Source organism: Mesoplodon bidens (assembly GCF_964165515.1).
Source record: "Mesoplodon bidens genome assembly, chromosome: 14".
NCBI classification, from domain to species: Eukaryota; Metazoa; Chordata; class Mammalia; order Artiodactyla; family Ziphiidae; genus Mesoplodon; species Mesoplodon bidens.
Genome location: NC_138170.1, coordinates 73,985,549 through 74,109,241, shown reverse-complemented (window position 1 = coordinate 74,109,241; position 123,693 = coordinate 73,985,549). Strand labels below are relative to the sequence as shown.

At 37.9% G+C, this 123,693-nt stretch overlaps 1 protein-coding gene across 12 annotated transcripts; it reads right to left on the bottom strand.

Annotated features, from left to right (window-relative positions):
* Positions 1-12,851: 12,851 nt before the first annotated feature.
* PUM2 (pumilio RNA binding family member 2) lies at positions 12,852-107,485 on the bottom strand. Of its 12 annotated transcripts, none has more exons than XM_081254280.1 (21): positions 107,465-107,485; positions 85,367-85,435; positions 77,363-77,471; positions 74,132-74,319; positions 73,408-73,577; positions 70,021-70,291; positions 69,684-69,777; positions 61,743-61,868; positions 58,910-59,052; positions 57,290-57,419; positions 46,475-46,618; positions 46,068-46,358; positions 41,698-41,934; positions 26,491-26,758; positions 25,167-25,296; positions 23,437-23,571; positions 19,634-19,771; positions 18,568-18,693; positions 18,219-18,340; positions 17,462-17,654; positions 12,852-16,105 (listed from the first exon to the last, which is right to left on the bottom strand). In XM_081254280.1, the coding sequence occupies exons 2-21, from the start codon at positions 85,415-85,417 to the stop codon at positions 15,974-15,976; spliced, it is 3,198 nt and encodes a 1,065-aa protein (XP_081110406.1). In that variant the 5' UTR covers positions 85,418-85,435; positions 107,465-107,485; the 3' UTR covers positions 12,852-15,973. The 12 variants fall into 12 exon arrangements, with proteins under 12 accessions (XP_081110406.1, XP_081110405.1, XP_081110408.1 ...); XM_081254279.1 differs by lacking the exon at positions 107,465-107,485 and adding an exon at positions 107,145-107,278; XM_081254282.1 differs by lacking the exon at positions 107,465-107,485 and adding an exon at positions 107,145-107,277 and having other exon boundaries at positions 23,443-23,571.
* Between the last annotated feature and the right edge of the window lie 16,208 nt (positions 107,486-123,693).

Here is a 123,693-nt window from a genome sequence, read left to right as displayed (position 1 = left end):
TTAGTGTTCAGGGCCACGGAGGAGGGGAGGGGCAGAGGTGGAGCCAAGCTAGGGAGTGTGACTGTCACCGAGGTCGGTCACAGAGGGGCGTAAGCAGAGACACTTCAGCCCCCTTTCTCCCCCACCCACGCCTGTCGCGCCCAAGCACACGGTCAAGGCCGACCCAGGAGAGTGGGAAGGGAAAGAGGCGGGGCACTCCCGTCTGCTAAGAGCCCACAGCGAAGCAGGCCCTGTGCCAAGGGGGGCTTTCTTTAGTCCCCCCCACTCCTTGCTTTTGTCTAATTAATAGACTTTTTTTTTTTTTTTTTGCGCTACGCGGGCCTCTCACTGCTGTGGCCTCTCCCGTTGCGGAGCACAAGCTCCGGACGCGCAGGCTCAGCGGCCATGGCCCACGGGCCCAGCCGCTCCACGGCATGTGGGATCTTCCCGGACCAGGGCACGAACCCATGTCCCCTGCATTGGCAGGCGGACTCTCAACCACTGCGCCACCAGGGAAACCCAATTAATAGACTTTTTAAGAGCAGTTTTAGGTTTACAGAAAAATTGAGGAGAGAGTACAGAGAGTTCCCATATACAAGCCGCCCATAGTTTCCCCATTACTAACACCCTGCATTACTGGGCGGGGGGGTGGGGGTTACATCTGTAACAATTGATGACCCAATATTGATACACTATTATTAACTAAAGTTCACAGTTTACATTAGGATTCATTCTTGGTGTTGTACATTCTGTGAGTTCTGACAAATATATACGGTCACGTACCCACCATTATAATATCACACAGGGTAGTTCCACTGCCCTAAAAATCCCGTCTGCTCCACCTATTCATCTCTCCCCACCACACAACCCCTAGTAAACCCTGAGCTTCTTACTGTCTCCATAGATTGACCTTTTCTAGAATGTCATATTGTTGGAATCACACAGCAGGTAGCCTTTTTTTTTTTCACAGCAGCATTATTTACAATAGCCAAGACATGGAAGCAACCTAAATGTCCATCGACAGATGAATGGACAAAGAAGATGTGGTACATATATACAATGGAATATTACTCAAGGCATTGAAAAGCATGAAATAATGCCATTTGCAGCAACATGGATGGACCTAGAGATTATCATACTAAGTGAAGTCAGACAAACTTCATGATAACGCTCATACGTGGAATCTTAAAAAAGAATACAAATGGGGCTTCCCTGGTGGCACAGTCGTTGAGAATCTGCCTGCTAATGCAGGGGACACGGGTTCGAACGCTGGTCTGGGAAGATCCCACATGCCGCAAAGCAACTGGGCCCGTGAGCCACAACTACTGAGCCTGCATGTCTGGAACCCGTGCTCCGCAACAGGAGCTCCCTAACCCTAGCCCTAAACCTAACCCTAACCCCAACCCTACACCCTACCCTAACCCGTACCCTAATCCTAACCCGTACACTAACACTAACCCGTGCCCTAACACATGCTCCTGTGCTCTGCAACAGGAGAGGCCGCGATACTGAGAGGCCCGCGCACCACGATGAAGAATGGCCCCTGCTCGCCACAACTGGAGAAAGCCCTTGCACAGAAAGGAAGACCCAACACAGCCAAAATAAATAAATTAATTAATAAACTCCTACCCCCCAACATCTAAAAAAAAAAAAAAAGAATACAGATGAACTTATTTACAAAACAGATACAGACTAACAGACATAGAAAACAAACTTATGGTTACCAAAGGGGAACAGGGGATAGAGGGATAAATTAGGAATTTGGGATTAACAGACATACATTACTGTATATAAAATGGATAAACAACAGAGGCCTAATGTATAGCACAGGGAACTATATTTAATATCTTGTAATAATCTATAATGGAAAAGAATATGAAAAAGAATAACTGAGTCAGTCACTTTGCTGTACACCTGAAACATTGTAAATCAACTGTACTTCAATTTTTAAAAAATTAAAAATAAAATTAAAAAATTAAAAAAATTTGTGGTAGAACCACAAGGGATTTCTTTGTGAAATAAGGTGATCAGACACCTTAACTGATCTTCCCACTTATTCTCTAATAAACATCATAAATGAACAAAGGGATGGATGAATGAATGATGTCCATCATGATGGATTTGGCCAATGCTTGGAGAAATGTGCACATCGAGATTGTTCTTTGGCATGTAACCCCAGGCCTAGCCCCTTTAGCCACTCAACCACACCCAAATGAAGGCAATATTCTCTTCCTTGTTGGAAAAGACCAGAACCCACCCCCAAGCCCACCTTAGGACAACATTGTGCACTTACCAGCATCAAATATTCTCATCCCGGCTCCACACATGACCCTGGGTTCCCACATGTTCTTCCAAAGGCAGGATTCTCCCACCACCACCCTGCCCTGCTGCTCTGGCTTGAGAATTTTTGCAGAAGAGAACCAGAATTGCCCACAAACGGCTTTGTCTTTTCTTCCCAAATCCCAGAATTGTTAGGGATTTGCCCTGGGCTACACTTGTTAGTGAAAGATTAACGAATAAGAGAAATCTCCAAAATTAACACCAACTCACCCCATTCCCCTTTTCTCGTTAGACAGCGCACTTTTCTTAGAAAATAAAGTGAACATAGAGATGAGGGTGGGAAAATTCCTTCTCTCTTTTCTGTCTCAACCCAACTGGGTCTCATCTGGAAACTCACGCGTCTCCTGGAGATATCATTGGCCTCCTTTGTAAGTGAATTGATGCTCATACACCTGCAGAGACCTGTGTCTTTCCAGTTGCCAAGGGTCTCCTAGAGGCCTTGCTCTGTTCTTGCAGTTTTATTGACTTAGTCTGTTTAACCCACAATCATCTTGCAAAAAAGGGACAGTTACGGCCTGTGTTTTACCAATGAGGACACTGAGCTCACAGCACGTTGGGACTAACTTGCTCACAGTGTTGGGAGGGGCGAGGCCAGGGCTCATGGCAGGTAACCGGGCCGAACGCAGCAGACGAGGGAATGCACGAGTGTACGCGCAAAGGCCTGGATGCACACACAGCAGCCACTCGCTGAGTGCCCACCCACACCAGGTGCTTTTGTGAGAGTCCACAAAAGGCAGCAGGAATGTTCAACGTCCACCACGGGCCTTGCATCCAACCTCAAGTCCTGGATGTCACAGCTGGTGCTTCTCCTGGAGCCGCTGGGATGTTGTGAGGTCTGCTGAACTCTGCCTCCACAAAAACCCAGCACTCACAGGGACATCCTGATGCCATCCAGGCATCCGAACGCTCTGATCCCCTGGAGCAGCCAGTGCCCGTCGAGCGCATCCACTCTCCAACGTTCCGGAAAGAGAAGCCAAGTTCGGTTGTGGATGATGTGGGCTTTGTCATGTGGGCCTTCATGGTTTTCTAGCTTACTATCCACTCGATGAAGGAGCCGGGGCACCGGTGCTTTGCCCCTTGCTCACGGCCGTCTCCGCAGAACCATGGTAGGTGTTTAGTGCAAAGCTTCTTTCCTCCTTTCTGCTTCATCCGGTGTCACTGTCTCACACGGTGCCGCATGCAGAGGACGTAGCCTTTTCATATTGGCTTCTTTCACCAAGTAACATGCATTTCATGTTCCTCCCTGTCTTTTCATAACTTGATGGCTCATTTCTCTTTATCTTTGAAAAACATTCCATTGTCTGGATGCATTCATTTGTGTATCCATTCACCTACTGAAGGATATCTTTGTTGCTTCCAAGTTTTGGCAGAGTACAAGCTGCCATCAACATCTGTGTGCAGTTTTTTGCATGGACATACATTTTCAGCTCATTTGGGTAAATACTTAGGAGCACCATTGCTGGGTCATGTGGTAAGACTTTATTTTCATAATAACAAATACAGTCACATAATAAAAATATCATAAAAAATCGAACAGTACTATATATAACATGAAGGTTGCACCTTGGCCCCAGCCCTAATCCTGTGCTTACCTTATTTTACAAATGAGGAAAGCATGTCCCTGGGATGTAAGTTACTTGTTCTGGAGTCCACACCACTAAGCTGTGGGACAAACGCTTGCCCTGCAGGCCGTTGGAAGAGAGTCAAGGGTACTGGCCTGACTGCAGGTGTGAGGCTGATGGAGGTGGGGGGCTTTGCTTACCCCCTTCCCCTCCCCTTGATGCTCCCTTTAGAGCCCAGTCACCACCAAAGTGAGAAAACCAGGCTATGGGAAGAGGCCTCCGTGTGTGGCTGACAGCTGGCATCAACTGCCAGACATTTGAGAGAATTCACTGTCTTATGATTCTAGCCCCCAGCCTTCAGGCCGCCCCAGCTGACAGCAAATGCAGCAGACATGCTGCCCTGCTGATTCTGGCCCACACTGCTAATCTATGAGTGGTTTTTTTTTTTTTTTGGCTGCACTGCTCAGCTTGTGGGAACTTAGTTCCCCGACCAGGGATTGAACCGGGCGGGCCTTGGCTGTGGAAACGTGGAGTCCTAACCACTGGACCACCAGGGAATTCCCCAACTAATCTATGAATTAAAAAAAAAAGAAGAAGGAGAATTGCTGTTGTTTTAAGCTGCTGGATTTGGGGGTGGTTTATTTCACGGCAAAAATAGGCAAAATGTATTAGAATATGACAGAATATTGCAGGCTCATCTTGGACACTTCCTACCCTAGACCTGTAATTAGCCAATGAGAAACGGCACTTGAAGAGCATAGTCTGAACTCTTTGGGTGAATTGAATTTATAAATTAATTTGAGGAGAAATAACAATTTGCAACATCAAATCTGCTTATCCAGGGATATGCTGTCGCTATTTTAATCCATTCTTCTTTACCATCTTTCAATGAAAATTATTTTCTTCACATTGAAAATTTCTTATTTGCTTTTTTTCATGGTTACTTCAGAGCTTTAGGTACTATCATGAATTTTTTTAAAATTTAGCTCTTTTTGGTGGATAGAAAAGCTATAGCTATTATTAGTTGTTGTATATTAATCTTGTATCTGGTCAACTGCTTGAACTCTTAATAGTTCTAAAACTTTTTCAGTTGATTCTCTTGGATTTGTTAGGCAAACCATTCTATCATTTTTTTCCTTTCTAAAACTTATACCTCTTATGCTTTTCTTTCTTTTCTTTTTTTAAAAAAATATTTATTTGGCTGTGTCGGGTCTTAGTTGCGGCATACAGGATCTTTAGTTGCAGCATGTGGAATCTAGTTCCCTGACCAGGGATCAAACCCAGGCCCCCTGCATTGGGAGCACAGAGTCTTAACCACTGGACCACCAGGGAAGTCCCTCTAATGTTTTTCTTAATGCATTGTCTAGGGCCTTCCGCTTTGTGTTGAATAGCGGTGGTGATTGTGGACATCCTTATTTGCTTCTGTCTTTAATGGGATTACTTCTAATGTTTCAACATTAAGCTTGCTGTTTGCTTTATTTATTTATAATACAAACACCAAGCCATTTTATTTTATTTTTTAAATTAATTAATTAATTAATTTTTGGCTGCGTTGGATCTTCACTGCTGCATGCGGGCTTTCTCTAGCTGCAGCGAGCAGGGGCTACTCTTCATTGTGGTGCTCAGGCTTCTCATTGTGGTGGCTTCTCTTGTTGCGGAGCACGGGCTCTAGGCACACGGGATTCAGTAGCTGTGGCACACAGGCTCAGTAGTTGTGGCGCACAGGCTTAGTTGCTCCAGGCATTTGGGATCTTCCTGGACCAGGGCTCGAACCTGTGTTCCCTGCATTGGCGGACGGATTCTTAACCACTGTGTCACCAGTGAAGTCCTGCTATTTGCTTTAAATTTTTGATAGATACTACTTTTTTGGTTAAGGAAGTTTCTCAACATTGTTAGCTTGTTATGAGTTTTTATCAGCAATGGGTATTGAGCTAGACACCTGAAACTAACACAACATTGTAAATCAACTATACTTCAATAAAAACTTTAAAAAAAGAAATGGGTATTGAAATTTATCAGTTGCTTTTCTTACTGTTTGATATGATGTTTTCCCTTATGTATTAATGTACTAAATTACATTAATAAAATTTCTAATGTTCAACTATCCTGAATTCCTGTGATAAAATTCTGCTTGGCCATGAAATATGACTCTGCTGGATGTGATTGGTTTACATATTACTTAAGAGTTTTGTATCTATACGCATAAATGAAAATAGCCCACGGTTATTGTTTGTGTGTGTACTATCATTCTGTGTTGTTTTCCAGGTTATCATAGTTTTATAGAATAAGCTGGGAAACTTTCATTATTCTCCATGCTCTGTAAAGTTTATATAAACTAGGAATTACATGCTCCTTGAAGATTTACAGTAGGCTCACTGCCCAGACAGTCTGGGTTTGTGCCTTTATTTTTAGGGCATATCTTTGATACCTTCTTTTTTCTTTCTTTCCTTCCTTCTTAAACATTTTTAAGTGTACAGCTCAGTAGTGTTAAACATACTCACATTGTTGTGCAACAGATCTCTAGAACTTTTTCATCTTGCAAAACTAAAATTCTATATTCATTTAACAGCGACTCTCCACTTCCCCCTCACCCCCCCCCCAGTTCCTGGCAACCACTATTCTGTTTCTATGAATTTAACTATTTAAAATTCCTCATTTAAGTGGAATCATACAGTATGTCTTTTTGTGACTAGCTATATCACTTAGCATAATGTCCTCAAGGTTTATTCATGTTGTAGCATGTGTCAAAATTTCCTTCTTTATTAAGGCTGAATAATATTCCATTGTATGTATATACCACATTTTTTTATCCATTCATCCATCAATGGACACTTGGATTGTTTCTGCCTTTTGGCTATTGTGAATAATGCTGCTATAAACATGGGTGTGCAAATATCTCTTTGAGATCCTACTTTCTTTTGGATATATACCCAGAAGTGGGATTGCTGGATCATACGGTAATTCTATTTTTAATTTTTTGAGGAACCGCCATACTGTTTTCCATAGCAGCTGCACCATTTTACATTCCCACCAGCAGTGCACAGGGCTCCAGTTTTTGTACATCCTCACTAACACTTGCTATTTTCTGTTTGATAATAGCCATTCTGATGGGCAAGGGGTAATATCTCATTGTGGTTTTGACTTGCAGTTACCTAATGGTTAGTGATGTTGAGCATTTTTTCATATGCTTGTTGGCCATTTGTATATCATCTTTGGAGAAACATTTCTTCTTCATGTCCTTCACCCATTTTTTAATAGGGTTGTGTTTTTTCTTCTTGAGTTGTAGTTCTTTATATATATATTTTTTAAGATTTTTTTTGATGTGGACCATTTTGAAAGTCTTTATTGAATTTGTTACAACATTGCTTCTGTTTTATGTTTTGTTTTTTTTGGCCAAGAGGCAGGTGGGATCTTAGCTCCCCGACCAGGGATGGAACCCGCAACCCCTGCATTGGAAGGCAAAGTCATAACCACTGGACCTCCAGGGAAGTCCCATGTATTTTGGCTATTAACCCCTTATCAGATACATGGCTTGCAAATATTTTCTCCCATCCTGTAGGTTGCTTTTTCACTCTGTTGATTGTTCCCTTTGATGCAGGCATTTTAAAGTTTGATACAGTCCCATTTATCTACTTTGCTTTTGTTGCAAGTACTTTTGGTGTTACATGCAAGGAATCATTGCCAAATCCAATGTCTTGAAGCTTTTCCCATATGTTTTCTTCTAGGAGTTTTATAGTTTTAGGTCTTGCATTTAGGTCTTTAATCCATGTGAGTTAATTTTTGTACATGCTGTAAGGTAAGGTCCAACTTCATTATTTAGCATGAGGATATATCCTCTTTTCCCAACACCATTTGTTGAAAAGACTGTTCTTTCCTCTATCGAACGTTCTTGGCACTCGTGTTGAAGATAATTTGACCATATATGTGAGGCTTTATTTCTGCACTCTCTCTTCTATTCTGTTGGTTTATATGTTTGTCTTTATGCTAGTCCCACACTGTTTGTTTGTTTTGTCTTGTTTTTATTTTTTAAGATATAATTGACCTATAACATATTAGTTTCAGGTGTACAACATAATGATATGGTATTTGTATGTATTGCAAAATGAGCACCACAATAATTCTAGTTAACATCCAAACACTGTTTTTTGCTTGCTGTAGCTTTATAAAAAGTTTTGAAATCAGGACATGTGAGACCTTCCTTCAACTTTGTTCTTTTGACCACCTTCTTAATTTCTTTTATGATTATTTGTCTGTTCAAGTTTTCTACTCTTCTTGAATCAATTCTTTTTTTATTGAAGTATAGTTGATTTACAATATTGTTAGTTAGCAAAGTGATTCATATATATATATGTATATATATATACACACATATACACATATACATATATATATATTTCAGATTCTTTTCCATTATAGGTTATTACAAGATACTGTTTCCTGTGCTATACAGTAAATCCTTATTGCTTATCTATTTTATGCATAGTACTTTGTATCTGTTAATCCCATATTCCTAATTTATCCCTCCCCTGCTCCCTTTCCCCTTTGGTAACCATAAGTTTGTTTCCTATGTCTGTGAGTCCGTTTCTGTTTTGTATCTCAATTCATTTCCATTATTTTTTAGATTCTACATATAAGTGGTATCATATTTGTCTTTCTCTTGAATCAATTCTTGAACTTTATATTGCCCTAGAGAATTATCCATTTCATTTGATTTTTAATTTACAGGTAGACTTTTAATATAAAGGGTCTCCTATAATTAAAAAAATAATTTTATATCTGATCACTAATGTTTGCATCTTCCATCTTTTTTCATAACTCAAATTTGCCAAAAGCATGTCTAGTTCATTATTGTTTTTAACTGAGTCTGTTCTTTTATGTGGGGTTTATTATTAATTCCTTCTACTTATTTTTTGGTAATTATTTTATTTTACTAAATTATTAAATTATCTTCAGATATTTTTTGCTAAGCATTTTCTCTGAATAGGCTTTGGCTCGAATCCCCCAGGTTTTTTACAGCACTCTCACTATAATTAATTTTGAAGTTAGCCCAAATAGTTTATTCTAGATTAGATTAGGTCTTTTACCTAGGAGTTATTAAGAATGAACAGTATTTTAAAGATTCCTAAGATGTATTTCTAGTAATAGATATATTTCTAAGATATACTTTCAACCTCCTTTTTAAATTCTATTCAGTGAATCCTACTGCATTCCATTCAATGAATGTGCCCTGTATGATTTCAGAACTGAGTTTCAAAGAAGTAGGGGAAGGGAGGGCTCCCAAACATCCCTCCTCTCCTCTGGGTGATCTACATGCTTTCTTCCTAACCTTTGGTGTAAGATGGGCCCACCAGATGTTGAGATCCCTTGATTTTTCAAGGCTCCTTCTCATGAAAGGCCTGGGTGAGACTGAGGCGAGAGATGGGAGCTGGCAGTTGTAACGGGAATTCTTTAGCTCTGTAACTCGCAGAGCTAACTTCACCCTCCCTCCAGTTTCTCCCTACATCTGAGGCTTTGCCTATCATGTAGGTGGGTCCTTTCCAGCACTGCACTTGTCACTCCCTGCTCAAGAATTTATGACGATTTCCTATTGATAACCACAGCATTGCTTCAAGGACCTCATTCTTTGAGGTGCTCATCAAATACAACTGTAAGAAAACATGGTAGCTGATGCCACAGCCTCAACCCCAACCTCCCAGGTCCTCCTACTCATCCTAGTGTAAGTCTATTCACCTCTCCTTCCCTTTACCCGCCCAAGCACTGCATCCAGTGCTGTGCTTTTCACTGGTATTTATCTTTGAAATCTTGATTTCTATCTAGATTTAAAGCTACTGAGGTAGAAACTATTTTTTTCTCAGGCTTACTCTCTTTCCAAACCATATATGGGACATAATGTTTTCTCAGCATGATCTTACTTGATCATGGAATAGATTAGTGGTGTATTCTTCTCCACTGTTTACCATTCTTTCCATAAGCCCTGTCTGGCCGTGACCTAGGTTCTGGATACACAGTAAAGACCTGGTCCTGAACTTGAAGGGAATCTCCTACTCAACTGCATGGGCACCAGCACTACTCCTAAAATGTCTGCTGAGGTGGGAAAATCACAATCTTCTCAAGCAGCCCTTGACTTGCCTAGGAAGTCAGACGGCCATGTCCATGAGGAGTTATCGGGCAGACTCTGAAGGCTGAATTCTGTGATTGGTATCAGGAGTTGGGTGAGACCCTCTGGGTTTTGGATTTCTAAATACCTACTTTGAGGAGACTTCAGCTTGTCTTAACATTGTTGTGCAGGCAGATGCCAGAGGGATTGATTTAGAAGGCCAACAGGCATTATTGTCTCAATTAAATGCTTTCCTTGCTATAATAAGCCAAGATGGCAGAAATTACTGAGGAGTATTACTGTGGCTTCAAGTCACATCAGTCGGATGGACCCATACAGAATGCTTTTCCTCACTTGGCTAACACTAGAGCTCACCTCTCAAAGCAAGCAGATACCCATAAATGATCCAAAGCAGCTCTTCAATCTTACACTCAGCAAAACATCAATATAGGGCTTCCCTGGTGGCGCAGTGATTGAGAATCTGCCTGCCAATGCAGGGGACGCGGGTTTGAGCCCTGGTCCAGGAAGATCCCACATGCCGTAGAGCAACTAAGCCCGTGCACCACAACTACTGAGCCTGCACTCTAGAGCCCGTGAGCCACAACTACTGGCCTGCGCTCTAGAGCCTTCGAGCCACAGCTACTGAAGCCCGCGCACCTAGAGCCCGTGCTCCGCAACAAGAGAAGCCACCGCAGTGAGAGGCCTGCGCACGACAATGAAGAGTAGCCCCCGGGGTTCCCTGGTGGTGCAGTGGTTGAGAGTCTGCCTGCCGATGCAGGGGACACGGGTTCGTGCCCCGGTCCCGGAGGATCCCACATGCTGCGGAGCGGCTGGGCCCCTGAGCCATGGCCGCTGGGCCTGCGCGTCCGGAGCCTGTGCTCCGCAATGGGAGAGGCCACAACAGTGAGAGGCCCGCGTACTGCAAAAAAAAAAAAAAAAAAAGAGTAGCCCCCGCTCGCCGCAACTAGAGAAAGCCAGCATGCAGCAACGAAGACACAACACAGCCAAAAATAAATAAAATAAATTTAAAAAAGAAATCAATATATTGGCAGACCACTCTTTTTACTGAAGCATAATCCCAGAACCAAGGGCTCCCAAACTACTCAGTGAAAATGATGCAAGGGATGGGTGTGAGGAATGGCCAAGACCAAAAACCTCAGTGGCTTCTGAGCCTCTGATATGCTTTCCTAGGTGTGTGTTTTTGTGAGATAGATTTTCCCACCACATTGCCTTTGATTTCCTCGCGTTGGCTCCATCCTGGCAGCCATACACATCAGGGCAGAGTACAAAAAAAAAAAAAAAAAAAAAAAGACTAACTGTACCAAGAAAAAGAATTAAAGTGCTGTAAAGTTCCTTACTCATATCTTCAGTAGTTTTCCTGCTTAGTGATTTATCTGCAGGTTGAATCGAGAGCTCATTTGCAGAAACGTGAGCTCCACGCCAAATGTTTGAGGCTGTATGTAGGCAAATTAAAAACAAAAATCCCTTTTCAGTTAACTGAAACAGGAGGCACCGAGTACTCACTGCCCCTGCATATCACACATATTTTCATTTAATCCTCACAATTTTAGGAGGGGCGTGTTTCTTCCCTTGCCTACACATGAGGAAATTAAGGCTTAAAAGATGAAAGTGCTTGCCTAACCATGTAAAACTAAAGGAACCTGGGCAGTCTAGGTCCAGAATCCAAACTGAACCATTACATGCTAATGCCCAGGAAAATTTGAATCTTAAGGTAGCCAATTTCTTTCTTAAACTATCAAATAGAATACAGAGCTATTTCATTTAAGGTCCTGGTAAATATTTAGAAAAGAAAGTTGTATGACTGGAACATAAACAAGAAATTATCTACAGGATGTGGAGGTAATAAAGTTCAACGAATATTCAACCTAATTTTGAGCTTCCCACAGGATCCATCCTGTAGTTGTAAGGTTCTTAGTATCGAAAGTACTCTCAGATCTGAGGTTCTGTGGGAAGTCAGGCTATTATTCCTACTGTACAGATAGACAACTTAAAGGCCGAAAGGGTTACCACACAGACCACATGCCTCAGGGCCCAACCTAGGCCTGACCCACTCCTTTTCCCTCGGCAGTGCCTTCCAGAGGCCCACTGCAGCCTCTTCCAAGTGGGCACTATTCCTTCTCACCTCTGTCTACAGATGAATTTACTAAATGTCCGTAGCATCCAAATCCCATCAGATATGTTAACCCAGGCCTTTCAAGTTAGATGGGTAAGGTAGACCGTGAATGCTGCTCCTCAGGGCTTTCTCTGCCTTCCCCTACTCGCCCACCCCCTTCTGAGAAACCACTGTCATTAGGGCAAATATTAACTACCCAGGTCACTTTAGGAAACTACTTTTCTGAAGTTGACAAGCTAGGGTGGGAGGACATGACATTTATTTCCTTTTTAGGATCTTTAATTTCATCACTACACGTGGCGCAAGTAAACAACTCCAGAGGGGCTTTCAGTTTGGAATAGAACCAAACCAGGATAAAATTAAAATGGAGGATAAACAATGTGTACGATGAAAACTCCTTTTCCCATTTAGTTTTATAAGATCACCATTTTGGATTCTACTGAATTATCTGTATAGATTAAAAAAAAATTAGCTATAGAAGGGACAGGAAAATGGGAACAGTATTAGCAGCGGTTGAGAATTAGGTTCTAGGTATCTTTTAATATATATTCTCAATTCTTAAAACCATGGATTTAAAAATAGTTCCATCTCATAGTAAAGATGAAGGCACTGAGGCTGAGATAACACACCCAAGTTCACAAGGTTTGTAAACAGTGAGGTTAACTTTAAATCCATGCCTGAACCCAAACTGTACTTAGTCTCCTGAAGTGCATGTGGAAAGGAAACAAACACGTGTGGGTAAAGATATGTGATTTAATTTGATCCTCAAAAACCATCATTTTATCAGTAAGGAAACAGGCTTAAAGTTTCATCATATGAGGTGTGTAATCACGCTATGTAATTAGATTATGAATATTAAAAGACAGAATTAATACCATCAGTGTAATCAGTGGCCCTAGACTAGCATCCATGTGATAAAGATATTTTTGTTTTCCTTCAATCAGAGTAAACCTGAATGGTCAATGGAACTGTAATTGAGGTACAGAGGGGTATTTTATCTAGAGAAAAACACAAGACCAGGTTTATTTCATACAATGTTATTCACACATTTTTCATTTTCTAATTTATACATAATATACAAAGAAGTGAAGATAACATTATTTCATATGAACCAATAAGAGCCAGGACTTAAGACAAACTGGTCCAGAAACAATCCATATCAGGACACCCAAGAGTAAAGCCTAAGTGGTTCTGCCCAATTAAGTTTATTCTGAAATGTCATTTTCAGATTATACCAAAACTCCATGCCAATTTATTAAAAGGTGGAATTAGAGAGGTGGGCACCAAAAATAGCAGACCGCAAAATTTCTAGAGAATAAAATAAACCCTAAAATACTGGGGAGATTGGTTGTCAACACTGGGATACATGGGAACATCAGGAACCCAAGACAATTGTTCAGTTTCCCAATGTGCCATCCTCTAGGACTTTCTAAATTTGCAGAAATAATCTGCCTGTGTGAACAGAAGATAAGGATAAAGGAAAACCAGGAACTCAACTGTGCAAATCCAGGAAAGTCACCACCAATCCGCAACAAGGACAACTTTGATCCTGAAACCATGAGCTGATACTGGGAACAAAAGTTCAACACAGGTCCAAGACATTCTGAGGCTGGCAAAACAAAGTGGGGAAGAGTGGCAGAGAGCAGTTCTGTACGGAGGGGAAAAAGCTCTGTTACTGTGACTGGGACATGCTGATGGAACTAGTGTGACTATGAGAAGGGACCGTGACAGTGGTAAGTGGTTAAATTTTATGGCCTCAACATGGAATGTTGGGTTAGAAAACTAGAATAACTCAACATCAAACAGGAAGAAGTACGCCTGGCGCCCAAACTCCATGCCGCTAGTCTTAGGTTCATGATAGGAACAGCTATGTGAAAAAACCTTTATATTCAATATTGTGCTCAGAAGATTGCTTTTCTTCTGCAGACTTCTAATAAAAAAATCCCTCACATGTTCAAATTGAAAGAGATAGCATGGTTCATTAGTTTTTAGCATTAAACATAAGTGGGTCAACATAAAAGTTTTATACAAAATACTGACTTCAACAAAATACAAAGCACTTTCTTTATCTTTCAGAAACTGAATATACAAAGCAAGTTTTTTTTCCAAAATATTTTCATAGGCAAAGGATTAAAAACGATTTTAATTATACACATATGGTCACAATTTTGCCTTAAAAAGATTGTTGGGAAATGTACATAAGGCCGCTTGTAAATGTACATCATGTTACTGTTATGTCTTATGTCCAGAGAAAAAATGTTATCATACAGATTTGCTATTACTTGGGAGTAGGCTATTCAAAAATACAGTACTCTTCTGTACAAAGAAAAAAGTCACATCACATTTAATAAGATGGAAAAAGCATTGGCCTCCATGGTAACCAAATATCTCAGTCCAATACTTTCTATTATGCACAGTACCCTGACTTCTTGAAAGTGATCCAAATCCTAGCATGTCCATATTAACAGAGTCAACAACTATGTTATAAAACAAAATGTTTTTCACAATAATAAAAAGAAAGCTGGTTCATACTTCTGAAACCATATAAAGATAAAAAATTTTTTAAAAATCACTCTTGATTTGGAGAAATAAATTTACATTATACAACACTATATGCCAGGTCGGAGGGCAGGGACATAAATGTACACTAAAATGCAAATGTTTCCCAAAGAGATAAAACAAATTCCATTTACAGCATTAAGGTTTACAAATGTACACCTGTACAACCAAAGAAAACATCATTACTAAATTAGCAAGGCTTTTTATAATAAACATTGAAACAAGATTTGCTTTCAAAGTGTAAACTTACATCTATTACTACACACACACAATGCATATATTTATAGGAAGCAAAAAAAGCTATCTGAATATGTAATCATGCTTAAATGTTGAGCTATCAAATTCACTTTTCAGTGGCCCCTTTTCACCTCTATCTGGTTCCTACTTTCTGAATCTACTATGAAAAAGCAAAATTAATCTCAACACTTTTTCAACATGTCCTTGTAATTCTATAAGCAAAACAATATACAAATCTCCACTCTTTCTCATCACAAACCAAACTGGAAAGTTAAAATGGAACTTAACTTTTCGTTTAGCGTACTTTAACTGGATGGAAGTGTCACCATGATATTGTTTTTTCTACCTCTTACAACAATTACATATGTAAGTATATACAATACTTCTGTACATTGCCAGAGACATTTTGGGGCAGTATTTGTATTAAAACCACATCTACTGTAAATAATGTAAGTTCTTTTCATTTCAAATCATTTAATTCTTGTCTTACTTGCCGAGTTTTATTTGCATGATAGTTTGTGAATTACCAAAATACAACTTAACTTTCTTTTAAAAATATTAATAATATTTATGCAGTTGATTGTTAATCTGTTATAAAAGGCTTCACACAAAGGACAAAAAAAAACCCCATAAGGACTATATTTCTATATACATTTCTATAAACCTGTTGTGCTATGGGGTCCATAGACCTACCAGACTGCAAGCCAGTTTATTAAAAGAATACTGTACTTTTTCCTTTAAAAACTATTTTTGTGACTTTACAAGGTAAAAATTTACAAAATATGTGACAGCATTTTTTGATACAGTTACATCATATACAGGCATTCTGTGCTTTGCCAGCAATCCAATCTGATAGGTCTCCACTCAGGGCTGAATATAATTTATAATTCACCACCCCCACCCCCAAATATACACAAGAACCTTAAAAAATTTACAAATGGATGAATAAAGTCAATAAATAGTTTCACTTTAAAAAAAATTTGAAGATTCATAGTTGAGTTGTGTTTTGATAATTCACAAAAGAAACGTTCCTCTCACATGGTTACATCATCTTCTCTTTTTCCTTTACAGCATTCCATTTGGTGGTCCTCCAATAGGCCCTAGATCTGGGCTATTTTTCAAATAATATTTTTCCAACTTGGCCAGTATATGCTTCCCGTATGTGTATTTGCGCAAAGTAGTAATGTGAGGTCGAATCTGAAAAATAAATGATCTGCTTAGGAAATCTAAGTTATTTTAGTTTCTGATTCCTTAAAAAAGTGCCCCCAAATTTGGGTGATTTGGAAGAATGACTGAAATTTTAAATTTCAAATCCAAAGAAAGTTGTTTGCAAAAGCAGTTCTGTTCCACTCAATCTCTCCCAACTTCTACTCTCAAAATTGTTCAGTGAATAAACAAACCACTATTCCTATAAACTACTACACGTGCAAACAGTAGAGGGGCTCCAAACATAGCAGAGAAGTACCACTAATGAGCTATTATATTCTTATAAGGTTTACGAGGGCAAAATTCTATAACTCTATGCAACTGGACAAAAATTCAAAACAAAATGGAGCAAAAGACATGAACAAGCAATCAGACGTGTGATAGCTAATACATTTAACACGTTCAATATCTCCTTAATTGTTTTAAAAATGCAAATGAGAAGAAACATATCATTATCTTTCCATCCAGACTGGCAAAGATTTTATAAATAATAACTGGTACTGATGAGAAGAGTAAAACAGGCACTCTTCTCAAATACTAGATAGAAAAAAAAATACTAGATAGATCTGCAAACTTGTAAAAGATTTCTGGAGAGCTACTTGGCAGAAATCTATTAAAATGTAACATGTTCACATACTCTGTGCCAGCAATTCCACATCTAGGGATTTACCTTACAAAAACACTTAATTATGCAAAGATGTTTATATAAACACTGCTAAGAACAGTTATTAATCAAAATGCCCTAAATATGATATTGATTAAATAATGTAGTTGTTAAAAATAAGACTGAAAAAAATGTTATATACATTCTTAAGCAGAACTACTAAATTTTTAAAAACACAGAAAATCAAGAGGGCAAAAATACTACCAGTGTTCTTTTTAACAGTACGTTTTCCTGTGGAAATTAATGATTTCTTAAAGAATCATTTGATTCTAGCAGGAGAGAGAAAACAGCTTAACTCATTAAAAAAAAAAATCAAACCGATATAAATTTTCTCTTTAAGAAAATTTACTAGGTTAGTGAGAAAATTTAATCAGATTTTAAAATAAATGTTCAGCCAATGTATATGGCAAATCAAATATACCTAAATAAGATGGTGAAGGGAAAAACAATGCTAACGGTAGGTAAATAGATGAGAAATGAATGGGATTTTACTGAGTTGATTACCTTAAGAATTTAATAAAGGGGTATATCATACCTACATCTGCCAACGGTTTTCCACGGATTTTAATTTTTTTTCTGCAGTTGTAACAATTCTGAGGAAATTAAAGCCTAGGGAAGTTAAATGAGTAGCCTGAAGTCACACAAACTGAATCACCTACTTTAAGTGCTACAAACTGTATTACCTTGTGCATGATTATCTTTCTCTGAGCAGGCTCAGCCATGTCAATCATCTTCTGAACTACATAGTTGGCATACTGGTCCTTCATCATGGTGTATAAGGCACTGTGAGGACCGTCATTCTGGCAGCAAACTTCATCGATCAGTAATGCTCTCTCAGCACGGGAGGCATGAGTGACACACTTTTCTACTACATTGCTAGAAAATTAAAGTACACACACAAAAAGTTATTTTGTTATTTTTTAGTAGAAAAATTTCCTTGCTTTTTGAAAGTAGTTGCTCAATGCACTGGAAGACAGAAGAGTCAAAATAGGATTCTCTTGTAATTCTCTTACAGTTACTTTCAAAACAGAAATTAATATCATAGAAGAACCCATATTGGATATCTGCAAGTTTAATTACAGGCCTCAAAATTATAATTAAATAATAATTAAAACTGTAATTCAAGGGGGGGGGAAGTAGGTCATTAATAAGGTCTGAGGCTTTCATGAACATGCACTAAATAATTAGATTTGCCTTTATTTACACATCTTGGGAAGAAATAATTTTCCAAATACAGATCTCAAAAATGGAATATACGAGGGCAAACCCATTTGTCATGTAGATTCTATAAGAACAAAAGCAACATTCTATTATGTACCTTTTGCCTCTACTAAAAAAGACAATATTCCAACATTATATTCTATATGCATTTCTGTGCTTACTAATAAAAGCCAGAGAGTCGAAAGACTTGACCCCTGGGATTAGAAAATAACGCAATACCTGGCAAATTTGTGTTGACTCAGGGCTAAGACCTTTCCTCTGATTTCAGAAACAATTTTGCTCTTGTCTTCAGGTCGACCATGTTCCAGTACATGCTGAATAACATAATTGCCATACTGATCCTAAGTGCAGATATTAAAAAATTACTTTCCTTAAGAATAATGGTAATTCTTCAAAAAGATGTTCATCAATTCTCTAAAAATCCAATAGTACAATCAGGAGAATACAACAGGCTTTTGTCTCACTGAGTGTTTCTATAATGTGTTAACAATAAATTATATTTCCTTTTTAAAAAATCAGAATATTTTCAAAAATATATAAACATTTCAAAATATTAGGGAGTTTATACCTGTACCAACTGCTCTGTATGTTGGTGAAGTTCTTCTAAGATAGGTAAGGTCTGTTCTGCAGTGCAGTGCTCTAGGATGCGCTGGATTACTCTGCAGCCGTAAGGATGAGTTGAAAGTACAAACACCTTAAGACAATTAGAAGAAATAAACTTCCATTTTGTGACATTTTTGGAAGGACATGTTTTTGATAACATGCTGAATTAATTTAAAATAGAATGGGGAATTCACATTTATTGATAATATGCCAACTGTCATGTGACAAAGGCTGGGAAGCAGGGTACTGAATTTAGGAGCTAACGGATATCCTTTTGGTTTGTTTTGATACTGATTTTTAAAAAACTCTTTGTTTTATACTGGAGTACAGCCGATTAACAATGTTGTGATAGTTTCAGGTACACAGCAAAGCAAATCAGCCGTGATACACATGTATCCGTTCTCCCCCAAACTTCCCTCCTATCCACGCTGCCACATACCATTAAGCAGAGTTCCCTGTGTTATACGGTAGGTCTTGGTTATCCATCTGATATACAGCAGTGTGTACATGTCAATCCCACGCTCCCTAACTATCCCTTCCCCCATCGCCGGTAACCATAAGTTCACTAACGGATATTTTGATCAAAAGGAACCTAATCAGAAGATGGAAGGCATGTAATAATGACAAAGAATGGATTGTGCAGTAGGGGTAGTGCATGTTGTAATTAGAAGCTATTAATTATTATGTAATTAATTACTGATATTTATTTTGCCTTTTATTATACAGTCCTAAGTCTTCTTCCCTCCTCTCCCTCTCCCAGAAAATTTGGAAAACACTGTTGGGTTTACAATAGTGGTAAGTAGTTGTCTTTACTTCTTAGAGTAATATAAATTAAACTCTTATTTCTACATTTTTCAGCTGCAAAAAATGAAGCTATCTATTGACTCTATGTAAGAGGCAGAAATTAATGCACGTTCAGTATTTATCTCCTATTTTTGTATGAAAGTACTGGGTATTATCTTTTGATTTATAAAAACTATGTCAGTTAACACTCAAATTCTAACTAATTAGAAGCCAAAAATCAATCTTACTTGTCCTTTGAAAGCATCAATGATGAACTGTAGTGACTGTGGCTGAACACATTCAATACATTTTTGTACAACATGGTTTCCATTTTGATCTTTCACACATTTGAGTACATGACCATCTAGCTCCTTTACCATTTCACTCTGCAAAAGAGGACATTTAAATTACCTCACCAAACAGCACAGAAGGATTTTACATAAAAGTACTGAGATAGGAACAAAAGTATACTCAAAAATTTGTTTGCAATTTTTTATACGTCAAAGTTTAAAATTCCCACCCCATTCCCCAAAGTGTAATAAGCAGAAGCCACTGAAGGTGAGAATTACTAAAACATTTTACAGGATTATAATGTAAATGATATCTGCTGAAATATAACTTAGTGGTACTCAATTTGCTATATACTACTATCTTCACTGTGTACATCATCCACTTATCTTTCTCAACTGACAACTAATATAATGATTTTAGAATTCTACGTTTTTTATCTACGTAGCATACCCCTTCCCCCAAATAATAATTATCATTATCATTTTTTGGCTGTGCCGCACAGCATGCAGGATCTTAGTTCCCCGACCAGGGATTGAACCTGTGCCCCCTGCAGTGGAAGCAAGGAGTCCTAACCACTGAACTGCCAGGGAATGCCCCCAAGTAATTATTTGTGATGGCTCCTTGAGTTTATCAAGTGCCCGGAAAAGGGTAAGAAGCTGAGCGAGCACTGATGGGCTATGTGATTTTCACGTAATATCTCAATTATGAGAAGAAATTATTGTTGAGCACTTTTACTCTTCTTTTTAATAATCTTATAACAAAGAACTTGATTCAGGGAATTCCTTGGCAGTCGAGTCGTTAGGACTCCGAGCTTCCATTGCTGGGGCCTGTGTTTGATCCTTGGTCGGGGAAAAAAGATCCTGCAAGCCGCCTGGTGCGGCCAAAAAAAAAAAAAAAAAAAAAGAACCTGACTCAATGTAACTTTCCTTTATCATTTGATACCTTCTTCAGGGACAGATTCTCAGGCAATTTTAGATTTTTGCTCATTTAATGGGCAAAAATGACACCTTTCAATTTATATTTGATTACTAATAAGGTTAAACTTATTTACAGTAAGGTTTATTTACTAAGTACATTTTCTTTTAACTAACAATCTTAATATTTTTCTCATAAGTTTGTAAGACTTCATTAAATAAACATCTTAATCCTTAGGGAAAAATATAGGCAGCCACACAATAACCTGCGTGCCTTATTAGTGCAGTAGGAAATAGCATTGTGAAGAAATGGAGTACACCTAGTGTAAACATATTCACAGTTTTTTATTTTGGCTGCGCCGTGCAGCATGCAGGGTTTTAGTTCCCTGACCAGGGATCGAACCCATGTCCCCGGCAGTGGAAGTGCAGAGCCCTAACCACTGGACCACCAGGGAATTCCCGGTATTCACATTTAAAATATCTCTCACCCAGGGACTTCCCTGGTGGCGGAGAGGTTAAGAATCCACCTGCCAATGCAGGGGACACGGGTTTTTGACCCCTGGTCTGGGAAGATCCCTCATGCCACGGAGCAACTAAGCCTGTGCGCCACAACTACGGAGCCTGCGCTCTAGAGCCCACGAGACACAAATACGGAGCCCGCACGCCACGACTACTGAAGCTCACACGCTCTAGGGCCCGCATGCTGCAACTACCGAAGCCCGCACGCCTAGAGCCCGTGCTTGGCAACAAAGGAAGCCACTGCAATGAGAAGCCGCACACCACAACAAAGAGTAGCACCTGCTTACTGCAACCAGAGAAAGCCCGCGCGCAGGAATAGAGACCCAACGCAGCCAAAAAAAATCCCCAAAACTCTCTCACCCAAAAAACTCTCAACTGTATTCTGACATAACTAGAGGAATCCTTGAAGTCAAGATATCACACAAATGTTAGTTATAAACTAAAAATATGGACTAAATTACAAAATCAAATGTACTTAAGAATCCAAACAGGAGGGAATTCCCTGGTGGTCCAGAGGTTAGGACCCTGCACTCTCACTGCTGAGGGCCTGGGTTCGATCCCTTGTCAAGGAACTAAAATCCCATAAGCCATGGAGAGCGGGGTGGGGGAAGAATCCAAATAGGAAATGTAATACCATTAATCATCTGAAGCTTACTCCCAATGCTTTATATTTTCAAATATTAAAGACACGTAACATATCGTTGTATTTATTTATTTATTTATTTTGCGGTACGCGGGCCTCTCACTGCTGTGGCCTCTCCTGTTGCGGAGCACACGCTCCGGACGCGCAGGCTCAGCGGCCATGGCTCACGGGCCCAGCCGCCCCGCGGCATTTGGGATCCTCCTGGACCGGGGCACGAACCCGTGTCCCCTGCATCGGCAGGCGGACTCTCAACCACTGCGCCACCAGGGAAGCCCTCGTTTTTTTTTTTTAAAAGAAAGAATTGGAAAATTTTACTCAAGCCAAACTTGAGGATTATAACCTGGGAAGGGAATCTCAGAAAGCTCTGAGAACTGTTCCCAAAAGAAAGTATCTATACCAGTCTGAGAGTTAAGAGCAGAGAAGTTCTAAGTACCAATACAGCCAAACTGTTAATCTAATCTCTCTCCATTATGACACATCTTCAATGACTCCAAAACTCAGGATTTCCTCAAGAGGAACAATGCTATTTTCTCACAGATGTTCACTGCTGTGATTAATGTATATACGTAACACATACATATCCATCCATATATATTATTGCCTTTAATTCTCGAATTTATCATATGAATGTAGGTTGAAAGTTAAAGCCAAACTCTTTCCAAACTAATTACCAATACCTTTTAAAAAATAATTATTTTCTTTACTCTTATTATATTTCATTGTAATATATAAACCAGTTATATACAGTATCTGTGGGAGGTTATGAATTTCATTTTAGAAGTCTGTTTACCTCATGCGCAAACCATGCTAATTAATTAGTGGTGCTACACAGTTTCTTTAAAAAATCTAGTGGATAAGCAATTTTCCTCATCCCCTACTCTCCTTAATATCTTTGCCTATTTAAAATAATTTAAAAATTTATTTTGACCATTTACAAGAAAATTCCTATGAGTACATAATTGGAATTGTACTAATCTCTTTTTTACTTAAAATACTTAGAACTTTCCATCCAAGAACATGGTATACTTCCCAATTAATTTATATGTGCTCTCTTTTCTCTTAAAGAACTGTACATCTTGTTAAGAGGATGCTTAAGCTACTTTTCCTGTTGAATGAAATTTTTAAAACTTTGTATATATATATATATATATATATATATATATATTTTTTTTTTGGCCACGTCACGCAGCTTGTGGGATCTTAGCTCCCCGACCAGGAACTGAACCAATCCCTCAGCAGTGAAAGCGCGGAGTCCTAACCACTGGACCACCAGGGAATTCCCTGTATATACATTTTTAACTGGCATATAGGAATGCAATTGGTTTTAAAATATTTATTCTTACGATAGAAGTTTAAGTGTAATCCAAATAAGCACTGGGAATAGTAAAATGTATTCCTGATACTACAGAAAATCAAATGAGTAGTGGTAGCAGAAACACCCACCATCTAGCACTCTGCTTGACATACAGTAGGTACTCAAATACTTTCACTTAGAAATGAAAAGATGAAGAAAATGAACAGAGGACAGATCAAAGATGTGTTGTGTAACTTTCAATTAATTACATACTGTTTGAGATAGATTTTAAAAAATATTTTAGTCTGTGGAAATATTTAACATTTCACTCCAATAAGATAAAAATTTAAAAATTGGATAAAATAATACAAAAATTTTGTCTTAACTTACAATTACCTGCTGGTCAGATGAAATAGACTCTAATGCTTTCTGAATAACACGGCAGCCATACATCTGCAATGCTAAGGGTAGAACATGACCACGAATACGAGTAGCCAGGGCTAATTTTTGATCCAAACTCCCAAACTGACAGAAAAAAAAATTAATAAAAATGACTATAATATTACTTTGTTAAACTTGAATAACCCACTGTTTGCACTCTATTTAATCTATTTATAAAATATCACATTTGGCACGTATGTAGGGAGAAGACATTTAGGTAAAAGCGAATTAAGATAGACCAAGAGATGCTTGAAATAATATCACTTTTTAGAGGGTAAGTCATTCTATCTACTATTTCTTTTTTACTAACATATTAACCACCTGTTATTCTTTTAAAGTAAACATCTTCACTCTTCATTTCAAACAAACACCCCCACTGTCTTTTAATAAAACGAATTTCTGAGGCATACATTCAGACCAAATAATTCTCAACTATATTCTGACTGTGGAGGAAATCTGTTAAGTCAAGCTACAACATAGATGTTTAGTTATAAACTAAAAAATTTGCTGAATTACAAAATAAATGACACCTAACAAATCCACATAAAGACTGTACTACTATTCATTAATTGTTTCACATAAGACTCACTCCTAATGCTTTATATTTTCAAATATATTTCAAATATTAATCAGGATTGGTATTAAACTTCTCATTTAATATAAGACCATACACTTAAAAAATATATACCATAAAATATGACATTTTAACCATTTTTAATTCAGTGGCATTGACTATATTCTCACCATGTGCGATCACCACCACAATCTGATTCCAAATCTCTTCCATTGCCCCAAACAGAAACACTGTACTCTTTAAGCAATATCCCCCTATTCCCCCTCTTACCCCAACCGGTCTACTAGTAAGACTAGGAAACCCTAGTTGGCTTTATGTCCCTATGAATTTGCTTTTTCTAGGTATTTCACATAAATGGAGCCCTGTAATGTTTGTTCTTTTGTACCTGGCTTATTTCACTTAGTTCCATCCATGTGTAAGCATGTATCAAAGCTTCATTCCTTCTTATGGCTGAACAATATTCTACTGCATGTATATACCACATTCTGTTTATACATTCATCTGCTGGATTGTGTCCACCTTTTGGCTATTATAAACAATGCTGAAATGAACACTGGTGTTTAAGTCCTTGTTTTCAATCCTTTTGGGTATATACCTAGGATGGAATTGCTGGGTTATATGGTAATTTTATGTTTAGTTTTTTGAGGAACTGCCAAACTTTTCCACAGTGGCTGCACCATTTTACATTCCCACCAACAATGTACAAGGGTTCTCATTTCTCCACATCTTCACCAACATTTGTTATTTTCTGTTTTTAAAATTACAGCCATCCCACTAGATGTAAAATAGACTCTCCTTGTGGTTTTCATTTGCATTTCCCTAATGACTAAGGGTGCTGAGCTTCTTTTCATGTGCTTACTGCACATTTGAATATCTCCTATGGAGAAATATCTATTCAAGCCCTTTGTCCATTTTTTAACTGAGCTGTCTTTCCACTGTTGAGTTTCAGGAATTCTTCATATATTCTGGATATAAAATCTTTATCAGATTTTTGATCTGCAAATATTTTCTCCCAAGCTCACATATTTTTATATGAAAATAAGCTCATCCAACTTTCAGAGCTTTTCTAAGCATTAAGCATATACAAACATGTATGTGTGCTTACCTCAAAAAATTTTTGTATAACATAGTTGCCAAAAACATCTGTCATTAATTGATAGGCTGCTTGTAGAATTTCATTAAATACCATCTGTCGCTCAGCTGGAGTAGCTCTCTCTAGCTTTTGCTGTATGAATCTATGTGGGAAAAATTTTAATGCCATGACAGTATATTGATAATAAGCTCTGGCAATATCCAAATCTGACTCGAGTATTATACACCCCGATATATATTGGATATATACATATATACATGTGGATACATACATATCCACATAAATAAAATCATTTCCAGAAATAGTACTGATACATTTTATTCAATTTAAAATAAAAAGAACAAAGCATTTCTTTGTTAACACCTTAACTTAAAATAACTTCTAGTTAGACTGGCAAAAAATCTGGACATGAAGATGTTTAATGCCTCTTAAGTTAGTCCTGGTTGTATTATAATCAATGAAAAACTACAAAGATATTACTGGTATTCATTTATTTTTAATAATCATATTATTACTAAGTATTTTTAGAACATAATAAAAGAAACCTTTAGAAATAAAATTCATGAGACACAACTTAATTCCTAACTAAGCTAGCTACTGTGGACTTCCTTGATGGTCCAGTGGTTAAGACTCCATGCTCCCAATGTAGGGGGCATGGGTTCGATCCCTGGTTGGGGAAGATCCCGTATGCCATGGCCAAAAAAAGAAGCTAGCCATTGTGAGTGACACAAGGTCGATTTGCTACTCTTAAGGAACTTTAAGTAAACTTTCAACCATAGGGAGATAAAATTTGTATGCAACTATATAATCAAAAATGATTTTAAAAAATTTTAGATTTACTTTAAAAAGATACCTCAAATTTAATAAATGTATTAGAATTCTACTACTAATTTCCTTTCTGTGTATTATCTTGAGAACACTAATTTGCATGTACCTCAAGCATTAGAGTACACGTGGTCTGTTTAATGTAAACTTTGTTTTAAATATTTTTTTAGACAAAGTATATATCAGGGACACAAGTCCATAAATGTAATTTGGAGCATTATTTTCAAAAGCAAATTTGAAGAAATTAAATGTATTCTGTCAATGTAATAAAGATAATCCAATAAAAGGACACTGCTATACTTTTACTACAGAAAACTGAAGAACCATAAAAAATAAATTAAAAACCTGTATTTTTACAGTTCATCCTAACAGGAAAGAAAAATCCATATTGGATATTTATTTTTTAAACAATTCTAACTTTTATAAAGGTTAAATCATTCTAGTCAAGAAAAACTTTGGCTCTTTCAAAGCAAAAATGCAATAGAAAGTATCATAAATAATAATCACCTACCTAGAACCATGCTGGTCTTGAGAAAACTCAACTATGTGTCCAATCAAGTCTCTAAGTTGAAGGTTTGGGAAGCGGTTGTTTCTGAAATCTTCCAATAATCTACTTCGGCCAGAAGGCATAATATCAGACCTATTATACCGAAGCCGAGAAGGAGGAAAGAGCTGGCTGCTGGAGCTAAACAGACTGGAAGTGCCTGAAGCACTTCGATATTTTGCTTCTGCTCCAGGTGCTGCAGAGATATATCGACCACTACCATTTGTCAGTCCTCCTACAACAAAGCAGCTGTGGTCAGCAAATATTTCTGACAAAGTTATTCCTCAAATAAAAGTCATTTAAACCAAAAAGTCAGTCAATATAGAAATATTCACCCCACTAATTCCTATATGGTATAACAGAAAATTAAAGTTGAAGGAGAAATCTCACACATTTACTTAATGTGTCTGGCTATATAATATGGGGGAAAAAGAGACTAGAAAACATGAGCAAAATAAACCTGTACTTGTTCTTGGCAGTTTAGTTTAAAAACGTCTAATGTCATACACAAAACCTGTATTTGTTCTTGGAAGCTTAGTTTAAAACATAATTATAACAACTAATGTCACACATACTAGTATCAATACCTGAATACTGAAACCACCAACAAAATTTTCAGTTACATTAACAAGCAAGTTACAAACAGCTAGCAAATTCAGATTTTAAGCCACTGAAAGTTTAATTGAAATTTACTCACAGAGTTAATAGAACACCAACTAAATCTGTACTTTTTTGGAATATATACAGATTCATTAAGTCATATATACTTGTATGTAAAGAAAAATGATTTCTTAGTTAACCCGATTAAATTTCAAACTTAAAAAACCCACAATATCAGATAATAAAGCCAAATTACACACTATTTAAATTTTTTATTTAAAAAATACTCTCCATAAAATACTACTGTTTTACAGACAAGAAATAGTAGCAGTAAACATATTTATTACTCCTAGAGCTTTAATGTTGACCATTTAAAACAAATGAATACAAAGCCTTTTTAACTTATATCCCATTCCAAAGACTACTACTAAAGGGCAGTTGATAAAAACAAAAATAAATAGAAGCAGGTAATTGTTCTTATTACAAATAACCATTTAAAAGTACTTGACAGTGTCCTTTTAAAAAAGAAAAATGTATAGAAAATTGTAAAATGCAGATTTAGTAGTTCAGATAAACAAAACCCACCGCCAGCTTTCACTATTGTATATCACTTCTATTTAGAGTAGTGCTGTATGTACAATCCAGGCCACAAAGTATAGATGGTGCCAAGGACACACTGTCAGTGCAAAGTTATAGAGAGGCATTAAAGGCCAAAAAGAGTTACAGGGACAAGGAGCAGTAAAAGAGTTATAATCCTGGAGAGTGAAGCGGGTTAGAATATCCCTCTTTTACTTTCAGTCCCCACTGCCCTAGCTTTACTTTTCTTCATTAAATTTCCCATCATCCAGTATATTATACATATTTATTATTTATTTGAATCCTCAGCCCCATTTCCAATGTAAGTGCCATAGAATTACATTCGCCTACGTGCATCTGATACGTGGTACCTAAAACGATGCCTCATAGACAGTGAGTACACAAATATTTATACATATTTAATGTAATATCAACTGCCTACGGTCTAGTTCTGTAATATCTTTCTTAAAAGTGTGTAACTTTAACAAGCCATTTTATACACCAAAGTCACTGACATCAAATTCTCATGTTCATTCCAGTTCTACATAAACTCGTGCTCATGTGTGAAAAGTCTAAAAAGTAAAAGAATTCAGTTTTTTAATACTGTCTCGATCTCTTCACTATTAATCCTTCTAGTCCCCTATTTTTCTTTCTGTTTATAGTACCATCAACCGTTCACAACAGTAACTGATCATGAGCCCATTCGAGTCTCGATAACAATTCTTTAACCTTTTTGTAGGGTAGGGGTGCTCTGCTCATCATTCCAATCTGCTTTCATAAACAACAATTATATCTTCCCATTCAAAGGCCACTTTGATGATGTCATTTTATACTAAAAACCTACAGCATCCTGCTAGAGTACCTTCTCTATATTCTTCAGCTTACTTTTCAAGTCATTATTCCAAACCTACTTTTCACATGAATTTCCTAATAGTACCCTAATTGTTCACTTCTCTCCTTCTTATTCATTACTATCTCTGTACCACTGCTTATCACTACCTGAAACAAGGCCTAATCCTACCTCTTTATTCTTAATGCACTGAAGATTTCAACACCAAATTCAAAATACATACTTACCCCAGAAAACGACAATTTTATTTGGTACCTTCCAAGTAGTCCTATCAATATCCAACAGGAATTCCTCCTGTGTCTAGATATTTCTTGATTATATTCTATCAGCTCCTAATACACCAAACTCCTGATGCACTTTAACAACTTAAAATGTCTAATGATGCCAAACTGCCTTGAGTTTTAAAAAATCTTGGAATTTCAGTTCTAGAAGCTTAATTATAATCAGCACTTTCATTTATAAAGCTGAAAAATTAATCTCACAAAGGGCCAGGATACCTTCGTTTCCTTACAAATTAATTAAATAAGCATTTCAACTCAATGTAAAATATATATTAAACATTTAAAATTTGGTTTTTTAGGGAATTCCCTGGCGGTCCAGTGGTTAGGACTCCTCACTTTCACTGCTGAGGGCCTGGGTTCAATCCCGGGTCAGGAAACTAAGATCTCACAGGCCACGTGGGAAAAAAAACCCCAAAAACTGGTTGTTTTTAAACACTGAAAGCATATCATCCAAAACTATTTTGGGATTGAGGAATATTTTACAAAATTGGCCTATACCTTTCAAAAATGTTGAGGTCATAAAAGACTGAGAAATAGTTCAAGATTAGTAAGAGTCATGACAAATAAATGTCATGTGTGAGCCCCCAAATCAATCAATCACCCTCTCCGCCCCAATGCCCCCCCGATCCTTCTTATAAAGGAAATCAATGAGACAACTGGCAAAGTGAATAAAGTCGGCTGAGTATTGTTAAGTTCCTGACTTTGACAAAAGAGTGTCCTCACTTTCAGGACACACACACACACTGATATGTTCATGAGTAAGGGACACTGTGTCTGCCACTTCCTTTCAAAAGTTATCAGGGAAAAAAATGGGTGTGAAGGGACAGGCAAATGCAGAGAGGGGAAGCGAGGAGAGGGAAGCAACAATAAAGCAAATTCAGTTAAATAACATTTGGAGAATTGGGGGATAAGCTAGGTTTTTTTTTTTTAATTATTAATGATTTCCTCTTAAGTCTGAAATTATTTCAAAATTAGTTAAAAACAAACATACAAATTGGTCATCTATATTCATACCATTGCTACTGGTCATCTAAAAGATGTGTTCTGCACCAAATGTGTTAAACGGTAACAGTCCCTTCAACTTATCACTGACCTCACCCCTATCATTTATCACTTCTTAATCACCAGCTTAATAAGAGTGTATGGGACATGGAGATCTGTACTATTATTTCACAGATGAAGTCACTATAGTTCAAAGGTGATGTGACATGCAGCTAGGCAACCAGGAGTCTTAGGCCAGAGTTCATCACACAGTAGTGTGCTGCCCCTTATACGCTATTTACATAGGTATCTATCAAGTTCATTCATGACAACTGAATGAAGGCAAACACCTCATAACTATCCTAGTAGAAATAATATGATTTTATAAGTTTTCATTAATTTCCTTGAGAAGTCCATTGTTTTAGAATCCTTCCCTATTTAATGCCAGAAATTAAAAAGATCTTAATACTGTGAAAAACACAGGGGAGAAAATATAAAACAACTGAAACCACCACAAAATAAATCTCGCAAGTTTTTTCTTTTCATTATTTTCCACCTCCCTGGGATCTGGAATAACAACTCCTGAGCCTATTATTTATTTACTTTTTCTATTTTTTAAAAAATAAAGATTCTCAAATCTTTCCCAGTGGATAGTTTTTATTTAAAAAAAAAAAAGTCTACCTGAAGATTATTCTGATAGAGGTTTGGAGCCTAATAAATTAGAATCAAGATAAATTAAGGTTTCATTTTAGAGCAAGTTGTCAACTACTAATTTCAAATAAAAATGGTAATCCAAGTAGATTCACAGTCCCGAAAAGGGTACAACTACATATAGGCTACTAGGCAGAGTCCCTTTCAGAAGGCGAGGCTCTGGAAAGCTCAAGAATGGTAAGATGCTAATGAAAGATGACTAGTTAGTTGGAGTGGGCAAAGAATAAATGATAAAGAATGCACAGTTGGAAAAAGTCTAAAATGAGGATGACCTATTTCACTTTAAGGTATTACCTTCAGTTACTTCTAACCCAGAGCCCATACACTTAGTACTTTCAGTTTGTTATTTTTTTTCTCTGATTACTTTTCAAAAGAAATGTATGGAACATTCAGAGTAGACTGTAACAGCCATGTAACTCCTTTCTTCCTTCCAATTTCTGCCTTTTGCAAATGGGACTGTCTAACCTATGCCTGTCCCATGACTATATTTTGGAGGCAGATAACTTGTTTCCTAGGTTTCACAGACCCAAAGATGGAGAGGAATTTTGCCACAGGATGGACCACATTCAGAATCTCACCTGATTTAGAAAATAAGATTTGGGATTTTTGGAATGGTTCAAGACTCTTGGGGATGCTGGAATGTATTTTGCATGTGGGCTGAACGTGAATTTTGAGGGACCAGAGTTTAGACGGTACTGGGCTGAACTGGGCTTCCCCAAAAGATATGTTCAAGTCTTAACTCCTGGTACTTGTGGATTTGACTTTATTCGGAAATAGTATCTTTGCAAATGTAATCGAGTTAAAATGAGGTGTCATGCTGGAGTAGGTTGGGCTCTTATCCAATGACTGTTGTCCTTATAAGAGAAGGAAAATTAGGACAGACACATAGGGAGAATGCCAGGTAATGACGGAGGCGCAGACTGGCGTGCTGTGTCTACAAGCCAAAGAATGTTAAGTGTTATCAGCAACCATCAGAAGCCAGAAAAGGGCAAGGAAGGCTTGTGCTCACAGCCTTCAAGGGGAGTATGGCCCTGTTGACACCTTAATTTGACTTCTAACCTTCAGAACTGTGAGACAATAAATCTGTTTTAAGCCACTTAGTTGTAATTTTTAACAGCCTTAGAACATTAATATGTAATGCTATCTTAACAACACTCTGAGACAAGGATATTATCTCCATTTTACTTGTGACACAATAGGCTTAGAGAAGCTAAATCCTTAATAAGTCCTTATTCAAGGATGCATAGCCAGTAACTAGACTGAGGGTTATTTTAAACTATTATATCTGAATAATTCCCTTAAAGCTTTCAGTTATATTCTGCTATACCTCATGAAGGACATTTAATGCCACATACCATACTTAAATGTGGGATATGCTTGAGGTTACATGGGAGAATAAACCATGTAAATTTTTTAACTATATATGTGCTATATAAAGACACAAAATTTTTACTCGGGAAAAACCAAGGCTTCAATGAATTAAAAAACCTACATAATTCTAGTTAAAAGTATAATCTTCCACATCACCTTAAAAGACTAATATAAAAAGCAAAAAGCATAAATATGTCAAGTGTGCTATCTTAAATTTGTACATTTTATGACCATATGTAAGCAAACAATATCAGGTGCAAACTAAAACCAAAATAAAAATCTGTTGTTTCCATTTCAATTGTTTGTAATTCTTTTCTAAAAGCAACTAAGTAATTAATCTACCTTTTAGCATCTAGTGCTTCAACTTTTTAAAAATATAAAGGTAAGAGGGAGGCCATCTTCACAGAAGATACTTAATATTAATAATCTTTCCTCATTCATCAAAGAGCATTTAAACAGACTGAGTTTTTAACATATGAACTATGTAGTTCAGACTAGTATTATATCTCACTTCTACCTCTACTCACCTTGTCAATTTCCATTATTCCATCAAAAAAGGCTTGTATGATTTCAAGAACTGTCTGAATCTTACATCTTTACTGAAAACTAAACTACTTCTGTGATTACTGAACATGAGGACACTCTAAAAACCTACCCCTACCCCAAACCAAAGAACACACACAGGCAAAAATTAAAACTCACAACCGTCATAAAACTTCTCAAAGTGCACTACTCTACAGAGTATGATCTTAACACACTGATCAGAGAACACACTACCAGTCCAACAATGCTTTAATGTAGAAATCTATGTAGGATGTAAAATAATTTTTTTAAACAAGTAGCTAGTGTCCAAAAATAAATTCATCGATAAAACAGAAAGAAACAAAGCCACTCAAATTACTCCAACCATTTTGTTGAGATCTAAATACAGTTGACCCCTGAACAACACGGGGGTTAGGAGCATCGACTCCCACCCCACCAAAATATATGTATAAATTGTGACTCCCCCCAGACTTAACTACTAGTAGCCAGCCTACTGCTGACCAGAAGCCTTACCAGTAACATACAGTCTATTAACACGTTATATGCTATATATATAATTATAATTTTATGCATTCATGAAATACCTAACTTTAAAATTTTTTTGATATTTCTATGCAGTCTGCGAATTTTTTCAAGTTGCAAATCTCCAAAAAAATTTCCCGATTTTCCCCATTTTTTGGGGGGAAAACAATCCATGTATAAGTGAACCTGGGCCATTCAAACCTGTGTTGTTTAAGGGTCAACTGTACTGTTAAAGCTGTGGAGAATGGTTTCAGCTTTCTTGTTTCTAATCTAGTAGGGAGAAAAAACCCAGAAACAACTCTAATATAATCTAGTCTGTGGTTAATTTGGTACAGAAAGGACAGATAATAATTCTAATGGAGAGAATCACTGTGTTAAATAAAGTGCAATAAGGCAATAGCATTACAATCATTATACTGTTGGTTTACTCATCTGTATTCACCACAAAAAAATCAAACCTGATGATGGTGGGTAGAATGATGTTTTCTTCAACGGTGTCTCTCAAGTCAGGCACAGTCTGGCATATAGGGATTTGACATTGGTTGAATAAATTAAGTGAATTAATTAAGCAAAATAAATTAATTAAATAAAAACTTTCATGAGACCCCGGAATTCTTAAATTGGGGGCCAATAAAACTACACATAAAAGATAAACATAAAATAGGGATTAGTTTCAGTATAAATTAAGCTTATTACTATCCTATTTAGAATATCATGTAAAGACCCTTATCTGATCAGTTTTAATTTAAAAATTAGCAATAAAATATTATGAGATCCTTGAAGTAAGAATTATTTAATTTAGATTAAAAGTCAAATGCAGGGGGACTTCCCTGGTGATGCAGTGATTAAGAATCAATGCAGGGGACACGGGTTCAAGCCCTGGGCCAGGAAGATCCCACATGCCGATGCTGCGGAGCAGCTAAGCCCATGTGCCATGTCTACTGGGCCTGCTCTCTAGAGCATGCGAGCCACAACTGCTGAGCCTGTGTGCTACAACTACTGAAGCCTGTGCGCCTAGAGCCTGTGCTCCACAAGTGAAGCCACCACAGTGAGAAGCCCGCGCACCACAAGGAAGAGGAGCCCCCGCTCGCCGCAACTAGAGAAAGCCCGCACGCAACAATGAAGACCCAAAGGAGCCAAAAAAAAGTCAATTGCAGGCAAGTGAAAAATGCCAATATACTGACACATTCAAACTCACTTTCCTCACCAACTCACAATAGGCTAAATTATATTTTACCACAATTTTATAAAAAGTTCACAAAAATTCTAAACTTAGGGAATAGGAAAAGATCCTTTATTTATTTAGGGCGATAGTAGACAGAAACAAAAGCATTCTTTGAGAAGCAGTGTGACACCCTGGAATGAACCAGGTAGACCTGGACTCAAAATTTTTGTTCCTTACTAACTTCATGACTACAAGCAAGTTCCTTGATCGCTTTGAGAATGAAGTTGTGTGTGTGTGTGTGTGTGTGTGTGTGTGTGTGTGTGTAGTGTGAAAGAGGAGTCAAAGTTAATTTCTCCCCATTTGGATATTCAATTGCTCTAGTTGAACTTACTGAAAAGACCATCCTTCCTAAATACACCAGAGTGGCACTGTGGCCACAAATCAGGTAACTAAACGAGCAGGTCTATTTCTGGATCCTCTATTCCACCAATCTATTTCTCTACCCTTGTGCCAATACCACAATTTTAGTAAAACTACCACTGCAGTTTTAATAAGTTTGATATCTGGCCAAGTTATTAAATTCTAAATTTGTTCTTCAAGACTGTCTTGACTACTCTTGGCTCTGTTTTTCCATTCATATTAAATAAACCAGCTTGTCAATTTCTTTAAAAAAGCCTGAAAATTCTTATTGAGATCGTGCTAAATCTATACATCAATTAGAAGACAGTTGGTATCTTTATAATACTGAGTCTTTCAAGCCACAAACATGACATGTCCTTTCATTTATTTGCCTTCTTTAACTTCAGTCATTGCTTTTATGGTTTACAGTGTAAGATTCTGCCCTTCCTCCAATGGACTTATTCCTGGTTAAGGAAACAGTCTCATGTAAAAATATGCTAAACATAAGTCAATTTTCAGTATTACCCCATGAGACCCATGCTGCATTCATTTTTAAAGGTTATTTGGCTAAAGCTGCAGATCTCTCATGAAGCACATCTGCCTATATTTTAAGAGTTAGTTTTTTGATCCTATGTTTACTTAATGTACATTATTTAGTGTATAAACAGTGCAATGATATAAGTTCTTGGTGAATTCTTGATAGACTGTTTTTAAGGCACATGAAGACTTATTTGATATCAGTAAGAAGGAAAGGTAGAGAAACAATTGAGGGAGGAGCTGCAATGCAAATATGAAGGAAAGGTAGAGCCAGTGAATAAAAAGTAAAACAACCAAATGATAGTAAATAATGATATACAGAATTATAGTCAACATTAAAGAAATGGCTCCAATTTGCAAAACACATATCAAGGACAACAATATTTAAAAACATATTCAGTAAGAGACCAGACTTTTCTATTTTCTCATCCCATAAGCTTTTTTTCAAAAATTTAAAATATACAATGGCAAGCAGACTTCAGGTCAATAGAAGGAAACAAGGCAGGAAGAAAGAAATCCATTAGGGAGATGATGGGGGACAAGATCAAAGGCTCATATAACACACTAGAGATCCAGGAATTATGAAGTGTGAACTGGAGTAACGCCTTATATAAACTATGAATTGTTCCAAGGTGTCTCTCTTCACCTGAGTGCTACTGGAAATTCCAGTGGGATAATCCTTTTTAAATGAAAAGTTTAGCATCTGGCTGCTGGGTATTTAATGTCCACAGAATCCCCACAGTCATGATGACAAGCAAGAACTGTTGCCACACATTTCCAAATCGTTCACCTCCTCATTCTAGGTATTCTAAACAAGCACTCCAAGTGATTCTGGTATGGTAAACCACTGAAACGAATCATCAAGTATTTTTCAGTCTCAAATCTGAGATTACCTTAACTGAATTAGCTGGTGAAAACATTCTCAGTCATTAGAAGCACAAAGTCATAGATAACATTATTAGAGGATAATGGATAACACGTAAGGGCAAAAATTAATCATTGTGACCCCAAAGCAGGACTAAGACTAATGAATTTGTACACAGAAATGAAACATAAGATAAAATAATAAATTCTTCCACACAAGTAATAATTTTAGAACTTTTCCACAACATATTTCATACTTTTCAACAAATAAATGACTTTTAGATGCACCAATGGGTTGAAGCAGTGATTTCATTTACACCACCATGAGAACCTGTAAATAATATTCTGTTGAGAGCTGAGTATGTTGTCCTATCTATTCAGTCCTGTTGTCCAACATATATTCAGTCCCTGAGTGGCCTGCCTTATGAGTAACACATATTCTTATTTCATACAGTAGATAAGAGCTTCTCTATAAATCTCAAGAATAACTGAGAAAGGGATCTAGAAGTCTAGTAATCTTATACACACATTTTAAAAACATATAACCTACACCATTGTGAGGTTAAATTTGAGAGGCTGAGAATATTGTTATTGATATACTTTGTAAAATTGTTCAATTCATTATAGAATAGCAGAACAGAAAAAGAAAAGATAGTATCAGGAGTCAGAACAGTGTTCTAGCTTCAGTTCTGCCATTTACTGGTTTGGGCAAGTCTCTTGGGCTCATATGACCTATAACTGTCTCATCTTTAATGGGCAGATCACTCAGCCAGTTTATGTTAACAATTAGGATGAAATGAAATAATGAATATGAAAGTGCTTTACAAAACTATCAAATGCTATTTAGTTACAGGGAACTTGCTACTTAAAGGATAATAATACCTTTCAATGAAAACTTCAAAATAATTTATATTGTTTTCTGCTTTAAGGACCATATATGAAACTCAGAAAAACTGCACAAAGCCTTACAACCAATTTGGCCATACTTGTTTTAATTCTCAAACATCTCATTCTAAGAGAAGCGGATGACCAAATCTGCCAAAGGTCAGCAATTTCAACAGATTAACTACTACTGAACAGGGAAAATGACTCTAACAGTTAATATTACCATATCTATGTTTCATATAAAATTTTCTGTGATTAGGAGAGAAGATAGGTTATAAAGTTTTTTAATCTACTGCACGTTAAAGCACTGTGTGACTACTGAATACATGACATTAAGGAATCTTCAAAACTGACAGCCACCTTTGAATTAACTGATTTCACTGAGTTCAAAGCTGGAATTAGACTTTTTATCACCCTTTTCTTAAGAAAAAACAAGCCAGTTCAAAAATGAAGAGGTACAAGGGAAGAAGCCATTAGTTTGTCAAACCCTAAGTTAAATAAAAACACAAAATGTTACTTTATACCCAAGAAGTTCCATATCAATCTATTATGAGCATAAAGATTAGAGTAAATAAGAAATCACTAACATATTTTAAACGTTTACTCAAAGAAGAAAAAGGAAACAAGGAAGGAAAGAACTAGTTAGCTAGCTCCAGGTAGATGAAAAAAATAATACTTGAAATATTTAATCTTCTTTTACTGGGAGTAACGTATCTCAAAATAAGAGACTGACTTCTATCATAAAGAATTATAAAAAACAACTACAGGTAGAAGATTTTTCCCCCCAACTCTATACATCAGTATAACATGAGAAAATAATTCACTTGATATTCAAGGCTGAACTTGAAGCCCAGAATTTTACATAGCTCTTTGCATTTCAAGATAAAAAACATTAATCTTAAAGTTGTTCCCCTTCCTTATTCTTTTCCACTTGTTTCTCTGATCAGTATTTTAAGCACTGCTTTTAACAAGCTGTAGTCAACGTGGGAACCAATCTGAAGGGACTCCAAATGGCCAAAGATAGTAATATTTTAGCATCAAGAAAAGGTATAAAAAGTGTTATCTCCCAGTCTGCAATGGACTGAAACATAACAACCATCCTAAAATCCATCAATTTACACGATAGGGAACAATGATGATTTAAACACAAAAACAAAAAAACCCTGCAAGTCACCTTTAGAAGTTGCTAGGGCATCAACTCATTCTCATTCTCAATTCTCATTTCCCAAGGTCAGAAAACAAAGGAAAAGAAATCAAGTATCATCCTGACTCCTATGTGAACTATATATTTTAGGGTAACCTCACAATTGATGAAAGTTCTTTTCCATAGAAAAATTCCAGCTAACAAATGTAAAAGGAATGACAGAGCATCACCATTTTGCAACCTCTGAAGAAATACGTAGGTGATGATCAAAGGCTGCTAAGCCATTAGGTGGATTTGGCAGACAACCTGACAAAGAAGATAACCAGACATGTGTCTCCTGATATGGTGCAGCAGAAATACAGAACCAAATAGCAAAGCAAACAAACAACCAGATCAAACCCCTAAATTCCATTTTACAGGAAATTCAGAGAATAGAGGACATGTTAAATACCACCATGGAGAAGAAACCATCGAGGTCCAGAATGTGGGATATTCGACAGGACAAAGTTTCTTCAACAAATAAATGTGAAGGAAATAAAAAAGAGGATGGGGAAATGGTTCCATATTAAAAGACATCAAACAAATGACGGACCTTATTTGGACCCTGATGGAAACACAACAACTGTCAAAAGACATTTAAGTCAATTAGGGAAATTAGAGTAATGAGAATTTATAAATTTTAAAAGGTATGATAATGATTTTGTGGCTATAATTGTTTTTAAAAAAGGAATCTCTATCTCTTAGAAATTTCATACTAGAATATGGGAATATGGGAATACTTTTTCATGTTTCTGACTTCAATGTATTTAAAAAGCAACAAGGCTGCAAATCTTAAAAAGAATATTTTAGGTTATAAAAAAATGAACCACCAAAATTCATCAGTTGAAATACTTGTTCTTCAATCACAAAGTGACTACTGGTCATCCTGCTAAAAATACTTATGTTGATCAAATGACAACTATTTTTAAAAAATGAAACATCTTTTTTGGAAAGCCAGAAGTACACAATGTTGCTATTCACTTTTTCTGTGAATCAAGTAACTAGCATGAGCAAAGGCATAGGTGGTTAAAAAAAAAAAAAGTTACCTGTTTCATCCAATATTTTAAGAATATCGATATCCAGACCTACCAATAACTATAATGGCTACGTATCTTAAAAATCTCATAAGAAAATCAGCTGGAACTAATTAATTCCAACCAATTCTAATGAAACTGAGAATTTATCCCTATTTTATGATATTATATTCTTAATATGTGAGCAGAGTAAGATTATTTTTTAAATGGCTATGCAAATTCATTTTCATAGGTATTTTATCAATTAGCAGCCTTGATAACTTGATTCATGAAGAAATCCACTTCAGGGATATACAATTTAAAATATATATTTTTTAGGGCTTCCTTGGTGGCGCACTGGTTGAGAGTCCACCTGCCGATGCAGGGGACACAGGTTCATGCCCCAGTCCGGGAAGATCCCACATGCCGCGGAGCGGCTGGGCCCGTGAGCCATGGACGCTGAGCCTGCGCGTCCGGAGCCTGTGCTCCGCAACGGGAAAGGCCATAACAGTGAGAGGCCCGCATACCGCAAAAAAAAAAAAAAAAAAAAAAATATATATATATATATAGATAGATAGATAGACCAGAGAGCATGTAAGTCTTGCATCGTGATTCAATGACATGAAAACGAAAGATAGATTATTTCCATGAACACTATACAAAGAGCAAACTTATGAAATCTACTTAATTATTTTCAACTTGGCAGGGTCTATTCCTTGTTAACAAACAAGGTTGCTAGTTATAATATGACTAAAGCTAAAAGAAACTGGGGAATCACAAAAGAAAATAATCTACAGACAATTTCAATCAGAGGTGTGTTTAAATACTAGATTTCAAGGTGAAGCTAAACTAAGGAGTTCAGCTTAAACTATGGGTACAAAAGTATCAGGCTACAATGTAGAACTGCTGGCCCACACGATGATTACTTCTCATAACTGACTAGAATTCCTTCTAGAAGCATCTACATGCCTGGGTTCTTTATAGTCAAAAAAAATCTAGATTGCTATTTAATTAGAGACATCTAAAAAGTCATTTATAATCCAATTTCTAAGCCAGCTATGTAGAATAATTAATGCCATTTACACAGGCACTAAAGCACAACGTAAGCAGTAACAGTTGACAGAAATCTGATCTGAAACTTATCTATGAAAAAAATGACAGGACGTGACAAATATAATCTTAACGAATAAAACACAAAACTATTACGAAAGGTCTATTTTTAGGTTTGCTTTGTTCCAAATTTTGGTGTCAATTTCAAAGTCTCAAAGGCATGTTTTATATGGGAGTGGTAGGAGTGGGTCAATAGAAATAATAAAAATCAGGAATTGAGAAGCTCCTATGACTAAGAAAAGATAAATGAAGGAAAGTGGTAGGCTAAAAACTGATAAGTTTACACAAACAGTGCTGCAAAGCAGATCTTAGGACCCCACTCAGATAAATTAATTGGTTGTATACAGTCAATATCCCCAAAAAGAGCAAAGGCCAGAATTTGGGGTGGAGGACCAGTCTTTAAAAAAGAAATCTAGCCCACTTTGTAATAACATAAATCTAAATGATGATCACTGTAAGATATTCCTTTGCTACATGGAAACTTACTATATTACTGAGCTTTAGGAAAAAATAACTATAGCCTTATGATGGGGGTGGCGGGGTCAAACATAATCACTAATTTATAATATATCTGCTTACAAAAGCAACATTACTTTTTAAATCACAAGCTGATTTAAATCTTCCTAAGCACATAAGAATCAGCAATAGAATCTCTCAGTTTTAGCTGAAATGACTAGAATTATAAAAATCCAGAATCTAATTTTAATAAAATACTTTCTTTGAAAGACAGGGAGGGATTCATACACAGCCGCTGATATCCAAAAACCCTTCAAAATATACTGTTAACTACATGGCTAAATACTTCCTGGAGTGGGAAAAAGGTAACCACCAGTTCAAATAATCTTGGGGTGGGGGTGATTTTAATATACAGATATAAACCAAAGTTCTAAATGTTCCGATTTCAAGGGTACAGCAAGCCTAGAACATTTTTTTTCTTAAACAATGTGTTCAAAAGTAAAAGTAAGAGAACTACATGGACCAAACCCCTACATAATAAGATTCTCTAACTCACAAACATACTCAATTCATATACCCTGATATAACCCTGTGGTAAAATGGCCAGGCATTCATTCAAAGGCCAAAGCAAAAACCATTATACTAAACTAAATTATTTAAAGTTCAATAACTTTGTGACTAATGATTGCTTTTGGTGTGCACAAACTTTTTTTTTGCATTTTATTTTATTTTTTTATACAGCAGGTTCTTATTACTTATCCATTTTATATGGTGTGCACAAACTTTTGATCGTGAAATTTCTTTCACTATCACGTATAAATAATTGACTTTTCAGATGATCTAAAACATACACAAATCAAAAGCACAGACGAGAAAAAAAAACACACCACTGTATTTCATAAAAGGAACATAAGATACAATAGGGGTCTTTACCTTACTGTACATTAGACCCTCACTTTGAATTTTCACAAAAGTAGAACTTTTTCAAAAGGCTAATATCCACAAGCAAAAGCAATTTGGCATGTTTTATCCAACATTAAATATTTTACACATATTATAAAACACACACACAAACACACTCACATGTATACATACAAATAAAAAGGGTTTTGGTTTTTTTTTTTTACCTAAATGCAAACTGGATGAGGATCCATGTGATGAAAGTGATGGCGGTGGCGTAAGTGAATGTCCTGGAGTTTGGCTTGGCAGAGGCATGCCTATTGGACTTGGAGAGGAGGAAAATCCCAGACTATTGTAAAATGGTTGCCCTATGGGTGCTAGGCTGCTACTAGATCTTTTGTACAAGTCAGAGCTAGTAGATAGAGACTCTCTCCTTGTGGCACTACTACTTGCAGAACTGCCAACTGAAGAAGAAATAAAAAAAACCCTAATTACATACAGTGTTAACTGAATAAAACCTATCCCCAACTCTTGCTGGGAAATAACAGAAGTGATCACAATAATTATTTTTAGAAACATTATAGAGAAGATAATTACTGTGATAACTATACATACTAACTTATTAATCATAAAAGGGTATAAATGCACCCCAAGAAAATAACCAAATATTTAAGAGCAGTCATTCATATGTTCATTATTTCACACATATTTACCATTGACACATATGATTACTGTGCTTTAATACCCTGGTATGATTTATAAACCCTGAAATTGTAAGTTGTCTGCTTTAGGATATGCTAGAGATTAAATTCCAATAAGGTTAAATTTTGGTAGTATCCTAATCTCTGGAACCAAGTTCTTAAACTTCAACCCAATGCCAAGAAAAGATTATACTGATAAACAGAATATTAATACATTTCCCTCACCATTCACATTTGATTTGGCTTCCAGCTTGTGTTCAAATCATAGTCCTTTAAAATCCATATTAGCCCGAATATTAGTCAGCTGTGAAGTATAGATGGCAGCTAACTCCTCAGTACTTTTCACACTACACATTCTCCCTATCCTTCAGCAACTAAATTACAAAATACATATGGAAAAATCAAACTTTCTCTTAGAAAACTGATAGCTCTCATTACTGTTATCAACCAAAAACATGTGTTCACTTACCCCTCAGGATCTTCCATTCCTAAGATTCTATTTCTGGCCTCATGAACCCCTTACTCAGGTAAAGACTGATCAGCCTTTGTTTTCTTATATGGTATACAATTATATCACATCCCTTATTGTACTACATACCAATTTTTTTTTGTTTTTCATTTAATCCCCAATTCAACTATTAACCTTCTAGTTTTCTTTTGTACTTCATAAAATCATAAAAAAATGGTAGGTTCACATTACCATGTAGCTATGCATGCTCAGAAAAGCAACAAGATCTGGCTGTTAATCAACATATATTTGGATAATCAAATTCTTTACTAAGTGTTTAAAAGGATTGTCCAAAACTCCCAATTCATAAGTCTCACTTAGAGCCCATATTTTCAAGTATGTTTTTTACTGTTTCTAAGCCTTTTTAAACTGAAGCCTTTTACATCCAAAATAATTTTATAATACATTTCTTAACCTATCAAGTGTTTTAAGGACAAGCTCTATATTCGGACCAATATGGTAATTCTTTTCAAGAGAATTTTAAAGTTTCTATTAGGTTGTGGTTTTCTAATAGCAAGTCAATTATAAATAGATCATAAGGGTACAGATTAAAGAGAAAAATTAAGCAGAGCACATGATGGCAGACCAAGTTAAGCTTATTAATACAGATAGGAAACTTAATTACATTGGTTTTACCAAATTTAAAATTCTATAAAGGAAAAATACCAGGCTCACACTACTGTATTAAGCAAAGTATTATATAAACAGTATTCAACCTTTTAAACCAGTGAGTGCAGTTTCTGGAAGACTGATCATGTTTTATTGAAATTCTCACTTTTTAAGATATATTACAGGGAAATACTGGTAACTATATGCATTTTTAATAGCAAAAAATAAACACTATTGTAAGAATGGTTTTGGCAAAATTGTCAATGTATGCTATATTAACTATGCTAATTTAAAAGGACACTGTCAAAGTGATTTTTCTAAAACATGGCTACATTTAAAATTCCTATTTATTTCAGAAAACAATTTATATGACAAGGAAAAAGACAACAGCTCTCTAATGAGAGCAGCAGCACTATCATTCCCCTGGCAAATAATCAAAGAAACCATAGTTTTGACACATGCGATATTATTTTCCTCTAAAAAGGAGAAGCCAAGCTGAACATTTAAAAGTAATTCAGAAATAGCTTTACTTTAAACCTAACAAGCTGGCTCCTTAAATTTTACTATATGCCTAAATTATCTGCAACAGTATGACTACAAAATATAAAACAAAGTATATCTAAAATATCTAAGTGGCTAGACAGTAGAGTCACTAATCATTTATCAACTGTGGATAAAATGTTAAATTACAAACTTTCAATTGTAAAAGAACGTTCTAATGGGTCATAGAAATGGTGATTTAATTACTTTATTACAATGGCTAAGCTTCCTGGTGAGCTGAGTTATAAACTGGGGTATTTAACACTACTAAGCATTAATAATTTCATCATATGGGTAAAAGAATGATTGTGTGTATGTTACTGTGTGTGTACATGAGCACATAAACACATTATATTTTAAATTTCATGTAGGTATGGAATTGCCATAATGTAAAAAGGCAATGGGTAGACTTCGAAGAGTACCGAAGTGTAGCACTTGAATGAATGCTCATGAAATGTCCAAGAGGAGGGAGATGACAGGTTATTTACTGGTATTTAGGGGTGGCAACTGTTAATGTCCTCTGAAGCAAGGTAAAACAGAGGTACCCCAAACTGGAAATCAGAATGGAGTAAGCAATGCTCATAAATAAGGGAGGAATGAAGATGATCAGTTTTTGGGAAAGAGGCTCTACAGGGGACATGTGTAGAGAACAGAATGTTGATGGCTCACCAGTTCCTGAATGCAGGGGGAAGGCTCTTAACAACTAAGAGCAAATGGGAATTTGGAGTTCTTACAAATCTATACCAGACCATCAGTGACATTTTATTAGAAAAGGGAACATGAGATTTATCAGGTCTTTTCTCTATTTTTCCTGGATTATTTAGGGTCTACAATCTATAGAAACTAGTTATTTCCACACAAAAATTTTTTTTAATAAAGTTATATGTTCTTTTGATTTTCTCCAGCAATCTAAGATTATTTGTGGAAAATGCTTTTCAATTGTGTTAGAAACAAAAAAATGAGTCTATGGGAGCACTTGGGCGAGAGATAAAAAGACTAAGCTCCAAAAGGAATGAAAAAAAATCAAACAGGAAAATTAAGACTAAACAGTCTCTACGTTCACTAGACTTTTCCTCGGAAGTTCCCATGCCCATTTCTTTAGGTAATTTTGTATTAGGCAAGTATATTTCCCTTTTGAATTTCATTGCAACAAAAAAGCATTCTGCACCTAAAAGTTTATAGTTGTTCTAGACCATCATATTTATAAATATGAATGTTCAAGAAGTTCAGAAGATACTGTCTTAGAAAATTGGCAAGCACAGTTAGTAATGACTGGCATGTGTTAGTTTTGCCATTTTTCACACCAGAATATAATTTAATGTGGTGGGAAAACAGAGAACCAGATTTTAAGATTCAAGGACACGAGAGGAATAAAAATCCTCTTGAGGTGTGAATAAATGGCCCTGCCCCTCATAAAGAAAAGGCTGTCAACTGTACCAAGAGAATGAGAGTAAGCTGTTTTTTCCCTGTTTCCTGAATACTCTGGAAACACCAGAGACTGATAATACAATGTGTGTCAACAGGGTGTCAGTGTGAGCCTCTTCTGATTTCAGCTCTTCCTCAGTTACAAAATCAGTTTGTGTGGGTAAATTATTTATTTTGTGAAGCTATTTAAAATTTGCATTTCTTAAGGATTATATATCAAACTAGGATATGGGGGAAAAAAGTCCTTTTAAATGAACTTTTAGTGATAAAGGCTAAGTTGTTTAATATAAAGATAGGCATATTTATCTTAGGGGCTTCTGTTTAGAACATTACATCATAATTTATTTTTATATATTATACCAAATAAAGATCATTAACAACCATTAGCATTTAATAAGAATAAATCATCTGATGAGCATACAAAGATTATTTTAAAACACCAGAAACTTAAGATGGCAAAAATATTTACTTCCTCGAACATTAATGTTATAGAGCAAAGGGAAGAGCTAGTAATTAGCATAATATATATTATCCCAAACAAACCTTACTAAAACAAAAATTACAGTAATATAATTCTTAAAGCCAGGGGAAAACGTATTATATCTGAGTAAAGCATGGGCTGCTTGCAATGAGTTAAGCATTCCTAAATGTTACAGGAGGTGGTTTTTCAGCTACCAAACTAAACCAATAAACCAGTACCTTATTCCTGTCCTTTCTATACCACAAGCTATTACTGTTTATATTAATATTAAAAACAAATACATATACCTCATGTCCACTTAGCAGAGTACACTCATCTTAAAAAGAAACTTACCTGATGAACCAAATCCACTGAGGGCTGAGCCTATAGCAGCACCCAAAGAGCTACTGCTTCCAAAGCCAAGAGATGTACTTCCAGGTTGGCCAGGTCCGTGAGAAAATAAAGAACTGCTCTGGGAGCTATTAGTCAAAGAAGTGCTCCCATAAAATGAATTAGACTGCAGATTAGTGCTTGGCTGCTGTGGCTGCTGCTGCTGCGGTGGTGGCTGAGTGCCAAGTGGCCGGAAGAGGCCATTTGTGCTGCCTGCGAGACTATTTGCAGTTCCTCCAGCTGCTGCTGCCGCTGCTGTAAATTAAATTTCAGACACTTCGTAAAACTACTCAGAAAACCATTTTCTATTTTTGAAACATCTCAAACAACACCAGAAAAATATTATCCCTGAAAATGTCAGTTACACTTACCAGCTTGTGCTGCTGCCGAACTAATTAAAACAGGTGTTGGAGCCATTAATCGAACTGGAGCTCCAAGGCCAGTTCTCGCTCCAGGGCCAACCACTAAGGCACCAGTCTGATCATAATAGGCAGTTGGAGTTAGTACTTGATAGCCTAGATAATATTAAAATAAATGTTTACCAATGAAAACATTTATTATAGAAAACATGTATTTATTTTCCCCCACATTTGTGTTTTTATCAACCAGAAAACACAGCTATTTATACTGTTAATATAAAACCGTTAGTCACCATATAAAAAGCAAACACAGCTGAGAAGGTATTACTAAATATATGAAAATGTACTAAAGCACAAGTAAATATTTTTCCTAAATTTTAACAGAGATGCCTCTCGCTTATGGACAACAAAATGATGAGATATATTCCTTGATATTGAAACCATAGGTAATCAAGGGCTGATGCTTGAAAGTTTTTACCATTTAGTCAGTTGTCCTGAGAGGAGAATGGATAGAAAGACTAAGGGAAGTGAGGGAGAACACTGTACGATTTATTATGCAATTTTAGTAAATTTCTAAACCAAGTGCCTCATTACCAGCATTCCCTTAGATTTTCATTTGTAAGCAGCCCTTTCAAAATTAAATCATGATATAAACAGATAACTCAAAATCATAAGGTTTAACAAGTCAATTTGTAAAGGTTCTCAAGCTGGAGTCTGAATAAAAACCACACAGGCATTAGTTTTATTACAGCCTTGACCACAAGGCAGGTGACAATTTGCATTATTCACAATGACAGGTGAGTGAAGTTTATCTCTTCATAGACCTTCTCAGTAGGGACTCCTCATCTGAACCACAGAACAGAAAATGACTATTTGAACAGAAAAGTGACTATTTTGCCAATTCTCTCAAGGATGGTGCATAGTAAGTACCACTCAAGATGCATGGGAGAGAAGTTAACTATATATATATATATATACAGTGGATACTTCAAGGCAATAGGGCTTATTCTCTCCCAGAACGCAGGTTGAGAAAGGCTGTCTTATACAGCAACAGAGACTCAGGCTCAGAAGTCTGAGGACCACTTGCAAAACTGCACTGGCAGCCTTGGATACTTTTAAATTTAAACACTACTTTCCCTACTAAGACCAAAACTTTCACATGCAAAGGCTGTTTTAATTAAATACAGTAATTCTGCTTCGCAAATACCATTTTACTAATACAATGGATATGAATTAGGAGGACCAGCCAAATGAAGAGAAGCATCAGGCAAAACCTAGGAGGGAATGTAGAGCTTTCAAGCCCTCTCCTCATGGAGTGAACATGATGAATGAGAAGATTATTAGATATCTAACTGTAACTGTCACATAGGATATGCAAGTCTAGAGTTCAGGAGAGCGGTTCAGGCTGGAATTATAAATATGGGAGTGGTCAAGATAAGGATGGTATAAGCTAAAAAGGACAAAATCACCAAGAAAATAAAAGGGCAGGGCTTACGGCCTGAGGGTACTTTACATTAAGAGGTTGGAGAGAGCAGGAACAGGGGAAGAGACTGAGAGGAAATAGCCAGTAAAGAAAGAAAATTCAAACAATTTGGTCAAAGAAAAAAGAATTTGAACGAAGACTGAGTGATCAACAATGTCAAACGCTGCTAAAAGCCATTAAGAGTTGAGAACCTGACCAATGAACTTAGCAACATGGAAGTCATTCTGGTAAGGATAAAAGCCAAACTGTAGTGAATTCAGTAAAGAATGGAAGAACCATAAACAAGTACAGAAATGCTTTTGAGGAGTTTTGCTGTAAAAAAAAAAAAAAAAAGGACCAGAGGCGAGCTACAGAAAGGGGGCTGAGAGTAATTTTTTTCTTAACCAGGAAATGTACTTGATTAGCAGAGCATGATACTTAGGTGTTTAAAATTTTTATTGTTACTGTGAAACAGAACACATAAAAAGTACAAAAAACAGTATATTATAATGACTACAACACAAAAAAGTATAACTACCATCCAAGCCAAGAAACAGAAAACTGCCCAGCATCCCACCTCTCGAAAGTCCCTGCTCTACCAGTCTTCTCTTTCCCTTAGAGTTACACATTCTACTTCCCATAAATGCTTCTCTCTAAACAATCATTTGGTTTGAATTATTTTAAAAATTTTAGGTACGATTCATCCATGTGGTTATACACAGACCTTCTAGCTTCCATCTTCATTATTGTATAGCACCTCATTGGACAAACACCACAATGAATTTATCCATTCTACACTTACACGGTTGCCAGTTTGGGGCCACTGCCGACAGTACTGCCATAAACATTTTTGTATATGTATGCTGGTGTGTTATGTGTACATATTTCTCTAATCTAAGGTATACATCTAGTAGTTGACACCCTGGGCCAAAGGGCATGTGTATTTTCAAACTTTGGCAAATAATGCCAAGCTGCCTTCAAAGTGGTTGTGCAAATTTACACGCTTCCCACCTTGGTATTAGAGTTCCCATTGCTCCATGACTTCAGCAATACTTCATAATGGCAGACTTTTAAAAACTGGCCAATCTGAAAGATAGGCAGAAGCATTCTGTTGTGGTTTTGATTTTCTTTGCCCATAAGGAGGCTGAGCATCTTTTCATATGCTAATTAGGCACTGGGATTTCCTCTGGGGAAACAGCTGTTCAAGTCTCTGTCACCCATTTTCCTATTGGTCTGCATTTTCTTATTGATTTATAATTCTTTATGTATGCTGAATTCAGGTGTTTCACCATTTTAATGTATTGCAAATATCTTCTTCCATTCTTAGCCTGACCTGTGATTCTCTTTATGGTGACTTTTTAAGTAATGGGTTCAAATTTATTATTTCCTTTATTTTCATAAAAAAATTTCCCTATATTATCTTCTTCTTTTTTTTTTTTTTTTTGCAGTACACGGGCCTCTCACTGTTGTGGCTTCTCCCGTTGCGGAGCACAGGCTCCGGACGCGCAGGCTCAGCGGCCAGCGCGTCAGCGGCCATGGCTCACGGGCCCAGCCACTCTGCGGCATGTGGGATCTTCCCGGATCGGGGCACGAACCCGTGTCCCCTGCATCGGCAGGCGGACTCTCAGCCACTGCGCCACCAGGGAAGCCCCTATATTATCTTCTAATAGCTTTAAAATTCCACTTTTCCACACCTAGGTCTAAAATCCAAATGGAGCTGAGTACTGAACACAGAATAAGGCAGTGGTTCAATTTGTTGCCCAAATCATCAATTTTCTTTCATCTTATTTATAAAACAAGTCATTCATTCCTCCCTACTGCTTTTTTGCTGCTTTCTTTGCTATTAATTAGGTGGCCATTTCTTTTGGGAATCTCACTTTTGGGGTCTCTACTTTGTTCCACTGGTCTGTTTATCCATGCAGTAATTCAACTGCAGCTTTAGAGTAAATCTTACTCTGTAAGTTAGAATAGAGCAAGCCCTTCTACTTACTTTTGTTCTTTAAGAATGTTTTGGGGGCTTCCCTGGTGGCGCAGCGGTTGAGAGTCCGCCTGCCGATGCAGGGGACACGGGTTCGTGCCCCGGTCTGGGAGGATCCCACATGCCGCGGAGCGGCTGGGCCCGTGAGCCATGGCCGCTGAGCGGGCGCGTCCAGAGCCTGTGCTCCGCAGCGGGAGAGGCCACAACAGTGAGAGGCCCACATACCACAAAAAAAAAAAAAAAAAAGAATGTTTTGGCTAATCTTGACTCTGCATTTTCATTAAATTTTAGTATCAGCTGTCAAAAAGAACCACCAAAAGAACCCATTGGGATTTTTGATTGGAAATGCACTGAAACTACAGGTTAATATGGGGAGAACTGGCATGTTTAAAATATTGAGTTGCCCAATGGTTTGTTTATTTAGGTCTCCTTTAATGTCTAAACAAAGCTGCTTCCCATAGAAACTGGGCACATTTTTTGTTAGACTTATTCCTAGGTACTTCTGACTACTGTAAATAATAACCTTCGATTTCTTCATTTCAAAACATTATGGTGTTGGGAGTTCCCTTGCAGTCCAGTGCTTAGGACTCAGCGCTTTTACTGCTGTGGGCCTGGGTTCGATCCCTGGTTGGGGAGCTAAGACCCCACAAGCAGCGCAGCATGTCAGAAAAAAAAAAAAAAAAAAGAAAAAGAAAAAGAAAAGGCTGTTGGTTAACAGAAAAAGATTTTAAACCTGATTTTTATATCCAAAATCCTTAACAAAAACACATTAACTCTAATACTTTATCTGCAGATTCAGTTAATACAATCATATTTTCTGCAAATGACAGTTGTTTTTCTATTTACAGAACTTTTTCATTTTACTAGAATTTCTCTCATGTTATATACTGGCTAGGCTCTTTTGAAGAGAAGTATCGTTAGCAGAAATCCTTGTCTTATTCCCAGTCTTAGATGGAACACTTTCAAGTATTTCCTATAAATAGGAAAGTCTATCATCCTTGGGAAGTGGAGTAGGGTGTTTAATTCCCTCCTGACTCCCCAACATATTAAAGACGTTATCTTCTGGCTCATAATTGTTAAAGAGGTTTTTTTTTTAAAGTCAATATATAAATTTATTATGCTTTTCCTGCATCTTTTGAGAAGTTCTTATGATTATTATCTTTTAATGTGGTGAATTACACTGTGATTTGCTAATGCTCATCTTGCATTCTTGGGATAAAACCAACTTGTTCATGATATATTATCCTGCTTTATATTGCTACATCTGGTTTGCTAATATTTGAGGATTTCTAAATCCATGTTCGTAAGTCTGATGAGCCTACAATTTTCCTTTTCTGCACTGTTTGACGGGTTTTAATATCAAGACTATGCTAGTACCATAACATGGCATGGGAAGCACACCCTCTTTTTCTGTTCTCTGGAATTTTAAAAATTGGACTTGTTGGAATTATTTCTTCCTTGAATGCCTGATTATCATTCACCACTGAAGTTGTGTTGGCCTGGAATTTTCTTGGAATATTTTTGATTACTCAATTGATTTAATGGTAATGAACTTTAGATTTTCTATATATCCTTGAGTGTGTTTGGTTACATTGTTCTAGTTATTTGTCCATTTTGTCTACAATTTCCAATTTCTGTTAACATGAGACTGGTTCCTAATACCCTCTTATGATTATTTTATTTTTCTGATATTGGTTATTATGTCTTCTCTCTTTACCTTTTTTTTTGATGAACCTCTCAGAGGTTTATCAATTTTATTAGTCTTTTCAAAGACGTAAATTTTGGGATAACCTGACTCTTTTAACTATATGTTTGCAGTCTATTTCATCCACATCAGTTTCTATCTTTATTATCTGGCTTCCTTCTACAATTCTTTGGGTATATTCTCTTCCTTTCACGGTTCCCAAATAGAAACTTATTTTCTAATGTATGCATTGAAGCCTATATACTCCATTCGCAGCAACATGGATGAACCTAGAGATTATCATACTAAGTGAAGTAAGCCACACAGAGAAAGACAACTATGATATTGCTTATATGTGGAATCTAAAAAAAAAAAAAAAAAAAACGATACAAATGAACTTATGCACAAAACAGAAATAGACCCACGGACATAGAAAACAAACTTATGGTTACTAAAAGGGAAGGGGGGGGGATTAGAGAAGTTTCGGATTAACATATACACACTATTATATATAAAATAGATAACCAACAAGGACCTACTGTATAGCACAGGGAACTATACTCAATATTTTATAATAAGCTATAAGGAAAAAGAGCCTGAAAAATAATATATATATATAAATATAACTGTATCACTGTTGTACACCTGAAACTAACAACATTGTAAATCAACTATACTTCAATTAAAAAAAAAAAAAAGCTTATATACCCCTCTTCAATGTTTTGTTTTTAAGTGTAGTCCACAAGTTTAAATATGTATAGCATTTTCATAATCATTCAGTTCAAAAGTTTCTAATTTCTATTGTATTATCTTTTTGTTACTTAAAAAAGACATGGTCCCCACACTCAAGAATTATACAATTTGTAGCGAAGATAATGTACTATATTCTTAATTCTAAGATGCCACTTATTTTCAGACATGACATTGATCAAATAACTTTCCTTAGGGAGAAATACATAACTCTTCCACTTTAATTTTAAGACACTTTACACCTCCAAACATGGTAAAATAATTAAATTACGAAAACAAACCACAAATAGCTAAATGAAATGCAAGGCAAACAGAAGTAGTAAAGAAAGGAGCAAGTTATGTGCCACAAGAATGGCAAAAAGAATGATTATTATTATTTTTCTTTTTTTTGGCTGTGCCACACGGCCTGTGGGATCTTAGTTCCCTGACCAGGGATCGAACCCACACCCCCTGCGCTGGGAGCGCTGTGTCTTAACCACTGGACTGCCAGGGAAGTCCCAGGAGGAATAAGTATTAATGAACAAGCACTGGGAAAGATTTGGGAAGGCTTCATGGAAAGGATCATATTAAACGATGAGAAGGAAAGTTAATCACAAAGTATAAAGCAAGGCTTTTAAAAGGAAAATGTGAAAGTATATGTCCCAATTTTGCTTAAAATTTATAAAAGTGTATTCTAAACTAAAAGTATTAGCTAGGGCTAAAGGCATAAAAGGATGTTTGTGGAACAGTATGTGGTCTAGTGTGTTAAAGCATAGGATCAGGACAGTACTGATTAGGTTAAAAGGTATCAATAGTTTGGAGCTATATTAATGAAAATGTTAAGAACCAGAATGGTATAAACTAACCTGTATTTTTGAAAGGTAACTGAGAGGAGAATAAAAAGATGAAATAAACAGAAGAGATTAGAGGCAGACAGAGTTAGTGGGAGAATATAGGAGAAGCTGAACAAGAATAGCAGAGATGAAAAGAAGTGAACATGAGAGAATAAACAACTGGCAAGTCACTGAATGTGGAGCACAGAAGAAAACCAAGAGTTAAAGATGACTCTGAGAATGAAGCCAAAAATTTCTAGCTCAAGGGGATAGCGGGGTTAATAGTGAAATAGGGTAAACAATAAGATAAGCAAATTTGGGAGAGGTGAGTTCATTTTTGGACATTTTCAAGTTTAAGGAGTGGCAGGAACATATACATGGTAATATCTTGTACAAACGTAGAAATGTGTTAAGTGTTCAGAAAAGAATCCAAGATGCAGACATAAACTCACTGGTTTACTGGTATAGGAATGACAGGTGAAAAGATGAAAGTAGTTAAGACTCTTCCACAGAAAAAATATAAAGTGTCTCTATTTTTCCAATATTGAAACTAAGGTTCAAAGAGGAAAGTAACATGGCCAAGGTCACACAATTAACTGGCAGAGCAATATGGCAGATCTGACTCCAAAGCATCTAGTCACTAAAGCCAGAATGTCTTTTACATTTAAGTGATATACAGAGGAAAGGGAGACTGACAAAAAGCAATGAGAAAGATGGGAGAGCCAGGAGAGTAAAATATCACACAAATGTAGTGGAGAGGAGCTGCAGAAAGTTGGACATACAACAAAGTTGTGTAATACAACAAAGAACTGAGAAACGTAAGGATGGAGGAGAGGAAGTCATACTTTGGCACTGAGTTACATTAGAGCTACCGAAAAGGAATCGTGGAGGCGGGGCTTAAAAGAAGTGTGGGGTAGAATGTAAATTCTGAAAGGTAGTATAAGAGGGAAGCACAAGAGAGAGAAAGCTTTTTAGGATGAAGAGGCAGACTAGCATCGTGGTTATGGAAAAGGAGGTGGCAGAGGGAGAAAGACTGAAAATCCAAGACTAAAAAACAGCGATGGCATATAGAATCAAGCAGAAGGACTGAAAGTCTATAATCAACATAGTACAAGGAATAGGGATGTGACGGATGAGAAGTGAAGGACAGAAGGTGGAAAAGCTACGAACTGCATGAGATTTGAAGAAATAAACAATTTTCTAAGCAAGCTTGTGTATGAGCTTTATATCTTTAAAACATATAAAGATATAACACATAAAACATTATATCTATGTAACTATTTGAATAAGGGACAATTATTTCATCATAGTCCTGGGCAGAATAAAGTACAGAAGGTATTAGAGAAAAGTTTTACAGTGAGGGAATCATATGAACAGTCAACAAGTCACTTAGGCACACAAATATTATTTCTAGTAAAGCCCTTTTTGTGAAAATGATTTTTTACATTTACAGTTGTAAAGGGACTAAATGTTGTGGCTTAGAAGGTTAGGTAAAATAATCTGTTTTTTTTCCCTAAAAGTTTTCCCTGCTTTTAATTTTCTCATCACTCCGAAGACAGTCAATGGTTTTTAGACAAATATCGTGTAAAAAGTGTTTTTCTTTTAGGAGTACCAAGATAGAGTTCACTGATGAACCAAACAAAACAAAAAAGGCAATAAAGAGCTTTCTTATAGAATGGAAAGACGTGAACATAAAAATAAATTTTGAGAAGACCAAAGTTGATCAAATTAATAGCAAAATACCTTGATGTTTTTAGTAAATAAGAACATGAGCTGAATATGAGGAAGAGAAGCAAAGGCATTTATAAGAAATGGATAATAGGACCAGCACCAAAAGTCTAAAACAATAAGCAATAAGTTAAAGGGAGAAGCAAATAAACACAGGTCAGAAGCATTCTCTTAAATCAAAATCCTACTTAGAATCTATTAAGACAGGACTGTTACACTCCATGACTCTTCTCCCTTTTCTATTTATAGCTAAAACCCAAGAGGAATCCAGAATGGTCTTAGCAGTGGCTTTCATAAACTCCCAGCTCAGTTCTTTTTAGCCCTGTTCCATGTCTCTCCACGTGCCTACAACTTCTGCTTCACAGTCCATTTCACTAAGGGCTGCTTTTGCCAGGGTCTCTAATCTACAGCAGCTCTGGGACAGCAGCTTCCATGAAGCAAGTATACAGCTGGGTAAAAAAGGAAAATAATGAGAATGCCCCCATTCTATTATCATTTGTACTCCAGGGACAGCAATATTAACATCCTTTTCTTCATTCAGTAGGCTAAACAAGATGATAAACTCAGACCTTAGAATTTCAGAGAGAACAGAATGAATGTAATTGATACAGAACTCCTCAAAATAATATACAGAAATATTTAGCAGCATGTAAAAAAAAACCTTCAATCATGTAAGTCAGGATCGTTTCCAATGCATTAAACACATCTCCTAAATGACCTGAATAGAAAATTTATCTACAGTACAATTAATGAAAACTGGAACACGTATTTCATTAATCAGTATAGTTGACTCTTAATGCAGGGGTTGGGACACCAACCCTCTGTGCAACTGAAAATATGCAAATAACTTTACAGTTAACCCTCCATATCCACTATTTTGCACCCACAGGATTGAAACAACCACAGATTGTGTGGTACTATAGTACATATTTATGGAAAAAGATCCACATATAAGTGGACCCACGCAGTTCAAACCCATGGTTGTTCAAGGGTTAGCTGTAATCTACAGCTGAAGGAGTAACTACTCATATACTAAAAGTGAAAAAATGGAATGCTTGAAAGTGAGTCTTTAGGAATGAAGAGAAATGAAGGAATAGAATGGGAAGTGATGCATTATCTACGGACATTCAAATGTAGCCTTTAAAAACATAACAAGTGCTAACAGATAACTAATAAGAACCTGCTGTATAAAAATAAAATAAAATTCAAAAGAACCAAACATAACAAGTGCTGCTTCATTAGCTTAAGAAAAATACCTTCCTTCTATCTTCCACTATTACTGAAGTACTAATTTTGTATTTACTTTCACAAATTTACTTCACAAAAAAATGTATTTTGTTGGCCTTTTCTAAAAGTTGTACTGTGGCAATGGGCAGAAAACTTTAGTAAATACTGATGCCATCAGGTTATAAAAACCAACAGGTTAAAATACTATAAATGTGCTAAACAAGGCTGCACAATGTTCTAAGTGGAAAATGTTAGCTGTACACTTTTCAACATTAACTAATTAAATGACTAACTATCCTTGTAAGGCAGAAATGGCAAACAGGTTTTGTCTGACATGCCACCTAATGGTTTTATTACTTAAAGCACTGCATTAAGAATTCTGGGCTGAGGGCTTCCCTGGTGGCGCAGTGGTTGAGAATCTGCCTGCTAATGCAGGGGACACGGGTTCGAGCCCTGGTCTGGGAGGATCCCACATGCCGCGGAGCAACTAGGCCCGTGAGCCACAACTACTGAGCCTGTGCGTCTGGAGCCTGTGCTCCGCAACAAGAGAAGCCGCGATAGTGAGAGGCCCCCGCTTGCCACAACTAGAGAAAGCCTTCGCACAGAAACAAAGACCCAACACTGCAAAAATAAATAAATTAATTAATAAACTCCTACCCCCAACATCTTAAAAAAAAAAAAAAAAGAATTCTGGGCTATACTCCACTGGAAAGACGCTATGATTTACGCCATAGACTTAAGAAAAAAAGGTTTTTGAGAATTCTAACACATATTTGCCATCCCTGTCATTAAGTCTCACAAACAATACTGATTTCAACTATTGGCACCTGAGTTGTAAATAATGCATTGCAGGGTAGGCAAGATTTAAAGACATTTCTTTTTTTTTTTTTTTTTTTTGTGGTACGCGGGCCTCTCACTGTTTTGGCCTCTCCCGTTGCGAAGCACAGGCTCTGGACGCGCAGGCTCAGAGGCCATGGCTCACGGGCCTAGCCACTCCGTGGCATGTGGGATCTTCCCGGACTGGGGCACGAACCCATGTCCCCAGCATTGGCAGGCGGACTCTCAACCACTGTGCCACCAGAGAAGTCCCTAAAGACATTTCTTGATTTTTCTCACTCCTCAGTGTGAGAATCTACATTTAGCATTTTAAATCTATTCAAGTTTCCACAATTAACCAACTATATACCTGGCATGCCGGTAGCAAGACCCTGACCAAAAGCCAAAGTTGGATTTGCTGCTGCAAGTGATTCAGCTTGCTGCCCTTGCTGGCCCTGATTGGGAGTAAGAGGGCGCTGACCTGCTCCAGCACGAAGAACCTACAAAGGACAAACAATTTCCTTAAAAACGAAATTATAAAATAACAAAGTTATCTCAGACAACTCTGTATATATCACAGATAGCCTTTGGATATTCTTTAAACATATTTACATTCAATGAAATATCAGTTTACCCTTAAAAAAATACAAATAACGTAACACCAAAAACATAATCTATTAAGTAACATGGTAGAGGGTCTTCAAGAACAATTATTTCTAGTATTTGTGCTCTTTAACCTACCAAAGTAGTATTAAAATGAGAGACAGATATTTGGGCGGTGAGAGGGGAATGGCAAAATCTTAGATGAAGATAAAAGTTTAAATTTTATTATTTTCTAAGACTGAAAACTATAAATTAAGTATGATTATTCAATTAGTCTGGTATGAGATTGTGGTGCAGAGTGAAAACTTCAAATTGAACCAAGTTTTCAGAATTCAGAAGCTTTAATTAAAGTGAGTAAAAAGCTGCTTTTTACTGTAAACCCTTAGGGTTAAAAAAGGAACACAAGATTTCATCAAAAAATGTGAAAACTCTTAAGGCTGGTCAAACTTTACTGCTTCATAATACATAGTTGTTGTAGTGAATATACACAAGCATGATACACATTAATTTCACAAAGGTAAATACTTAAACAATTCAGGACAAGGGGGATTCATCTTAAGTCCATCCGTGTAAGCAAGCATCACGCACAGGTATATGTAATGTTTAAGCAAGGTGATATTTTTATCTGCCCAAAGAAGACACAGATTTAAAAAGAATTTATTAAATGGTGCTGTGGTATAATCTCCAAGGACTGAGCTAAAGGATAGCTTTAACAGAACATCAATATAGTTTAAAAGAAAACTCAACTGCCAAGTAACAAACACTATACTTGTCATTAAGTTGCTTCTTTGGTATAAATATGATAAATTTGACAAACAGAATTCTGGAATTTTTATCAGAGTTTTTCTTTTACATTTATTTATAAAAATAGCTCCAGAAAATTGGCTGAAATTAAAAAAAGAAATCTTAAAAATAAAGATTTTCTGTTTTAAGAAATTAAATCTAACCTTTAGTGAAAATATTTCACCTTTCCTCGCTTAAAAACAAAGTACTCAGTAATCTCCTTTTTCTGGTCAGAAATGTATTAAGTTAATATTTAAAATAGTAATTTAAACACCCAGAAGAAAATGAAATGACAATTACTTTGATAGAAACATTATGAGCACACTTTAAGAAGTGATGAAAAGAAAATTAAAAATTGCTAGAGATTTCAAGACAGTTTCAATAACAGAAATGTTGAAGTAGAATACAACCAAATCTTTAAGTTCATATATATGACTACTGGAGGAAAAAAACCACATAATCAATATTGGTATACCAACTATATGATAAGTACTGTGCTACATACTGGGGAAAATAAAAAGAAAAAAACACAGATCTTGAATGCAGGGAGCTCATGAAATTTCCAAGACTCTTCAGGTAGTATTTAATGAAGGCAGGCCTATACCTGTTGCTGTCCAGGCTGAGCTTGTGATGCTGCTTGCTGATTTGCTGTGTTGTTTGCCGCAGCTGCAGCCTGCTGCTGAAATAAATTGGCTGGATACACCCCCCACGGAACACCATAATACTGAGGTGGAACCACTGCCGGACCTAAACCCCACATCCCACCCCCCCAAAAAAAATAAAAAAAGTCACTACATTTTATAGATAAATAAGGTTACCATTAGATCATAAAAAAGGGACAGTGCATAAGACTTCGAGCAGATGTCCTTACAATCCTCTACCCACATAAAAGTGTCTGCCCCTTTCTCTTTTTCGCGATTTTACTAGAGAGACAGTCTCACTGAGGTATGGATTATTAACACAGAAAGTATCCAGAGGTGACTGACAAGATGTGAACTAGACGCAAGAAGCCCAAGGAATTGACTGGACACTGAACCATCTACTCAACACCTATTGAATTCTAGTTTATGCATTTGATACTGGCAAACAGGACCATTAAACACCATAAAACTGTAAGATTTCCTATACTCAATTCAGTGTTTTCTTTAAAAAGGAATTTTTAAAATTGAAAACAAAACATTTTTGGCTTTTAATTTGTAATCTGTAACAAAACTAGGGAACACGTTGGTACTAAGCTTGCTACAACTGTATTTTAATTGTAAACTGTGAATTTTAAAATATTTTTCATATCTGAAACAGAATTAGTTACAATTCTCACAAAACAATTGAAAATCACATAAAAACAAATGAAACATCAGTGTCTTTATGGTTAGGAAGATGGAACTAGTAAGTTAAGACAAGAAAGAACTATGAAATATAATCAAGGACATAGACATAAAAAAGCAAACCAGGAAAAATAGAATGAATTCTTGCTCTATTCTACTTTATTCAAGATAAAATTTGATTTCTGGACTGTAAATAGTATCACACAATAAGCCCTGCCATTAAACTAATGATTACGATGTCGTGTTTCCTGACTGATACATGTCCCTAAATCCCACTGATATGATTTTAGTATATCTAATGTGTATACTTTAGAAAGTCAAACTCTTGGTTTCACTTTGTTTTGGAAGAAAATAAAGCCCAGTGTAACTGACTGAATCACTAAAATGAAAAGTTTTAAACACTTTAAAGGTAAAGTATATTTCTAAAGATAGTTTAAGCACAATCTACAATGAAGACTCTTAAAATACAGAGAAGGATTTATGAAGAAAGGATACACTGTCAAAACAAAACAAAAGAATCAGACATCCACCTAGAACCTCTCTGTCCAAAAGTAGCCAGAAGTCATGTGTGGCTAAACAATTAAAAGCTGGAGAGCCTGAATTAAGATGTGCTGTAAGTATGTAATACACACAGGATTTTGAAGACTTAGCATTAAAAATAAAATATCTATTAATAATTTTAAAAATATTGATTACATGATATACTGGGCTAAATCAAATATACTGAAATTAATTTCATCTGTGGTTTACTTTCATAATGTGGTTACTAGAAAAATCTAAGTTACATTATCTGGCTCACGTTCTATTTCTACTGAAAAGTGCTGATCTTAGAAAGCCTAAGTAAGTTCAGAATGCCAGGAATCCTTATCTCAAAACTAATGACCTCTTAAAGTTGCTTCCTTCAGTTCCACAGATTAATGATTTTATGTATGTATGATATACTAGCACTTTACATACTAACATCCAGTTAAATAGTACCAGGAAAGCTCACATCCTTATGGAATCACATGCAGATCCATACCAAAAACTACTGAATGTGACAAGTTAGTTTCAGTCTGCTAAGATATCAAACAAGAATTTGAAATTAACATTTTTTTCACATCTTAAAGTCTTGAGTATGAAAAAAAAACGCCTATGAAAAGACTAACTGTTCTGCAGTCACAATAATAAATAACTACCAGAAGCGGATTTAAAATTAATTGATCAGTGATAATTCAGTGAACTTATCAGTGACAGCTTAAAGTTATGAAAAGTTAGCCAATCAACAGACTCAACCCAAGGAACACACTTCTATGGTTGACATCTCCCTCCTCCTGCCTTGGTAACCAACATAAATCATGCTTAGACAAATTCATTCCTGTCTCTGTAACTAACTCAACATAAAACCACCTTCCCCCAAAACCCTGTAGAAGATCAGCAAATCACTCTGCTCAGTAAGACTGTGCCTAACCGGTACACAACTCTCCCTTACTTAAATAAGACATAAATACAGTTCGGTTTAAAAAAATTTTTTTTTCCAGCTTTACTGCCATACAACTGACATGTGACACTGTGTACTTTTGGTTTTTCCTTCAGATTTTGAGTGGTGCTTATCAGGCTTTGACAGTTAATAAGTTCTTTCCACCTCAATCCCACCTTTTTGTCCCTCAGCTTGCCTGCACATTTTAACATTGCTAATTTAACTTTACTTTTCAGATACTTATTCTCTTAAGATCACTGAACCTCTTTACCTTGTACTATCCCTGACCTGGTTATTTATAGCAGCTACCCCCAGTTTATTTTCTGAGAAGTAACTTTATTTGCACTGTCTCTGTGGGTAATGGGATCAGTCACAAGAATAAAGATTTGTGGCTGCTAATGTAAGATTTCTGAGACTATAAAACTAAAATGTAAAACAACTATGTACAGGAAGAAACCAGTTATCAGACTTAGGTTTTCTCCTGTAGCATTACAGTCGAAAAATAAACTAACTCTCTGGAAACTTCAGTTCATTCTGGATAAATGTTTCAGTTTTTCCTAGAAACTTCAAATTGCCCAAATAGACAAAAATAAAGCTTATCCCAAAATTAAAACTAAATCCATAACAAGCAACAAGTATGAACAGTAAGTTACCTGCTAATGTTGCTGCTGCAGCCAATCCTGCTGCAGTATACGGATCAGTCCCTGGAGGAGCAGCACTAATAATATATGGATTTGGCACAAATGCAGCTGGAGCAAGGCCTGCTGAGAATACACCAGCTGTATTTTAAAGGGGGAGAAATAATAAATAAAACAATATGTATGATTTTCTTCATCAGGTTAAAAAAAAATTTCTTCTGAAATTAGGGTTGGTGGGGGAGGAGAGGGTGTATAATGATTCTAATTCTTATTAACTAAGTGACCTTGGGCACGTAATACAACCTGACTCTGGGGTTCTTTGTTTATGAAACTGGTTTCAAAAATCACCAGTGATTTTTGTTAGAATTAAATATACATGACTGTATAGTACTAGCATATATACACAATAAATGTTTAGAGCTAGAACTGCTATTGTTCAATAGTGGTTTTTCATTCAATCCTTATTAACCCATACTGTGAGCTAGGGATTCAACACTGAGAGAGACAGATATGATCTGCGCTCACGAATCACTCCAGCTAGTGAGAAAAACAAACAAATAAGTTGGCAATTAGAATATAGTGTAAGTGCTATATGAGCACAGAAAGTAGGGGTATCCAAGAAGCTTTTGGTAGGATGGAGTGGGGTTGTAGTGTATAAGATAAGACTGGAGTTATAATCAGAATGAAGACTCATGAAGAGTTTCCTGGGTCATGCTAAGTAGTTTGGACTTTATCCTGAAAATAAAACAATGAAGAGTTTTAAGCAGGAGCGTAAACCCACTTCTGAGTCTAATATATGCCAATATAGATTTGGTTAAGGCTAAGAAAGATTTTAAAATATTCACTTGCAGTACTTATTAAAGAAAGGAGAAAACCGCTGGTATTGAGCAGGAATCAGTATGTAGACCTTTTATCATAAGGTACTAAAAAATTACTGTGAAAATGTACTGCGACTTACTTCACTCTGTATGACAGATTCTAGGTCTATCCACCTCATTACAAATAGCTCAATTTCATTTCTTTTTATGGCTGAGTAATATTCCATTGTATACCATATGCTAACACATATATATGGAATTTAAGAAAAAAAAATGTCATGAAGAACCTAGGGGTAAAACAGGAATAAAGACACAGACCTACTTGAGAATGGACTTGAGGATATGGGGAGGGGGAAGGGTAAGCTGTGACAAAGCGAGAGAGAGGCATGGACATATATACACTACCAAACATAAGGTAGATAGCTAGTGGGAAGCAGCCACATAGCACAGGGAGATCAGCTCGGTGCTTTGTGACCGACTGGAGGGGTGGGATAGGGAGGGTGGGAGGGAGGGAGACGCAAGAGGGAAGGGATATGGGAACAGATGTATATGTATAACTGATTCACTTTGTTATAAAGCAGAAACTAATAAAAAAAAAAGAAAATGTACTGCGAGAGTTTCCTCTTCTGGAAATTAACTGTGACAAGTACAAGGTAGGGAAATAATTAAAGAGAATGTGTTTAAAGTTAAAGGAGCTCAAAAAGGTTCAAGTTAAAAGATGATGGTGGGGAGATATGGGCATAAAGCAGGTGGACATAAAACATTTTTAAAAAAGTATTCAAGAGGTACATTTATCTTAAAATCTAGGTCTTAAAATCAAGATTCAGAAACCTAATTCTAACTATATTATAGTGGCTTTCACATATTTTGACTATGACCCACAATGTAAAATATATTTCCCTAGTGTCCATATACACACACGCCACAAACAAAAATCTCAAAAAGATACTTATCCTTATGAGGTTCCAATGCACTCTACTTTCTATTTAATTTTTCTCTTCATTGATTTCTAAATTACTTAATTTTAAGAAATACTGGCCACAAGCTACAATACTGATTTCATGCCCAGGCATAGCATGGCCATTTGAAAAATCTGCTTTTAATAAAAGAAATAAGAATTAAACAGAGGGTTCAACAAAATCCTTGCACTATTTAAAAAATCATTTGCTCAAAGTTGCATTCTTAGCTATGCCCTAGGTCGAAGGTTTCAAGATTTCCTTCTGGTTCCTCTACCGTGATTATGACAAGAATAGAGATGTATTGATATCCATGTTCTACTCCTATAACTACAAATCGAAAAGTCAGGGCCTAATTTTATATTCTATATTTTTATGATTAAAAAAGACTGCTTTTAAAAAATGAAATACTATTGAAGTATATAACGTGGAAAGCCAAAGTCCTCATGTAACCTTTACTGGCAGGTGGTTTACAGCCTTCTAAAACTTTTTTTTTCAATTTCAGACATGATTTTAACATAGCTCTCTCCATATTTATATTACAAAGCAGATAAAAAGCAGGAAGGTTTCAAATATTTGAAAAACAAGGAATTAGTGTGACCTAACAGATATATATTGAACCTTCTGCCAAAAAAATGAAAACTTATTTTAAGCTCACATGATTCACTGAGAAATATTTGCAACACATTAGACATCAAACCATATGCTTGTTTGTGTACATATAAATATGTATATGTTTACATGTATATATACATGTTTTTGAATCTGTGTTTACATATGCACATATGTATAAATGTATACCCTTCTAAATTTTTATATTTATATATACACACACACACTCATACATTTTTTTTTTTTTCCTGGTACACGGGCCCATTACCGTTGTGGCCTCTCCTGTTGTGGAGCACAGGCTCCGGACGCGCAGGCTCAGCGGCCATGGCTCACGGGCCCAGCCGCTCCGCGGCATGTGGGATCCTCCCAGACGGGGGCACGAACCTATGTCCCCTGCATCGGCAGGCGGACTCTCAACCACTGCGCCACCAGGGAAGCCCCTCATACATTTTATATTACAGGGTATAACGGTACTTTAATATGCTTTTTTCACTTGCCAATTAACCACAGATCCCTTTCTATGTCAACAGATACCTATCTAATTCATTTTGGGGGGGTGGGGGGGAGGCGGGGGTGCTGCGTGGCTTGTTGATCTTAATTCCCCAACCAGGGATGGAACCCTAGCCCTGCCTTGGCAGTGAAAGCACGAGTCCTAATCACTAGACCACCAGGGAATTCCCTAGTTCATTTTTTTTTTATAGCTTCATAGTTTTGTATCCCACTACACAGAAGAAACATGATTTAACCAGTCTACTACAGATATATATTTAGATGAGTCACAAGTTTTTGCTATAAATAATGCTGCTATTATTCTTTAAGTATAATACAGTATCATCATATCCTCATGAAAATTCACGTAAATGGACAAATATATATACTTTTTTTTTTTTTTTTTTTTTGCGGTAAGCGGGCCTCTCACTGTTGTGGCCTCTCCCGTTGTGGAGCACAGGCTCCAGACGCGCAGGCTCAGCAGCCATGGCTCAGGGGCCTAGCTGCTCCGCGGCATGTGGGATCTTCCCAGACCGGGGCACGAACCCGTGTCCCCTGCATCGGCAGGCGGACTCTCAACCACCGCGCCACCAGGGAAGCCCTATATATAAATTTTTGATCCACATTTCCAGATTACCCTCCAGGAAAGTTGTACCAATTTACATTACTACCATAAGTATATGAGAATACCACTTACACTCGCACTGAAATAGGATATTATCAAACTTTTTAAAAGTTGTCAACGTCAGAAGTAAAATAAAGCATTCAAATTTTTTGGTTTTAATCTATAGTTCTTTGGCTATCAAAAAGAAAAAACATATCGAATCTTTTATACCTTTATTTTTTCTCATTAAAATTTTTAATCCATCAGGAATATGACCCAATTATCTCCATCTTATTCTCCAAAGATATTCTTTTATAATTAGTTTGCAATGTCAAGGTTAAAATTACCCTACCACTGCACCCAAACACACACACACACCCATTTCAGAGTGTTCTTGTTTACTGATCGACTTGTATATTTCTAGGCCAGTGCCACACCGTTTTAATCACTGTGGATAATAATTGTTTTGAAATATAGTTGAGTACATCCACCTCTCATTTCAGTGTTCTATTAATTTTCCGGTTTCATTTTTCCAAGATAAACATCAAAAGCAAACTTTCAAGTTCAAAAAAAAAATCCTGTTGGGATTCCAATCAATATATTAAATTCACAACTTAATTTAAGGAGAATTGACCTCTTTACAGTAATGAGTTCCCCCAAAGGGCATGTGTCCCCATTTATTTAAGCCTTCAGAAAAAGTTTACAGTTTTCTTTACATACACCTTGCACTGACTTAGTTACTCCCTACTCCACCCCACATCTTGATTACTATGTGCTATATTTCAGTGTTCGTAAGTTTTATCTTCTGCTTCATTTCCTCCTAGGTGATAGCTAGTTAATTATGCAACCCACCTATGTCTTTTTTTTTTTTTTACAAGGTTCTGAAATGGTCTGTTTTCACATCATTTTGTTGTTTCAAGACCTCCGATCTTCGATGACTTAAGTCCTTTATCTCTTAATATTCCAAATAAACACTTTAAAGTTCTTTTCAGAACTTTAAAGTTCTCTTATTTCTACATCTTGGGTGTAAATTCTACTATGTTATATGACTGCCTTCTGACTGCTCTTTCTTGTTTGCATTGTAATTTCTGTTTTAGATACTATCTTATATGAGAGATTCTCTTACACTTACTCATTCCAATTGCCAATTACACACCATAAGGTGAAGTCTCCAAACCAAGTCTTTATTAGTGACTTGGGGGTCCTAACCCTCCAACCCCAATCCTGGCACTGTGCAGGCCTTCTGCTTATTTATCCCTCTTGCAGCCCGCTACAGGCCTCATAGATTTATTTCCACTTTGCTCCTATGGATCACCTCTCAATTTCCTATCCTACAGAAATTCTCCAGCCATCAAAACAACCCCACGTTTTTCTTTTCTCTCTCTCTCTCCCTTTTGAGTGTGGCTCTATATTTTAAAACATAAAATGTATTGTATCTATACCTCTTTCTGGTCCAGTCCATGAGCCAAGTTCTAGCCTGCTACCTATTTTTGTATGAATTAGCTAAGAATAAACATTCTAAAATGGTTGAAAATAATAATTTGTAACAAATGAAAATTATACAAAATTCATATAACAGTGCCCATAGTAAAGTTTTATAGAACACAGTTGTACTCATTTATGTATTGTCTACGACTGCTTTGTGCTATAACAGCAGGGTTGAGTAGCTGTGACTGAAACCATATGGCTTGCAAAATTTAAATATTTACTATCTGGGACTTTACAGAAAAAGTTTGTCAACCCCATTCTAGAATATGCACTGTCTGTTATGGTAGTTATTACCATATATAGCCACTGAGCATTTAAAATGTGACTAGTCTAAACTGAGGTCTGCTCAAAGTGGGAAAATGCATACCTGATTTCAAAGACTTCATATGAAGAAGAGAATTTAAAATTTCTTATTAGTGTTATATTGATTATACTTGAAATATTTTGGATATAATGGATTAAATATTATTCAAACTAATTTCACCTACTTTTTACATTTTAAAATGTAGCTACTAAATAATTTTAAATTCGATGTGGCACATATTATATTTCTCTTGGGACAGTGCTGTTCTAAATGAACTATCAGCCAGCTAAGAGATGACTGAGCAAACCTGGATAGAAGGACTATGATCAACACTCTCTCTCTCTTTCTATTTAACTATGGAACAAAGATGAAAAGATGGGATCAATTTTGCTAAGTTATGCTTTCTTAGAAATTTCCATTTTATTCAGGTTTTCAAATTTATTTGCATAGTTTCCCAGATGGCTTCACAAAGTTTTTCTAAGTTGTGCCAAATCTTTAAAGATCATGTAAGACAGAATGTAAATGAAAATACTCCAAGGCATTAAAAAAAGGAACATTTCTAAATTATTTTTATGAAGCAAGTATATTGATATCAAAACCTAACAAAAAATGCAAAAATGCACACACACAAACTTAAAGACTAACTTCATTATATGTTGATTAAAAAAATCCTAAATAAAACATTAGCAAATTAAAAGAGCTCATTAAAATAATTATATACAATTCTTCCAAATTCTAAGAACACAGGAATTATTCGATTATTAGAATATATCATTCATAAGATTAATAAATACTAATTAAGAGCTTTCATAGATACCAATTTAAAGACATAATGAAAGACAGGAAGGCATTTACAGTGATAGCGAAAGATAAAATACCAAAGAACAAACTTACTGAGAAATATGCAAACTTACATGAGAAAAACTTTAAAGCAATCATAAACAACACAGAAGCAGACTTGAACAAAATTAAAGATACACTATGTACTGGGTAAGAGTACTTAATGTCATAAAGATGTTGATCTTCCTAAGTTAAGATTTTAACCTGATCTGGAAGTAAATAAAAGGATTCTAAAGTTCATATGAAAAAGCAAATAAGAACCAAAAATTTAAAACTCCCAAAAGGAAGAGCAATAATGGGTGTCCTAGCCTGCCACATATAAATCATACCACAAAGCGTCAAGAAATAAAAAGTGTTGTACTGGCCCACGAGTAGACAGGAGTCAGTACGTTTCTAACAACGAGTAAGAAGTAATGAAGGACAGGAATACAGAAGGCTGAAGAAAACTGGAAAAAACAGGTCCAGAGTGCATGCTGCTACTAGAAGTCATCTAGAAATGTGTGGTCATCTTTGATTAAAACCAAAAATAAAACTTTGGACCTGGAAAGACTTCTTGGATTGACATAGAACAATACACAGTTAAGGGAACAGAACCAACTTAGTATATCCCACCCCCTGCCCCCAAACATACTGATGTTGAGAGAGTTCACAACTTTCCCAACCAGGAAATAAATCAAGGTCAGCCAAAATCAGGTGTAAAAACGGTTCCACGAACATGATAAAATAACATAAATCTATACACACACATTTACCAACGTCATATACCTGGTTTTGGTATTGTACTATAATTATGTAATATGTAGTCATTTAGGGAAAACTGGGTGGGGAATCTCTTTGTACTCTCCTTGCAACCTCATGTGAATCAGTAATTATTTCAAAATAACAACAACAACAAAAAGCCCAAGACACAAAAACACATACTAATGCCTGAATTCTACCAGTAACACATGTAATTGTAATAATTCACATTATACTAAAGACTATAAAGGTCAAAGACTAAATAGCTTAATGAATTAAGGAAGAAAATAATCAAAGAAATTTTCTTGGGATTCCTATTTCCAACCCATTTTAAAAATAAACATTCTGGGCTTCCCTGGTGGCGCAGTGGCTAAGTCCGCCTGCCGATGCGGGGGACACGGGTTCGTGCCCCGGTCCGGGAGTATCCCACATGCCGCGGAGCGGCTGGGCCTGTGGGCCATGGCCACTGGGCCTGCGCGTCCGGAGCCTGTGCTCCGCGGCGGGAGAGGCCACGACAGTGAGAGGCCCGCGTACCGCAAAAAAAAATAAATAAATAAATAAACATTCTGACTTGATATGAACACCCATAACTACACTTGAATTTCCAAGTGTTTGATGGTCTCGACTTCACACTGAGAAAAAAACTTATGTGCTCGGACTTCCCAGGCGGTCCAGTGGTTAGGACTCTGCCTTCCAGTGCCGGGGGTGTGGGTTCAATCCCTGGTTGGGGAGCTAAGATCCCACATGCTTCATGGCCAACAAAAACCCCAAAACATAAAACAGAAGCAATACTGTAACTAATTCAAGAAAGACTTTAAAAATGGTCCACATTAAAAAAAAAATGTTTAAAAACAAACTTATGTGCTGACAGTTTTTATCAAGTTATAGATTTTTATTTCACCAAGGATACAAATAAAAGCCAAACTGTTCTTCCCTAATCTTCCAATCTTTTACTCTTGCCATGTAATCTACTACTGTTTTATCTCAATGAGATGTTTCAAAAGTAATTAAGTAACACCATTCAATAAATACGAAAGGAACATTCTAAACACTTTAACACAAGATTTTCTAACATTGTAATCAAAATGGTAACTTATAAAGACTCACCTATATGTGGCTGCTGAGCTGTGGCTAATGCATATTGCTGCTGTTGAGCTGCAGTTAACTGCTGAACTGTCAGTGCATTAGTCCTCTGAAAGAGCTATTAAGAAAAATATTAAATACAAAGATGAGTCTCAGAGCATTTCATTTTTGTTTAGAAAGCTAAGAATAGAATATTACAAATACATATTTGAATCACTTTTTCAACTACAAGGACATTTTATTCAATAAAACACTAAATGTTCAAGAATACCCCTATTATTTATATCAGTGTCTCACAGCACTTCAGGCTATACTAGTACATAGTTAAGAGGAACTTCTTTAAAGGAGTGGCATGCTTTACCTGCTGCTGGGAGTTGTAGTCGAAAAGGCCTACAGTAGCTCCTGAAGAGTCCATTGGTACCTGATTACCAGGATAGTCAAACTGTAAGGAATCCAGACCAACTTGTTCCATGGCATCTAGATTCTGAGTTTCAGGATTTGAAAATTCTTCAACAAGTGGTTTATTAGCTGTAGGATTAGGAAGAGGCCCCAATCCTTCTGGGGGATTAGTATTGGGGCCCAGGCGCTCAACTACTTCAGTTGGAGAGGCTTGACGACTTCCAGGAGTACGACTATGTAAACAAAACAGAAATGAGTAAAAGTAACAAGTATGTCAAAAGGTGAAATGGGAAAGTAGGAAAATCATGAAAAAACAAATGGTTGTAAAACACAGAGGGCAAATTAGGCACCCTAGGTCACTAACCATTCCACTTTATCACTTTTTTTGGTTTAATCTAGCTTCCTCTTAAGAGCTGACATGGTTTCATTATTTAAATCTCATTAGTGACCATTGTCCCCGATTTGAATAGCATAAAGATATAACTCAATTTTACAGAAAAGGAAATTTGCCAATACCACAATTTAAGCTTAGACTACCCAAAACTTTTTTTTTTTTTTTTTTTTTTTTTTTTTTTTCTTTTTGCGGTATGCGGGCCTCTCACTGTTGTGGCCTCTCCCGTTGCGGAGCACAGGCTCCGGATGCGCAGGCCCAGCGGCCATGGCTCACAGGCCCAACCGCTCCGCGGCATATGGGATCCTCCCAGACCGGGGCACGAACCCGTATCCCCTGCATCGGCAGGCGGACTCTCAACCACTGCGCCACCAGGGAGGCCCTACCCAAAACTTTTGTTTCAAATCAGACAAAATAAATTGTAGGTATGAACAGCAGACTATCAGGTGACAAATATGGGAAGGCTCAAAACCAAAACCCACGTACCATACTCCCATCCTGTCCACCAGCACATAATTTCCCTAACATCTTGCTTAATATTTCAGAAAAAAAACTGGCCATAAAGAATCATACGGCCTTCATGACTTAAGGGTGTAAAATATGCAATACGACAGAAAAGGGCAGTGAACCAAGTCAGAAAGCTGACTCCTGATTCTATCTTTAAGTATTATTTTGAGCAAATCATTTCATCTTCCCGGCCTCAGTTTCCTTTCTGAGACTGAAGAGGTGACCTTGTGGTTCCAAATAATAAGAACAAAAAGACTATTTGTGAAAACCTTCTATGAGCTCTCCAAAAACCATCTTTATCATACCAAATTGTTTCAGTTTAAATCATGAGAATAGAAATGTATAGCATATTAATCAAAAATTAAGTATGCACATCAATGAAAAATATAATCCTACACACACAAAAAGCAACTTTCCCCACTGACTAGCCTTCTTAATTTTCTGAAGAAATTTATTAACATTGGACTAAATTTTAAGCACTGACTCTTCTCTTTTTATCAATATCCTTCACAGTCTAAACTTTATTTTCACTTTATTTCTTGACATAATTAATTCTCATTTACAGTCTCTTTCCTTCTACAGAAAAATTTTATTTAAGATCCTTTCCCTCACAAGAAACAAGTCTGTTCTGGAACCATCAGTTCATAGTATATTCAAATATAAGTACATTAAATAAATGGCAGTAACTATTTTACCTGGCTTTCAACGTCAGTTGTTACACCTATGTAACTGACCCCAACTTCAGGTGCTTCACATTGGGATAAATTTGCTAACATGTACAGAACATTTCACAAAGCAATTGCTTAATTACAAGAATTGTTTTCCAGATATTTAGGCAGACTTACATTTTATTTCAAAATTAACCACTGTCCTTGCAACATCAGAAGAAATTTTAAACTCCTTTCCCCTTTATCCGCACCTAATTTTTCATATGAATAATCCCAAGGCTTGTTTTTCATTCAGAATATAGGGGAAGAAAAAAATAAAACTGAAAGGGTCCTCTTTAAAATCAGCCAATTAAAAAAAAGAAAGAAAGCCTGCTATAGTTCTTTCATTCCTTTCAGTTCTACTCCAATAATATATATATGTTGATGATGTATCAGTTAATGTACATAATAATGTGTTACCACAATGACCATATGACCACAGCTATTAGTTTGAAATGGTTTTATATTGTTGAAGACAATATTGTATCTGAAACATTTTATAAGCAATTTTAAATACATACCCCAAACTTAAACAGAATAAAATTAGAATGCTATTGAATGTAAAGCTCATATTAATATGAAGAAGTATAGCCTCTCATACAAAACAACTTTAATAGCAAAAAGTAGAGAATAGAAAAGTCATTATGCTATGAGTGGTGCTATTTTCTTGCTATAGTTAATGGTGTATTAACACTTCAATTATAAATGTATACTCTGCAGGTTTATTATAGTCAACTCAGTTTTAAATGCATACCCTTGACTAAAACATAGATTAAGTAATAGCAGAAGCACAAAATCAGAATGAGGTCCTAAAACAAATTGAATAGCATTAATTTCTTGTCAAAAGAGGTTTACTGGTTTTGGATGCTTTTTTGCATTTAAAACAGATAGAAATGGCAGTTTTTAAGAAGCGTTGTTAGTCTGCTTTTGATAATTAAAGGCAATAAACGTAAACATGTACCTACAACTAACTGATATTCCATGGTTCACAAGATCGCAAAGGAACAGCTTATTTTCAGGTACAGGCCCCAAAGCATCTGACTACTGAAGTATAAAGTATAGGAAATCAGTATGAACAAACAACTCCCTGTATGAAGAAACAACACCCTAATATTTAGATAAATGTGCACTGTCTAATCCAAGTCCAAAGCTTAGAAGAAAAGAAACAATTACCTGTCATAAAGAGACAATAAAAAATCTGCAACTGAACTTAAATTCTGAACTTAAAAACTAACTTTGGAAGTCTCTAATATGTTCCCCCCCTTCCTAATTTCAGCAAGATTAAGTATTAGCACAAACTCAGAGTAAAAGGGGGGATAGGAGATACAATACAGGGATAGAAGGAAGAGGAAACTCTACACAAAGGTGCTCAAGAGCAAACCCAAGAAGAGTTTGCCAAGAAAAATCACAGATTAAACCTAAAACTCACTAAATTTTAGCAGGGAGAAAACAGTTAAAATTTAGACTACCATATTAGCAGAAAGGTAACGGCAGCTTCTAACATTATTCCTTCAATGGAATGCATTGTTTTAGACTTTTAAAGAATTGGTTTTTTAAAAAATGGCACATAATCATTAACTAATATTCCTTACAAAAAATTTTAAATCTTCCTCCAGATTAATACAAGGTACAAAGGGAAATAAAAAAAACCAAAATTGGAAAAATGTCTACATCAGTCACATCAGCTAGTAGCAATAATCCCTAAAGAGATATGCTTTTCTTCTTGAGAAAGTTAAAATCTTACTTAAAATCTTTGCAATCGGCATCCATTCCATTTGGCAAACCTCTGCCATTTATTTTAGAATCATCATCATCTCCTTGTTTAAGATCTCTGTTTTGGTCCTCCTCAAATGGAGAAGCCTTGCCTTTTTGATCTCCTTTCTCAGGTCCATCTGTTTCAGCATCTCTAGTGCCCTGAGGAAAAAGAATCTGTTTGATTCTGAATATTTAATAGAACACAAAAAAAGGCACCATGAGGTGACCTAACACTATACTACAGTGCATGTAAACAATAAAAACATTGAATCTTATTTTAATTTCATAGTCAACTAATTTACAAAAGGCCAAAAAAATTGAGTACAAACCAGTGATTTATAACAGAAGGGCTAAGGCAACCTTAACTATAGCGGTGCTGGAAAAGCAGTAACACCACAAATGAGATAAAAAAATTCTACTTAATGCACAGATGATTTTGTTTTTTTACTTTCATATCAAGTACTACCATGAATATGCAATTTTAATCTTACAAATTTTGTTTTTTAATTAATATGGTTTTTTTGGTAACATGGCTAAGATTAGAAATATTCCCAGTGGTTATGTATTTCAAGTGGCCAAGACAAGAAAATAAGAGCACCAATAGCTATGAAATTTCCTTTAGTTCTAGGAAGGGCCAGAAAAAGAAACTGGCTTAAAGACAACCAAATAACCATCAAGCAATTTAAGAACCTTTCTTTACTCAAAATACTTACAAAAGTTCCCTTCCTAAATCGAGAATCCAATTTATCAGCAGGAGAAGAACTTAATACATATTCTACCATGCTCACACCAAGGCCTCCACTTTCTGATCGCGGAGACAATATTGCATTTACTTCACTGTTTCCATGAAAACCCTGTCCAGATCTTCTCTGTACCATAATAGGCTGGGACATTGAATGGTCTGTTTGGAAGAAAGAACTCAATTACAAATTCGTACTTTTAAGCTAACAAAATGTATTTACATGAATTAATATACTAAAGTAAGAAAAATCAGCATATTGTTTTATTTTGAATATTACTGTAATCTTTATAAAAAGATCTTCAGTCTGTTGAGACTCACTGGCCTGCACACATTTCTTGAGAATACAGATTAAGAAAGCCATTTGCTAAAAAGCAGGTAAAAGCCTCTGTGAAGAACAGTCAAACCCAAAGGTCAATGGAGATAGAAACTAACTTGCCATCTCCACTGCCTGTAAGCATCTTATTAAAAAGTTCTAAACAATTCAAAACAAAAAACTTTAGAGATAAAACCTGAAATAAAAGTAACTTCTAAACTGGCAGAGGCACTTCTCAAGCTCACAGTTACGTACTGGACAGATTCAGAACACACGGCTGTACTGCTATAAACACAAATGACTAAGTTTAGAAAAACCAGTAATATCACAGAATTTTCTATTCTTGGTGTAAAAAATTAAGTATCACTTAAGATTTTTTAAAAAACACCTTCTAGTCTAAAAGTTTTCCATTTATTTTTAACAAAAAATTCATCCATATGGTACGAATACATTTTCTACATATTTTTGTGACAAAAAGAAAAAGCAATACTTAAGATCTGAAAGCAAAGAAGATACAAACATAATAAAACATTTGAGGAAGAGTCACACAGATTTGCAGAAAAGAATTTTAAAAAGGAACCAATAAGCCACTATTTATATCTGGCTCATATGTGAACACGTACCATACTAAATATTAGGCATCATCCTTAAAGGGCTGAACTATCATAGAGGTATACTCACTCATCATTTTATTAACTGCAATAATTTTTAAATGACTGGTACTTTTGTTAAACCATATTAAAACACTTCCATGTCAGTACCTTTATCCATGAGAGATTAGTCATTATATTTTTCATTCAGTCATTCACCCATTCATTCACAGTTTAAATGTTGATTTACTGTCTCTCCTATGCTGGGCACTGTGCTATGTATGGGGAATCCAAGAACAAACAGTCCCTGACTTCAAAAGAGATGATAGGTGTAACAAGAGGCAATCGTAAGAGAGTAAAAAGCACTTCAATAAAAATAATCCAGGATACTATGGGGAACAGAAACAAAGGGCATCTATCAATTCTTCCCAGTCTTAGGGTGAATCCCAAAGGAAGTGATATGAACAGTAGAGAACAAAAAAACAGGTGAAAATGGGGGTGGAAAGAGCATTTCGGTTTGAACATCCTGGTTTCTCTAAGGCCTAAAAGTGCAGGAGAACACAACGAAATTAACAATCACAAGTAACTCAGTTCAGCTGAGAAGGAAATATGTGTATGATAAAATCTCCTGTACTCATGGAAAGAATCGCAGAATGACAATTCTTTTAGGACAAGGAATGTGTTATTCGTATTTGTACATGCTTGGCATTCAATAAATGCTTGTTCAGTAAACAGAATAATCCATTCATTTCTATTTTTCTCATTTCTCCTGGTAAAGACTAATACTCATCTTCAAAACTTTATCCGTACAACTAAAAAAGTTAAGTTGGAAGAGGGAGTGGTACAAGGAATTAACTAAAATTAAAAACTTGAGGCTAAGAAGATACATCAGGAATATATAAACAGTTGCTTAAATGTTTTATTGCTGGTACTAGTTGTCCTCCAAATATAACATACCAAAGATATTTCCCTACCATCCATCTTGAAAATATCTCTCATTACCATGTTGTGCTCGAGATGTTTTGCTTTGGAATGCTTTAAAAATTTTTGGTTCTGGTAAATAGAGCAATTAACCATTCAACTGTCAAAATAAAAAACCAAACACGTCTATCAACCAAGTTTTCAAGCACATTATTTTAGCAAAGAAAGTACCTTTTGTGGGAAAAATGTATCCTAGTCCTTATGAGTGCAATCTATATAGGTTAATACAAATCCAGAAAAAAAAAAATTCCTTGAGGATGGGGATCATATATCTCATTTATCTTTGTATTCTCCAAACCTGGCATATTATATTACATATTGTTTGAAACCAAAGAAAATTCCCAGTATTTTAGTCTAATTTAGTAGTTAGCAAAGTTTTCAATCTTTTTCAGTTTTGACTATAAAACAGTATTAATCACTCAAATTTTCCAGCTTTTCCTAACTTAAAAAAAATTATTTTACCCTTAAAAACAAAATTTAAGACTATACAGGACTTAAAAATCTTTTTAATAATTTGGAGGATAAAAAAGTACCTGGTAATTTACACCCAAAATATAAGGTTAAGTTGATAATTATCATCCAGAAATTTGTTTTTATATTACTTTGATCATTTTGTATAGCTTTAGTAAGCTGCATTAAACTTAGTTACAAAGAGAAAACTTATTTGTAAAATACATGTTCAAAGTTCCATGTGTGTATCTCAAATTTTACTAGTCAGAAACATTTAAAAATATAATCAGTACTATTTTAAAAATATAATTATGCTCTTTAATTTACCAATAGATACTGTCACCCCTGTGAGTTATACTCCTTACACCCAGTTCCTTTTCCCTTAAGAGTTTCTTGGACCTATGTCTCTCTTCACTACTTACGGATATCAAAAACATTCAAAGTCTGCTCCCTTTCTGGGAATTCTACCTTACTAAGGGGGTTTACTTCCTTTGTGGGTGTGGCTGACGTCTAATAAAGTTTGACTGAGCTGCAATTAAATAAATCAGTCACTGTCCATTCATACAACTCAAGCTTAAAAATTCCTATGGTTAATGTGTCCTCTATTTTAACTGACATTCAGAATTTTATAATCAGTTTAACCTCAGATAAAACTTCTTAATAAAATCTTACTGTGACAAACATTCCTAATCAATAAGTGGACCATTAGATATGAGTTACTTTACATAAGAAAATGTGCATTATAAGGATATATGAAATCCTCACAGATATTGCAAAGTTTCTCCAAATACTGTCTGGGGGGCAGAGTTAAAAGAAAATTCAAGTATTCAACAAATTCAGAACTCTCACACATACACCAATAACTTACGAGAAGTTCCCCATGCAGTCTCTCTCCATTCATCATCTCCAAGAAATATGCCTTTTTGTCCATCTTTTGTTGAATCATCAGGTTCCCAAAATTTTTTGGTAGGCAAAAGCTATTTGGAAGGGAAAAAAATATTTTATTTAAATTTTATTCTAATTACAAAGAGCTAAAACATAGAGGAAAGTAAACTTACCACCAATAGGCACAAGTTAATTTTCAATGCTAATGAAAATTCAGATGACCTATTTCTTAATTTGTCCAGTTAACAGTAACTCCCCACTTATGCTTAGATACTGGCTCTAATAATTCTAGACCTGAAAAGTCAACTTCAGACTTTTCTACACTTTTCAAATGGTTTTACTGTCATGTGATATTTTTTATAATTTTTTTCAAAAGACTTACTAAATTTCTTAATACAGTAATACAATAAAAATATCTAAACAAATGATTAAAATTTTTCCTTTACTTCCAAGTATTGCCCTTGGATCACCTCCTATCCTACAGCTTCAATGATAGAAAATTTTCATTCTTACTTCACAATGCAATGGAGGTGAACTTCACAATTCTTCCTAGGTCCTCAACACTAACAATCTATTGATCCCAAATCAGGAAGCTATGGGATGGCAGAAGAGACACATAGAAAAGACCCTTAAATACTTTTTGAGGTAACAATGTCAAAGCCCTGTGCCCTATCCTATACTGTTAACATACACAAGCGTATAAAAATTGTGTTGATATAAGCATTCAATGATGATTCAAAATGTACATTTAGCCAATTCCTAATGAGACTTTAACGTTCATCCAGGTCTCCCCTCTCTACCTTTCCTGACACTCAGAGAAGGCAAACTGAGGATATGTTTGTTTGAAAAGAACAGACTGGTTTCTAAGACATGCATTTGACATTTAAATAAGCATTTGTAAGACACCCATCCCTCTCAGCCCATAATTAGGTCCTCATAATCAAACCTGTATATACTTCTATTACTACACTCATCACACTAAATTACCTGTGTTTGCCTCCTTAAGGGCCTGGTGACCTTATCTTCAGAGAGCTCACAGAGAGCTCACAAATATAAACTAACCATAATAAAATGAACTTAGTGAAACCTGAATTGGGTCTGAGAGATAAGACTGTATGTGTGTTGGGGGTTTAAAGTGTGAATGGAAGGTGGGGAGGACACAAGAAATTATGAACAGAGGCACAACTTGAGAAAATGTACAGTTTGTAGAATAGGGTGTGAGATGGAGGAACAGATGTGGAAGCTGATGTTGTTAAAGCTATCTCGGCAGACTATGAGGAACCTCAAAGACATGCTAAAGAAATATCAATAGTATATTACATTGAAGCAACAGGGACTCAAGAGAGGATGGCAAGAGTGACACTGTTTCAGAAAACAATTCAAGTTGTAAGTTCTAAGAATGATGGATAATCTAGACTAGAGGCAAAGAAATCGTTAAGGAGAATTACAACAGAGCCAAGACAACAAGAACTGAAACAAGGTACTGGCATAAAGAACTGAGAAAATAAAATGGATTTCAGAAACATTCAGGAGAGTCAACAGAATATGAATAAAAATAAGGGGAGGTCTGGGACTCCCCTGGTGGTCCAGCAGCTACAGCTCCAAGATCCCAATGCAAGGGGCCTGGGTTCGATCCCTGGTCAGGGAACTAGATCCCACATGCTGCAACTAAGAGTTTGCATGCTGCAGCTAAAAAGTCCCGCACACGGCAACAAAGATCCTGCATGCTGCAACTAAGACCTGACACAGCCAAATAAACAAACAAACGAACAAATAAATATTAAAAAAAATAAGGGAAGGTTGATAAAAAGAATAAAAGTTTAAATGTGGGTAACGAGGTAAATGATACTACTGACCAAAACAGAAAAAAAACAACAGGATAAGCGGCTTTGGAGGGAGGAGGGAAAATTCAATTTGGGCATATATCCCTAGGATCTTTCGCTAAACTAAATACTGTTAATTTTACTGCTATTTTAAGAAAGAAAACTTTTTGCATGTTAGGATCTTCCTGAGCTGCAAATGATTTGTATTATAGACATTTTATTTACTTATTTTTATTATTTTCAAAGATTTTATTTATTTATTTTGGCCATGCTGCATGGCTTGAGGGATCCTAGTTCCATGACCAGGGATCTAACTTGTGCCCCTGCAGTGGAAGGGTGGAGCCTTAACCACTAGACCACCAGGGAATTCCCTAAAGTACAGACATTGAAAACAATAATCTGCTCTAATAAAGATCCCGGTAAAATACAACCTCTGTTGCTATGATTTTTAAAAATCTCACTATAAAACTTACATGAAAATATTCAAACAAAATGTAAATCTGATAATACAGTACTAAAACACTGCACTTGATATATTTAAATAATTGAACATTTATTCATAGTAAAACCCAAGTTAATCCCTTTGAAGTACTGTATAAATAAGCCATTTCAGGCAGAAGGAAATGGCTCCTGAGCAAATAATGCTTTTATCCCATACTTCATAAAGAAAAATGTTTTAATAGCAAAACAAGGATAACAAATAAGAAGTCAGAAATGTAGTTATAACAACTTAGTAGAAGCATTTATTACAGACATAGAAGTGGCTGAAACAAACTAACCTTCTGAGGTAAGAGAAATAATAGAATCTTTCTGAGGAGCCTATTCCAGTCTTTTGGGATAAGATTCCATGTAGTACAGTAGTACTTCACAGATCACTGCTTTGACACCCAAACTATAAAACTGGGGGCGGGGGAGTCTATGTCCAGCACCTACCCAGTGTGCTTACTTTCTGCCAGGCACTGGGCTATGAAAGTCTCTTCATTTTGCAAACATTTATAAGTTATCACGGACCGGCAAACAGTTTAGTAGTTAATAAAATGAACACTTTTCCTAACAAAGGCCCTTGTCACCATTCTAGAAACAGCTGTGACAGTACAGACACGGATTTCAAATATTTTTAGAGAAGCTACTGGCTTGTGACCAAGAATTAAGTTAAAATGGACTAAATACAGGGGGAGGCAACAATTCAGGATATCCAGGATAGAACAGCTAAAAAAAAAAAAAAGAAAGAAAAGAAAAGATTAAGTGGTACAAAGGTTGGAATAGCAATAAAAGTAGTGTTTTGCCCCTGGAGACTCTTTTACTATAGTAGAAATGGGAGAGCACAAAAACAAAGGCTAAGAGATCTGAAGATCTGTAAAACATATTATCCAAATACTGTTTCATATGAGTTCCCTAATTCACAAAAGCTCTAAACCAAGGTCAAGCAACTCAGTATTTCTTGTCAACCTATTCCTCCATCCTTCCAACTCAGAAATGACTGGGTGGACATACAAATTTATCCCTCCACTAGCCACCACTTTATTAGTTCTTTCCTTCAAGAAGCACTTATAGCTTGCCCTTTTCCATCTCCAAAGAAATCAGTCAACACCACAGTATACTACCGCAAAATAAATAATTATTAAAATTCCTGCTAGAATTTATACTACGAGGTGCACTTACACTTCAGATTTTTCTAATACAAATTATTATGCAAGGACTCCCCTGGTGGCGCAGTGGTTGAGAGTCCACCTGCCAATGCAGGGGACACGGGTTCGTGCCCCGGTCCGGGAAGATCCCACATGCCACGGAGCGGCTGGGCCCGTGAGCCGTGGCCGCTGGGCCTGCGCGTCTGGAGCCTGTGCCCCGCAACGAGAGAGGCCACAGCAGTGAGAGGCCCGCGTACCACAGGGAAAAAAAAAATTATAATATTGTTATGTAAAATCACCAAGCCAACCAAATTAATATAATCCTAAGGATTAAAAGAACTTGAAGGCTCTATGTCTACATTATAGTGTTTATATAACATCTAAACTGGGACACTTCTGAGAAAGGGAGTGCTATTAACAATTATGCCACGAAAACACATATCTGGACAGTCTGGGCAAATTAGGATGTAAGGTGACTCTATTTACAATGGAAGGTCATAAAAGATAGGCGGGCATAGATGCTAATAACCAAGTGTGTAGAACAACAGCCACAAGGGAACTCCAGAATGGTGCTTTTCCAGACTTTAATCTTTTCCATTAATGAAAGATATCAATACTTAATGTTTTCAAATCATACTACTTCCCCAAATCTTCTACATTCCCAATATCCCTTAATATCAGCAGCAAATGTTATTAGATGTCATCACTTCCAATGGGAAGCAGTACTGTAAACAGTCAAGGCACTCAAGAGTTCAAACTGCTGTTCAAGCTCTGTTACTTGGTATTGGGCCAGTTAAGTAACTGTTCTGAGCCTCAGTTTCTTCATCTGTGAAGTAAGGATAATAATAAAGCTACTGTTACAGAGTCTTCTATGAGGCAATAATGAAATAATATAAGTAAACTACTTAGAACAGCATCTAGCACGTGGCAAACGTACATATTACGTACCTTCACTACGAAAAGTATGAATCCTTTAAGATTCTAAAACATGAGTAACACGCTGGCCAGCAACATTTAACTGGCTGATTATTTTAAATGATTATAAGAGTATTCATTACAAAAATCTTGTCTATAGCTGTTTGCCTTCTTTTTTAGTTTGAGTATCCTGGAGGATCATGAAACTACACTACTTACATCAATAAAAAACAGTTGCCTAATAAAGTCACATTTTGCATAAGGAAACAGAATCAGAAGTTAAATAAACTATCCAAGATTACATATAAGATTACATATATAGCTAGTAAGTGGCAGCATTAGGAGCTGAAACCATAACTGTTTAATTCTAAAGCCCATTTTCTTTACACTTAACTACCACAGAAGATGGTTCTTTCCAATCATAGTCTAACTCATCAATATTTCTAAAAATATTCAGTTATTAGGCCACGACTAGCCACAATGAAAAAAATAAAACAGTTCAAGATGTTATCAGGATATTCAGACTACATAATGTGGGAATTCATTAGAGTGGATAAAGTTTATGATAGAATGTCTAAGATAGGGATTTATAGACATTAATGATAATCAGCTATTTAAAACAGCTGGTTTCCATTCCAGTTATCCCTAACAGCTCAGATCAGAGCTAGAGCATTTGGGAGATATATGTGATTCATACAAAAGGCTATTCTTATTACTACCTTCAAAGAAGTCAGTCTTTCTCACTAGTGATATAGCACTAGTGATAGATCTGAGAGAAATATACAGCACTAGTGACAGATCTGAGAGAAAACAGGAGTCTCCTTACTCTTCTCTCCAGTACATTTTCCACTTCACCATACTACCTGGGATCTTAGTACATAAATTTTCTCTAACGTTTTCTTTAAATATTACTGTGTCAGAAAAGAAAGGAGGGAACTTTATCATACTAAGCTATGAAAATATTCCCCCCAAACACATTAACTCAGTGACTTAAAGTTAAATTCTGGGTTCCCTAAAGAATTTCAGGCAGGAGCCTCTTTTTCCATACACACATACACACACACACGAAGTTCCTGTTTAATTTTTATATATAAAAATAAATAGGTATGTGTCTCTGCAGTATGGTTTTAAAACACCATACTAATGAAGCTGAGTTCAACCGCCTGTGGGTTAGCTTTGCTCTTTTTAAGCCATGTGACATTTGCAAACTGTTAGGCCTTTTGACAAAAATGTGCTATGGAAAAAATTGGAAAGGATGAGTTTATGAATGGATGAATACAAATCTGTTCCTACTCTGGATGAACAACTAGAAGAAACCGCCCTTCTGATGATGAGTCAGTAAAAGCTATCATGATCTACATAACCCAGTACATTTGAAAATAACCCTGTATGTAATGCAGTGCTTTGTACATTATAGATTTACAGCAACTTAAGACATAATAAGTAAAGCTTTATTTTTAAAGAAAAAGATAGGGCAATATCTTAGAAAAGGATGGCGCATTAAAAAAAATAAACAAGCAATTTTAGAAAACTCAAGAGCCAGAAACTCAAGGCTGCTTTTAGGTTATTAAAATGAATGAATTCTGGGATAAAACAAAAAACCTCACCTGTCAGGAAAGGAGGAGAAGACTGGTGAGAGAGAGACAGGCAAAGAAGGAAATCCCAGAAGGTTCCCTGCTGCCTGCGAGATGAGGAAAGATAGAAAGGCTTGTGGGAGAGAGAACCCAGAGACAGAAACCTCAATAGGTTTCTTAGCTATCTCTTAGAGGTAACAGAATTAGTTGGTAAACTGTTAAGAAAAAAACTTAATTAGTGAATAACAGCTTATTTTAAAATACATTTTTAATAGATGAAGGTCACAGAAGCACTGACCTGCTGCTACCTGCCAAAAAACCAGACAGCCTAACCCTAGCCATTTTTACTCTGCATATCTGACATTTCCATTAAGAAAAGCCTAGATTTAAGCTTAAATAATTTAACATGCTATTAAAACCAGCCTCTCTTCTCCAAAAACCTCAAATACCCCTCCCTCCACCCCCCAAATACCTAAACTCTCTCAACTACTGTTTCTGATCATGATATTTTTTTAAAAACTGCCAACATGTCTTTGGGTTTATCAAATACTACTTAAAAAGGGAGGGGAAAAAAAGAGCCAATTTGTAAGTACATACACAATGTAGATCTGCAAAGTAAAGTGTCATGGGGTCTAAACAGAATCAAGGTAAGGGTGTGACTTTATCTGGTCTTTAAGAAAATCAAGTTCAAGTTTGTCACAGACTAGGCTAAAGCACTGTTCAAACCTGCTTTTAGGATATGTTATTCTGCTTTCTAAAGACCAAAGAAAACAAGTAACAGGGAAAAAAACAAAAGCCCTTTTCAACTGCTTCTTTTTATTCACCCATAGTGTAAATAATGCCTAAGCCGCCACGGCACCGCAGTGAAGCTGCAAGGTTCTTTTTTAACTAAAAAATTATTCCCTCTCTCAAATCTTCTTAGGGCCCAGAGTTTTACCTTAAGCGCTGGACTAACAAGTTTACTTTGGCAATACTTATGCTTAAGCACCTTAACTCACCCTTAAATCAGTCCTCTGAAAATGACAAACTCTTTGGAAAACGCTGTTCTGAAGAGGGGGAGGGTTAGCTAGCTGCAGGGTGCCCTCTTGTGGCCCAGAAGAGTGACTGGACTCTTTTTCTGCATCTGAAGAGCACAGCATTGGATGGAGTGAGTCTCATGAAGGCCTACCAAAGTAAAATAATCTCCAGGAGCAAGCGGTTAATTACACATCTTAGGTCTGTTCACGGTTATTTTCTATTACCAAAGTCCACACTATGTTAGTACTACAGAACATGACAAAACAAAAATGTGACCGCAAGGGTTTTCATAATCAATTAAAGTTTTCTAAATATTCATTAGGTATATGGAAAACTAAGTAGTTTTGATGTCTTAAATTATGTAATGGTGAGGTTAAATGGGATGCCCCAATGAAAATCATAGATTAACAGGACCGATAAAAGCCAAAATTTTAGAGTGCCCACTGTGCCCTAGTCATTCAAAGCTAACAATCTACAGAGGAGACTAATATAAAACAAATAAACTGTAACCAGTAATATAATAAAAGTATGTACAAAGATCCATGAGAATTCAGATGAGGAAGTAATTAATTTTACTGCAGATATCAATGGGACAATCAAGAGTCTTTTTCAGTAGAGTCCTGCAGAGGATTATAAGTCTATTAAGCAAACAATGAACAAGGAGAAATTTTTGTAAGAAAGAACAGTGAACGATTAAGTGTGGCTAAAGCAAACATAGCATACATATATAAAACAGCAGGACAAAGATCAAGGAAGGCTCTTTTCTGATCAAAGTAATTATGGTCCATTACCAAAATAGAAGACATTATCAGGTCAATCAAATCAACTAGACACAAATAACCTCACTAAAATTACTGCTAAAAGTTAAAAAAAAAAAAAGCTGAAAATCTCACAACTACAGATTTTAAAAGCCCACATCATTTGAAAGATATAACCACTATTTTCAAGGAGATTTATGGTTAAAAAACAAGTCTCAATGGCTCAAATAATCAAAGTGAGGTATACATTCTTAGTATTCGTAAATATTTACCTCTCCCATTCCCCGAGATTCTAATGCAAGAGCTTGAAAATCATGATTCATTTCATCCACAGATCAAACCTGTTGAATAACAAAAAGAAACATTAGTAGAAAGAAAAATTTGAACAACAGACCACATCAACTATTTTTATATTACATTGCTGCTATTACTGATGTTATAGCATGAGCTGAGATGGACAAGAATCCATTTCTCTATAAAGACAGGTTTTCCTAAATAGAACACCATAGCAATCTACACTAAAATTTGTGGGAAACCTGGTGTCAACGGTTCTTGGATTATTGTGTGCCAAAAGAAACCCCTACTAGTTTCCTGCGCAAAAGAAAAGAAGTGAGCTCACGTACTAAAATACAGTTACCTTTTTTTTTTCTTTTTTTTTTTTTTGGCCATGCTGCGCCGCATGTGGGATCTTAGTTCCCGGACTAGGGATTGGATGCCTGCCCCCTGCCGTGGAAGCGTGGAGTCTTAACCACTGGACCTCCAGGGAAATCCCCAGTTATCTTCTTGTAAAAAAAAAAGTGTTGTAATTCCTATTAAAAAATTATTACTTTGCACTACTTCTTTAAGATTTCTCAAAATTTCTCAGAATTTCATTATTTGTAGATCTTATACCAATGATAAAAAAATTTTTTTAAGTGGTGATCCAGTTCTACCTCAAAGCAACATATAATCTGCTGTGAGAGTAATTATAAAATTCAGAGGTTTCCTTAAGAATAATTCCTTTCCCTACAATAATCAAAACAGCATAGAAATGGCACAAACACATACATCAATGGAACAGAAGAGAGCCCAGAAATAAACCCATGCACTTATGGTCAATTAATCTGTATAACAAAGGAGGCAAGAGTATACATGGAAAGAAGACAGTCTCTTCAACAAGTGGTGCTGGGAAAACCGGACAGCTACATGTATTATAAAGCAATGAGATTAGAACATTATCTCATACCATATAAAAAAAAACTCAAAATGGATTAAAGACCTAAACATAAGACTTGAAATCATAAAACTCTTGGAAGAGAACAGAGGCAGAACACTTCTGACATAAATCACAGCAATATTTTTTGGATCTGTCTCCTGAGACAAAATAAAAGCAAAAATAAACAAATGGGACCTAATTAAACTTAAAAGCTTTTGCATAGCAAAAGAAATCATCAATAAACTGAAAAGACAACCAACAGAATGGGAGAAAGTAATTGCAAATGATATGACTGACAAGGGGTTAATATCCAAAATAAACAGCCGATACAACTCAATTAAAAAAAAAAATGCACCCCCAGCCAAAAAAAAACACACACCCCAATCAAAAAATGGGCAGAAGACCGGAACAGACATTTTTCCAGAGAAGAAATACAAATGTCTAACAGGCACATGAAAAGATGCTCAACATCACTAATTATTAGAAAAATGCAAATCAAAACAACAGAGATATCACCTCACCAACTATCAGAATGGCTGTCATCAAAAAAATCTACAAATAACACAGGACTTCCATGGTGGTGCAGTGGTTGGGAATCTGCCTGCCAATGCAGGAGACAAGGGTTCGATCCCTGGTCCGGGAAGATCCCAAATGCAGCAGAGCAACTAAGCCCATGCGCCACAGCTCCTTAGCCTGTGCTCTAGAGTCTGCGAGCCACAACTACCGAAGCACGCGTGCCTAGAGCCTGTGCTCCGCAACGAGAGAAGCCACCGCAATGAGAAGCCTGCCACCACAACAAAGAGTAGCCCCCGCTTGCTGCAACTAGAGAAAGCCAGCGCGCAGCAACGAAGACCCAACGCCGCAAATCAATTAATAAAAACAAGGGCCAGAAATTCCCCTAAACTTGATGAAAGCAAAATTTACGGATTCAAGATGCTCGGTGAGGGGCTTCCCTGGTGGCGCAGTGGTTGAGAGTCTGCCTGCCAATGCAGGGGACGCGGGTTCGTGCCCCGGTCTGGGAAGATCCCACATGCCGCGGAGCGGCTAGGCCCGTGAGCCGTGGCTGCTGGGCCTGCGCGTCCGGAGCTTGTGCTCCGCAACGGAAGAGGCCGCAACAGTGAGAGGCCCACGTACCGCAAAAAAAAAAAAAGATGCTCAGTGAACCCCAGGAAAGATAAACGAGACCCCACATCCACGCACATCATAATAAAAGTGCTGAAAATCAAAGAGAAATCCTGAAAGCAGCAAGAGGAAAAACATTACAAAAAGGGGAAAAATGATGAGTGACCACTGACTTCGCACTAGAAACAATGGGGACCAGAATAAAAAGGACAGACTTTCGAGGGCTGAAAGAAGAAAAATACTAACCTAGAATTTTTATCTGATGGAAATCTCCTTCAAGAATAAAGGCTAAAAGACATTTTTAGATAAAAGGAAAATAAAATTTGTTAAACAGACTTCCACCTCAGAAAATCCCTTAAAAAAATTCTTAGGTTAAAGGAAAAGGGTACCAGATGGAAACTCAAATCAGGAAGGAATTAAGAGCACCAGAAATGCTAAGTATGTGCATAAGTACAAAGGACTATAGTTTTTCCTCTCAATTTCTTCAAAACACATATGTCCATGTAAAGCAAAAATTTCATTATGGGTTTGATAACATATGTAGATGAACCAATTTACATGTACAACCAATACCTACTACAAAAAATATCTCTAGCCATACCATCATGACACCTAGTGATTTAAAGCAAAACCCAGTTTGAGATCAAAATACTCTTTTATCACACAACATTATACAGTTGGCCCTCTATATCCATGAGTTCCACATCTGCAGGTTTTACCAATCAGGGATCAAAAGTATTAAAAAAAAAAAATTCCAGCAAGTTCCAAAAAGTAGGGAATTAAATTCCCTGAGGGCTGGCAATTATTTATCAATACATAGCACTGACATTGTATTTACAACTATTTACAAAGCATTTACATTGTATTAGGTATTATAAGTAATCTAGAAATGATTTAAAGTATACCCTAGTATGCACACAGGTTATATGCAAATGCTACACCATTTTATACAAGGATGGTGAACATCCTCAGATTTTGGTATTGGGCTGGGGAGGCACCTGGAATCAATACCCTGCAGATACCGAGGAACAACTGTACATCCTTAAATACATATATAGTTTGGAGGGGCCTCCAATTATCTGATAAGTAAAAGAATCATAGTCCAAATGTGTCCTACACTTCTCAGTCACGCAATCAAAGTTCTACACATCACATGACACAATTCATTCTCACGTCTAGTATGGTCTGCTCAAACCATCTTTGATTTCCCTTGTTTCTTTAAAATTTCCTAAATTTGGGCAGCGTCCATTTTATTTTTCTATTTAAATACTTCCTAGGGTCTCCATATTGCCCTAGATTCGATGTCCTTTATATTCTTTTTCTTAAGACAATTTACATTTGTGATTTCACTTTCTTTAAACCTTACATTTTATAGACCTTGTATTTTCTAGATTTCCCATCCCATTACAGCCTCTACTTCTTCCAAGCATCAACTGTTTCCCAAACCTAATGGCCAATCATTTGAAAGCTTTGAGATACTGCTGACATGTTATCAGGAATCATGTATTGATATTTTCAATCACCTAAAGAGGTGTTCTAATTTCTTAAGAATGCTTCAAATTTAAATCCTACCAACTTGACAATGCAGCCATATAATTGAGTTCATAGTTCAATTTATGAACACACACTAAATGATATTAAGCCTTGAAATCTGGGCTCAACATACAAAGATCACACCAATTACAGTCATTAAAAAAAAAATCTCCCATGTGACATCTTATTTACCTGTATCCTCTGAGGACACACTGTCCTTAATAAGGTAATTATTCCACTAGTGCCAAAAACATAAGATTCTTATTATTTAGGATGGAAATAGTTCTAAAACTGATTCATTATTCTGCAATCCTGAAGAAAGAATAGTGGACAAATTTTATATTTAAGATAATGTGGTAGAGTACACATAGTATGTGATTTTGATTCAGAATATAAGAGTTCGAGTTTTAACTTTTGCCCGTTGTCTAACCTCTAAATCTTACTTATCTGTTGGGAAGATCAAACTAGATAATGTATCCAAAAGTGTTTTGTGAGCAATTAATAAAAAGTGCTCAAAAAATAACTAGTTATTATTAAGACCATTATTACATACTACTCGAGAAAGAACTGATACTTCCTGAGACTCTTGGGGTGCTCAATGTTTTGTGTTTCTTGTATGCTTCTGTTAGTGTTTCAGCCTCCTGCCTTGTTGTCAGGTTAAATATCACTTGCCTTGAACATACAGTATCCCTTCTGACCTTTCTAATTAGGTTGCTTCTAATTTGTAGTAATCTGTAGCCTCAGATGAGTGTGGTAGACTTGTAAGAGTAAACAAGCTCTCAGAAGGAAACTACTTCCAACAAACGCAAAAACACATTCTAAAGTTACAATCCTTTCTCAGGAAAGCAATTTGGCATCATATATACAGGTTCGTATATCTTGAGCCCGTCTCCCCAACTTTGAAAATCAATCCTAAAAAGAAAACCTAAATACAAAGAAGTTTTATGCAGAAAGATGTTTGTAGCAGTGTTGCTTGCAGATCCTGAAGTTATAAGCTGCACAACTGTCTCACAATAGTTAAGTGATATAACACATCTATAAAGTATCGTGTAGCTACTAAAAATATTAAAAATATATTTTTTATTGTATTACAATAAATCTGTACAATCTATGAACGAAAGAAAGGAGAATTTATTAGGAAAAAAGGACTTAAGAAATCTTCTCAGGTGGCAGTGTCTTATTTAGTTAAACATGCACTTACCATGTAATCAAGCTATGCGCATCCAAGGTATTTTATTTACCTAAGAGAAATGAAGACTATGCCCACATAAAGTCCTGTACCTATTCAGAGCATCTTTATAATGGAAATGACGGAAACGCCTCTCAACAGATGACTGGATAAACACAGTTATGCCATACAATGGTGTACTGCTCATTGATAAAAAGGAGCGAACAGTGCCACAACAGGGATGAACCTTCAAATGTGGAATAAAAAGCTTCACACAAAAGAATGCGTACTGTGTGATTCCAAAATGAATCAGTAGCATCAAAAAGCAAATCAGTGGTTACTTGGGGTTGGGAAGAAGAGAGAGGATTACCTGAAAAGAAGTACTTTTGTATATTAATTCTGGGGTTGTTACATTAGTGTATAGATTGATTGGTATTGGTGAGCCATATACTTTTTAGTGTATGTAAATTAGACCTCGATAAAGTTGATGTTTTAAAAGATGACTGTATAACATGAATTGAAATTATGATGAAACTAAAGAGATCAAAATAATATGGTATTGGTACAAAGAGAGACAAAGAGAGGGACAGAACAATAAATTCGAGAAACTGAAAAAAAAAAAAAAAAGATATCTTCTCAAGAGTAAGTAAAAGCATCAGAGCTTTACCAAAGCCCCTTCTTTGCTTACTTCTACATTTTCATCCATGGTCCAAACAGATAAGGTAATAAGTTAAAGAAACTCTGGATAAATGCGAGAGGTCTCTTAGCTATATGGATCCACATACTTTTGTGGTGAATCATGCCCTAGTGCAGGGGTCAACAAACTTTTTCTGTAAAGAGCCGGACAGTATACATTTTAGGTTTTACAGGCCATATGGTCCCTCAACTTCTCAACTATGCATCTGTAGCACAAAAGCACCCATAGACAATAAGAAAATGAATGAGCACGAATGTGTCCTAATAAAACTTTATTTATGAACAGTGAAGTCTGAATTCCATATTTTTTCATGCGTCACAAAATATTATTTTTCTTTTGATTTTTTCCCCCAACCATTACAAATTCTAAAAGTCAATTCTAGAGAGCAGTTCAAACAAAAACAGGTCGTGGGCCAGATCTGGCCTATAGGCCAAAGTTTGCTGACCTCTGCTCTAGTGCATTTACTCTCGACTGTTCCACAAAACATCAAATGCAGATAATTCACTCTCAAACTCGAGCAGACCCAAAGTTAAGCATCAGGGTTTTGCTTTCAACCTTTTCATTTATACTCTCACCATGTACATTTTTTATTTTAATAATGCATGGGAATTTCAGATTATGTTTAATGGAGATTATTTTATTATTCTCTTTCAATGACCAGGGTGGGTTATGGGGAAAAGACTTTAAAAACAAGACAGGAGCTTCCCTGGTGGCGCACTGGTTGAGAGTCCGCCTGCCGATGCAGGGGACACGGGTTCGTGCCCCGGTCCGGGAAGATCCCACATAGCGCGGAGCGGCTGGGCCCGTGAGCCATGGCCGCTGAGCCTGCGCCCAGAGCCTGTGCTCCGCAACGGGAGAGGCCACAACAGTGAGAGGCCCGCGTACTGAGAAAAAAAAAAAAAAAGACAATACAAAACTCACAAAGCAAGACTCAAGCTCAGCTTTTTAGTTTAAGGTGTTACCATTTATTTCAACTATGAGAACGCAAATGGAGGAGAAAGTGGGCAAAACAATGAGATACAAAGAAAATAAACACTTTTGATTCTTCTGCAATGACCTTCATATTAACCGTAATGAAACTGCAGGGGTGGGGGTCACACATATGCCAGTAAGGACTCTTAAAATTTCTGCGCTGGTGTCACCTGATGGCAAGGGAAAAGAATCTGGACATAATTTAACAACTCTCCCCTGCGTGGTTAGACCTAAGGGAGAAAGAGAACAATCTCTTCTTTCAACAAGCAATAGAGTATCTAGCTATCAGTTATATAATACTGACCTGACTAGTTCCCTTGAAGAAAATGTATCCCAGAATTACAGTACACACTATACTGCTTGGGGGTGTAAAGTCTGTCTTCATTGTTTTTTTTTTTGGCCTACATTATTAAGCCATGAAGTTTTCCAATATTATTTCCTTAAACAATTAGAATTTGCTAATACAGAAAATACATAATAGAAACTTTTCTATGGACAAGACAATGTGTAATCTTTTTTTTTTTTTTTTTTTTTTTTGCGGTACGTGGGACTCTCACTGTTGTGGCCTCTCCCGTTGTGGAGCACAGGCTCCGGATGCACAGGTGCTGTCAGCGGCCATGGCTCACGGGCCCAGCTGCTCCGCGGCACGTGGGATCCTCCGGGATCGGGGCAAGAACCCACGTCCCCTGCATCAGCAGGCGGACTCTCAACCACTGCACCACCAGGGAAGCCCGACAATGTGTAATCTTGAGGAAAATTTAAATTAAAAAGTTAATAGTTTTTGAGGTTATGATGTTTCCTAGCAAAAGAAGGGTGTCTTATTAAGTTCTAAAATTTAACAGTATAAGCTAATTTTTCTGTAGACAACATTATTACTAATTATGTGAGAAAAACAGATAAAGTACTTCAAATAACAACTTGGTTACGTTTTGTGGGTTTTCATATTTACTAATGCATACGCCAAAAGGTTTACAAATAGTTGGTGTAATGAACCAAGAATATGCATTATTTTCTTAGGTAACACCTGATCCAATTCCTTACCATATGCCTACCATAAAAAATAGGCTGGGGGGGCTTCCCTGGTGGCACAGTGGTTGAGAGTCCGCCTGCCGATGCAGGGGACACAGGTTCGTGCCCCAGTCTGGGAAGATCCCACATGCCACGGAGCGGCTAGGCCCGTGAGCCGTGGCCGCTGAGCCTGCCCATCCGGAGCCTGTGCTCCTCAAGGGGAGAGGCCACAACAGTGAGAGGCCCGCGTATGGCCAAAAAAAAAAAAAGGTTAGGGGGCAAAAACCATTTAAAGCTACAATAAATGGTATTAAAGCACCAGCATATATGACCAATTACATTTTCATAGTTTTATAATTAGTTCTATTTTAAAGCCATAGTAGTAATTAAACTCTGGAGTTAAAGGGGCTAGGAACTGTGTCTTAGCCACCAAAATGCTCAATATATACTGAATGAAAAAAATCATTCTATATTTTATGAAATGTAAATTCAGATCATGAAATCATCTAATATCTGGATAGTGACTGTTTATAAATGCCTTCATATATATGAATATACAATGCTCATTTTAATAGAGATGTAAACAAGACTTTTCCTCAGACTTTTTGTACAACTGAAAACATTTACCAAACATAAAACAAGTACAACTTCCCATTGGCACTACTTCTCCAAACTAGTCCTCTAATACGTAGAGGCTGCTGCTACCTCATGCATCCATTACAAAAACAACAAAATTACATGAAAACTGGGACTTTCCTGCTGGTCCACTGGATAAGACTCCGTGCTCCCAATGCAGGGGGCCTGGGTTCAATCCCTGGTCTGGGAACTAGATCCCTCAAGCGTGCCACAACTGAAGAGTCTGCATGCTGTAACTAAGAAGCCTGCATGTCCCAACTAAAAGATCCCACATGCAGCAACAAAGACCTGGCGCACCCTAATAAATAAATAAATTTTTTTAATTACATGAAAACTTAATTGATTCACATAAGTCAATACACACAAAGAGTAACTTAAGCTGCTTACAACATATTCTTAGTAGTCATACTCCTTGGACTGTTTTTAATGAACATAATCATTGAGCATTAGTGGTATCCATTGAAAACAGGTACTAAAGTCCTTACAAATACCTTAGTCTCTTCAGCATAGTAAATCACTTACGCAAATTTTCCAACAAAATTCATTTGTTTAGCAATGCTTTTTCTTATCCATATGACAAAGGTAAACGTAAATCCAGGTTTAAGTATTTCTGGTAGACTATTAGCCTTCACAGACTTAATATTAGAAGTCTCTAGGAACCACCATCAACACCTAGTAATCTGTTATTTATCTGGGGGTACAAATTGAATCACACACTTTTCTAGTGGTGTTGGACAAGTCACTCAGGTGGTAGCTAAGCCAGGAGCCATAAATATTTTTTTGGTATTTGCTACTCATTTGTCCATGTACTTCATGGGGGAATTACATACTTGTTTTACCAGCATTGAGAACAGTACTGTGTAACTGACTTGACTATATTAAGGAAAAGTCAAATTTTACATTTTGAATAAAACTTGGCAAAAAAAAAATGTGTTATCAATATACAGACTCCCAGAAACTAGAAATCTTCAAAGACCCTAGCTCAAATCTTCTAACTAAGATCAGAAATTAAGATTGTTTCAGCACCGGCATTAAGACATTAAATAAAAGTTTACCAAATATTTATGTGCAAGAATACTTTAGCTCTTTGAGGATCAATCTCATATATCATATTTCTCAAGGAGACTGAATAGGGTAAATATATACTTAATGCAAATATAAGACAAGGCATTTTTTTTCCCTTAGAATTCTCTCAAAGGCGAATCACCATATATTTGAGTCCTTACAAAGTCTCTTATATTACAAGGCAGTCTCTCAATTGGTTTAGTTTAAGAAATAAAATACTGCTTATGGAAATTCATTTTTTTCTTTGAAAAACAAAATACTGTTTAGAGAAGATCTACACACTAAAACAACCTCAATCAATTCTAGTTTTTCATGCTTTTACATATCACCGGAGAGAAGTAGGTCAAATAACTTAGATGGAAATGAAGATAATTATTATTTAACGCAAAGTGGCTCTAATGAGTCCAAGATACATGTGAAATGTCCAAGATATATTATGAAGTGAGTCCCCCAAAAGCAGTATTTCTAAATTAATGTTCTTATATGTAATTTAATATGCCATCACCCTAAAAGTGGAACAAGCAGACATTATATGCCTCATGACATAATGTAATACAAAACAGTACCACCAATGAAGAATTACTGCCTAAAAAAAACCCACCCCAGTAAACTCAATCTAATAATAAAGCTGCTAGATCTAAATACTGATTTATCAGAAATATGAGAGAGAGAGAGCAAAGCCAATAGATAACACAAGGAAGCAATCGCCCAATCTAGAATATGGAAAAAAGAAAAAATTCACCTCATTTCACTATCAATGAAATTTTAAAAGAGAAGGAGAGGGAGGACTATTATATACACTAAAAGACTTAAAAGTCAAATACATTGTATAAACCTTGCTTGAATCCTGATTCTAACAAACCAACTATAAAAAAACTTTTGAGAAAATCAGGGAAATCTAGATATAGAATGGGTATTAGATGATATTAAGGAATTTTGTTAGCTGTGATAATAGCAAGAAGATTGCATTTTTTAATAAGTTCTCATCAGTAAGAGAATTTATGCTTAAACTGGCTACTGTCTGGGATTTGCTTTGAAATATTCAAAGAAGTAAAATATGGGTATAAAGATTTCACACAACATTGAATATGGATGATAGATCTCCAAGGGTGCACTGTACTATTCTACTTGTGCTTGAAAATTTCCATAATAAGTTTAACAATATGACAAGCAGCCATGTGAAGCAGGTGGTATTTAAGCTGGGCCCTGAAGGACAGGTACAATTTGGACACCCACCACCACCACCACCACCACCACCACCACCACCACCACCACACACACACACACACTTTTAAACAAAACATTTATAAACTGCAGCTTGTACAGGGGGTTACTCTCCAGAAAGTTAACTGACTTACAGTCCAAGCTGTTGTTTAAACCTAACATCACTTATTATTTCAACCATATTTTTGACAAGTAGTATATGAAATTAAAACAAAAACAAAACTGATTTCCAAATGAGCATAAACCTCTTTGCACTGATTTCTATCAGACACCATCCCCCAAAGCGAACAAGAGAATGTACTGAGCACTTGACTTTACGCCAGAGATGACACTCGACACATTATATTTAATCTCATTACAATCCAGCCAAGTAGGTATTGTATTCCTACTTTACAAATAAGGAAATTGTGGTCAATTTCCCTACCCTAATAGACAAAGCTACTAAAATGGCAGAGGATTCAACACCATCAAGACTTCAAAAGCTCCATGCTCTTTACCATACCAACCAAGCATAAACCATCACTCTGTTCCCCAACCTTCCTTTTGCTAAACTATTCCAGTCCTCTGGACAGCTCTTTGCCATTTATCTCTTCATGTGCAGATCCTACAGATCCCTTAAAGTTTGGGTCAAATGCCACTTTCTCCATTAAAACCTCCCCCAAGTCATCTTCTTCTCAATTCTCATGGCATTTAATTTGTATTTTTCAATGTATTAATATCATCTTATCCATTAGACTTTAAAACTTCTCTCAATCAGAATTATGACAGAAAAACATGTACCACAATTTTGCACTTTCTGGTTATGCCAGTGTTCTGTGAAATATTAACAGTCATGAGGAAGGAGACCAAAAGAAGGATACTAAATACTGTAATAGGGAGAGAGGGAAAATGATAATATTATCAACTATACAGCCATTAAAAAGCAGGAAATGGATATATTTATGCATACATGGAAAAAATTCTAGGATACTAAGTGAAAAGGCAAGGTGAAAACAGTGTTTCTATCATTCCACTTTTGTAAAAACAGAAAACAATCAGAAAGAGTGACACAACCGTTAACAGTGGTCACATCAGGAAAAGGGTATGCATGATTTTTATTTTATATTTTATAGTTCTATACTCTGAATATTTGCCATTTGTTACTTATATTTTTAAAATATTTAAAATATATACATGTTAAAAATCACTAAACAGGTTAACTTGGAAATCAAGTTATATGGTAGAACTCAAATATACATACACCTATACATAAGAGAGGTATCATGACTTATCAACAAACAACAGAAAAATATCTTCAATAAATTAAGCATCACTTAAAAATATTCTCTTGAATTCCTTGGCGGTCCAGTGGTTAGGACTCAGTGCTTTCACTGCCATGGGCCCAGGTTCAATCCCGCCCCTTATCTGTAAACTTCTAAGGGTTTTTAAGATGATATAAAGGAATTTACACGTATACCCAATACCTACTATAGTAACTATCTCTAGCCACACTTTCATGAGACTTTGAGTTTAAAAAAAATCAAAATCCAATTTGTAGATCTAAATATTCTATCATCACCTGATTTAAAGGAATTACACTTGTGGTCAGCACTTAGTTTTTTAAATCTAAGTTAGTTCTACCCTACTCTTTGATATATTTCTGCAAAGTGTTAAAAAAAAATGGAGTCAACCAAATCATAATTTAAACACAATATATTTGATAGTATGCTGTAATAAACATGATTTACGTATTTCTAGCTTTCAAAGTATTTCATAGTATTGTTCTTTGTAAGTATTCTTTGACAAAAAGTTAGGAAAGAAGAGGTGAACTGGTTTAAAAACAATTTGCCATTATTCCCTACCACTCAAGTCTATCACTGACCCGAATTCAGAAAATCCCAATGGAAGCCAAAATACGCCAGTTCTAGGCTATATTTCATTCCTAACAGCAATGTGAATACATAAGATTAACCACTACAGGAAGCTAACTCCAAGTCTGGTGCCCTGAAGGTTTAATTATCCGGGGTAAAATACACCACATTAAAATCTGGGATGGATCAAAGATGTGCCTTTCTCAGTACACATAGTGAGGATCTATCTGTAAATTGATCCTCAGGAAACTAAAAGTGCTACTACCATTTTGGAAACACTTCATGTACTCCTCAGGGACATTAGCACCTCAATTTTAAGGTCACTGGTTCTCAAATCCTCACAGTGCATTAGAATCTAGACAGAAGGTTTGAAAACTACTAACACTCAGATCCCACCTATCTAAGACTTATTTGAATTAGTCTGGGTAGGGAGAAAGGCACAGATTTTTATTAGTATTTTTAAGCTCTCCAGGCAATGCTTCCCTGTGCAGATAGGACTGAAAGTCTTACATACACCATACCACCTACAGCTAAGGGATATATTCACAAGCACCCTAATGGTTTTCCAACTAAAAAATTTTGTGTCATTCATCATGGTGTAGCAGAAACAGAAACCAGAACCAAAAGATCTAGAATATGGTACCAGGTTTGCCTCTAACTAGCTGAATGAACTCAGACCACTTGAACTCTCTGGTTCTGTTTCCCCATTTACAAATGAGGATAACAATGCTTCCTCATAAGGTTATTGTGAAGACTAAATTAGATAATATGTGAAATTGCAATATAAGTCCTTTCTAGAATATTAACTCACCATAATGACTGAACATATTTTTTTCTGTTTAAGACTCAATATATAATCCTTTGACACAGTAATTTCTCTTCTGGTAATTTAACTTACATAAACAACAGCAACAACATAAAAGGATGAACTGAATAAAGGTATTTGCTGCAGCACTGCTTGCAGTGGTTCAAAAACAGAAGATGAACAACCTAAACTCGACAAAAATGGGTTAGTAAAATAAAAAGCCATACACTAAGTATGACAAGTTATTAAAGTTATATGTACTAATACAATAAAATATCCATGATATTAAATAAAAACACCAAGTTGCCTAAGGTGTGTAACCTGATCCCAGTTTTGTTTAACAAAAGAGGGGCAATGTATATGTTTGTGTGGAGTATGAAAAAAGTAAACACCTAACTTTGGTAGGAGAGGGGGTACTGTTGGCTTTATCTTTTTGTATTTCTGTGTTGTAAGGCTCGTTGACGTTAGCAAATTAAAGTATTTTTAAAAAAGGTCCTATATTAATACAATTTAAACACATTATAATTTAGAAGCTTTACCACAGTCAACAGAGTACAAGCAATCTTGCGCTATTTTCAGTTCATTTTAGTACTAGGCTGAATGCCCAACGGAAGACTTGTCTGAATGGCTACCTAGTAATTTTCAATTGTTACACAGTATCAATAGAATCAGTATGGCACCAAGGAGAAATAACTTAAGAAATGTTAATTAGGTTGTAACAGAGAACTAAAGGAAATCATTTGAGTTCGTGGTCTGAGACAACTGGAAAAAATAAAAACCACTTTAAGCAGCAGACTTTAGTGCAGTTTTTAGAAGATTTTTTCTTCAGACAAAAAATTTCCATAATCACCAACGCACAGTGTTCTTTAAAATAAGAGGTTCCTCGTCCAATACATTTATGTATTGGGGAGATATGCTGCTCCCCAGCACCCACTTGTTCTTTTGCAAGCTGAGTACATGGTCATTCTGGAATTCATTCTCTGTGATAACAGCATAGTAAAGGCTCTGAGAAGTCCCACAATTAAAACTGTTTAACTGGGAATTTCCTGACAGTCCGGTGGTTATGACTCCGCGCTTACACTGCTGAGGGCCTGGGTTCCATCCCTGGTTGAGGAACTAAGATCCTACAAGCAGCACAGTGCAACATGCATGCATGCATGCATAAATACATAAATCTGCTTAACTTTAACCCAGTATTATTGTAACTTTCTGTAAGCATGTTAACACAACGCTGATTATTTTGAGAAGCAGCTATTTCTAGTCATTTCCAAGAAAAAAATGAACGAGTTATCTATTTCAACTTTCTTGAACTTTTGTCTAGGAAAAGTCATAACCTATGACGGTTAAAAGGTTTTAAAATGTTTAGTTCATGATAGGCATAATAAACAGTCTAAGAAAAATATTAGCGGTACAAATCTTTGAATTAAACAAATATGAGGAAATCTTTTGGGTGATGAATATGAATTGTGATTTTTTTAAAAAGTTCCTCAAATATTCAAGAACAAGCCTTGAATTGGTGATCTGTTTCCCAATGACTTTAAAGTGATATGACCAAACCAATTTCCTAAAGACATAAAAGTTAAAAGAAAAAATTCTAAGTTGTTGCTTAGAAAACAACAAAAAACCAAACACCTAGACTGCAGTGTCTGAAAAGAGAAACCAAATCTATATCAGTTTCAAGGAGTACTAAGTTTATGCCATAAAAAGTGTCTGTGGCAGAAATAGTCTTGAGTATAATCTAAATGAAATTTACTCTATATTCATTTAAATAAAAATTTGTGGAAGAAGCCACACCAAGTAACTCATAGGAAATGTACACAAAACAAAAACTAATCTTAGGAAAGTAACTAAGCAAATACTAAATAACAAAAACAGTAAGAACTTTAACTTCTGAAAGACAGAAAGATGGGGGAGTGACACAGCACATTACAAAAAATTTTCATTATCCAATTCCTTGGAGACAACCTTATTTCTAACACTAAGCTTTAAAAGAAATCTCTTATATGGGGTATTATAGAGAACACAGAGTTGTAATAGAAAATATGCTCAACAACTCTCTTTGCAGATGCAAGGTTTCAGAATCTCATTTTTTTAGAGTCAATCCCTGAAGGAAAGTCATGTGTCTAACTCCTAACACAATCCAGGGAAAGCGATTCACAGTAATTATGTTAAGGGTTCCTGGAAAATATAGTCTGAATCTTCCCAAGATATAATCTTGGATCTCTGAAGTCGTCTTCAGAATTATTCAAATTAAAAAAGGCCCTGGATTTCCCTGGTGGCGCAGTGGTTAAGAATCCACCTGCCAATGCAGGGGACACGGGTTTGATCCCTGGTCCGGGAAGATCCCACATGCCGCGAAGCAACTAAGCCGTTGCGCCACAACTACTGAAGCCCTCGCACCTAGAGCCCGGGCTCCTCAACAAGAGAAGCCACGACAATGAGAAGCCCACGCACTGCAATGAAGAGTAGCCCCCGCTCACCGCAACTAGAGAAAGCCGGCACACAGCAACGAAGACCCAACGCATCCAAATAAATAAATACGTTAAAAAAAAAAAGGCCCTTTAATCTAGTGTGCTGCTTGTATCTCTAATCAAATCTTTTCAATTCTCCTCCTTACCTCCACTTTAAGCTCTGCCATTCTCCCCTATCTGGGTCACTACACATACTAAACCCTCTGGCTAAATGCTACTACTTCACCCATCTCTTGACTAAATTAACTTTTCTAAGTCTTTTTATAGTTAACTTTACCTCTTCTGGAAAGCTTTTCCTGACCCCCTGCAGTGTCTACCTGAGTCCAGAGCACTTTTGCAACACCACCTCCAGTGGCACTTAGTGTACTGCACTGTGTAAACATGAGTTTAATCATCTTCCCCTCCACTGTAAACGTAAGCTTATAGTTACAGTAAAACTATAAGAACAGGGATCACTGTACCACAAACATCTAAGCACAATCTGGCACATGATAGGCCTGCAAACCTCAAAAAATGAATGCAAGTTTCTGGTAGTCTAGCTTGATGAAATGATACAACTTAGAATATCCAGAGTAACAAATGGACTGAAACTCAAGTAATACTCCATGAGTATCTTCTCAACCAGACTTACCATAAAAATTAGTAGCAATTTTATCTTTGGCAAGATCCTTGAATACTCCTATTTTTGCCAGTGTAGGAGCCAAATAATTTAGAGATTAAATGAAGGCACCTTTGGATGAAAAGCAATCAATTATATTTCAACTGCAAGGTGGTCCAAGAAAACATCTGTAGGCAAAACCTGGAGCTATCACCTTCTCTGAACTCCAAATCTTAATTCTGTTTGTTAAGTTGGTTTCAAATGACTCAGGTTTTGCCACAGAAAGTATAACCTTTTGCATTAAATCATGCTAAAAGTGCTAATACTACAGAGATGTTAAATAAATGGCCTGGTCACCAAAATGGAAGACACAAGTAGCTCCTTCCTGTATACAATTCTTTGTTGGTATGTAACAAAGTCATACCATAGTCCATATTTTTCTCTACCAACAATTTGCCTCATTTGACTGCTTAGCAAAGACCTGTACTTAGAGTCAGCCTGCCTCCGCCATTTATTTACCTTTTTTTAACCTCAGAATGAATAAAACCATCTTATACATTAGTGAAGACTATCTGCTGCTGATCTCTTTCAGAAACAGTGCCTAAAATCAGAGATTACCACCTTGAGATCTAGAACTTGCTACTCTTGACATAAAATGTCCAGTAAAGGGCTTCCCTGGTGGCGCAGTGGTTGAGAGTCTGCCTGCCGATGCAGAGGACACGGGTTCGTGCCCCGGTCTGAGAAGATCCCACATGCCGCGAAGCGGCTGGGCCCGTGAGCCATGGCTGCTGAGCCTTCGCGTCCGGAGCCTGTGCTCCGCAACGAGAGAGGCCACAATGGTGAGAGGCCCGCATACTGCAAAAAAAAAAAAAAAAATGTCCAGTAAAACTGAAACCACAAAGATTTCTCTAAAACTAGTCTCTCTACACACTTTTTTTCTGGGGGACTAAAGGAAAAGAAAAAAGTTAACCCCTCTCCCCATACTATTTTCTATGTACTCTGGCGGTTTTATTTTCCTAGACAGGTATCAAATAGGTGGTTTTATAATGTCACTTTACAGTCAATTTCACCGAATCCCTTCCAGGAAGCAGATTTTTGGAGATTTTTATGGTCCAAATATACATATCGCCCTAGGTAGGTGAAAATGACTGCCTTCTTTTGCTGTCCCGTTGGCAGTCAAAGTATTCTGACACCCTAACTACCCCTTCTCCCTTCACACTTCTTCCCCCTTTTTGTATTTGGTAGCTACAGTGAAATTCTGGAATATATATATAAGGTGTACACAATCTAGATGTTTTCTAGTACTCTAAAATCTTTTCTCGCTCCATAAGAGAATAGTAAGAGAATAAGAAGTGAAAATCTGTGATATGTAAACTGAAAATGGATGGGATTACAGAAGCTATATTTGCAGAGGTGGTATATACTAAAGAAACTATCTTTTTGCCAACATGCTTGAATAACCATCCCTTTTAACTTCTTTTTTTGAATTTTATTTATTTATTTATTTATACAGCAGGTTCTTATCCCTTTTTAATTCTTAATGCACTTTAGAAAAATGAGTCAGGCAAGGGCCAAATACAACTTTTCATTTTAAGAAAAATGAGGGACTTCCCTGGTGGCGCAGTGGTTAAGAATCCTCCCGCCAATGCAGGGGACACAGGTTCGATCCCTGGTCTGGGAAGATCCCACATGCCGTGGAGCAACTAAGGCCCTGCGCCACAATTACTGAGCCTGCGCTCTAAAGCCCGTGTGCCACAACTACGTGCCTAGAGCCCGTGCTCCGCAACGAGAAGCCACTGCAATGAGAAGTATGCGCACCACAACGAAGAGTAGCCCCCCCCGCTGCAACTAGAGAAAGCCTGTGCGCAGCAACGAAGACTCAATGCAGCCAAAAATAAATAAATAAGATAAAATAAAATAAATTTAAAAAGTCAGTGAAACAAAACCTTTTGCAATTTCAATAAGAATTAAAATGACCCTCTGTGGGAATTCCCTGGCAGTCCAGTGGTTAGGACTGAGCGCTTTCACTGCCGTGGGCCGGGATTCAATCCCTGGTTGGGGAACTAAGACCCCGCAAGCCTCGCGGCATGGCCAAAAAAAAAGACACTTTGGAAGCTGACACTTGTGTTCAATTAGGCAAGCTTTAATTTCTCATTTATAAATAAGTAGGATCTTTTGAGTTACTGAAAGGAAAAGTCACTAGGGAAAAAATATTATTAAGCTTATGTCTCTAAGCATACTGCTACATGAAAATCTGAGAAGAGAAAGCATATGCCATGCACCTACCTACCTATGCAATAATTCTATACAATGTTTCACTGGAAAAGCATGAAAATAATATTTCTCTGTAAATTCACTTTTCCACTGCAAAAGCAACTTTAAAAAAAATGTCTTCTATCTATATTGCTAAATATAAAAATCACTACTTAAACGTTAGCTTCTAAATGATAGGGTTTGAAGAAACCTTTTTCCCACCACATCAGAATTCAGGAGTGAGAGACATTAGGAATTAGGCTGATGGCAATCCAAATAGCTCCCTTATTACTGAAAAGCTACACTGGAAAGCATAATCTAAACCTAGACCAACAGGGCTTCCTAACACCACACCCCATAATTATCCTAACCCAGTCACAGGTAGCACCGGACAACCATGGTCCTCCTCCAGAAAGGGACAGAGTCTATCCCTGGTGGCCTCCAGAAAAAGCAAAGTGCTTTCTGCAGGGGGCAAGCTCCCAAAGAGAAAGAGGAAAGGGGCTGAGCCGTACTTGATCAGTTCCTTCTTACAAACTCATCAAAGGGAAGAGTGAGAAGGTGGGACAATAGGAGCAAGTCAGACTATTTTTATGCTTTCTTAAGAACAGCAAAAAACTCTCTAATATGTCACAAACCAATTTACACTATTATAAGTACAATTATTATCTTAATCACACCTGTCAGTAAAAATGGCCTTAAACTGTGAATGTAAGCTAGACGAAGCCATATGTGGTACAAACATTCAGATGTTTAAAATATGTATCCACGGGCTTCCCTGGTGGTGCAGTGGTTGAGAATCTGCCTGCTGATGCAGGGGACACGGGTTCGAGCCCTGGTCTGGGAAGATCCCACATGCCGCGGAGCAACTAGGCCCGTGAGCCACAACTACTGAGCCTGCGCGTCTGGAGCCTGTGCTCCGCAACAAGAGAGGCCGCGATAGTGAGTGGCCCCCGCTTGCCGCAACTAGAGAAAGCCCTCGCACAGAAATGAAGACCCAACACAGCCATAAATAAATAAATAAATAAATAAATGAATGAATGAATGAATGAATGAATGATAGATAAATAAATAAATAAATAAATCGAAAGTCTTATATACCTTTAAAAAAAATATGTATCCACAAGTCTTAAAAACATGAGAAAATACAGAATATTTTCCTATCTTAGAAACCCAACGAATTCAAAGGTTGTTAAATTAGAAACTACAGAGAACTTGAGTCCAGGAGAATGAACCAACCTCCACTTAAAATTATGAAGATCCTATCAGTATCTATAAAAGGGGGACCGTCTGGTCACCAAGAAGATTGGTTTTGGATGTCACACCTGGCCCAAATCTCTGATAATTACTTCTGTAAATAGGATAATAAGTACCTGCACAAGAAAATAAATTATCTTTCAACACCAGAAACGTTTATAGACAAGTATGGAAGGTTTAAGAGAAACAAAATCCTCATATTCGTATCTGTGTTAAGACTGCATTATTTGGTTTATATACTTGTAATGCCTAAGAAAAACTGGCCTATTTAAAGTGACAACCTTGTAAGACCAACTTTAATACGGCAGTAATTAACTTACTTTTAAAAAACCTGAACTCTTACTAATATCAAAACATCAAGGAACTTCAGACTCAAATTAAGAAAACCATGTGTTAAAATTAAACAGTTTAAACTGTTTGAAGATGTTTAGGCTTGTTAATCGCAAATCTAACTCGAAGAAACCTGTGCAAATAACAAAAATGAACTTTACAAAAAACTGAACTTTAGAAGTGAGAGAGTGGCATGGACATATTATATACACTACCAAATGTGAAACAGCTAGTTAGTGGGAAGCAGCCGCATAGCACAGGGAGATCAGCTCGGTGCTTTGTGACCACCTAGAGGGGTGGGATAGGGAGGGTGGGAGGGAGACGCAAGAGGGAAGAGATATGGGGATATATGTATATGTATAGCTGATTCACTTTGTTATAAAGCAGAAACTAACACACCATTGTAAAGCAATTATACTCCAATAAAGATGTTTAAAAAAAAAAAAGAAAGCTTAAGAACCAGGATTCTGGTTAATTTTTTTTTAAGTTTTTTAAAAAAAACTTTAATTTTTTTAAAAATACGACTTACTTCATACAAAAACCGCCCTCAAGGACACCGAAAGACAATTCTAAAATAACTCAATTTCACCGAAAATTGGACTTCTAAAGACATTCTTATAATAAGGGAAATGCCAGCAACTATTTAGGACTGTGCAGATAAAGCAAATCATTTTTTAAAAGCAGGATATTAAAAAACTAAGAAAAGAAACGTATCCAATTAAAGCTATTTATCTTTGTGTTTTTAAAAGGATTCCTAGCCAGAAATCCTTAAATCATCCTCCAATGCTCCAGGTCACATGGTGAAGAGTCACCTATTAAACACGAATCCAAGCAGTAAACAAGCTTTTAAAATCCTTAGTTAACACCCTTTATTAAAATTTTCTTGGTATACAATACCTTCACAAGTATTACATCTCTCTCAAGCATTTAAAAGACTTTTTCTAATAAAGCTTTCCTCAAAAACCTTCACCCCAAAAAATCTGTCACCAGTTTTCTTAGGTTAAAATCTCACGAAGTACTAAAGTCCAGATTTTAACACGATTGTCTTATTACACCTAATACGTCCGCAATTCCCATCCTACCCAAATGTTTAAATATGTGTTACAATGAAAAGCTAAGAAAAATCGGTTTTCCCTAGCTATGTTCTCAGAAGTAACAGTAACTTTTACACGCGTGTTTGGGCATACAACTTTTAACTATTTATCGTCCCCAAATTTGGCCCAGTTCAGATACAAAACGACTGCTAAAATGTGTGAAGCCCCTAATCTCTTCTTTGGTTTTAATTTACACATTTCCCCAAGTATCGAAATCTGTTCCGATAACAAAAACACAACATTCCTAACACACCGAACCCAAGTCGCCTTTTCTTTCAAACCCACACCTGTCTACCGGAAGCTTTTCCTGCACACACTCGGGCCCTCGAGAATTCCCACACTTGTTTTCATAAGCCCACGCCTTCCTCTTCGCCCACTTCCAACTCGCACGCTTCTCGGGATCCACCCGGCCTCTCCCCCCATTCCCGGCCCAAGGGCTGGGCGAGCGGGCGGACAGCTCGGTCTCTAACCCCGAGCGCGCCGAAACCAAGGAAGAGCCGGGTGGGCCACCCAGCGCCGCGAGGCTGAGGCGTGGGGAGGAAAGGAAGCGGGAAAGCCGAGAGCACCCCCCGCCGGGCCCACACACCCCCCTTCCGGCACCCCTCCCCCGGCATTGTGCGAGCGGGCCCAAGGCCGCAGCCCTCCCGGGCAGCCCGCAGGCCCCGTCCACCCTCCCTCCGGCAGGCGGCCCCCGCCGAGGCCTCCACACAAAGCCCGGGGAGCCAGCCCCGCGGCGCCAGAGCACGGGGAGAGGGTGCAAGCGCGACTGACTTACGGGGCTGCTGCGGCCGCGCTGCCTCAGCCGGGGACACCGACCGTTGGGCACACGGCGGCGTCGCTCTTGGCCGTCCTCCCCTCCTCCGCCTTCGGTGGTGGCAATATCTTCTTTCTCCACCTACCTCCCTCCCCCCCACCCCACCTCCTCCTTCTCCTCCCCCTCCTCCTCCTCCGAACCACCGAAGTACCGAGGGTGAGACACAGAGACTCACAACAACATGGCTGCCACCGCCGCCTCCCCTCCCCTCCCCTCCCCTCCCCCCCGGCCACCGGGCGCGCGCAAAGCACTCCGGGAGATAAGGGAGGGGGAGCACTCACCGAGGTGCCGCTCCTCTCTGTGGCTTCCGACGCTTCTCCCGCGCTCCGGGCGGGCGCCGGCCGGCGGGAGCTCTGCGCGTGCGCTCGCTCTCTGCGCTTGCGCGTTTCGGCCTTCCCTCCCGCGTGTGCTCCCCCGCCCTCACCTTTCGGGCTAGCTGCTGGTTCTAGGCTCGGCTGGGGCGTCAGGCGGGAGTGCGCGCCGGGTTCGGGAGCGCGCGCCGGGCTCTGGCGGCGCAGGCGTGGTGTTTCCGAAGTCGGCTTAAGTCTCTGTCTTCCCGCGTGGGGCCTAGTCTTCCGAACTCGCTTACCCTCGGCTTCCTGCCCCGTAGCTCATTGTTCTCCCCCAGCTGCCTGTGCGGGTATCAGCGCCCCCGACCGCGGTGTACTCCTCGCACTTCGCTTTCGTGGTGCTGGCACCCACAAGAGCCAGACAGTAATCCAGGACTTTAGGTTTCACCCTTAGCCTCTCCCCGAAGCAAGACGGTGGAGACACAACTTGGGTGGAAGAGTGAGCCCTTTAAGTGGACTGTCATTCTCCTAGTCCTTGCTGCATGGGCAGGTGGAGCCGGCTCAGCAGATTGCCGCCCCCTCCCCCCCTTGCTTGGCCCGGTAAACACAAAGGAAACTCAGGTGGTTCTCCTACGCTAGTGATTCTCGCTCGCGGCTCCTTCCCAGGTCTGGATTTCTGTAGCAGGCTCTTAATAGCCTTCCTGTGTTCAGTCTCGCTACCTCCAGTGAGTTCTGGTCACTGCCATCTAACATGAAAATCTGATTCCTGGCACTCATCTTCGCCTTCAGCTTCTTGGTTTCTGTTACCCACATTGCATTTCCCAAGTGTGTTCTGTTCAATGTTAATAGATGTCCCTGTAAAAAATGTCCTATAATCAAGTAAGCATGGGAGGCACTGGGATGTAAATATTTTGCCTGCTTTCTCCTTTCCCGCCATTGAGCTGATAACAGCAAAAGAGTCTTTATGTACAGTTGCTTAGTCTGGGTAAAAAGAGGTGAACCCATCAGAGGCCCTCCCTGAGAATTCGGAACTGAGACTAAGAGACCCTAATCTCTCCCTAAGAAGTCTCTTAAACCTGGGATCTCTGGGCTGATTGGTCCCACCGTGTGGACAGGAAACCCATGGAGACGAGTGGAGTTGAGGGAGAAGAGGAGAGTTCTGACATTTCTCTCCCCCTTTGTTCCTGGACCTTGTTGGCGGCCTCTTGGGTCTGAAACAAATGCCTCGATTTAGATAATAAAATCTGCTTTTTTGCTTCAGCTAGATAGAGTTCTTGTACTTCCAAGAGTTCTAACTAAAAGCCATGCGGATACCGTAGTTACTATTTATTTAGTGCTTATAGTATGCAAGCACTATAGCTTTTTCCTTGTCCCATTTAATATACTCATAAGCAGGACGCTTCACTAACATGTGACCTGTGCAAGTCCCACAAAGCCTCAAGCTTTAGAAAGAAGCGTTCCGCAATTGGTTTAATGCTTTGTTGTTGCCATCTAGAAAGCCTTAGTTTTTGGAAAAGAGAGGGCCCTCGTTTTCATTTTGTACTGGGCTCCACAAATTATATATAGCCCGTCCTGTCTATGAGGTATTATCGCTGTTTAACAAAAGGCTTCTTTACTACCAGACTGCTTAGCACCCTTAAAATCAAAATATGCTTTGCAAATATCCAAGTGAGGGACATGGTATGCAACATTTCCCAGACAAATTTGACCGTATAAGACTTTTTTCCATGGGAAATCTGTTAGAGGTTTTGTGCTCTGCAGAACACAGATCAAAGCCCAGCCCTTTAGTGATTTGACTGCCTATCTCCAGCTCCTGATTCCCTGTGCATGGTGAGCAGTTTCTTGCCTCTGTGCCTTTATGCTTTGCAGTCTGGCCTTGCTCATTAAGCACCTTATGATTATAATTGGCTTCTCTTGTAGATTTACCTGCAAGGAAAGAACACGCGCCTCAGCTACTATAAATATCAGGTGTGCTTGATATTTAAGGTGGACATTGTAAATGTCATTGACGTTGACGCCTGACAGCCACTTTAATCACCTGGGAGCTCATTAGAAATGCAGAATCTCGGCCCCACTCCAGACTTAATGAATCAAAATCTGCATTTTAACAAGATTCCCAGGCAGCTTCTCTACACAATAAAGTTTAAGAAGCATTGGTGATCCAATCACAATAATTCCATCTCACTTAATAAGAACTGTTTCTGGAATGGGTGGGTTATCCATTTTGAGCCAGTGAAACACGAAGATGCCAACTCAGAGCATCTGGGAGGGGGGAGCGGGATCCAGTCTCTCTCTCCTTCTGGATGTGAAAAAGACAGCAAGAAAGCATGTTGCCTCAGTTCCTGCTGTCAGGCATCTTACGACTACAAGGAAACCTAGACTGTGGCCAAGTAGCCTACCCAGAGTATTCATTCTCCCCTTGTTGAGTAGCCAACAGGGCCAGTGGATATTCCCATGGGACAGAGGAGGCATAGGATGGAATGAGTGCCCTAGACCTTCCAGCAACACGCATTGCATCTTAGGAATGTGTCTATACAGCCTGTTGAGACAAGTGGTTCTCAACCAGTGTTGCATATCAGGATCACCCGGGCAACATTTTAAAGATATCAATTTCCAGGCCCCATCCCAGAGATTTTTACTTAATGGGTGTGGGCGAAAGTCTGGACACTGATGTTTTTTAAAAGCTCCTCAGGGCTTCCCTGGTGGCGCAGTGGTTGAGAGTCCGCCTGCCGATGCAGGGGACACAGGTTCGTGCCCCGGGCCGGGAAGATCCCACATGCCACCGAGCGGCTGGGCCCGTGAGCCACGGCCGCTGAGCCTGTGCGTCCGGAGCCTGTGCTCCACAACGGGGGAAAAAAAAAAAAAAAAAAAAAAAAAAAAGCTCCTCAGTGGTTATATTGTGTAGCCATTGAGAACCACCAGTTTAGACAGATTACATCTTACAGCATAATGCCATTTCAGTATTCCCTATGCAAATGCCCCCTTTCCACTGGGACTGCTCAAGAAACTTCTTGTAAACTCCTTTTATAACTTTGTCATTTTTATGAAAATAATTTAAACCTTTTATAAAAGCTTCAAGAAGTAAAAGATCATATCATCCCAATTTTAATATCACAGAAAAACTACAAATATCCACAGTTGGTGAACACCATTATTAAATAGATACATACAGATAGAAGGATGGATAGAGAGCTACATAGAGTGTAACAGGAACAGGCTCAATTCGCACAGGCTGTTTTTAAAGTACAGCGTTGACTTTAGTCTTACTTGAATTTAACAAAAGAAGTCAATGAAGGAAAAACTCAGATGCATGTTTCTTCACTGCAAGAGAAATTGACTTGTAAAGGGTTTCTCAAAGGTTCAACACAATTATAAAAATCACGAATAGGACCGAGTAACTTTTTCAAACTACATGCTTCAATATTGGTCAGTACTGACTTCGCTGCTATGAAGGATAGATCTGCACACTTTCACTTCCTTCTACCGCCTTCCTGTACTTCCTAATTTTTTGCTCATATTATTTTTCATTTTGTCAGGGTTTATAACATTTACATTCTATTTTAATCCATCATTTCCATATTGATTTGTCTTAATTTCAGTATTTAAATTATACATATATATATATATATATATGTATACATTCTTTTCAGATTCTTTTCCATTATAGTATATTTAAAGATACTGAATATAGTTCCCTGTGCTCTACAGTAGGATCTTGTTGTTTATCTATTTTATATGTAGTAGCACATATCTGCTAATCCCAAACTCCTAATTGATCGCTCCCCCCATCTTTGTTTCCCCTTTGGTAACCGTAAGTTTGTCTTCTATGTCTGTGAGTCTATTTCTGTTTTGTAAATAAGTTCATTTGTATCTTTTTTTAGATTCCACATATAAGTGATATCATATGATATTTGTCTTTCTCTGTCTGACTTACTTCACTTAGTATGATAATCTCTAGGTCTATCCATGTTGCTGCAAATGACATTATTTTATTCTTTATTATGTTGAGTAATATTCCATTATATATATGTACCACATCTTTATCCATTCTTCTGTTGATGGACATTTAGGTTGCTTCCATGTCCTGGCTATTGTAAATAGTGCTGCTATGAACATTGCGGTGCATATATCTTTTCGAATTAGAGTTTTCTCCAGATATATGCCCAGGAGTGGGATTGCTGGATCATATGGCAACTCTATTTTTAGTTTTTTGAGGAACCTCCATACTCTTCTCCATAGCGGCTGCCCCAGTTTACATTCCCAGCAACAGTGTAGGTGGGTTCCCTTTTCTCCACACCCTCTCCAGTTAAATGTATTTATGGTTCATTGCTTCTTCATTTCTGTCTTCATTTTGATTTGGTTATGTGCATTTCGTCATGTATCAGCCTCTACTTGGGTTGCAAACAACCCCCAACAGTCGTTTCCTAGATCCCAGTTCTATGGGTTAGTCAGCTGGGCTGCATTCAACTGGGGTTTTCAGCTGGTCTCTCCTGGGTTCACCTATGCAACTGCAGTCAGCTGGTGGCTTGGTAGGGAGCTTTGGCTCCGGTCAGGTGGTCAGCCAAGGCCCTTGGTAGCCCCTCCAGCAAGCTTGCTCAGGCCTGTTCACGTGGTGGCAGAGAGGGAGACTGGAAGATGCAATGTCCCCTGAGGCCTAGGTTCGGAGCTCATACAGTGTCCCATCCATTACAAGTCACTGGCCAAAGCAAATCATAAGGCCAGCATGGATTTGACAGAGGAAGACACAGACTTTATCTTTTGATGACAGAAGCTTCAAAGTATTTGTGTCCATTTGCAATCTTTCATGGTAGCTTCATATTCCCTAAGTTATTTCATGCTTGAAAATGCCTTTCTGTTTTAATTAAACTCAAGCAACAACTATTCTTGGGTCTTGCTGTTTTTCCCCTCAGGACTTTGTGAACATTGCTTTTAGGGAAAAGACTTATGGAAAACCTGAGGCTGATTTGATTTTAACCTACTTTAAGAACTTTTTCTCTACTTTTGAACCTCAGTGTCTTAACCACAATATGTCTCACTGTCAGCCTCTAACAGATTTGCCTGGTATTAAAATATAACCTTGATATTTGGAAATTAAGTGGTTTTTTTAATCATTTCAGGGAAATTTTTCTGTTTGTACATTTATATAGTCATTTCTTGTTACAAATCCAAAATAAGTTATAATTCATGATTCCTGTACTAGCTCTGAATATTTTTTCTCTGACATTTGATAGATTCTCTACTTCGGGGACAATGATTATTCTTATTTGAAACATTTTGTGCAACTACTATTGTAAAGCTAATATAAAGATACTATTGAAAAGAATTTTTTTTGGCTGCACTGCGCACCTTGTGGGATCTTAGTTCCCTGACCAGGGATCGAACCCGCACCCCCTGCAGCAGAAGTCGGGAATCTTAACTACTGGACTGCCAGAGAAGTCCCTGGAACTAATTTTTTTGAAGTCATGTTATTAAAGTTTATTACAGCATAAACATTTGCAGAAAACGTGGCAGTTTCTTTTCTTTTTAAATTCTTTTCCCATGCCTTCATTGTGAATTTTTTCTGCATCTTATTTTTTGTTTAAATGAGTCTCTTTTTAGACAACTTTTTTTTTTTTTTTTTTTTTTTGCGGTACGCGGGCCTCTGACTGTTGTGGCCTCTCCCGTTGCGGAGCACAGGCTTCGGACGCGCAGGCTCAACGGCCATGGCTCACGGGCCCAGCCGCTCCGCGGCATGTGGGATCTTACCGGCCCGGGGCACGAACCTGTGTCCCCTGCATCGGCAGGCGGACTCTCAACCACTGCGCCACCAGGGAAGCCCTGGCTTTTATATTTAAAACAGATTTACAGGCCATGCAGTTTGCCTGTTTAACATGTACAATTCAGTGTGTTTTAGCGTGTCCACAGGTAGGTGCAACCATCAGCACAGTCAATTTTAGAATATTTTCATCACTTTAAAAAGAAAACATACCTTAGGCTATCACTCTACTGTCCCTGATACCTCCTAGTCCTAAGCAACAACTAACTCACTGTTTTTCTGTGTAGATAATTTGCCTATTCTGGACATTTTATATAAATGGAATCATATTAGATGTGGGTTTTTGGTGACTGTCTTCTTTCACTTAGCATAATGTTTCAAGGTTCATCTATGGGGTAGCATGTATCAATACTTCATTCCTTTTTATGACCAAATAATATTCCATTGCACAGATATGCTACATTTTGTTTATCCAGTCAACTGATAGACATTTGGGTTGTTTCTACCTTGTGGCTTTTATGAATACACTGCTGTGAACATTTGTGTACAAGTTTTTGTGAGGAGTGCCTTTGTTCTTTGATTATGGTTTCTCTCATAGTGGGTTTGCTGTCTTTTGTGTGAGGTATTCCTTCTCCTCCCACCCCACCCCCTCCCCCCTTGTAGTACGTTTGCCTAATGGAAAGGCCCCTTTTATTTTCTTGCTACCCAAGGTCACCCTGGGCAGACCTGGCATGCTTTCTTTTTGCTTTGAGCAACTGCCAGTGAAATCTCTGATAGCGTTCTCACTCATCTGGGACCAACGTGTCTTCCCTTCAAAGCGTTAGTTTGAGTACTGGGTATAGTTTGAAGCCACTTTTCTGTAGCCTGAGGAAACCGTGTTGGGAGAGGGAAAGAGCTCAGTCAGCACTAAGTTGAATTCTTGCTGGATGACCTCGATTCTGGTCACTCAGTAGAGATTCTCTTAAACATTCTTTGCCAAGGTCCATGACACCCGGTCAAAGGTCTGTTCCATTCCCCTGGGCTTCAGCTTGTTGTGTCAACTAAGAGTGTTCTGCAGGTGGCAAACTATGGTGACATCCACTTTGCCTCCTGGCTTGCCCTATCGTAGCAGCTTGGTCTGTTAGCATCCTATCTCACTGCTAAAGTGAAGCAGGAGTCCTGACCAGCCCGTGCATAGCTGCCATAAGCCTCCTTCCCCTTCCAGGACAGAGCCCAATTATTTAAGGAACTGTATAGTTGTAGAGGCTTGGTTTATAACAATTCTCCATTTTCAAAATTATGAGGAGAAATTTTTCTTAGATGTTCTTAGTCTGGTAAGTTTCTGTAACATGGAATAATCCCTTGCTCTCAAGGTGAAACATCCAGTCTCAAGTATAGCATTTCTCCAAAGCTTTTATTTCCAATCTCAAAGTGGTTTCTACAGTTTCCTTCTGTGATTTTGGTGGTATTCTAAGGAACACAAGGCTTGAATTCCACTCCCTTGCCCTAAAGCCTGTACAAAATAAAGAACCCCGCTGTTAGCTAAACCTTGACTATCATTGCTCTTCCAAGACAGGCAATTAAACAATGGGATCTGGATGGTGGTATGTTTTGGGTTTGGGGAACAGGTGTTCTAGCTTGGGTAAGCTGTGGTGGCTGTGGATTTATTTGCTTGTGTTCTCTAAATGTTTGTGCATAAAGCGAGGGCTGCTGTGATCTTATATATTGCATTGCCCCTGAAGGAGAGGCCAAATGAATATTAGAGGGAGAGCCAGAGGGGTTTCCCTGAATATAAACACGCCTGGATAGGGTGGGTTTTCCCAGCTTTTTATGGTTTCTCAGAGGGAAAATCCTGGCCATTTGGGCGTAGTGGAGAGTAACAGCTTCCTTGGCTTGAAATAAGGAAGGTAGGTCCTAGAAACCGGGAGATCTATGACTTTTCCAATGTCTCTGACCAAGGCAAGGACAAAACTGGAACAAGAGACTTTATACTATCTCAGACACACCGCACTTCCATAATTCCCAGAGTCTGACTTGCATACCATTGGGGTGCTTTCTGAGGCTGTGAGGTGAGTCAAGGGGTCAAACTATGCTCATAAATTAAAAAATAAATCACCATCAGTCCATAATGTCTAGGAAAATCTACTAGTATCTTCTGTTTATAGACTGCCAGGGATGGAGATTTTGAAAGGAGATTGTATTTTCTCATTTTGTCATTAAACTAGAGATGCATGAGGAAAAAAATATATAAAATATTATTGGAAACTTCCTAGTAGTGCAGCAGGCTCACTGTGAAATTGTGATTTATACTAAGAAATATCTATTTGGTCGTAGGCCCCATTCCTGACACAGAGCTCCTAAAACCCTTGGAATCTTCTATGTGAAAAGAGAAGCAAAGGTGTCTTTTGTTATTCATAACAAGTCTCTTTCAACCACACCTGAGTTTACATTAAGAAGGTGACTTTTGGAAAACCTCTAAAGATGGGGACCGGTTGCCAGGGGAACCAATTGGGTAATTAAAAGATTGGAACTTTCAGCCCCACCCCTTGACCTCCAGCAGAGCAAGGAGGGGCTGGAGATTGAGTTCCATCACCAAGTCCAATGATTTAAACAATCATGTCTACAAACGAAACCTCCAAAAACTAAACAACTGGAGTTTGGAGAGCTTCCGGGTTGGTGAACATGTGGGGGTGATGGGAGGATGGCACACGTGGAGAGGGCATGGAAACTCTGCGCCCCTTTCCTCGTGCCTTGTCCTATGCATCTCTGCCATCTGGCTGTTCTGAGTGGTATTCCATTATAATAAACTGGTAATCTAGTAAGTATTTTCCTGACTTCTGTGAGCCTCTCTAGCAAATTATCAAAACCAAGGAGGTCATTGTGGGAACCTGGGAACCTCTGATTTATAGCCAGTAGGTCAGAAGCACAGGGAACAACCCGGACTTGTGATTGGCATCTGCAGTAGGGGAGGGTGGGCAGGTCTTCCGGGACTGGGGTCTGCTCCAGCCCTGGGCAGATAGTGTCAGAATTGAATTGAATTACAGGACACACAATGAATGTCCACAGAGAACTGGAGAATTGCTTGGTGTGGGAACCCGCCCTCCCCCACCCATGACATATTTGGTGAAAAGAATGAAGTATGGAGAGTAGCAGAGGGAGAAAAGAGTTTTTCTATTAGTTGGTACATGGAGGAATCAATGAGTTTTTCCTATTCCCTCGCCCTCTGTGTTCATGGTCCCCTGTATGCTGCATGTGTCCAAGGGGCTTTAAGATATCCCTCCCATCGCTGATGCTCACAGAGAGGGCTGATCCCAGAGAGAAAACAGCGTGGCAGGGAAAACAGAACTGCCCTGTTGCAGAGTCTTCTCAGGTTAACAAGTAGAGCCAACATTCAGCATTTTATAAAGCATGTTAGAGAGAAGCAAATCCTCCTTTGAAATACAGACATAAGTAAAAACTGAGAATCCTTGGCCATGAATAGTAACAAATGGGTTGAAGGAAGAGGTAAACCTCCTAGAGCAAACTACACCCTGGGGGACAATCTTGGCATGGACCCCACAAAGTTGGACATGGAGGAAACCTGAGGGGAAGAAACTATTCTCTTGGCCACATGAGTTACAGACTTTCACCAGTTTCTAAGGAGAAGAAACTGGAGCCAAGATCAGAACCTTCTGCCCAGCATTTATAATTCATTGTCTTTGAGAATTTAGAGTAAACCGATTGTGGTTCTCATTCCAGGGTATGTGTTCCTTGTTCTCAGCTAATCCTTTTGGTGTCCACATATAGTCCCACATAAAACCTCAAGATTTTGCTATAGATGATATCAGAGCTGGGAGAATCTTACTGCACTATTCAAGTCAAAAGTCTAGGGCATAGATTGGTCAAGATAAGATGAGTAACTGCTATTCAGTGCTGCTTTAACGAGATTCTGTCTGAGAGTACCGTATGGTACATGCATCTCATGATACACACCTGTAGCGTCACCCTCCACGTGTGCCGTGTGCTAACCTGCATCTGCACCCACATGCCCACCACCAGTGTCCTGTCTTCACTGTGCCCCTTGTGCACCTACATACCCATCAGCACCTTCGCAGGGTCACCATCGTCAGTGGGCTAAGATTACTAAGTCCAGGTCCTTGGCATGTCCTGATTTTCGTTTCCTTTTCAAAGAAATACAAGATCCCAGGGTGGAAAGCATTTACTCGTGGTAGCTTCGTTCTTCCTCTTTGCTCAGATCAACAGTCTGAGTCATCCCCGGAGTCATCTTTGACTTTTATCTTTCTCTAATACTCCACATGCAATCTCCCTGAAAATCCTGTTAGCTCTGCCTTTGAAATATACTCAGATTCCACCCATTTCTGACTACTTCCACCATAACCACCAACCACTGTGGTCTAGGCTACCAGCATCCCCCAGGTGGATTATTGCAAAACCTTGTCTCCCAACCCCCACCCTTGCCCAGCTCTAGTCTATTCTGCACCCAGCAGCAAGTGTTTCCCCTTTATAACTCAAGTCAGATCATGTCTCTCCTCTGCTCAGAACCCTTTAATAGCTGCCCGTGTCACTTGGAATAAATCCAGAATCTTTACCATGACATTCGTGGTCTGGCTCCCAGCTATCTCTCAGATCTACTCCTCTTACCCTTACTTAAGCCACACTGGATGCTGGGCTGTTCCTAAAACACATCAGACACTCTTGCTTCAGGGTCTTTGCGTGTGTGTGTTTTTTAAAATAAATAAATTTTATTTATTTATTTATTTATTTATTCATTCATTCATTCATTTTGTCTGCGTTGGGTCTTTGTTGCTGCGTGCAGGCTTTCTCTAATCACTCGTGTTCTTTGCAACCATTTTGTATCCTCTTACTCTGATTGATTTTTCTTCTTGGCATGTAGCACCGTCTCAAGAATTACTTGTTTATTTATGATCTATCTTCCCATTCCAGGATGTAAGCTCCATGAGGGCAGGGACCTTGCTGTGTTCAGTGCTGGACCCCAGCTCCTAAGACAGTGCTTGACACGGAGAAGGCATGTGAGAAATATGTGTGGGGTGAATGAATGAACTCCTTGTGGGAGGCGTCTACTCATACTTGCATGTCTGGGGAAAAAGCTTTTATAGGGATTTCCTCCAGACCCTCTGAAGAGAAGCAGTCAAGGAGGCTGCTGTCTGGCTCTGCTTTCGTCCTCACCGCAGCTGGCACCTGTCCCGGGAAAGTGAGGTTGAGGTGTGGGAGAGCTGGAAAAGTGAGATGCTTATGCCACTTTTTAGGAGTGCGGGCCCCGTGAAATGGAGCCATCTAAACCTGTCTGACAGGAGTGAGGGCCGGATTCTGTCCAGACTTGTCAAAATTCTGCCCAAACTAGAGAATCTTGGGGCCTTCCCAAGTCCTGATCCTGTCCGTGCCAAGTGAGACTTGCAGAGAGGGCACTGTGACAGTCCCAGAGTTCTTGCTAAGGGCCAGGGACCAGGGACTGAGACAGTGAAGGAAGGGGTATCATCCCAATCCACAAAGGAGGTAGAAGCTGCAACCTGTTTTGCCATGAAACCAGCAGCTACAGGTAAGCAGTCTTACTTTTAGAGTCATCCATTCATTGGGTGAATATTTCCTGCGTATGTGCTATGTGCTAAGCACAATTTTAGGCCTTATGGGACTGCTCTAGGAGCTGAAGATTCTGAAATGTGGACCACGGGGCCACAGGGAGGGACTGAAGTTGGCTCAGGAGAGTGCTCAGATCCTCTTCAAGTCCCAGACCCCCTCCCGTCTCCCCTTGTCTCTGTAGGAGAGGCAGCTGAGGTATCAAGGGCTGCCTTTCCACCTCCAGCAGGGATCAGCACTGCCTGGGTCACCGAGGCTGCTGGTGACCCACGGAGGCACTGGGCAGCCTCTGAATGTTCCTATCCCTTCTCCTCACCATGAGGGCCCCTCCTCCTAACTCCCTAAGGGATGGAGGGTCGTCTCCATCACCTGCTGCCCTGTGCTCTGGACCCAGAGCTCCACCTGCTGACGGACTATCCCCTCCAGGAGAGAGAGGAGAGGGCCAACTTATAAACCAGTCTGTCATGTTGGGAGTTTAGAATGGAGCCCAGGCACTGACGCCCAGAAGCCAGTCTTGACTCAGGCAGAAGTCTCCCCCTCTGGGTGCCTCAAGGCCTGGAGGGCAATGGGAGATCCAGACTCTCCAGACCCCTGAGGTCTTACAGGCTGGCCTCACCCATTCACCCTCAGGCACAGGGGCCTAGGCTCCAGCTCAGATTCTATAGGACTTTGGGAGTGGCAGGACTTCTGTGATAACTGTCTTCTCCCTGGCAGCTGGAGGGGGTGTAAACACTTGGGTGGATGTCTGAAACAGCAGGTGAGGCTAAGAACTCACAACGGCTGATGTGATCTGGTTTCCAAAATTCGCCACTCCCTGCCTGGCCCATGAAACCCATCCTGGGTTCCTGTGATGACCAGCCCAGCGGGGCCGGGGCTGTCCTCACAAGTAGAACAATGGCATTACTTTGGGTCACCTTTGGGGATGCTTTCAGCACTGCTGTTCTCTGACTCAAGAGAAGAGAGCTGTGTCTACTGAGCTTTTATTTATTTATATTTATTTATTTATTATTTAAAATTTTTTTTTGGTCGAGCTGCGAGATCTTACTTCCCCGACCAGGGATTAAACCTGTGCCCCCTGCAGTGGAAGTGTGGAGTCTTAACCACTGGATGGCCAGGGAAGTCCCTCTACTGGGCTTTTAGACTTTTGGGTTTCTCTATAAGAACACTCTGAGCTCTGAGCACAGCACTTTGTATTTTTCAGGGCATATTTATACATGGTTCTTCGAGAGAATCCAGACCCACTGGTGGCCTGGCCAGAGGTTGGCGTTTGCAGAGTCTGGGCACTGGGGTTGTGCTTGAACCTCAGTTCTCCAGGCGAGGGAAGCTAGGGAGTGACAGGAAGGGTAAACCATAGACAGCAAAGCATTCCCGAGGGCCTCAAAGTACCTGAAGGGAGGTGCTACCAAATGGGCTTCCACCTCAGAAAGAGGGAGGGAGGTGGGAGGTCGAGGAGGATCTCATGATTGTTAAAAATTAGTTTGATTTTTTTTTTAATGACCTTATCTGGTGGCCAGAGGTTGCTGAGATATGATCATTTGGGTGAAATAAGCAGGGTTGCTCCAGGGCTGGGGAGGTAAAATATTTCACAAAATCTGGGACATTTCTGCCTGGAGCCCAGCACCTCTGGCACCTCAGGCAGCAGCTTTGGACACAGGAGAGCATTCTTGGGAACCATGGCATTTGCATAAGGGGCACTGGTGCTGAGGCAGAGGAGAGTGCCCTCCCTGCAGGATCCTGGGAGGGGACTTGGAAGGGCCGGCAGCAGGGAGAACAGGGGGAAGGTGGTCCACGCTGCCTGTAGCTGCCCGACTGGTCTGTGAGCACACATGAGGCACTGCCTGAGAGCTCCTCAAAATGCTTAAGAAGTTTTCAGGGCTCTGGAGCCCAGAGTGGGCAAGTGGGAAGGAGAGTAGGAATCTGACTTATTGAATTTGCATCCACAGGCAGACGGGATGTGGGGACTTTTGGGTTGTACCTACAGTGTTCCTCTAGTCACGTAGGATTTGTGTTTTACAGAGTGGGAAGCAGCCCGTGAGGCTCATGGTAAAACACAACGTCTAAAGCACAGTGTCCTGGCCCTGAGGTGCCGCTCTCCATCCCCTGAACCCACTGCTGAGAGCAGGGTCTGCCTCCTTGCACGAGTGATGACAACCCAGCAATGGCTTCATGGGGACCCTGAAGCGACCCCCACTGTAGATGCAGGACACTTAGGCCTGACAGGTGGGAGATGGCTGGGGAGGACAGGTTCAGGTCAGTCATAGCCAACAGGCCTCAGCCTCCCCAGTTCCCTCATACTGAGAGCACCCTGAGCTGGCTCCCCCCACCCATTATTTTTTTGGCAGTTCTAGGCTCTAACCTTATTTTCTTTCTTTAAACTTAAAAAAAATTTTTTTTTTTCATTTTTGGCTGTGTTGGGTCTTCGTTGCTGCGCACGGGCTTTCTCTAGTTGCAGCAAGCAGGGGCTACTCTTCATTGCGGTGCATGGGCTTCTCATTGTCGTGGCTTCTCTTGTTGCAGAGCACGGGCTCTAGGAGTGTGGGCTTCAGTAGTTGTGGCTCGCGGGCTCTAGAGCGCAGGCTCAGTAGTTGTGACGCACGGGCTTAGTTGCTCCACGGCATGTGGGATTTTCCCGGACCAGGGCTCGAACCCACGTCCCCTGCATTGAGCAGGCGGATTCTTAACCACTGCGCCACCAGGGAAGTCCCCCCAAATTGCTGGCTTCTTACCTCAGACACTAGTTTCTCTTTCCTGCTGACAGCATTCTACCCCTCATTTCCCGTCTATTTTCTTCTTTCCCAATCTTTGCTACCCTCTCTCTATTACGTCCCCTGCATAAGACCCCATGGGTGCTGGTGGGAAGAGAACCACGCTGCCTCTTCTTTTGGCCTCTGTCTGATAGGCTTTGTAGAGAAGGTGTAGGTGGGAATGGGATCCCTGGGGAATTCTACTCCACCGAGAAGTCTCCGTGGCACTTTACCTATTCACAAAGCTTCTTCATTACACCAGATAGCAACTGGTCATCATCGTGCTCCAGTAATGCCCGTTGGGGAGCACTTTCTCATATGCTTCCCCCACTCTGGACACCACCGCCTGCACCACAATTAGCAGCTGAGTCCACTTACCATGCCCACATGCGACTCCAGAGCCCTGCAGACTTGACTTACACGAATTAAGAAGGGTTCTTTAACTAAGACTTTTATTTATACAAGAAATATTTTTTGATTATCTGAGACAATTGAAAACAACCAAAATAACTCACACAGTACAGTGGCAGTCAATTATACAATGATCACAAATTCTGTAGAGCTGGGCTGTCTGCTGTGGTAGCCACTAGCTACATGGGCCTATTGAAATATTTTAATTAATGAAAATTAAGTAAAATTAAAAATGCAGATCCTCAGTTGCACTAGTCACATTCCAGGTGCTCAATAGCCACATGTAGCTAGTGCTGCTGTATTAGTGCAGATAGAGAACATTTCTACCATGGCAGAGAAAATACATTACAACTCTGTTCCACAGTCATCCAATCTCTGAAATTGCTGAAAAGCTTATCCAGCTGTGACTAATGAAAACAGTCCTGTCCAGTCCTGTCCATATGTTCCTCATCATTAATTCTGAAGCTTTCTTACCTGTGACCCTCATCCCATGTTGTCTGACCCACAAGGAGAAACTCTTGATATCTTTGCTGATCTGCTCATTACAAAGAATTCTGTCTTTCCATCTGCGATTGCTTGGAGTTTACATTTTAAGTGCTAAATCCTCTTCAGCAAGAACGGCTTTAGAGAGTGAATCCTAGGAGCTTGCATGAAAACCTCTTCTTTCTGGAACTTGGCTGAGTTGTCCTGGGAACATGTGTCCTGCATTCACACAAGTCTGAGTCAGTAAGGTGCCGCCTGCTTGTCCTTTGGTTCAAACGCCCTTGGGCTGCTGTAATCATTAACTCTTGCAGGAGGCTCAGAGCATCTGCTTCTGATCAACTAGAGGCAGCTGCTGTTGAAGTCCTGAGTTGGGGAGAAGAAATGGGTGAGAGGGTGGCAGGCAAGAGCTTGGGGGCGGGACACTGGGGAGGGTGGGAAATTGACCTGCAATGCAGTGTCCCTGATCAGCTCTGGCACCTTTGTGTCTCCACAGTTGTGTTGGTCCCCAGGGACAGCCCTGGGGCCAGCTGCATGGTCTGAGCAGCCTGTGGTCTCCTGGTCGTGCTGGGCACTGTGTGCTATACTGTGCTGGGCACCCTGGTTCCTGAGTCCAGGGGCGGGAGGTGTTCTACATTTACATCTCCCCTACCCATGTCTCCTTGTCTGCCTTTCTTATCACCTACACATTGGCCCTGATAACGTGCCAAAGCTCTCTGAGCTTTGCTGAGTATGCACGGCCCCAGGCCCTGGTCAGGCCACAACATGTCATGCTGGACCGCCTCCCATCCTGTGCCATTATCATGCTGCTTGGGCTCAACACCCTGTGCTGAGCTGTCCCACCATGCTGAAGCCCTCCTCACCCACTTAGGCTCCAGCACGGACACTTACCTCACTCCACTCAGGCTGTGACATCCTTTGCAAGCCACCTGTTCCCCACGTGGCACCCTCCCTAGGCTCCAACCTCACAGGACGGGTCACTCTTTGTCTTAGTTCAGGCTGCTATAACAAAGTGCCTTAGACTAAGTGGCGTATAAACAACAGACATGTATTTCTCACAGTTCCAGAGACTGGACATCTGAGATCAGGGTACCAGCAGGGTTGGTTCTGGTGAGGACCCTCTTCCAGTTTGCAGACTGCTGACTTCTCGCTGTGTCCTCACATGTGGAAGGAGAGTGAGGGAGCTCTCCGGGGACCCTTTTGTTTACAGGGGCACTAATCCCATTCATGACGGCTTCACCCTTATGACCTAATCA

Coding starts and splice junctions, on each gene's coding strand:
- PUM2 (XM_081254280.1), bottom strand. CDS start 85,417: ATGAATCATGATTTTCAAGCTCTTGCATTAGAATCTCGGGGAATGGGA. Junction 73,578..74,131: donor GATTTAGGAAGGGAACTTTT/GTAAGTATTTTG, acceptor CTTTTTCCTCAG/GGCACTAGAGATGCTGAAAC. Junction 57,420..58,909: donor CTCAGCCTGGACAGCAACAG/GTATAGGCCTGC, acceptor TGTCCTTTGTAG/GTTCTTCGTGCTGGAGCAGG.